This window comes from Tribolium castaneum, chromosome 4, assembly GCF_031307605.1.
Source record: "Tribolium castaneum strain GA2 chromosome 4, icTriCast1.1, whole genome shotgun sequence".
NCBI lineage: Eukaryota > Metazoa > Arthropoda > Insecta > Coleoptera > Tenebrionidae > Tribolium > Tribolium castaneum.
The window spans coordinates 21,255,643-21,374,212 of NC_087397.1; the positions used below are offsets into that span (position 1 = coordinate 21,255,643).

Sequence of the window (118,570 nt, forward strand, 5' to 3'; positions counted from 1 at the left end):
TAAACGAGAACAACAAACTGTAAGTAACTACTCATAAAGTTGTAATTTTCTCTTTCGTTTGTTATTAGATTTTGCTAAAAATAAGTCAAAATGGATTTCCTGTGTTCTTTTTTTCTCGAAAGCTAAGTACAAGTAGAGTAATATTAATTGCCAGATTAATTTTTCTTGGGAAAAAAATCATACACACTCGACGATGCGATGGCGCTCACCCTCTTAAACTTTCCGAAAAATAAAAATATCTATATTTATGGTGCTCTTGAAATACCTTTATTTCAAAATGTTCTAATATGAAAGAAATATCAACAACGTAAAAACATATTTTTATAATAATTATTATAAACTTCTCCATTTAAATTTTTATAAAACGTAACAACTGAAATTTGTCTGGACAGGGCAAGAGTCTCAGAATGCAGGGTTTTGCCCATTCTGTCCCTATGCTGGCTACGGCCCTGCCACGTACTTTTGTGGTATTTCATAATTTCTCGTCGTCTTCGACGGGAATTGTGTTTTATGATTTTTTATAAAGCCTTGGATTTTTTCTTTTTGCGTTGCTTGAAATTTGCTTGGTTTCTTGATAAGGAGCCTTAAATGATTTTGGCATTGTCCATAACTATCACTGATTCTTGAGGAATATTCGGCAATAGTTGGTTTTGAAACCAGTTTTCAAAAAGTAGTACGTTCATATCTTCATGGTAATCAGTTGAAGCTGAAGAGTCTTTAATATTTTTTAAATTTTTTTCACATTTTATGTGAATTGGTGAAGCGCTTAGTTAATTAATAAGGTGTGTTTTGTGCCTTTTAGTTTCTGTACCAACTGTTTTTACGTTATTTGCCGGTTTTTATTCTTTATCTCCCGCGAGATTAAGAATCAGCTAAACTAAATCACCAAATTTTTTTTGTTTTCTTTTGTGTCACCTTCCCTGGCCCATTCCCAGATTTTTTTTTGTCAGTCACCACGACAGGCCGCGTTGGTGTGAAACTAGTGCATCCCTGTTTTCCTTCTCCCTGAAGTGTTTTTTTCTGTGAATTTTCTTTTTAATAACAATCCCGAACAACTGCATAATAATTTGTAAAAATGATATAACTTCAACAACTCCATCAGTCAAATGCGTCGGTCCTTGCAGAAAGCATGCGCACTCCAAATGTATTGCATCACCAAATGACGAACTGGGAAAAATACTTTCAGGCAAGACTGCATGGTTTTGCACAAAGTACCATTCTTCTACTGCGGCCCCCTCGGCTCCTGAATTTAAAAAGATTATTAGTTCACTGCTCGACAAGCATTTTGTATTTTTCAAAAGCCACCTAATGAAACCTCGCCGATCGTTTTAAAAACTTAGAGGATTGTGTTGCTGCTTTGGAAAGTAACATGAAGACTACTAAGAAGGATTGGATGGAGTTTAAAGAGGCTCATAAAGACGCAGGAAATTTCCTTTCCACTATTGATGTTCTGCTAGAAGTTGAAGAGAGGAAACAACGCTGCTGCAATGCACTTGTTTTCAACCTATTTGAATCATCAACGAACTTGGCTGTCGATAAGGTATTGCATAATGTCTATTCTAGAGCCCTTGGGCTCTCTTCCGGTCCCCAAAAAAATTTACGTTTAGGCACTAAGAAACCAAATTTTATTCTTCCGGTGAAGCTTATCTTTGACTTCAAGGCCGAAGTCAAATAAATTTTCAGATCAACAAGGACAATGAGAAATTAATAATTTGGATCGTCATTAGTTTACTCGTATAAATGTATTCTGAAAGTGTCTAGGACATTTTGCAATGTATCCCTTAACAAATACGGGCTTTTGTGGCAGATACTTGGGAATTTGAAAATTGACCGAAAGATAATAAGATCCCAAATTACTGGCTTTTGAAGTTAAGTTTGTACATTACTCGAAAGGTGTTCGGAGAGGTTACATCTCAAGAATGGTTCAAAACTCTAAAGATTCGTATTTGATTAATTTGATTAAATTATGCACTTGAAACAGGTGCCGATTGCCACTGACAGTTCTCTCAGATAATTGTCAAAAAACTAGGTTGTCAACATTATCCAACTAAATTACCTGCTTTTTAGTGTAATTATTACAGCACTCCGTTGGATATTACGACCCGTAAATGGCGTATCGTAATGAGTTTAATACCAAACCGAAGTAGAAAAAAGTTATTTTCGATAGAGCTTTTAAAAACTGGTTGCTTCTCACAAATTCATAATTTTTGACGTACTGTAACTTCAGACCATCTTGGACTTTTTAGGGAGTAATTATAAATTTGATCAAGTAAAAACACAGACCCTGGTTCTAAGTCTTTTGCATCTGACTCAATGTTATTATCAAAATGTCGGTGGTCTTAGAACTTAATTGGAGCATTTTGGGACAACTGCAAATCTTTCGGCTTATGATGTTATAGTAATAACTGAGTCGTGAGTCAGTAGTGATATTTGTAATGCGGAACTTGGTTTGAGTGACTATATAGTTTATCGTGCTGATCGCAATAGCAACACAAGCTCTAAAATTCGTGGTGGAAGTGTTCTACGATTGTCTTCTTAAGCTCAAACGTTAAAAGTGTTTTTGTTCAAATAAACTTAAATAATTTGCGACTTATTATTGTCAGTGGGGTGTACATTCCTCCTAGCTCTCATCTTTTAATTTATGAACTCCTCAGTGCTGATTTAAAAGAATTTGTTTTACGCCATCCTGACACTCAGTATATTATTGCAGGTGACTTTAATTTACCACAGATTAAGGTCAAGTAATTTGTTGCAACTCTTGCCATCAGATAAAGCTGTTACCCTTACATCTGTCCGTAGTTTTCTTAATTTAGATCAAGTTAATAATATTCCAAACAATAGAAAAGTATTTCTCAATTTCGTTTTTCCTAATGTTCCTGCGTTAAAGATACAAGAAGCCAACGATTCTTTGTTTGATGCCACTCTCTACCACAAGCCTTCTTCTTGTCACCCAATCACTTTTCTTGCGACCGAACTTATCTACGATTTTGTAAACGCTGATTACGTTTCATTGAATAATTTTTTATTGTCTATAAACTGGTCCAATGTGCCAAAAAATTTTAGACGAAAATAAAAGTGATTTGAATATGGGTAAGTACTTTCCAACTAAAACACATAGGTGTTCACGAAGGTTTGCGTGTGACACGCTATTTTAAACAATTTTTGCAACGCTGTGGTAAATGTAATGTAGTTTTTCGACAGATTATAGAGTTTGCGCTAGGTAGTTTTCGTTATAGTTATAACTTTATAACGATGAAATTATAATAATAAGGTTCATGTTTTGTTTTTACACATTTATGAGCAATGAACTCCAAGGAAAACAACTATTGTATAATTGCACCATTCAGTATTAGCCTTTAGCAAATTTTCGGTTTAAATTTCGCTTTGAAAAAAAGATATACAGTTGGATACAGCCTTGTGGATGCCTGTGAAATGGTAAACTCCACATCCTCATGTGATAGAAGGTTTGTTAATTAGAACCTCAGGTTAACTTTTGTTGGCCCTATATTATCGTTATTATTCGGAATTGTTTACTGCTTCGACGTTTTGCATATCCGAACAGATCGAAAAATCTTCAAAATGAATTTAGTCTGCAATATTCTTCTATTAGTAAACTTTTAAAGCATATATCCTATATCGTCTACATAAAGTGAAGCAAACTGTTATTAGATTAGGAAATTGCAGCACTAATACACGACAGAGGGGCTCCATTGTATAGGTTTTATCGATGGGAGAGCGCGGTCAATCTGTAGACCTAGTGTATTGCAAAAGGAGATGTATAGTGGACACAAAGAGATTCCATTGTCTCAAATTCCAAGCCATCATCTTGCCAAACGGAATTATTTTACATTTGAGTAGACCATATCCAGGTAGAAGGCATGACGCATTTATCTTAAGAGATACACGAATGATGGAGCAATTAAGATTATATTGTCACCGATTTTGTCTGTATAGTGATAAAGGGTACCCGTTAAAGAGGCAACTAATAACCGTTTTCTAATGTACATTTAACAGAACAGCATCAGGGATTTAATAAACAAATGTCAAAACTCCGCCAATGTGTAGAATGGAGTTTCGGAAAAATTATCCAACAATTTGCTTTCTCTTATAGGTATTAAAAATGTTGTTGCTTATTCCATAGATACGAGTAGAGGTAGTACAGCTTTATTCTATCAAGCATTCAAATAAAAACCTGGGCTCGGGAGACTATGGAATCTTCTTTTGTTTTTTAATTTTCCAGCGTAGAATTTTGACAGTCGTTGAGGCCACTGCCATTACGAAATGTCAGTATTGTCAAACGAAAATCTTTGATTTCACTCAAAAACCTGCTAAGAGTTAAATTAAGCTCCATGCGCAGTGACCCAAGGCAGCCAAAACTTGAAAAAGTAGAAAGAAAATTTGTCTTCAAAATTTTGGTGCTTTCATTTTGCTGTCACTTTTAGACCTTCGATTCAAATACACAGGCATATTGATGAATAAATGAGTGGGTTTGTGACTGGACTTCTTAACTCGAAACAGTTGGTGTAAATTTTTTTAGGCTTTCAAGTAAACCTGGCTAGAGTGAGTCAAAGGACAAACTAAGAGCATGTTTGTTGTGGGGAAAATGTAACAGAAAACATTTCATATAATGTTGATAAATTCTTATTTCGAAGGAAGAAAAACCGTGAAAAACTGTTAGTTATAACCAAAACGGAATACATAAAATTACAATAAATGTTGAAAATGAGCACCATCTTCTTGAAGACATAATCTCACTCTCCTCCGTATTCCATTAACAACATTTTCCAACGTAACTGGATTATTATTAATAAGTTCGATTTTATTTCTTATCCTCTCCTTAAGTTCGTCAATGTCGTTTATGGGTGTAGTGTAAATTGAGTTCCTGATATGTGGCCACAAAAAGAAATCGCAGGGTGTGAGATCGCAAGATCTCGGAGGCCAATTATTTGGTGTGTTGCGACTAACAATTCTGTTGTCAAAAAATTCTTGTAGAAATCGAATTGTTTCACCTGATGTGTGAGCTGTGGCACCATCTTGCTGAAAATATCTATAAACCATTTCATCATCATGTAATTCATTAACAAACGGAGTCAATATTTTTTCACAATATCTTACGGCATTCATATTACCTACGATTCATAGCGTGAACTGCAAGTAATAACACATAACATAACCACTTAAATGAAAATAGGCTTCATCAGAAAAGAAGGTTTTTTTCAATGTTAGGTTCCAGAGTGTCCAAAAAAAATTGACAGTAAGCTGCCTTTTGGGGAAAATCTCCTGCACAGAGGTGAGGCGATAAGCCCTTAAATGTAAATCTTGTTTTAATATCTTGTGGCAAGTTCCAACAGATAGGACAACTTGCTGAGCCAAGTGACGAATTGAAGTCGTTGGTGTTTCTGTTATAATTTGCTGAACATTTTTGATTGCTTCTGATATCTTTTTTTGGGACGTCCATTTCCTTGTTTTCGTGCAACACTACCATTTTCACGATGCAGAGAGTAAGAGTTTTACGAAATTTTTCATACTCAAACACAACTTCAGGGTACTCGGTCCGGAATTCCTCCAAGCATGAATTAACAGAATACTCCCAGATTCCGTCAACCTTTCTTCCGTTGCGGAAGTACGATTCCAACATAAACATTTTATGTTGTTGTGAAAAACCATGTTTAACACTTGAAGAATGAACTAAAGCAAAATAATATGCAAAATTCGCACAGGGCAGTCAAACCACAAAAAATTGTGAACTCACACACAATTATGGAGTTCTGAAAAGAACTGATTTTTTACGTTAAATGCCAAGCAAAACGAGTAACAAGTAAAACAAGATTACAAAATTGTCAAAACTTTTTGACATTTCATAAACGATAATGACTGCCGGCAACTATTTCTACTAGATCCGGTTACACTGTTCCCAAATTCAAATTTAAAGCACAGTCAACTGGGCCCAGGTTTTTAAATGAACGCATGATACTAGAGTTCCTATATTGGAGAGTTGGGACACTGAACGTCAAACGGAGCCAATTTTGTATTATGTGGATAAGGTATATCGTTCTCTCCTTTTTCATTAAAATTTTTCGTAGCAACTGACATCTCGACTTTATTTTAAAAATTATTTTTTGGTTATAAAGTTGACAAATTTGACATAATTTTACATCAAATTTAGTCAGGGACGTAGGAGGTGAATTTTAATCAAATCAAAAAAGGGCGCTTTAATTATATAAATATATTTAGTAAAAGTTCTACAGCAAACATTTTTAAATACTCCTTGTACAATGGGATTTTCTTGTACGCAGTCGAGTTCGGTACAAAAGACATCCGATGTTACGGTTTGGACTCGTGGAAGCGTACCACAAATTTTCACATTAACAGGAACATTAATCGAAACTTGCGTACATCGTTAAATTAAAGCCCCGAAAATCGGGCAAAACTTTCTTTCCAGTCTAATACTAATTACAATAGGCACTCTACAATGGACTTTATATGCAGTACTTTCTGCTACGCAACTCAAATTAAAAAAATTGAAAAATTTTGTATCTCCTGACCATGTTGTAAAACCTAAAACTTATGAAATTATTACACCTAACATAGGTAAACTAAGACCAAGACTAAAACACTATTGATTACCAGAAAGCTTCAGCCTTGTTTTGCAATAAATACGTTACTAAGATCTTCTTCTTGTTTCAAGTGTCAAGTGTACCTTCCTCCTGTGTCCTTTTTAATTATCTTTGACCATACCTGCGTATGGTCGTTATCAGGAATTTTCATACTTAAAAAGAATTTGTAAATGTTAATAACTTGTGATTAAATAAAATATACTTTTTTCACATCTTGTTTTCATTAAATGGGAGACATTTTATTAAAAATTTATATTTTTTCTAATTCCAATGCTCTTGCTAGCGTAACTGCCATTATTTGGACGTATCTTACTTTTTCTTTTTAATTTAGCAAAGTATATTCTGACTCTAAATAAACAAAATCGACTTAAAATTTTTGCGCAAATATTATGGCAAGAAGGAAACAATTTACAAATATTTATAATTTCAGTATCTTCATAGGCGATTTTTTTAAATATTTGTAATATATCACGACAATTTATAAAATGCCTTTTAATATAACAAAAAAATTTTTCAAGTTGAATAAACAATGGGAAAATTCGTTCGGAAGGAAATTGAAGCCAGGTTTAAATTCTTTTAAACAAACTAATTTGGAAAAATGTTTTCTTACTTTTTTTGCACTTACCACCTTTAAGCACACTTGGCATGTGATTTTTTTAAAATGCTTTTTAAAAGATAACCAGCCGTATTGTAAAGACAGTTCTCTTTGATTTTGTCGAGTGGAGCAAAAGTAGTTAACCAATTTAATATTAATGGCTTTCTCCAAAGTTTTAGGTGCACAGGAAACAACTCACAATTACTATTTGTATTGCCACAATAGGGCACAGCACAATTAATGCACATGCTGTCACAGAGCAAGTCAATTTTTATTTGACAAATTTATTTAACTATATGTTAAATTTATACGAAACGCCACTGATTTCTATACCATTTTGTTTTTTATATAAGCCAGCGGGCGTGTATGAAACAAAATTTCGAAAATTGACATTCAGTTTCCCAACTCTCCCAATATAGGAACTCTATATTTTACAAGTGATTACTATGGTACATTACTTCATTAATGCTCGGTTGCACAAAAGATAATTGACAATTAACAAAGCATTAATCATCCATCAAAAATAAAATTTTGTGCAACGCAAAACACCTTTGACGGTTGATTAATCTTTCATCAAATATTTGATGATTGTCAACGATAATTGTCAATTAATTGTTGATTAACTCCGTTTTCCGTTGCACAAACGCAAAACTGATTTGGAACGAGATACTGGGGTTGCAACGCAGATAGCTTCAGGGGGTAGAGCAGAGGGTCCAGGGCATTCAAGTTCGGAAGGGTGGGTGGAAGTTTCAGGGGTAACAAGTTCGGAGACTGGCATTTCAAAATTTTTGAAATCATCTCGATAATCATCTATTAAGACATAAAAAATGAAATTTGGTTCTCTTTCAAATTTAACGTGTGTATTACTAAAATAATCCGCCGCACTGTCGTACGGATTCACCAGCGGCTCCACTTGCTCTCGTAGAGTGGCCAGTAGTACCTCTTGTTCAGAGGTCATTTCCAAGTTGGAAATGCCTCCTCCCGTTTTCATTATTTCTCTATATTAATAACTATTTTTTACTTTTATTATAGTCTTTGTAAATATAATTTCTAACAAAATGACTCTAGTATTATGTAAATTTGTAATTACCTTGTCGTGAGCAGCGGCCATCTTCGCCTGGTCTTTCCTCATTCGGGCTTCATATTCTTCTTGCTAAAGTACATATTTTATCAAATAATTTTGTTCTTGTAAAATTCTTACATGCTCCTGTGCCACTCTTTTGCGCGTGTCTCGCTTAAGATTCTCATAAAAAAATTTAATTGCTCGGCCGTTCTAGCTCCAGATTCAGCCAAACAATTAAATTTTTCAGCGATTTCCTCCCAAGCTTCAGCTTTCTTTTGCACCGCCCATGCCTTGGTGCTTTTGTCTTCGATAACATGATTATATCTAGAATTTAGAGGATAAAGCATTAACAAGGATTAAAGAACTGAAATTTGGAAAACATTGAACATTAAAGGAGTTGAAAGTGGGAAATAGAGAAAAAGGAAGTTACGAAGTGAATAAAATTACTTGTAATACTAAAGTATTGAAATCTTTTATCGTATTCTTATAAATGGTTTTCTTAAAACAAATTTAATAAAAACTTACTTTGCTACCATCGAAAGAAAAATATTTTTTTTATTATGAGTATAGTTCACTGTTTTCGAGGATGTAGAACACGAGGACGCCATCCTTTACACACAACCACAACAACACAGCACAGCAGAATAAAGAGGAAAACAACCAAAGTAGAACAATTCGCCAGTGACAAATGTCAAATTGAAAAACTGTGACACATCGTGACCTTGTTGCCAAATTAGTTATTTGCTAATGGACGATTAACGGAGCATCGTATGATGAACGATTAAAGCATGTGCAAATTGTTTTGTGCAACGCAGTCAAAATTAACAAGTCATCAATTTTTGACGGACCATCATATGATAGCCGATTAATTTGACTTTTGTGCAACCGGGCATAAGTGTATCTTTAATTTGTAAAAGTGTCGTGTTGTACTCTAAATAATTGTTACAATGTACTCTATTTTTCCTAATAATGTTTTCTATGTATTGATTTAAATGATATGTATTTACACTTCTTAGGTATTGGGTTATTTGACTTGGATCTTTTCTAAGTGAAGTTATTTTTTTATTTAGTCTAATTTCCCATTCTGGTAATTTATTTGTGGTGGTCTTCTCAAAACTTGTATAATATTCTTTAGAATTATTAATTCTAATAGCAGCAATTGCTGCACAATAAATTAATGTGTGAACATTTAAAAATGAAAGGCAATTTGTTAAATACTTTGGGAATATATAATTGTTAATAACTTCAACAATTTTATATTTTTGTTTAGGGATATTAGGTCTTTCAGTTGGAGGTATATTAGAATATAGGAGAACGGCTTCCTTAAATTCCTTCTCAATTTCAGTTTTATAATTTTGATGGTAACTAAAATTGTTTGAAGTTGTATAAATGTTATTTTTACAATTATCTAAAGCTGTATTGGTGATAGTTATATTAATACCCATATTATTGAGGTTATTATTATTTTCATAATCAGAAACATTTAAATTACTGATTATTTCAGAGTTGTTGTTTATGTTATGAGATAAATCATTAAAATCTACGTCATTTGAATTTATTATTGTATTAGTTAAAACCTCATTTTTAATTTTTTCTAAAATTTCAACCGGGAGATATTTATTTTTATTCAATTTTGAACAAATAAACAAGGATTATTAACTCCATAACAACAGCACTAAGTTGATCTTTATCCTAGAATTAATTTTTTTTTTCACTAGTGACTTAAAAAATTAATTCACTAGTGAATTAAAACTTTCTGTCAAAACTACAACTTCAAAAAAATTAATGACAAGGTATTTGTAACAATATTTTTATTCAGGAACTATTCGTATTAAAATAAAAATGGCAATTAGTAACATTATTAAATAAAAGTTGTTATGCACCACCTTCAGACTGCAATGGAAAAGATATATTCGGATTGTTGTTTTCATTCTTTTCATTACTGGTTGTCTTCTCAGGCGGTATTAATTCGAAAACGTCTTCAGCTGGCAATAATATGGAATCGTCTTCATCAACTAGTTTCTCCTGTTCGCCTAATATTTTTTTGAAATATGTATTTTATTTTGAAGCGAGTCTTCGATATATCCTTCTGCGACCGAACTTGAACGCCACCCACCATGTCTTCTGAGCACGGACAAATCAGCTCCAGCATTTGCTAGTAAAGTTGCGGAAGAACGTCTAAAACTATGTCCGGTGTACTCGATGTCGTTTGGAAGTTTAAGAAATTCGGCAATCTTTTGGGGAATGTTTGAGAAAGTGTTGTACCCCACTGGTTGCACCGTACACTTCTTGTTTTTGTAGTTTAAGAAAAGACGCTTATGCGAAATTTTTTTTGGTCTTAAACTCCTGTATTGGCGAAAGACATCAATGGCCCGAACAGAATTACCACCGTTTACAATAGTAAAAATTCTTTTGTTGTAGGTAAGTTCGGAACAATGCGTATTCTTTTTCGTACAAAGACTTAGATTTCTCAGGCACAAGGTTGTTAACTGCTTCCATAGCAGCTTTTTCGATATTTTCTGGTATTACAACACCATTAATTTCAATATTTTCCATAATTTTTTGAAAAATTGGCACACAACACAATGACACGTTGGAAATTTTTTGTTTGTTTGTTTATTACATAGAATATAGTAGTTGTAGAAAATCAAGTAACACGTAATTCACTGGTCGTCAAAATTTCGATAATAGCGCCATATCTTGGTAGTATGAGGAACTAAAACTGGCGGCAAATTTAAATATTTTATTATTTATACAATTAATTTAATATTATAATTTTTTTACAATTTAAACACACAACCGATTTTATTGAAAATCGGTTAAATGTGTTTAATTGCAAAATTTTGTTAGTATTATCAATATAAAGAAAAAATAAATACAATGAATGAAAATAATTTATTAATGAATTAATTTCACAAATTATGAAAACATCAATTATAAGAAACAAATGTCGTGTTTGGCTTCCACATATTAATTTGGCGACTTCCTCACCCTCAAAAAACGGTTATTTAACATTATTTTGTAACTTGGATAAAAATTAAAGAACTAAATAAGTAAATACGGACTCTAATAAGGTACTATTGGAGTTTTAGACATGTGCCCAATTCAATTTTCACAGAAAAGTAGTCTTTTTAATAGTTTGTGCAAACATTTCTTGTATGTTTTCGTGTTGGTAGTAGACTCACGTAGATGACTTTACAATAAATTTACTTATATGAACTTATTATGGGTAAGAGGTTTTTCTGATTTTAATGTAAGGACTCCACTTTGGTGGATTCAGCAGTTCTAACTTTCCTTGAAACTTAACGGGAAAAAGGTGGGAGTTAAGATACGTTTTTGTGGCTTTTGTACAAATGAATGAATAAACGCGTGTATTAAATAAAAGACACTATGTGCAAGGTAGAAGTCTTAAACGGTGTCCATCATAGATGTCCACTCAAAAAATGATATTTGGTTTAAATTCTCGAAGTTATTTTTGGTGCCCAAGTCGATTTGTTTCTGGATAGCTCTCACAAGTAAAGAGTTGCACTGTTTCCAGAATCATGTGTTCCAGCCAGCCAGAAGTTGTTTAATAAACGTTGTATAGTGGCGGTCAGCTCGATTTGCGTGTGCGTCATCAATTTCATTTTTTTATTACCAACACAAAGCTATAAAAAAATTATCAAAAACAATGCAAATTTAAACAGCTAAGGGCTATCTAAGGGTGGTATCCTTGAACATTAATTTACATGTGCACTTCGACAACACCGTCAAGTGTCACGAATTTGTCAACCTGACATTGACAGTAAATTATAGACGTCGTCGCATGGTTGTCGAAAGTGTTATCGGTGTTAATCGCAAGTATTTTCCGTTCGTTTATTGTGTTTTGTGATTTGCGTTTCGTTAGGTTTTTGATTCTGCGTTTATTAGTTCTTGTTTTGTGAATCTGTATTTTTTGTAACAACCCATAATTTAAACACTTCGTAACCTCAAAAAATATTTGATAGTTTGTCACCGCTATGCCCCTGCTATGTAAACGTAGTGACAGAAATGTCAGATGACGCACACGCAAACGGAGCTGAGCGCTACCATAGGTTGCCTTTTAAGTGTATAATAGGTCCACACCAGAGCTGGAGATATGTATTACATAGTATTTTTGGTGGCAAAAAAATCCCGACTTACCAAATTTTAGCCTTCAAAAGTTCAAAACTTAAATGTTTTTGAGATTACTTTAGGAGTAGATAACACCAACAAACGAATCCAAATAAGAATAAAAAAGAAAACCACGAACACAACACGTAGCAGAATAATTCAAATTGGAAATTAAAACATTTAAAATTGAAAAAACTTTTTGACACCGTTGAATGTGGTGTGACATTGCGCGCCAAAGGTTGCTTAATATTTTAAATTTTTTGATAAATTCGTGGATTTAATTTGAAATCACACTACCAAAAGATGGCATGAGTAGTTTCTATTAACGACCGTGCCACGTACTCCAAATTTACAGAAATCTGCATGGATAACGCACGTGGCGCCGCATGTTGATAGTATGATTTAATAAACTGTTTCTCCTATGCCGCTTGACTAACCCTGGTTTATTATAAACAAACGAATGGTTGTCACATCTACGAGCCATACAAGCATGTTGATCCGCGAGTTGATTTAAATTTGCCATTCTCTTTCACAATAATTTTGTTCGAGTTGAGTCCAAAATTGAATAAAATATTGTATAAACCACGTGAATTAAGGATGTTAATCGCTCGAAGAAATAAGATCACTCGCCCTAACGGGCTCGTGGTCTAAACATTCTTCTTGCGATTAAAGATCCCTTTAATTAACTTGGTGTATAAATATCTATTAATTATTGCTCGTCTTTGATCTGCAACATTTTGTACAGATACATTAAAATTAGGGCACTCATGGACAAATGCCAGAAGAAAAATTACGATTTTTTAAATGCACAGCTTACGCTGGATTTATTATTATTATTATCGATTTGGCTTTCACAGCACACACACTACTCAGATAAATGTTTTCTGAGTAACATTCACCTCTCCCAAGTATTTTGGGAGTAGGCTCGGACGGATGTTGGGTCCTTGTCAGCACAAGTGGTGTGTAACATTTCTCACCGAAAACTCACCGAGTTCCTAAGGTGAGTAGTGTTTTAAATTACTTTTCTTATTATTCCTGCCGTTTTTATTAAAGTTGTTTTTTGTATCCGATACATTGTGGTGACCAGGGATTTCTTTCAGAAGATTAGTGATGTTTTTGCCAACTAATCCTGTAGCTCCAATAATAATCGGTATCGTTTTGGTCTTTATCTTCCACATTCTACTGACTTCTATCGCTAGATCTTTATACTTATTCATTTTTTCGGCCTCTTTTTGGATGACGTTGTAGTCGGATGGAATTGTTACGTCTATTAGTTAGCATAAGTTGCGCTTTTTGTCTTTAACTACAATGTCAGGCTTATTTGCTAAGATTGTCCGGTCAGTGTGGATTTGCATGTTCCAGAGTATTGTAACATTTCCTGTTTCTTCTACTGGTCGAGGTTTGTGTTTGTTTGTGTGTTATTATTATTATTATTATTGTTATTATTATTATTAATATATATTATTGTGGTGACACGAACAGGGGCAAGGTCTGTTTTGTTCGTCGACAGGAACACATGTAAACAGCTAGTAAAATTACTGTTTAACCCAATTCGGGGGTTCCATGTGCTAACATACTTTACAAGGTGTTGCGAAGATGATTGTTCAGCTTGGTCTTAAAATTAGCAGTACTTGACGATTCGATTACACTATCGTTCAGGCTATTCCAGGTCGAAAAACACGGTTTGGAAGAAAGTTTTGGTGAAATCGAGTTTTAAATTTTTCATGGCACACTTTCAGAGAGTGTCCACGAAGTCGAGACGTATCTCCCAGGGTGAAATTTAGGGTAGATTCACACTATATTTATGGGTTAGGATTTTATAGGTGCAGACAAGATCATTGAACACATGTCGTTGCTCTAAAGTCGTCAGTTCAGGGGCAGAAAGTCTCATGTCGTATGGTTTGTTTTTTAAGGTGTCTGCAGATTTTGTGAAATGATGCTGTACTTTTTCAACCAGAGATTTATCTTTGACTAGGGCGGACACTAGCACAGTCCACAATTGGTCGGAGAAAAGAAACAAAAAGCTTTCTAAGCAATTTCTCGCTAACTTACATGAAGGTTCTTTGTAACAGAAAACTGATAACGTTGGATTTTTTGACGTAATGGGCAACATGTTCACAAAAGTTTAATTTACAATCAATGATGACGTCTAGATCTGCCGCACGGATTCCAGGGTGTGGTTGCCCAAAGTATTATGTTATGTTGGGATTATTTTGACCTAGGTGGAAAACGACACATTAGAGTGCATATAAAGGCATTAGCCAGCCAAGAGACCATCTATGTATTGTAACGAGATCATCGTGAATGATTTAAGGAGAAGATAAGGGATCTTTGCATTACCAAACACTTCCCCGTCATCTGCATAGAAAACATGAGATGATTTTAGAAAGCATAAAAGGTCATATATATAAACGAGGAAGAGTGCTGGACCAAACACACTCCCCTGCGGGACACCAGACAAAACTTTTCGTTTAGAAGATATAAAGGAACCGACTTTTACCTGGAATATGCGACCCAACAGAAATGCCTCTATTTACCGTAACAAAAGATCGGAGATTCCAGCTTTTTCAAATTTAAATAGCAAACGACGGTGGGGCACTCGATCAAACGCCTTCTCAAAATTTAAATATATTACGTCAACTGCATTGTTTCTTTCCAACGATAATGTCTACTCATTAAGTCACTGAAGAATGCAGGTGACAGAAGATCTGTCGGACAAAAACCATGCTGGTTGAGGGAGATCATGCTATGTTTTGTCAGAAACTGTTGAAGACGATTACATATAATTCTCTCCATTATTTAAATACAATAGATAGACGTGAGGCTTATCGGACGATAGTTTTCTACTTTGGTCTTGTTTCCTTTCTTGAATATGGGCGTGATACGGGCTTGACTCCAGTCCGAGGGAAGGGAGGAGGTTTGGTAGGACAAGGTCATGATAAATGCTAAAGGATCGCTTAAGAAGGTCCTGACGGAAAGTTAAGGACTCTATCCCCAGAGAAGTAGATTTCTGACAGGACAGATCGAGCAGTCTTCCCGAAGTAAGATGAAAGATTTCCAGAGACTCCCAAGTGAACACGCTGGCGATAAAGTCAGCTAGAACATTATCAGATTGCTCCTCACCAAGAGCGAGAGCATTGTAAGGATCAAAGATCAAAGGCACAGAGACTTTAAAAATCCGCATGCTCTGTTTTTGAATCACAGCCGTTAAGGGAAAAACTTCTGGAAAGAAGGGGACCTACACCGCCAATGTTAGGTTCTTGGCGATCTACAAACACCTTTTATGGCCTATTCTAAATTTTCCACTTAAGGGTGCAATCAGTGCACAGGTCTGAAGCTGTTTCTACAAATCAGCTGATACCATAGGCGTCTCCAGAATTCTATGCTGTCAGATTATTTTCGTTCTTTTTGCTTTAAACAGATTTTAATTATTTACGTACTCGTGGAAATACTGCACTCGCCTATTGGCTAGTGCGCAACTTCTTCCACTCTTACGTAATATGTTACTTACAACTCTCGTTATGTAATACATTATTAAGTTCTAGGTTGTAAGGATGTGGAATAACATTTCTAAGTATTCCACCACCAAACTGCTTGAAAAGCCCGACGTGGCATGTGCGATTGTCTGCTACAATATTCACTACTTTAAATCCACAATCATCTAGAAGTTGCAGAACCTCCATCATCAGCTTAAAGAAGTCTTTACTGCATAGTTTTCTGTGAAAGTAGTAACTAGCTGGTATAACATATTTCTTAGACAATCACTGAATTACATAACAAAGTAATTGATAGCGACTACAGAGTTTCTTCCAATTTCAATGTTAGACGATCTTATATTTGCTAATCCAAAAACGCGGTCTTCAAATTTTGAGTAGGAGACTGTCTCCCGCACCAGTATAGTATATGGCCAAAATTGGTCTTACAGGTTGCCAGGGTAGATAAAAATTGGTATTTTACAGAAATTTCATAGAAATAAAATAAATACATGCGGCAAATTCAAATTCCAGAACCACCTGAGATCCTACACTTTTTTATAAACAGTCCGTATATAAAAACTTTTAAAAATTTTCGTTTTTTTGAATAAATATAACTTTGTTTTCTAGATCTCTGTGTATAGAGATTGCAAATATTTGTTAGCAGCGCCGGCATTAGTTTCCCTACGATAATTTTGCAAACATTGTGATGTTCCCCACAAGAAAACATTGGATTGTCTTTTAAATATGAAACGATTTAAAATATTATCAACATTTTGTGTGGGTACACTGGGTATTATCTCTAAAATCACTTCTATGACATTACAAATTAATCCAATAAACTATTGAGATGGATACTTGAGCTTCCCTCTATCCTGGTTATACATTAATTCCAAAAGAGGACTTGTTTTTAACTCAGAATAACCGCTTAAAGGCATCAGACAAGTCGCACATTTTACAGACTCCTCAACTTTTTTTAACAAATATCCACACAGAAATACAATTGCCCCAGATTCAATTGAAGCGAAATTTGTAAAATTTCCTGCGCACGTACTTAGCTCCTCAAGTTTCTTAATAATATCGTTACTAAGAAGGGTAATAGCCATTTGGTTTGGGTCTTCATTGAGTTCTTGACTGTTATTTAATGTTACAGATCTAGTATATCCAACATCAGTGATTGTGTTGGTATTACCGACACTTTTTATAAAACCAGTTCTCAAAATTTGCCGAAGTGCCTATTCGGCTGCTCTACAGTCAGTTAAGTCGTTTGAACCCCCGCGAAGGCGAACGTTTGAAAATATCGATTCTACGGCGTCCGAATTAAATTTCCTTGTTAATACATAACAAAAGTTTAAATCGCTAAGCAAGTATTTCACACACTTGGCAGTACTTATTGCGGTAAATACTAAAGCTTCCGCGGTTTCGTTTGATAGCCAGGTCATACCTGCTCCTGCAGAGGTTACTTGAATGTTAGCTATGTAAATAACTATCCAACCATAATAAGCGTTCATCCTGTATAAGGAGCGGTGTTTGAGTTCCTTTGTTCAACGTATTGTTTCTTGTTACTGACATCATGAATCTGGAACTATATGTAAATGTTTTCCATGTACGTAACTGTGGCACCACAATCTCTGGTGCAGTTGAAAAGCCAAATTTTCTTTCATTTTATCAAAATTAGAGAAAGATGCTTTTGTGTTAGATATCTTACTGGCTTTATAATCATGTTATTTTGAATAGCAGCTAATTCTTTTAGGTATTGAATTGAAATAATACCTTCCGACGATGCCACATCATGGTGAGTGAAAAAGTTTCTCGCATTTTTTATTGCGTGACATGGATCAAAGCTTAAAAATAGTTTAAGTCCTGGGTTGTAAGGATGCGGAATCACTTTTTTAAGTATTCCACCACCAAACTGCTTGAAAATCTCGACTTGGCATTTATGATTGTCTGTCTAGAAGTTGTAGAACCTGCATCGTCAACTTAAATAAGTCTTTACTGCATAGTTTTCTATGAAAGTAGTAACAGCTGGTATAACATATTTCATAGACAATCCCTGAATTACATAACAAAGTAATTGATAGCGACTAGAGTTTCTTCCAATTTCAATGTTAGACGAACTTATATTTGCTAATCCAAAAACGCGGTCTTTAAATTTTGAGTAGGAGACTGTCTCCCGCACCACCATATCATCCACAATTAAGGAACAAACTCTTTCGGGAATTGTTAGGTTTTCAATTTCTCCTCTTAAACGATTTTTTGATTAATTGAGTGTTGTCTGTCCCCAAATATTTTTGTAATTTGGATTTACACGGTAATTTGAGAATGGAATTTTTGGGAAATCTGTATCCTTTTGGAGACCTAAATCTCCATGCAATACATTGTCGAATTGTTGTTTCTTTCCAAGTCGTTTTTTTTTTCTTAAAATTTTTAATCTGATCTAAAATAAATATTGCGCAGGGGTTCCTGGCTTCCGCTTTCCATTTCAAAATCTTCCATTCTGAGTCCTCTTCAAATTCACGTCATTTTTCTTTTACATTTTGTAGTTCCTCTTTTATACGATTGTAGCAGCTTTCTAATCGTTTTAATTTTTGGGTAAGGCATTTATTTGTATAAATTAAATTTTTAATTTTATTTCTTGAAAAAGACGTTTGAACATCAGCATCAGTAGTAGCAGAACTAGCAGAAGCACAGCAGTACTCATTGTCATTTTCGTTAGTTTTATCTCCATTACTGTCAAACTAAAATTTTGAATATTGAAGAAAAAAAGTACAATGCTAATTTTAAAGATAATGAATAAACCTTAAAGGCATTGGCAACTTAAAAAACAACTTTGTGTTAAATGAAAACGCTTATTACAGTAGTGAAAACCGTTTCTCTGTATCTACTCTCTAACTCAAGTTATTTCGATTTAAAGTTGAAATTATGACGTCCTAACCGCCTATCGAGCATTTGGTCTAATATTAAGATCAAATGGTTTCTGACTTTTAAGTGACAGTGATAGAATTTATCAAAACTTGACAACATTTCTCGGATGTTTTCGCGAAGTTCAAGACAAAATTTAGAACACAGAGAAGTTTAGAAAGTAGTTAATTTTTAATTTTGTGGAAAATGTGTGAAAAATGTTCCAGTATCTGGCAGGTTTTTGGTGATTGAGAGGGTTGAGTGATAAGCGGATTCTGTGATGAGAGGCGGTTGTGACGTCACGATTTCTTCCTTTAGAAGCGATTATCTCACTTATTTCTCACTGTAGAAAATTTTGAAAAAACCTACTGGTAGAGAATAAACGATATTTTCAATTTCCGTTAAAACATAAAACCGGTAAAATAAGTTGCCAATGCCTTTAAGAATACTCGGGTCAGCTCTTAAAACTAATCGTCTTTGTTTACCACTAGTAATGAAAATGCTTTAGAAAATGCTTGTTACAGACGAGAGAAAAATCCGTTAATGGTTTATTTAATTGTATATGGAAGAGTGAATTAATAGTATATTATGATACGAGTTTTATAAGACGCATTTTGTCGCACGCACGAATTTAGGGCACGACCAGCGCAGCGAGGAGTGTCAAATATAGTGACATAACTATCAAGATGTTGTGCCGGAGGAATGTACAAAACGACAATAATAAAACTACATTCTTGGGACTTTACTTTCACTTCAACAATATCAACAGCAGGAACAGGAGACGAAATGTTTATGGAATAAGTTTCAAAGTGAGGAATGTTTTTTATGGCAACCAGTACACCTTCACGTCCAGTAACTCTATCACATCGAAAAACATTGAAATGATCAGGAAACAGTTCATTGGAAGAAATATGCGGGCTTAACCATGTTTCAGTTAAAAGTATGATGTGCGCTTCAGCCAAGCAACAGTTCCAATAAAAGTTGAACATCTTCGTATTAAGCCCTCTCATATTTTGATATAGAACGTTATAATTACAGAAAGTTTGAGTTTGTTGAAAATCTACAAGTTTTTTACTGTTACTATTTTCGGCAAACCATTATTATACTTTACACGAATATTTTTTTCCCTTTTTCCACACGATTTCTAAACTCCCTACGAACAGCATATGATTTGTTTTGTTGCATTTTGGTGAAGTCTTCATTGATGAAAATTCCGTTTTTTGGCCGATTTCGAAGAACACGTTGTACAACAGAAGAATCATTAAATATTACCTTAATAGGGCGAGATTTAGATGGACTGAATTTACCCAAGCGAGTTACTGTGACAATTTGATTATCTTGAATTTCAGGAATTAATAATTAATTCAATGTGAGGAAATTCGATGGGGTGGCCAAGAGGGCATGAGGCCACAACCGATCAGCTGACTCGTCTTAGCGCTCTCGCGATGTTCATATTTATCGATGAAATGGTCCGTTACAGCGCGTGCATTGGCGTAGTTTACTTGGGGTTTATACAATTAATGTTACCGGTCGCTTACAAAAATCTAATTAAAACATAAATATTATTATGTTATAATTACGGAGTGCTCAAGAAAAATTGTGACAATGAAATAGTCGCTAATTTATTAAGGCTGGGGTATATTTGTTCAGATTATTTTCTGAATCAATTTTAAAAATATTTTAGTTGATTTTAGTTATTAATTAAATAAGTTAATTTAAAATAGTCGCTAATATCAGCTTCTGATTGGCTAGTTCAAACCTTAACAAGGCACCTAATTTGACAGGTGAAAGAAATATTCGTTAAAAAATAACTTCATCATTTCCTCGATCTTACATGGACACCAATGAAGATGTTTAATACAGGGGAGCGTAAGTCACTATTACATTTTGAAAATGTTGCGTTTTAATTCAGTGGAAATTAAAATTAAAAACTAAATTAAAATATTTTAATCATTTTTTCCTAAAAAATACGCTTGAATAACAGTGATTCTTTCTAAATTCTCCGTCGAAAACTGATTCCGTTTTGCGGTTAAAATATCTTTGAATTTCGAAAAAGATCTTTCTACATCACAGCTGGTTACAGGAGTAAATAAAAAGTTTGGTGCTAATGCAAAATATGTCGAAGGTGGTACATTATTCGCTACATGTTTTAAAACTAGAAAATCGGAATTTCTAGTAACAACTGCATCAATTTTTGCATTAAATTTATCTTGTAATGACCGTTCTACAGATTTTTACTCTATCAACGTAGACTCAAATTTCTCAACTGCAGTGGATAATTTTAAATTTTACGTTTCTAGAAATTTGATCGTAGTTGGAATATTTGAAAAATTGTTTTCAATAAAATTAAGTTGAGAAACTAAATTTGTGGTTGAAACTAAAGTTTTACATTGTTTAATGCTTTGTGCATCGTCGTTCAAAGCAATAAACAACTGATTTTAATTGATTAAAATTTTTAGAAATTTGCTTCTAACCAAGTACCCCAGCGTATAACTACAGTTGTTGATTCGTCAGGAACGTTACGATTTGTATATTTTTTTAAAAAGGACTTTAAAGAAGGATTATGTAGTTTTTTTATGGGAATATTAGCAGATATAAAAGCTTTACACAAATCTTCAACAACATTTCAAGGGCTAAAAATGGTAAATAATTAAAAAAATATTAATGTCACACCAAAGAATACTTTGAAATGAATAATTTAGTTCTACTGGGTCACTTTTATGCTTTTTAAATAAGTACATGAGATAAAAATGTTCTTTTGACTTTTTAGATATTATTAAAATTAATAGAGAGTTAGGGCGGTTAAAAGTAAAGGTATAATATTAATAGATAAGTGACATTAATTATTATTTAATTATTTACGATTTTTAGCTCTCGAAATGTTATCAAAGGCGGTGAACACGCTTCAGAGGGAAATACGGTGCGGTTTCACCTCAGGCGCATTTTGCAGTAATTTTAAATTGCAATAACTTGGTGAGTCTTACAGATAACGAAATGATTCTTGCACCAAAAATTTATTTCAAGTATTAGCTTTATTTCGTCTCGATTATGGGGAGTCTATCTTTTAAAATAAAAAACTTTCTCGCATTTCGAAAATTTCATTACACAATTATGCAACGTTACAAGAAAATGTAATTTTTTTGGTTTCCCTCTATCAAAACTCAACCTTGTTAAACTACGTATAAATCTGCATTTATTGAAAATTTGTTTACAAAAAAACAAAGTTTCTAGCTTTATCCAGAAGGAAGATATGAGTATGTACACGCAAAATGTGTCCAATGGAGTGTTATACTCGAAAGTAAAAGTTTTTGGAAATTGTAGATTCTGAAAATAGACACAAAATGATGTCTAGTAATATCGGTCTGAGTTTTTTTAAATCGGTAATTTTTTAGTAATAATAGAAAATTCGCGCTGTGACGTAAGCAATGTCTCGACTAATGATTCGTCAGTCTTTCGCTGCATATAATTAACGCTACGACCTACGTTTGGGCTGGTAAATGTCAAATACAAACGTCAAAGCCGTGCGTTGTCGATTGTGACTGTGTTGTGTGCTAATATTTTGCAGGAGTTTGTGTTTTGGTAAAATGATTGCTCCTGCAGCAGATTAGAAGTCGTATGTAAAACAACAGAGGCAGAAATCAAGAACAAACGTACGTCTTTCAAGCTATCTTTGTTGGCAAGTTTTTCTATCTCAAGTTCTGTGACTGGCTGATTCAAAAAGGAACATTGCTGACGTCAGGCCAGGAATTTTCACCTTTTCAATTATTTTTCTCAAAAACGGTAGAGCTTTGGTTAAAATAAAAAAATATGCGTCGCCTATTTTGTTGTTGGCTATCCATATAAAAATTTTCATTTTTTAGTATAACACTCCATTTTAGGTGTTTGCAAATTTTTAGCTAAAACGTCTTTTCAGTCCCTTTTCGAGAGTTGAAACAAAAAATTCTTTGACTAAACATTTTTAAATACTCTTTACTAACTTATATCAACAATGCAAGCTTTTCCACAACATTTCGATTTAAAGGTTTATCTGACTGCAAGCGCGCGCCCATGCACTAACCTTCGTCCATAGGATTTCCTCACACTGGGAATTATAGATGACACTAGTGTTTTGACAGCAGTGGAGTCATTTTCTTTCGCCTATGCAGCATAACCGGACTCTTGAATCCCCCTGATTATTACATTATTGGACCGACGTAAACGTTCGACAGCTTCATCAATTAATGATTCTTCGGCAGCTCCGTTAGCAATTATTGGATTATTTGTTTGCATTTTCTTAATCTTCAATGCCTCAACTTCTTTCCTAAGCTTTTTGTTCTCCTCTATTAGTCGGTTCACGCCGTCCTTCATTTCCGCAACCGTAATCGATCGCGTATTTATCGTAGCAATAACCATAGCAAGTGCTGTTCTATTTACACCTTGACCCTCGGTTGTAGGAGTTGTTACAGATAGTCCTGATGGTTCACAACATTTCTTCCTATCAGCACAGCTTACGTGTGCCCTCACTCGACAATCAGCACAATAAATGCGTTTACGGCGAGCCACTTTATTGCCAAAAAAACGAACCACACCGTCACCCGTACCACTCTCGTCCGCCATTATTTTAAATAATAAACGCTCAGTAGCTAGCTTGCAGGCTGGGGCTTCGCCTCAGCAAACTAAAAGGGCACATACCCCACGAACGATTAAAGTCGAAAGAAAATGTGAAACTCGAAATGTGGAATTCTACACTCTCTAGTTTTGAGATGCTTACTGTGTTTACTGTGCATTTATTATTTTTACTTTGCATCTATCACTCTTACTGTGCATTTATTATTTTTACTGTGCGTTTATTATTTTTACTGTGCAATTATTATTTTTACTGTACATTTATTATTTATACTGTGCAGTTATTATTTTTACTGTGCATTTATTATTTTGGCTGTGTAATTATTATTTTTACTGTGCATTTGTTATTTTTACTGTGCATTTATTATTTTTACTGTGCATTTATTATTTTTACTGATAAAAAATACTTGTCGTTTAAATAAAATACTGTGCATTTAATTTGTACCCTTTAAGATTTCATTAAACCAATTGCAAAATCGCACTCTTTGGCGATAGTCTGGAGAATTTAAAGAGTGAACAACGGATATTTTATAAGCATGGTAGCTTAAGTATTTTTTTAATACTCTGGAACAACTTCCATAGGACAGACCTGAAATTGGTCACATTTCCGGTGTCTAAATAACGGCCAACCACTCGCGTACAGTGTTGTTTAAATACATTGCGACTAACAGGAATATCCGGAAACTTCACTCGAAAATTGTTGTACGTTGTTTCCAGTGAATATTGCCAACCATTATTCGGATTATAAATCGCTGTTCTAAAGTGTTCCATTCCAATGAATATATCATGCTCCTGCGTAAACTCCATTTGAAAAAATTTATTTGAAAATTTTAAATAATACTGTCAATGACAGTCATGCGCACTTGTCAATGTCAGGACACGGGAAGTTAGAGTAACCAGAGGTACCATTTAAAAATAAAATTCAGTGCTGCTAACAGACTCAGTATTTCTGGATCAGTTTGTATTTTACTATCCACGTTATCTATGAAGTGTAAAAAAAATTTTCAGGTTTATTGTTACTCGTGGGCCAGCCTGTAGATAGTACAGAATGATATTAAAATTTTGAACTGCGACCAAATTAGATGTATGTACTTTACATTATTTTAATGTGTACTGATGATAGTAGGACATTATTACGTGCATTAATGCCACCCCACGGGCCAAGGCCTACTTAGGGCCCGCATTCTCCTCAACCGCTGTTCTGTCAATGCACCATTGACTGACTGAGTAATAATATGGGATCAAATTGTGCTGGAGGTTAGGGCATGGTGTGATGTTGATTTCCACATTTTCCTCAACCTTCGATCCTGCTGGATGTGTGGCGGGTTTTTAAGTTTTTCCCTGAAAAATAAAATCATTGACTTTTCAATTTCGTTTGGTTGAGTGGGTGCCACCAATAGAGCGACTAAATTTATTTAGCGTAAGATCCTCAGCCTTAACTTGTGAGATCACCCAATTGTAGAAGAGACGTTCAGTCCGAAATAATACTCAAATAACTTTAAAATTAATATTTTAAAGGAAAACAAATGGTTAACATATAAATTTGAGAAATTGACATTTGTTGACAAAATAAGGTGGCTTACAATTTTTATCCCGTATTTAATTGATTTATTTAACATTTACGAATTTTCGATGTAACACGTATTAAATTAACAATTTTATATTCCTGAATTTCAGTGCAAAGTTGTGATTTATCTGCAATTTTTTTAAACGGAATTTTACTAATTAAACAATGTAAATTGTGCAGAGTGGTTGTACCCAGAAATTTCACTCTCTTACAATCAACAACCTATGATTTTCGTGAACGGATCAACCTTTGGACAATTTCTACTTAACATTACTTAATTTTTATTTGATTTTCTTAACGTTAACAAAGTAATACGCAACAAACTAAAACTAAATTGTAACTTTGAGGTTCGTAAGTTAGAAATAGAGACTACATCATATCGCCAATTAGTTATCGTTTACTTTTACCCAAAGAGGTTAGATAACGTTAGATAACTATATAACTATATAACGTCCTTGGTTCATACTTTTATACATATCTCAAAAAATAGATCACGGGGCAGTACCAAACAAAAAGCAAAATGATTGGAAATTAATTTCCCACAAAACTACACATTTTTTATTTAGTATTGAATCCATTTTCTGAATAGATAAAAAATAGACCATTCATGCACAACATCAATGTAAATATGCATGCAAAAATTGAACCCAATACTAGCAATAGCAAGGAAAAAACAACCTTTAGAAAAGTTTCTTTGAGAATGAGATATTTTAAACTTACCGTTTTCAAAATTTATTTGCCAGTTGAAGGCACCACAATGGTTTCCGGTTGAAAATTGTTGTTGATTATGAGATATGTATAAAAGTGAAAAAGGGTAAAAACATATTTTTTTGATTTGACAGTTTGATTTTGACAGTTCTCGGGGGCCGCGTTAACACGGTTATGTGACATGATCATGTGGTGCAAATCTGACGTATCTCTTGTCCAAAGTTTTCTGTACGTGTCAGGGTCATCCTTCGAGCCGGCTGAGAATGTTTATAATAAATAAACCCAAAACAAATAAACAAATATAGTGACATGGCTTTGCACTAAATGATGATCTAATTTGGCACTTTTCTGCTCTCATTCGTACGTCATATTAAATTAAATGAAATTTTCCCGAATTTTAACCGTGAGAAAGCTTATAATTTAGTCTCTTTACATGGTATTTTGAAAAATAAATACCTCACAAAAGACAAGGGCTTTTTACCCGTCACAGATGATCGTCCTTGACGCCCTGTGATAACATCATATGTGGTGGTGGTTGTGCGGATGGAATGATGTTATTTTCGACCTCCACCACCCTCTCTGGTAGAAAGTACGTCATTCACCTCAACAGTCGGTGAATTGGTTTGATATTGTTGACAATGTTTTCCGCCTCAACCTAAGGCTCCGATAAAGCGTTAATGATGTCCTGTCATATTCTCACAGGGGATTGTTCAATCACCATGTCATTATCAAGTACATTTAATCCATCAATAACTGAATCATTAAAAATGATGGGACAAGTCTCTTGACTCACAACCGGATTGGCTCGATTAAGGTCAACGACATGTCTGAATAAACTTTCAATATACGGACCACTTTGAGCCAGAACAATTCGCCCACAAAACTTGGCTTAAAGATGTTTGCACAAATTACTCAAATTATGTTTCAATTAAATGGCCTAGTAATAACATCAGAAATGGTAATATTGACTCTTGGTCCATCTCTAATCAAAATGTGATGTTTTTATAGAAATTATTAAGTTTTCCCATCAGTAATTTTAATATTAATGACGGTGACTTCAGACTGAGACACTGGAAACACTCATCACAATGATCACAAGGTTGAAAAGTGGCAAAATAACGCGAACACACTGTAATTACTTAAATTAGGTACTCTGTACTACCACAAACAGAATGAGAGTTTTTCGATGCGGGTAGTGCACTTATATCGGCGTCTTCTGTCAAGGTCAACTGGCCAACCTCTTTTGGTTTATGCAAAAAGGGTAAAAAGAAAGTTTAAACAAGAGAAGGTAACCAATTTCACTCCTTTAAACACAACGTTTAATTTATTTAAAAAAAGTAAAAATGGAAAGAGGTATAATAATAATAAATAATAATATACAGGGTGGTTATTGATATGGGCCTGCTCGTTGCTCCTACACTGTCAATGATATTGAAATAAATCAAATGAAAAATCAAGGAGCACATTCTAAATTATTTTGCTCTATACAGGGTGTTTCATTTTTACAGTGCAGCCTTTAACATAATTTTTTTAAATGGCATCCGCTGTATATTTGGACATATGTAAATTCGCACTTTTTTAGGCTTTATAAATCAGTTTAGTTTTTGCAATTTACTTTAACCGTTCAGAAGTTATTTAATTTTTTCCCTCAGTTTAGTGCGTCTGTAGGCACATTATTAAAAAATCACAGAGCGCTTGGGTTTTGGGATATCAAGTTGGGATTTTGTCCTTGGGTTAACAAATGTCTGAGGTATCTTTCGGTGACAAGAACATACATTTGCATTGTAGCATCTACTTGCTGTGACTCATTTATTTTGGTAAACTTAAAAGGACCATAACTTGTGTTGTTTTAAATAGCACCCCCTGTATTTTATTACTATATATTACTATTACTATACATTACTATATACTATTTATAAGTATTATTTAGCGTGTCATTTTATATCCTTTTTTTTCCAAAAGTTGATAGGGAGATGATTCGGTTTTTTTTGAAAAATGCTCACAATGAAAAAATCTCTTGGTTATAATGTAGCTTGCTATGAAAAACAATACATTTTGACTTTATTGTGAAAATGACAGAAATTTACAATGGAGAAATAAGGAAATAAAAAACCGAGGTATAACAAATCAACATCGATAACATATTACTTGAAGTTACAAAACTGTTTAAAATAACGGCATTCTTAAGCAATAAGAATATCAAGAATACTCTTAAAAATTCACCGCTTCTAATGTGGCATGATCAATTTTACGAAAAGCTTTTATAATCTTTTTTTGCATATTTTCTCTGGTAATGCCGTCGTTTCTTTTTCATTTCTATTTAATCATTTCTTAACAAAATTATAGTTTATATCTTTATGAGATTCGTATGCATCTTACATGAAAAATTCATTTTTACAACAAAATCAAAACGTGACGTACAAAAAACGCAAGAATTTATTGTGTTACATGGCACACTACGTTGGTATCAAAGGGATTTTATGTGCATTTTTCAGAAAAACCGAGTTATCTCCTAAATTATCAACTTTTGTAAAAAAATTTAAGAGGTGAAAAAGATGTAAAATGAGATGCTGAATAATACTCAGTAATAAAGTACATAGGGTGCTATTTGAAAAAATCAAATTATGGTCCTTCAAAGTTTACCAAAATGAATGTATCACAGCATGGTAATGCTACAATGCAGTCTTGTCGCCGAAAGATACCCCTGACAAAATTCCAACTCAATATCTCAAAAACCAAGCGCTCTGCAATTTTTTAATAATGTGCCTGCAGACTCACTAAATTGTAGAAAAAAATAATAACTTTTGAACGGTTAAAGTAATCGCAAAAATTAAACTGGTTTATGAAGCCTATAAAAGTGCAAAGTTACATATGTACAAATATACTGGGAGTGCTATTTAAAAAATATGTTAAAGGCTGCTCTGAAAAGATGAAACACCCTGTATAGGGCCAAATAATTTTCGAACGTTCGCTTTGACTTCCCATTTGCAGTGCCATGGGATTCATTTCGATATCTTTGACATTGTAGGTGCAATCGAGCACGCCCATATCAATAACTCATTCTGTGTATATATAGCTGTCTTGGGGTGGGCTAAAACAAATTAGTACCGATCCGAAAACAAAATAAAACGGAAAAATGGGCGCCAGGATCCTCCGGCTTAATACTTTTAGAATATCTGGATTCAAGATATTCTAATGCCGAATTCTAAATTAAAATCACAAAAACAGTAAATAAGTTGTTCTTACACAACGAAATTTGATTTAATGTAATTTAATTTAATTTACAAAGTGACAATGAACCATACAATTTCATATAAAGAATTAGATCACAGAATCCATCCGATAAATTTTTAACGGCTTAAGATTTGATAAGTGTTGTTAAAAATGACCAACATGAAACAAAACGAAAGAAACCCTTGACAAACAAAGTTTTAGGTTGTTACGAGACTTTTTCAAAAAAATCAATTTGTAACACGTACCGATTATATGAATACACTTGTTACAAAAGAAAAGTCTTTATTTACACAAAACACTTCCTGAACGCACGCTGGGCAGCCATGCCGGTTTGCATGGTGCCAGAAGGAAAGAAGAGGGCGCTCCGGGGATTCCCCCGAAGTGATCCATTTGATGGAATCTGAAAAGAGCTGCGACAGATAAATGTGGCAATGACATTTGATGCTTACCAGATTCGGAAGATTTGAGTGAGAAGGCATTTATCGATTACAAGAGAGCCATCCTTGGCCTCTTGCATCTGGACGGACCGTTTTCGTCGTAGTCAACGGCCTCTCGGACCAGGGGGTTCGGGTGGGCTTCCGCCTTCGAAAAGGCTCGCTCGGCGGTCTCACGGAAAAATTCCTCCATCGTCGGCATTTTCGCCTCTCGGTGCAATTGGTTGTTGCGAACAAACCACGGGGCGTTGAATGCTTGACGGAGAAATTTGTTTTGGAAAGTTTGTAACTTATGCATCCGAGTCTTACAGGGCGCGAACGCCCAAGCCACAGAAGCATAAGTCATGGTAGGTCGGATCACTGATTTGTACAAGAGCTTGTTGTCAATTGCCAACGCGCTCCGCCGACAACTCCTAAAGGGTTCAGCGAGTGGTCTTATAATGGGCGAGTAAGGAATGTTGCGGGTGCATGGTACGCATCCCTCGAGTCGTACTGGCAGCGCTCCAAAAGGGTAATAGCAGAGCGCCACGGAACTATTTGCTACAGTCTTAATTTTTCTATGTTTCTAATCGTAATACGCTAAAAACTTGGAACAGAATTAAGTTTAAACTTTTCTGTTTAAAGGAAAAAAAGCCGTTCGGCCATCATTGCTTAAAGCAACAATTTTTACAGAAATTTCTGGTAGCATCCTGCGCAAATGCGTCGATAAGCAGTTTTGAATAACAAAATACAATTTAAATCAAAAACTACGTGATAATTGAAATTTCGTACCTTACCCAAAGTACAAAAAAACGGTTTAACGCTGGTGTAGCCCCAAAATCTACAATGTAATCATGAAAATTTCTTCTAAACCCCGTTAAGACACTAGCTAATGATTGACTGAGTAAAATTCACACTAAAAATAAATTAAGTATTTCAAATAAAAAAAAATAAAGTGTCCGGATTTTTTTGAGCAGCAGTGTATATCGCAATATTTTAGAAACATGCAACAGGAACGTAGCTATAATAAAAAAAAAGAAAAAGTCAATATCTCTAATAATGAACAAATTATGGAGCTTTTTCGGATCGTTGGGACAGCCTGTATCTATTAAAGCATCAAAATGAAAGCCAATTACAAAATTGTATGTCAAAAAACAAGATTTATAAGAATTGATTGGCGCACGAAGTTAGCAAAAGAGTCGTGAGAGAGTTTTCAATGGAATAAGTGGGCCAAAACCCTTACAAAACAAGCATTTTATGCTATTTTTTATACTTTGCACCCGGCCCCTTTTTTTCTTGTTTTAATTAAAAAAAATGTCTCGCGTAACGAATACTCCACACTTGGGAAATCAAAGCCACTTTCCAACACAACTCAATTAGTTATTTATGCAACAAGTGAGTAAAGTAACACTTTTTTTAACGAGTAGGAACAGTTGACCGCACGAGCCGTAGGCGAGTGCGGCAATTCCTTCGAGTTAAAAAAAGATACTTTACTCACTAATTGCATACAACATTTTTTCTACGTCCGTCATAATATGAAAATATAAAAAAGTAATAGTATTAATTCAAATGTCTTTATTAATTGAAATATGGAAAGTGCAACTTTGAGCGTTATTGATTTGTAGAGAAGAGCAAACCATTGATTTGCTCAAAGAATTTACTTCGTCTACATTTGTAGTCTTATTTCCTACTTGTTTTTGCGTAGTAGTATTAACTGTAGGATTGTAGACACTTGTGGACAAGTCGCTTACAGTCGGTGTGGAATTAGTTCCTGCCAAAATTTTTGTTGCCGAATCCATTTTAGTTTGCATTGATTCGTCCAAGTAACCTTCGGCAACTGTGCTGGATTTCCATCCACCGTGTTTTTTCAACTGCATTAAATCGCCACCTGAATCTACCAAAAGAGACGCCGAAGAGCGACGAAATGCATGTCCAGTGTAGCTTGATGGATCCGGTAAATTTAAATAAGTTGCGATTAGTAAAGGAATATTTGAAAAGGTGTTTATTCCTACGACTTGTGTTTTGCACTTTCCCTGTCTATATTGCAAAAAGAAATGATCGGTTTTGACATTTATCGGTCGTTGATTTTTGTATTTTTTATAAATGTCTATCAAGTTTAAATTATGTTTGGGTGTTTCTCCAATAACTGTGAATCTTCGTTCAATATGTGTCGGGTACCGTGATAATTAGAACGTTACCAGTGTCGTTCACATCTTCACACTTCATTTTATATAATTCTTCCCTCCGCAGAGCGCCGGCAATTCCAAATATTAAAGCAACCTGAATGAGTAAGCGATTAATTTTTTTTAAAAATAATATTAATAATAACCTTATGCATAAGATAATTATGGTCCGGAGCTTGCTTGTTTTAAACTTTTTGGGCCGATATCCTATTGACTTATTTTTTAAATACCCAATAAGTTTTGGGTATTTGCTGATGTCAACGTCAAGATTTATAATCAAAGTGGCCTTCAATTTGGAATAGGCAGACCACAAAGTTGAAGCTCTCCACGTTTTTGATTTTGAATCAAAATAAGCGAGCAAAACTCTCTCTGTGAAACTTTGGATTCCTTTTTTATATTGTTTCAAATACTGATTTTTTGATTTTTCCGGAAGAATATTCATTGTAGCGGCATTTGCCGAATCAATGACGTCCTCGGGGGTGCAACTGAAGCTTTCTTCGCTTTCATACTCCATCACAACTAGCAACACCTTTTTTTTTGTTCAACAACACAATTCTTACAAAAACCAAGCAAATAACTTTGAAAATGTTTTCTATGTGACAGCTCTAAGACAGCGTCTACTGACAGCGCCGCGTCCAAAGCACCCTACTATATTAATATTTACGCGTTAAAAAATGACACGTTACGGCACTTTTTTTCACGCATTTAGAGTGAAAAAATAAACCGCTACGGCACTTTTTTTCACGCTTTTGATTCATTCAAGAATGATATACTTTATGAACAGATATGAATGAAAAAAATTCTAAGTTTTATAACGGACGTAGAAAAAATTTATTAATACCAAAAATAACACTAATTAATACTTTATCGCACTGTCGAGACCGCTGTCGTGCCTCGCCTGTCACTACCCACAATGCCCGTAAGTCCCGCGCGTCATTCCCGCGGTCGTTCAGGCTGCTAACCGTTCGGTCCGTTTCAGTCGGCCACGCTGCTCACAGCCTGCGCCCTCGCAGGAGGCCTGGGATTACCTAAGAGCCAAACAAAAATTCAGTCTCTTGTCATACAACAGTATTTGCACCAATTCCTAAAACCCCAAAAGTCATGCAACACAAACACAACATGTATTTCCAAACAAACAATTCACATAAGAAGTACACACGGGGAGTGCTCAGGTCCTGCCTGCAAAACAAAAGCCTGAAAGAAAAAAGGACATAAGGTAGGAAACGCTTCCCCAGCATCTCAACTACCGTTCACCACCCCATGTTAGTAACTCGTTTACAACTTCAGTCACATCACAGTGACCTTATGTCTTTCTCGTCAACTCAGTTAACGTATTCAAAATCCTCTCAAATCAAGTCACATCTCTGATCTAGATCCAGGTTCAGTATTCAACAACTCTCAATAACTTTACTGTCATTGAACTCTACTGATTCACTCAATCATGACTCCCCAATTTTCAACTCCAACCACCTTGGTTACCCACTTCACATCTTAAACGACCCTCAGTCGTAGTAGCGCTACCTTCAGTTTCTGTATCACTATCTGATTTTTCCACTGGGAAAGGCCTCATCCTATCCACTACACAAATACCTTTATACGGTTTTTGTGATCTACTTGCCCCAGGCAAGTCTTCGACGTAATACCTATCGTGAGGTAAAACTTTTTTGACTACAAATGGACCTTGGTACTTTGGAGGAATCTTCTTGCTCCTTCCATCATTAGTCGACACGTTGCTTCTAATCAATACTTGCTGCCCCTCTGTAAACACGGTAGGCTTACGTCGCCCAGCGTCGAAATGCCTTTTTTAATCGATCTAACTCAACTTCTACAACGTGCTGTACAAAGGCATCTCTAACAGTTTTTGGCCGATAGCCAAACAACAGCTCATAAGGACTCTTGCCGGTAGTGCAGTTGATAACGTTGTTTAACGAAAATCGAACTTTATCAACTATCCGGTCCCATTACTCTTCGCTCTCCATCGTGGTACTTATAGAGGCAAGGAGAGTTCGATTGTACCTCTCCACTTGTCAATTCGCTCGTGGCGTAGCTGTTGCCGTGTAGACTGTTTTAAAGCCACATTTCCGAGAGTATTCAATAAACTGTTTACTTGTAAACACGGTCCCTCTATCACAGACCGCTCTTCTAGGCACTCCAAAAGTCCCAAAAATTTCATCCAAAAACTTTAAAACTGGACACACTTTTGTACTCTGGACAGCCCGCATGAATACAAACTTAGTAAAAGCCTCTATAACCACCAACAAATTTTTCTTCTTGGTTTGTACAATTTGACCAAGATGATCAACATGAATTGTGTCCATTGGTGTACCTACTTTCTTGATTGGGTTTAAGTACCCAGGCTTTGCTCCGGATATCTGTTTATTGTACTGACACTCTAAACACGCGGACACAGGTTTCTTGATGTACCGTCTCATATCTAGGAACCAGTCACATCTCTTCACAAGTTCTAGGGTTTTCTCGACCCCAAAATGACCCTTGTCTTCACGATTTGTCTGCGGACTAGTTTAGGCACCAACCATCTTGGACCATCTTCTGTCTTTCGATATACTCTGTTATTTATAAGCTCATATTCGTCATGTATTCGAATTTCTTCTAAGTCACTGGGTTCCTTTCCCAGTACTTCTCTCAGATACGAACACCTTTAATCTTTCAACTGTACGGCAAGTACCCAGTCGTCATCACTTAAGTTCACCCCGAATACTTCTACCATTTCTTCATTGGGAGGATTACTACTGAAAGCATCAGCATGGCTCATTTTTGTTCCAGCCCTGTACTCGACTATAAAGTTAAATTCTTGAATTTGTAACCACCAACGTCCTATTCGTGGTAATAAGTGACGTTTTGTTAACGTAGTTCTGACAGCATTACAGTCGGTGACGACTTTAAATTTCATTCCCAGCAAGTACACACGAAATTGCTTCAACGATTCGACAACAGGTCTCCAGATCATATGAATGAAATCTCTGCTCTTCTTTAGTTGTCTGTCTACTACAATACTGTACAGGGTGCAGTTCTGCCCTTGCATCAGTATACCACTTATCCCCCATTTCGAATCATCAGTATGCACTTCTGTATTCATTGACGGATCGTACAAAGCCAATACAGGTTTTTCCACTAATCGACGTTTAAGTTCTTTGAAGACCTCTTCTTGTTCATTCGACCACTCAAAAGTTACGTTCTTTCGAGTTAGCCTTGTCAGTGGACCTGCAATCGAGGCAAAGTTTTTAATATACCTCCTGAAATAACTGGCGAGACCAACAAATTGTCGAATCTGATGTACGTTTTTTGGTGTTGGGAACTCTTTCACCGACTTCACTTTCTTACTTCCCGGCCTAATGCCTTCTTGACTTACTTCATGGCCTAAGTAATCAATTTTTTTTTAGAAGAAGAAACACTTCAAAAGCTTAAGTGTCAGATTCGCTTTCTTGAATGCGACGAGGACATTTTTGAGAGCTTATATGCCGGTTTCGAAATCTATAGATGGTATCAAGATATCGTCCATATAAGCTAGAGCTTGTGTGAACCTCAGCGTACCCAGTACTTTGTTCACGGTCCTCTGGAACACTGCAGGAGCGTTTACCAACCGAAAAGGCATCCTCATGTATTCAAAATGCCCATCAGGAGTAATAAAAGCTGTTTTCGGATTTGAATTTTCAGCAACAGGGATCTGATGGTACCCTGCAGCCAGATCTAGTGTAGTAAAAAATCGACGACCAGCTAAACGATCCAAATGTTCATCAGTTCTAGGTAGTGGAAAACAGTCCTTCACTGTCTTCGAGTTTAATGCTCTATAATCCACACATAACTGCAAATCGCCGGTCTTATTTTTCACGATCAGAATTGGACTCGAATAAGGTGAAGTACTTTCTCTTATAATGCCATGTACCAACATTTCTCTGATGATTTCTTAGACTTGGACCCTCTCAGAGAAAGACAACCTATAAGGTCTCTTGGTTACTGGTTTCTCATCTTTTAGGTTTATTTCCATTTCGACTTCTGAATACTTTCCTAATTCGCCCATCGACATTGCAAAACATACACCAAATTCGTTGAGCAAATCTAGCAGAGTTTGCCTTCGTTGACTACTCAAACCGTTACTGACTTGACTTGTCAATATCTTCAAATGTTAGAGGTTGTTGGATAACAGCATTTAGTGCCTCAACTCTATCAGTTTCTTTTTCCTTACAGCAAGTCACTCCTCTCGCCACTACTTCTGATGTCTTATACCAGATTTCATTATTCGATACATTCATTATCGACAAGACACCCCTAGGCACTGTCATCACACATTGTGTTACAAAATGTTTCCTTCCAGGTGAAGCCCTCATTTGACCCTCAATAAATACCTCTCCTTCTACCCCCTCATTAGAATAAACCTCTACATACCCAACGTGATGTGCAGGAATGACGATATTCTCCATGGCACTTTCTTTGGAGGTAAAAGTTCGAAATCATGGCCAATCACCTTGTTGTCGTTAGGAATTAGTCTCATCTCTCCGTCCTTGACGATGAGAACTCTATCCCTGCCATTAATAAATGCCTGTCCAACCAAAATAGGCACCTCCTGGACATCATCATCTACGACATACGCCTCTACGTCGTCTTCAACCATGTCAACTTTCAGGCGAAGCTTTACTTTTCCCAAAGCGGATACTACACCGTTAACGTACCCAGCAATGACACATGTCGTCGGTTGCATCTTAAGGTCCAATTTATCCATGACATTTTTTTTAATAATCACTCCAGCACAGCCAGAGTCGATATACCCACGAATTAATAAACCATTCACCTCACAGTCATCAGTTTATTCATACAAATGTATTCTGAAAGAGCCCAAGACATTTCGCAATGTACCCCTTAACAAATACAGGCTTTTGTGGCAAATACGTGGAATTTGAAAATTGGCCTTAGGATAATGAGATCTCAAATTACTTACTTGCACTGGCTTTTGAAGTTATTTTTGTACATTACTCGAAAGGTGTTCGAAGAGGCTACATGTCAGGATTAGTACAAAAGTCTCTAAAGGTTCGTATTTGATTAATTTCATTAAATTATGGACTTGCAACAAGTGTCAATTGACACTGATAGTTCTCTCGGATAATTGTCAAAAAACGAGGTTGTCAACATTAACCAACTAAATTACCCTGATTTTTAGTGTAATTATTATGGCACTCCGTTGGATAATACAATACGCAAATATTGTATCGTAATGACCTTAGTACGAAACCGAAGTAGAAAAAAGTATTATAAACGCAAAGTATAAAAAAGGTGTTTGTGCAATGACTACAGTTTCTCGCTGATGCTCCCTCCACAAATTTAGAAGTTCATTTCGGGTGTCACAAGAGGGGTGGTACTATTTGAAATTTTGATAAGTAATTTGTTTCACAAAGGGGTTAAGTGCTACGAATTTCCAAAGTACACTCCAGTTCACTAAAAAAGCGTACAAGCAGAGAAAGCAAATTTTGCAATTTTTAATCAATGTAAAACTAGATTTTCATTATTGCTAGTACATTGCCACGCAAACGACATTAGATTATTAGATGTCTTATTTTTTAAATTTATTTACACCTCAACATGCCGGCAATCTTAAGATTAAACATCTGCATTCAAGTTTGGCCACAATTTGTGTTTTTGAATATTAGTTAATTAAATAGCCATTCTTAACATCAAAAATGACTGTTGAATTTAAAAAAAAAAACATATTTTGTGACAGTGACAATATTGACAATTTTTTGTCAAATCAAAAATTAATAATTAAATTACACAACCAAAATGAAGGTGTACGCTTTTTCAGTGAACAGAAGTGTATGAAAAAAATGTCCCTCTCTCAATAGAATTTGTCCATTTTCGTGGTTTGTAAATTTTTCCTGTAAAAACATACTCTACTCGTAAATTATTTTCCTAATTTGTTCGAAAATATTCTGATTCATACTCTTGTCAAAATTATCACCATAATGTGTTAACCTTGTAACTATAATGCCAATAACAACAACACAAATACAAATAAACAAGAATGTACCAACTCGTAAAAATTCGTAACATTACTTTATTGCATCTTAAATTTCACATAGCAAATTCAAATTACGACATTTAAATTAGTGGTGAATAAAAAGTTGGCACTAAACCAAGTTTTTTTTTAATAGAAGATCTTATAAGAATTGGTTTGAAGGAGTTATACTTATCAGCCATTTCATTTTAACGGACGGGACATTTTACACAAATTTTTAGATTTTTGTTTCAGTTTTTACGTTTTAACAGTATCAGTATAAATATTTTTTTTATAGGAACTTAGTGCTAGTCAAATTGTTTGCAACCTATAATTAGTGCCACATTTTTTAAATTTGAAATAAGAGCAAGAAAAACAAATACAAATTGATGACGGACGGTATATAAAAAAGACCTCACATTTTTATCGTTGAACAATCGTTGTAAAATTCTGTTAATTTCAAAAGCACTAATTCCAACAACTATTTTTGAAGTAAAAGGTGGAACTTGTTAAAACTTTTTAAACCACAAAACCGAAGAATAAGGCAATGTGCAACGACTTCTGATTAATTTACTTTTTGTTTACACATGACGGACGGGACAAAAAAAGTTGTGTGTAAAATAAGCTCTAAAAAATCTATTCAGACAGGTTTTAATTATTAAAGACTTTAACAATATTAAAATTAGACAGTAGAAATGTAAAATTCTTAGTTTTATGTAACAACGTAAGAAATAAGATCAACATTTTATGTTTGAAACAACGGACTTGACATAGTGTAATTAAAACAAATAATCTCTTCCCCCACTAACTCTTTAAGTTTTGACTCATTCTAGCTAGTTAGGTACTGAGAGTCAGTCCTGCTTTCGTTGCGGGAAATAATGTTACGTGCCAATAATTTACGAATTTTTGTTATTGTTTTTACAATTTTAAACATCGCCTACAATCAACAACTTATAGGTAAAGTTTAAAATTGATTTGAACAGTATTGAAAAAAGTGTTGCAGAAAAGCAAAAAGAACACCAAAAAACGAAAAGACAGCCAGGTGAAATCAGTAAACAAAGTAAGCAGAAATGTAGTATTTTAAAACTCGTAATCGACCGTTTACTAAACTATGATGCCAAAAAAAAACTCGACAATGTTTCAATTTCTAACTGCCAACAAACGGCTAATAAACAAGTTTTATAAATTTACGTACATTTTTTAAACATTTTACTAAAACACTCATTTCTCATTTAGAATGCAAAGAATATTTTACATATAAACTACGGCTAGTTTTAATTACGGATCCTCCACCACGAATACTTACCCGTACTGTTAATAGGGAATTTGTAGACAGGAAACATTTGGGACACATGGTGAGTTTTTTAATTAATTCTCAATGGTGTCACAATGAGTTGAAAAACTACATTGACCTTGAAATTAATTGGAAAATATGTATTTTTTTACAAAAGCCCCCTGACATAACCTAAAATTATTTTCAAACGTACAGTGTTTCAGAAATGACTGAAATGAACTGCAATACAAACTTATGTTTTTTTTAAAGGTTCACCCTAAATATTATTGCATTTTTGGATGTAGCTTTCAAAAACTTGTATTGGTCGATTCTGCTTAGTTTTGAAATAATTTGACATTTTGACAAAAACACGCTTTTTAAAAATTATTATACAAGACCTAGGAATTCCAGAAAAGTAGGACTTGCAAAACTCTAAAACGTAAAGTTCAAACTTAAATGCAATTAGGAACGTAAAAAATTAAGAAGTATGTTAAAAGAATTAAATGAAACACCCTCTTTTTTGTTTTTGTTTCTTAGAGATTATCAAATTGCCTTTCTAAATACATCAAGTCTCAAATGTTAACATTGCTAAATGACACGAACGAAATGAGTTATGAAAATGTGTCACATATTGCGAGCCACACAAGCCCTTAGACACTTACTTCCCCAATTTAAATAAAACCACCAACTTAATAATTTTTGGTACTTACTATTAGATGAAAATTTCACTTAAATATTAACTATAATATGTAGTTAATATTTGTTTTAATATTTAAAGTTACATATATTTTGAGTAATCAAAAGAGACTATTAATGTTTTAGGGCCGTTTTTACAATCGTCCGATAAACTCCGGATCCATGGTATAAACTTATACTAGGAATAATGGGCAGATAACGGGCCGATATCTATCAGATAACTTTTGTCTGTTTTACAATACAAATAATTTATCCATGGAATAAATGTGACTTTTGAGTATTATTGTGACATTTACTTTTCAACTAAAAAAACTAAAAGTTTCTCAAAAAGCAAACCACCAACACAAGCATAGTATAAATTTATCCCATAGTTTTGTAGGCTGTGTAGGAATAAGGAACACTTCACTAATGAAGGACACTTTATTCATCACACTACGATTAAGGAACAATAGGTTCTATAACTGAACTGTCTGCGAGTTCTAAAAGCGAACTATCTGACAGGTTTACAATACGACTATTTATTTACAAATAGAAATGCTATAGTCGTAAGTAGAAATCTGCAGTGCCATCTCTCGGAGAACTTCGTTGTTCAGGCTTATTGATTCTCCACTGGCCCTGCATTTAGCGGAATGACGTTTATTTAACAAATACAATTTGTGAGGTTAAACACGAGTGAATTTGAACGATTCTAGTGTACATATGTTAAATATGTTAAGAAGTAACGATAACTTTAAAGTTTTGTCTTAAATGAACGTTTAAATAATGTAATTCATACAGGAGATCATTACGAGATGCATGTTCCTTGGTTGTTCATTGTTTTGATTATTGAAGGAATACTACAACTATTATTAAACTGCGAATTTAAATTCGAAGTTATCGCGTTGAATTCTAGTAGATTCTTTTCATCAAAAGACCATTTCTATTATTCCTGGTACAGATAAACATCGCATTAATAAAAATCGTCTTCCAAGTTGAAAAGGTATATGATAGCTTACAGTATTTCGTAAGAGCGTTATAATTTGTTGTAATGAGTTTATTGACTATTAGTTTTTTCTTCCGAAATCAAGATATAAGTTAGAAGTTACTGCAGTGTGATTTTTGACTAAGTGCATCACGTTGTGTGTAATGGGTACCCTACTACATACTCGTGTTTGCGAATTTGATGATAGAACGATGGAAAAACGTTGAGATTGGTGAAATACAAGGTAAATAAATCCCATTTTAAACAAAAACAAAACAACATTTTTACGGGCAAAGAGGACACAAATTTAAACTTTCTATAGGAAAGAGTTTTGAGTTGTACTGGATTCTAGTAAGAAATTTAATGGGAAGAAAATCCACCAATTATAAAAAGTAATGATGAAAATTGACAGTTTTTGCCAATGCATTGATATTATCTTTTTAAAATTGAACACAGGATTAGATGTTTTACGTGGGTTATGTGATGTACAACGAAATGAACTCTTCACCATATATAATACATATTTAATATGTATTTATTAAAGGACTTAGACTAACTAAGTTCTGAAAAAGTTAACGATATATTGACTTCTGAACCACAAAATTTACTTGACAAAGTGACTTATGTTGGCTTCTGAATCCTTTATATGTTACTTAAATTTATACAAAAAAACTAAAACAATCTTTCTGTATGTATATTTCTACAATTACGTTAATTTATTTTCAGTAATTTTCTAATTATATGCTGAACTGGTGGTTTCCTGATTCTCTGGCATTGAAGATTACAAAAATTTGATAAAATAGGCGTCGTTAACTTTTCTAAAATAATATCACAAACATTTCTACTATGAAAATTACATATATAAAGAGGATTTTCTACAAAATACAACCCTAAAATACTACATAAGTTGGACTGTACTTTTTCCTTTGGTAAATATCTAAGTATTTTTAACATAACTTAAATAGTAAAATCCATCAGTCCCACAAAACTTTCACAAGGATAATGTAGTTTTCCTGTCTTGGAATTTAATTAAATCTAGAAGAGCATGACTCGTCTTCGGAGGATCTTGCTGCAAAGATCTTAAACATTCTGAGCATGGTATCAGTGATTCAATTTTCATTATTATATAACCGCATAAAAATGTCGTGGCTGCAGGAACTGTCTCATAAGATGTTCTTTCGTGGTAAAATCTTAAACATTCAAGTTGACAAATCGTTTCTTCATCCAACGTTAATATCTGCAAGGCACACATTTTGGTTGCTTGTTGCTACTTCATTTTGCGGTCCAAATGTGTCACTGATATAATTGATAGTATTAAGTGTGTTGCCTGAAGAAGAACTCTATAAATTCACATCTCACAATTTGTTTAATGGCATTTTCTGCTGCTCTACAGTCCGTTAAATCCTTAGCTCCATTTCGCAGTCTTATTTTTGAAAACGTAGCTTCCACAGCGTCCGAACTAAAGCCTCTTGTTAACACATAAAAAAATGATCTTTAATGAGGTACAGAACACACTCATGAGTACTGATTGCAGTAAAAACAAATGCTTCTGCAGTTTCTTTTGCTAAGCCTTTCAGTCCTCGAACTCTAGACCGAATTTTGTAGTTAAAATTTTTATGGTACAGACTGATCCAGAAATACTGAGTCTGTTGGCAACAGATTTGAAAGTATTTTCTTTTTTGGTGGTTTCCAACACTGCAAACCGGATATGGTTTAATTCTATTCTCTGGTTTAATTGACAGATCATTAACGTAAATTGTTACGGGTTATGTTATAACGTGCACACAATACCTAGTTCGGAGTTTAAATAAAAGTTAACGTTTGAAACCTATGTTTTATTAAAGAAAATGCTCAAAATGTCCCCCGTCTTGTTCTAAGCATAAATTAACACGTCTTTTTAGGCTTTTGAACACGTTAACGAGCATGTTAGGTGTAATGTTTTCCACCTCTCGAATAATTGCTGCTTCCAGCTCTTCCCGAGTATGCAGAGCATTTTTGAATACATTAATTTTTAAATATCCGAATAAACAAAAGTCCAATGGAGTCAGATCTGGTGATCTGCTGGGCCAAATACCCTCACTAATCACCCTGTTTCCAAATTGCTCTCTTAAAAAACCGAGTGTGGCACGAGCTGTATGAGCTCGTGCAGAGTCCTGTTGGAAATATCCAATTGTACGTTCTTGTTCAGTTAACTGATTGACAAAAGGACGTAACATGTGCTGTACATATCTTTCTGCATTTACGGCCCATACACGCGCTGTCTTCAAACCGCCAGCCAAATGTCTACTTTAGTTGGATGTAAAGTCGCAGGTCTTACAGCATGGGGGTTTTCACTTCCCCAAATTCTATAATTTTGTTTATTTATATATCCGTCAAGATGAATTCACGCTTCATCGGAAAAAAATGTCTTATCTAAGATGTCGTTGCAAAATTGCACTCTTTGGGGATGGTCCGGAGGATTTAAAGACTGAACAACGGATATTTTATAAGGATGGTAACCTAAGCATTTTTTTAGTACTTTAGAACAACTTCCATAGGACAGACCTGAAATTGTGTAAATTGGGATGAGGAAAATATGGAGTGTAATGAATTGGTGTGAAAATTCACTGGGTAGAATAGGAACCTGTTTGAAGGGAAAGCTTTCTTATGGATTTGTTAGGACTTCTTTCCACCCGGGTTCTAATATCTTCCACAACTTCGTCGGTAAGCGCGGAACGTCTACCGGGTGGCTTTTGTTTGGTAACATTTCCGGTATCTAAATAACGGCCAACCACTCGCAGACAGTGTTGTTTAAATACATTGCGACTGACGAGAATATCCAGAAACATCACCCGAAAGTTGTTGTATGTTGTTTCCAGTGAATATTGCCAACCATTATTCGGATTATAAATCGCTGTTTTAAAGTATTCCATTCCAATGAATATATCATGCTCTAGCGTAAACTCCATTTGAAAAAATTTATTTGAAAATTTAAAATAATACTGTCAATGACTGTCATGCCCACTTGTCAATGTCAGGACACCGGAAGTTAGAGTAATCAGAGGTACCATTTAAAAATGAGATTCAGTGTTGCCAACAGACTCAGTATTTCTGGATCAGTCTGTATATTCCAAATCTTTTGTGTGATATTCTTGCAAGGCAGTTTGTGTACTTTGATCAATAGTTTGATGATTAAAAAATATGTTTCTTTCGAGCATGTCATCATCGTCTGTCTCTTGAATGTTTTCTTCTAAGGGGATCTTAATAGAGTACTCACACCTTTTAAAAATTGTAGGTACTGAATCTTTTTTTAAAAAAGTTTTCTGTTTCGTATTATGAAAACAGTTTTTTTTAAAGTTGAAGCTGCATACAGTAAAGTAATCAGTTAAGTCGTCTCGGTCTAAAATAATAAATTTGTTTTTTGGTTTAATACACATTTTTTAAGAGAAAGACATACCATGTATATTGTTGCCACAAATAGCTTGTCTCCATTTTAAGTTTGATTCTAAATTTCCAGGAAATGTATGGAAAGTCACATTTTCCCCATCATTTTTTAATTTTGATGCAACGCATTCGCTCACAATACATTTTTTCTTTGAAGTCATTGTTTAAAGTTAATATAGAAACAAACTTAATCAATAATGTTAATCAATTTGAAATTATGATTTTGATTAACAAATTCACATTAAATTGACATTTCTCGTGAAGTTTAAACATTCTTGGTTGGTATTTTTAAAATTTTTGCTTCTCAAATACAATTAAAATAGGTGTTATGAAATTTTTCTAATCTGGATGCACAGACAGCGTGGTTGAATTTGGCCCAACATTAAACGATTTAAACACATTTAATATTAAAGGCGTTTATTAAAATCCATTAAGTTTACAGATAACAAAATCAAGCCACAACCAATGGTTACTACCGAATTAATGATAAAGGCACACTTGTAATCAACCGGAACAGGGTATTATCCCAACTTTTGGACTCTCCTTTCTGCGACTCCTTTGCGGGTTAGTCTCAAAAAACAATTTTTTTTGGAAAAACACACCTACTTCCGGAAACTTGCCGGAGCTTTTTGCGCAGCAAATTAAGAGGCACATCATTAAGTAATATTTTTAGCGTTCAAGTTGTTCCTAACCGATAGTTAACCCAAACACTATCATAAGTTGTGTTTATTATTAACTTAATTATGGTAAAATGTACAAAGAAAGTCATGTTTTTCGAACGAAATGACTTATTCCTGAATTTCGCGATGTATATAATTAATACTAATGTTTAAATACAAATAAAGCCAGTTTATAAATGTGTCATTAAATTAATCCGCAATTAAGTGCGTGATAAACTGATCACGTGACCAAATTGAGCCAATTTCTTTGGCCCATTCACGGTGTTAACTTTTAACAAATTGCAACTATTGAGAGTTTATTGTTTTTATTTTGTGTTATAAAATGTAGCTGGGTTTTTGTTGACATTTTTTATTTGAAAATTTTATTCTTTACTTGTACCAAAACATTTGTTAATATATTTCTACTGGGTGGTTTTTAAAAAACGGCAGGCGATATACTATTTTTTATTTACGGTGTATATTTGGCTTTATTCAACTTTCTTATTTTAACAGAACCTTTTTTTTTTCGTAATTTGGAAAATATTTGTTTTTCTTGTACATACATGTGCAAAGTGTTCTACTTTATTAAATTTGGAAAAAATAATTAAAGTTAATACAATATAGTTGTATGGTATCCAATAAGACAATGCTATTATTATTTTAAAAAGCCGTAAATAATCAATATTTGTTTAAATACACTTGCAACTTATCTGTTACGTAATTAAAATAATTTGTTTTATTATGTATATATCAAGTTTACTAACCGGACTGATGATCACTATGGAGAAGGTTGTTGATTAAAAAAATAGTGAGACATTGTAATTGTAAAATTTTGAATTGTGAAATTAAAGAAATAAACTTTATAGTAGTGAAATTCATCAATTGCTAATTATTGTTAGATTTCTTGGCGTGGAAATTAAATAAAAGAACCTTTGTTTTTAAATTGCAATAAAAATTTTCGTAAAAAACTAACAAGTGCAAGAAAACACTTTTATTATCGAAGCTTATTCCAAATTGAAGACTTAATAAGTATTTTAATTATAATCCAATTATTATAATTGTAATTATAGTTTGGGGAAGAATGGTAATATAATATAATAGGGTGTATCAGACATACTTGTGAAAATTTTACTACGTAAGAAAACTCATCAAGTACAACTATTTTTCTTTATAACATTTTGCAAAATTCTTATTTATTATTTTCACTGTTTTCCTCCTTTCTTTTGTGAAACCGGCCGGTCAGTGTTTAACAATTAGTTTGTATTCTTAAAAACAATTTTCTTTGTTTTTTTTTTTAATTGTTCAAATTGTCCGTTTCTAATACAACAAAAATAGTTCGATACTTTTGTTTTTGTACCCATAGGCGGGTACACATTTCTGTATGGTATGTTATTTGTTCCACGTATTTTTGATACACCCGGTATTCGATGTCCAAATGCCTGTCATTTCTGTTTTTACATGGTGGCTAGATGAAAATCATTCATTTTTTGGCACACCTTATACTTTTTTAGATAACAATTTTTACTAAAATTGGAACATATTACACAAACCGATGTCTTCCAAATTATGAAAATAATTTATAATAAGAAAGTTGAATATAGTCCTAAATAACTACTATGACCTTTAGAAAAATCTTAAATGCATCAGCTTATACTACATTAAACGTCACATAATTATTTTTTTAATTATATGGCCTGCTGTTTTAAAAACATTACCCTGTATATAAAGGCATTTTAAGTAGAAGAAATTGATTGGGAACTTTTTTTTTCACTAAAAGTGTTTTCAATATAAAAATGTTTGCATAGTTGTTACATTCTTATGCAAAACGAGTTACCTGTAAAAGATCAAAGATAGATTTTTATTTAAAACGGTCAAAACTGCATTGTTTGAATAATTAATTAAAATACAGACTGGTCCAGCGCAGGTCCCGTCTTCTGTAGCTCAGTTATTAGTAAAGTTAGCCTTTTGACATTTTGTAAACATTACTTATATTTTTGATTATACAGAGTATTCAATACGTACCTAGTAATAATGTTATCAAAAGAACACTGTTTGTATTCGTGGATAACTGGTCTTTAAAATACTTGTTCTATTTAATAATAATAATTTATTTCTATCAATTTATACAGATGTAGTAACAAAATTGATACGAAAAACGTCAGTATTATACACAGAAATAACAATAACATAAAAATAATTTTAAGACATAAGTCAAAAAACCTGTCTATTATAGAATTCATTTAAAGTATATGGTTCGAGATCCAAAATGTAGTCAAATATTTTTTTTAAATAAATTTAAATTGCAAGGTGTGCGTAGATGCACAGGTGTTTGTATAGTTTTATTCCTGCATAATGAGAATTTTTTTCCGTCAGCGTGAGTTTGTGTCTTGTATTCTCTAAGTCTACTTTGCGAGTGTTGTACTTATGGGGTCGTTAGTGACATTAAATAGTAGATTCTGTTTAAAGAAAAATAAAAGTAATCTATATATGTATAAACCAGTTACTGTCAAAAAGTTATTGCTTTAAAGATGTTCCTACAAGTTTCATTATATTTTAAGTTTAACATAATTCTCATGACTTGTTTTTGAGCAACAAATACTTTTGACATCTTTCCACTTTGCCCCCAAAGTATTATACCGTAGCTTAATAATGATTGAAAATTTGCGAAGTATATTATTCTTAGTTGTTCAATGTTAATGTATTTTTTTAAAACACGTATTGTAAAATGTACTGAGTTTAATTTTTTTAATAAATTATCTATATAATAAGTCCAGCTTAACTTATGGTCAATGCATATTCCCAGAAAATTTGTTTTCTCTATTAATTCAATTTCCTTAGATGATATTACAATTTTATTCGGTTTCTCTGTATACTTGTGATTACATATTGCAAAATGAATGCCGTAGGTTTTTTCAAAACCGGCTACGCCGTCGTGCTCGAAAAATCGCGCGTGTTTTAAAGACTTTAATATCCACTTATAACTATTTTATTATACTATTCTTGTTTTCCATTTGTGAATGTCTTGATTTTGTAATTTTTGTTTTAGGTTCAGTGACTGTAATACTGTTAGTGGATATTTTGTTGAAGAAGTACCTAACCATACTTCTATTTTGTTGAAGTGGATTTTTATTTTATTGATGAGGGTTGCCCCAATATCAAGTCCAGCTAGAATCGTAGATTTGATCAAGTGTAAATTTATTCACTGACAGAGTTCCTGCAAGTGCAACTAAGTAGGTTTCAGTTATATGTTAAGTATTTAAATGTCAGATTCTATAATGGAGTCTTCATATCTCACTCACAAAAGACAACACCATGGATTCTTCAATCGTGTTACATGGGATACAACAACATTGACGAGTAAAGTAAATTTTTAAAACATACTGTGATGGAGGTTGTTTTCATTTTAGTACTGGAAGAGAATATTATTTTAAAAGACCCATGAAAACAGGGTTTATTATTTTCTAGAACAGCGCCGATAATTTATTACGAGCAAATCAATTTGATTATTTATTATTATGCACCAATTAACAGTTTTTAATACAAGAAATATTTTCCTCACATGTATGGATACATAATATGTATATTAGAATAAGATAATTTTATTTGTAAAACTAGAATAATTTGACAGTGTAAAATATCAGATCAAGTTAGCTAATTCAATGTAAACTTTTTACAGTTCTGATATTTTTATACTGTGCCATCTGTGCTTTAAAAGTGCAATATTAAAGTGGCAGAATAAGAAGGTGCTTTTTCTTCTAGTTCTTATAATTCGTAGCTGGATTTAATGTAATTAATTTGTTTGTTATTTTGTATATATTAAGTTTAAGTTGAAATTACGAACTTATAGCGGCTCATCTTCCTACTTTCAACAATATGATTATAACAATAAATTCAGTACAAGTCGCTTCTTATTTCTTGGACCTTTGTCCTGAAGTAGTTTTTCTTTTAGTCGTATTTAACTGACATGAACAGGTGCTGCAATTTTTTTATATAAATATTTTTAAACAAAAGATGACATTTTAATGAAATCTAAAAAAATCAATAATCATCTTTTCTTGGTATTGTCATTTCAACTGTTATAAGATCTATCGAAATGGTTAAAAAATAGGGCTCATTAACTCAATACTCAAAATACAAAAAGTGTAATCAAGTCGAGAATTGTGTATTTTTTTTATTTACTTGTTCGGGCATTTGTGCCAAAGCAAACTATTTTTAGCTATCTTAATAAAATTAATACTTATTTTTTCGACTGTATATTGTTAAGAAACATGATATACAATAGCAGAATAATTAATTAAATCGACTTCTTTGGGGTTAATTAAAATTGTTGGTTTTTGGACCTAAAATGAGAAGCTTACATTGCCATTTATTCTCTAGTTAATCATGGAAGTGTCAGAAAAAACATAATTCTATGATAGCCTCTTTAATTTTATTTATCGAAAAAAATTAAAAAATATTTGTTATTTCCATTATAGTTCACTAAACCATCAAGACATTCAAGACAATGCTATCTAACGGTGGTGTTACTTGTTTTTCAGTTTTCTCGACATCAATTTAAAAAAAATAATCTGCGACAATTACAGTTATTTACTTGAAATAATTGTTTTTGTACGTAAATCTTTGTAAGCAATTTGTTTACAGCACGAGTGCACGGAGTGCTGCTTGAATTGAGAATGTGAGAAATAAGTAAATTACTAGTTAGATGCAAAATTTTTCGGATTTTGTAAGGAGTAACAATTTTTTCATGGTTTAGTTTTTTTATTTAACCAGTCGTTCATTAGAATATATAAACCCTTTATGTTAAATAGTTTTTCCATGGCCAATTACTCTTAAACCTTGTTTTTTCTTTTTAAATACGTATAATAAAAACATCGAATTGTTTTTTATTTATAATTTATTATTTATATCTACATTATTATTTATATTATTTATTTATATTTTATATTATTATATTATTATTTATATTTTTAAATTTAGAAAAAAATAAGCACATCATAAATGTCAGCCAACTAAAATTTCTATTATGTAATTACAGGTACACAAATTATTAAAAAAATTACATTTTTAAATTTTTTATGAAAAAGTACCTCTGCAGTGTCTTTGTTTCAGATGTGTTTTTTATACAGGCTGCACAAAAAATGAAATCAGATTTTCTTTCAAGAACTTAATTTTTGTATATTTTTTGAATTTGTTTTCCTCTGCAAAGGTATCGATTGTTTTTTTGTTTCCTACGGTGTCGAATTTAATTTATCAAATTGGCAAGTTTTTGAATTGTTTTGTACATCATAAGACATTTGTAAATATGATCTGAAGCACCAAAAACGTAACCTTGAAGAGTTATATCTCGTGATAGAAGGCTCATAGGAACTTTTAATTCAGTTTGCTTCCTTTATCAGCTTCCGGGAGATTGTTCATCACTTTTGAATCACTCTGTTTAATAAGGAAGATATTTTTTAGATTAAATTTCGCTAAAATGTCAACTTTTGATTAACTTTGTTGTTGTCGAAAGCAAATGATGATATAGCCGGATGTGGGTTTTGACCATAATTATTTTCTCGAATAACGAGCTTAAGAATGTGTTATTCGTTTTTTAAAGCCTTTTAGTTTTAACGATTTTTTATTTGAAAACCTAAAATGCACCTGTTCATCTTAGTAATAATAATTGTTATTTTTTATAATTATCGTTATTCTCCAAACATTAAACAATGTATTTTTATCAAAACAATCAATCTTCGGACCTTGTATACAACAAATGGCTCCTAGTGGTTTTTTATTTTTTAAATCATATTAACTGTTAATAAGTGCTAACATCGCATTTTGTCTAAAAATTATTTGTTATGTTATTCATGCGCTTCAAAAAATTATTAGCTGATGTAATTTATTATTTCAACTATTTTACATTTTTGTAAACGTTATTTAGAAAAATAATTCGGTAAAGGGCGGCGTTGGCATTTTGAAACAGCTAATTAGTCCATAATGAAATTTTAGGGAAACTGTTAACATAAACTTGAAAATAGGTCTAATTCCAAATCTGGGGTCTATTTCATAATTTTTTTACCAGTGATTTACTTGTCACTTGTAAAAATCAACTTGTAGTTTTTATGAAACGGGCCCCTGGTGGCGAACTGACATTGCCAAAAATGACAGAATTTTAGCATTGATCATATGTTCATTATTGAAAAAAATGCCCATAGGCGTCATATTAAAAATATAAAGAATAATGAACAATAAAATAATAGTAATATTTCTATGTATCTCCGTCCTCAAAATTTATATTGAGGTAAATAAGTAAATTGTAGAGAAAAAATTGCACCCATTCATTCTCTTAATGAAGTGGGCGCATTTCAAGAGTTCTTTTTATATCACTGTCAGTTCGCCCCCAGATATGGAACAACCTCTACCCAGAACAATGCAATTGTGGATTAAATTTGATTTTTTTTGAAGATTTTGTGGTCAACTGGAACCAGTATTATCCTAGTATTGTTAGGTGCATAAAAAAAATTTCACAAATAACCCACTATTGACCCACACTGTATATTTCCACTTGATTTTAAGTTTTGCAAATGAATTTTTTTGTTAATTTATAGATAGGCAACACACTATACATACTGCCTATGAAGGGATCACCTAATTTTTTAATTTCTTTATTTAAAGCCGTTCGTCATTTTATTATTGTATCGTTTTCTAGCGATTAGAACACGGTAAACTTGCTAAGTTTTTTTTTGGAATTTGTATTTTTTTACACTAAACCAGAGCTGCCAATCCAGACCAGTGACCACACTGGTGGCAGGACTATATGTCAAATTGTCAAATAGTTAATTTTTGTTGTGGTTAAAATAAAAAGTGTTGTTTTCATTTTATGCAATATTAAACTATAATTATCAAAATGGAGTGCATTGTGGCCAACGTGGACCACATAAAATTCGACATTGAAGTGGCTCTAGATGAGCAATTCGGCGCTTTGCCCTTACCATTTCCCGGAATGGACAGTAAGTGAGGTTATGTCGAAAATATAATTTTCTCGTTTTTTGCTTTCAGAATCAATTGCGGCCGTTTGTCAGTTTTACACTTCAATACAAGGCTGTCAAAAGGGCCCCCAATGCCCGTTTCGTCACGTGCGAGGCGACCGAACCATTGTGTGCAAACACTGGCTGAGAGGTCTTTGCAAGAAAGGCGACCAGTGCGAGTTTTACACGAGTATGACATGACGAAAATGCCCGAGTGTTACTTCTATTCGAGATTTAACGCTTGTCACAATAAAGAGTGTCCGTTTTTACACATAGATCCTGAGAGTAAAATCAAGGATTGTCCTTGGTATGACCGTGGGTTTTGTCGACATGGGCCCCACTGTCGTCACAGACACGTGCGCAGGGTTTTGTGTACGAATTACTTGGCCGGCTTTTGCCCCGAAGGGCCAAACTGCAAGTATGTGCACCCAAGGTTTGAGTTGCCTGCGCCCCCTGATCAGGTGCAGAAGGACAAGAAAGCCACTCCTGTTATTATTTGTCACTTCTGTAACGAACATGGACACAAGGCGATACATTGTAATAAGATGAATAGTGATAACAGAGACGCCTTAAATGACGAGAATCGAAAACAGAATGATCATTATGAGCCTCAGAACTCTTATTTGCAGAAGATGTTGCCTAAGAAGCTGGAAGACGTTACTTGTTACAAATGTGGTACAAAGGGGCATTACGCAAATCGGTGCCCTAAAGGGCACTTGGCGTTTTTGTCACAGGCCAAGAGCAATCAGGATGGACAAGGTGATCAATAAGAGTGGTGATCGTTTTTAAATAATATTTAAAGTTATTCAAACTATTGTATTTATTCTATAGAAAAATAAACAACAATTTTTACGAGTAGATTTATTTCGCCTTTTTCCAAAAATTAATCTAATTATTTTTCTTAGGTTACAGGCGTAGTTTTTTAGGTACATTATACCATTGTTTGTGAGGTGAGATAAAGCTGTTAGAGTTGTTCTCACAAGTGAGTAAATCTAGAGAAAATTGGAGAAAACAATGAGTCTGTTCATTTCATCACTACAACAACACAGGTCACTACGAAAACTGATGCTAATGTTACAGGCGGATATTTACTTGAATTTTTTGGATTTTTTTCTAATGCACGTGTAAGATAAAACGTCGTATATCACACGTGATCGAAATACCGTTTTAAAGCTCGTGGGACACTCCCACTCGAGCACAAGCGCACTCGTGGGTCAAATTCTCACTTACATATAATGATCCATTTCTATCTCTTATAATATAATATACTATTATCTTACAGGAGCAGTTTTTTAGGTACATTATACCATTAAACTTGGTGAGAGAAATGAAATTTCTCTCATTGAACATTTTCTCGTCCTCAGAGTAGATTAACTTTCCTAAAAGTTTTATTTAAAGCGTTATAAAACAAAAAAGGAGGCAGCGGCACGCGATGTTCCCAAGCGGTCACCCATCCAAGTACTAACCGCGCCCGACGCTGCTTAACTTCAGTGATCAGACGAGAACTGGTGTATTCAGCGTGGTATGGACGTTGTCTGAACGTTTTCTCGTCCTCAGAGTAGATTAACTGTCCCAAGTTTTATTTAAGACGTTATAAAACAAAAAAGGAGGCAACGGCACGCGGTGTTCCCAAGCGGTCACCCATCCAAGTACTAACCGCGCCTGACGCTGCTTGACTTCAGTGATCAGACGAGAACTGGTGTATTCAGCGTGGTATGGACGTTGCCTGAACGTTTTCTCGTTCTCAAAGGACATTAACTGTCCTAAAATTTTATTTAAAGCGTTATAAAACAAAAAAGGAGGCAACGGCACGCGGTGTTCCCAAGCGGTCACCCATCCAAGTACTAACCGCGCCCGACGCTGCTTGACTTCAGTGATCAGACGAGAACTGGTGTATTCAGCGTGGTATGGACGTTGCTTGAACGTTTTCTCGTCCTCAGAGTAGATTAACTGTCCTAAAATTTTATTTAAAGCGTTATAAAACAAAAAAGGAGGCAACGGCACGCGGTGTTCCCAAGCGGTCACCCATCCAAGTACTAACCGCGCCCGACGCTGCTTGACTTCAGTGATCAGACGAGAACTGGTGTATTCAGCGTGGTATGGACGTTGCCTGAACGTTTTCTCGTTCTCAAAGGACATTAACTGTCCTAAAATTTTATTTAAAGCGTTATAAAACAGAAAAGGAGGCAACGGCACGCGGTGTTCCCAAGCGGTCACCCATCCAAGTACTAACCGCGCCCGACGCTGCTTGACTTCAGTGATCAGACGAGAACTGGTGTATTCAGCGTGGTATGGACGTTGCCTGAACGTTTTCTCGTCCTCAGAGTAGATTAACTGTCCTAAAATTTTATTTAAAGCGTTATAAAACAAGAAAGGAGGCAACGGGCACGCGGTGTTCCCAAGCGGTCACCCATCCAAGTACTAACCGCGCCCGACGCTGCTTGACTTCAGTGATCAGACGAGAACTGGTGTATTCAGCGTGGTATGGACGTTGCCTGAACGTTTTCTCGTTCTCAAAGGACATTAACTGTCCTAAAATTTTATTTAAAGCGTTATAAAACAAAAAAGGAGGCAACGGCACGCGGTGTTACCAAGCGGTCACCCATCCAAGTACTAACCGCGCCCGACGCTGCTTGACTTCAGTGATCAGACGAGAACTGGTGTATTCAGCGTGGTATGGACGTTGCTTGAACGTTTTCTCGTCCTCAGAGTAGATTAACTGTCCTAAAATTTTATTTAAAGCGTTATAAAACAAAAAAGGAGGCAACGGCACGCGGTGTTCCCAAGCGGTCACCCATCCAAGTACTAACCGCGCCCGACGCTGCTTGACTTCAGTGATCAGACGAGAACTGGTGTATTCAGCGTGGTATGGACGTTGCCTGAACGTTTTCTCGTTCTCAAAGGACATTAACTGTCCTAAAATTTTATTTAAAGCGTTATAAAACAAAAAAGGAGGCAACGGCACGCGGTGTTCCCAAGCGGTCACCCATCCAAGTACTAACCGCGCCCGACGCTGCTGACTTCAGTGATCAGACGAGAACTGGTGTATTCAGCGTGGTATGGACGTTGCTTGAACGTTTTCTCGTCCTCAGAGTAGATTAACTGTCCTAAAATTTTATTTAAAGCGTTATAAAACAAAAAAGGAGGCAACGGCACGCGGTGTTCCCAAGCGGTCACCCATCCAAGTACTAACCGCGCCCGACGCTGCTTAACTTCAGTGATCAGACGAGAACTGGTGTATTCAGCGTGGTATGGACGTTGCCTGAACGTTTTCTCGTCCTCAGAGTAAATTAACTGTCCTAAAATTTTATTTAAAGCGTTATAAAACAAAAAAGGAGGCAACGGCACGCGGTGTTCCCAAGCGGTCACCCATCCAAGTACTAACCGCGCCCGACGCTGCTTAACTTCAGTGATCAGACGAGAACTGGTGTATTCAGCGTGGTATGGACGTTGCCTGAACGTTTTCTCGTTCTCAAAGGACATTAACTGTCCTAAAATTTTATTTAAAGCGTTATAAAACAAAAAAGGAGGCAACGGCACGCGGTGTTCCCAAGCGGTCACCCATCCAAGTACTAACCGCGCCCGACGCTGCTTGACTTCAGTGATCAGACGAGAACTGGTGTATTCAGCGTGGTATGGACGTTGCTTGAACGTTTTCTCGTCCTCAGAGTAGATTAACTGTCCTAAAATTTTATTTAAAGCGTTATAAAACAAAAAAGGAGGCAACGGCACGCGGTGTTCCCAAGCGGTCACCCATCCAAGTACTAACCGCGCCCGACGCTGCTTGACTTCAGTGATCAGACGAGAACTGGTGTATTCAGCGTGGTATGGACGTTGCCTGAACGTTTTCTCGTTCTCAAAGGACATTAACTGTCCTAAAATTTTATTTAAAGCGTTATAAAACAAAAAAGGAGGCAACGGCACGCGGTGTTACCAAGCGGTCACCCATCCAAGTACTAACCGCGCCCGACGCTGCTTGACTTCAGTGATCAGACGAGAACTGGTGTATTCAGCGTGGTATGGACGTTGCTTGAACGTTTTCTCGTCCTCAGAGTAGATTAACTGTCCTAAAATTTTATTTAAAGCGTTATAAAACAAAAAAGGAGGCAACGGCACGCGGTGTTCCCAAGCGGTCACCCATCCAAGTACTAACCGCGCCCGACGCTGCTTGACTTCAGTGATCAGACGAGAACTGGTGTATTCAGCGTGGTATGGACGTTGCCTGAACGTTTTCTCGTTCTCAAAGGACATTAACTGTCCTAAAATTTTATTTAAAGCGTTATAAAACAAAAAAGGAGGCAACGGCACGCGGTGTTCCCAAGCGGTCACCCATCCAAGTACTAACCGCGCCCGACGCTGCTTAACTTCAGTGATCAGACGAGAACTGGTGTATTCAGCGTGGTATGGACGTTGCCTGAACGTTTTCTCGTTCTCAAAGGACATTAACTGTCCTAAAATTTTATTTAAAGCGTTATAAAACAAAAAAGGAGGCAACGGCACGCGGTGTTCCCAAGCGGTCACCCATCCAAGTACTAACCGCGCCCGACGCTGCTTAACTTCAGTGATCAGACGAGAACTGGTGTATTCAGCGTGGTATGGACGTTGCCTGAACGTTTTCTCGTTCTCAAAGGACATTAACTGTCCTAAAATTTTATTTAAAGCGTTATAAAACAAAAAAGGAGGCAACGGCACGCGGTGTTCCCAAGCGGTCACCCATCCAAGTACTAACCGCGCCCGACGCTGCTGACTTCAGTGATCAGACGAGAACTGGTGTATTCAGCGTGGTATGGACGTTGCTTGAACGTTTTCTCGTCCTCAGAGTAGATTAACTGTCCTAAAATTTTATTTAAAGCGTTATAAAACAAAAAAGGAGGCAACGGCACGCGGTGTTCCCAAGCGGTCACCCATCCAAGTACTAACCGCGCCCGACGCTGCTTAACTTCAGTGATCAGACGAGAACTGGTGTATTCTGCGTGGTATGGACGTTGCCTGAACGTTTTCTCGTCCTCAGAGTAAATTAACTGTCCTAAAATTTTATTTAAAGCGTTATAAAACAAAAAAGGAGGCAACGGCACGCGGTGTTCCCAAGCGGTCACCCATCCAAGTACTAACCGCGCCCGACGCTGCTTAACTTCAGTGATCAGACGAGAACTGGTGTATTCAGCGTGGTATGGACGTTGCCTGAACGTTTTCTCGTTCTCAAAGGACATTAACTGTCCTAAAATTTTATTTAAAGCGTTATAAAACAAAAAAGGAGGCAACGGCACGCGGTGTTCCCAAGCGGTCACCCATCCAAGTACTAACCGCGCCCGACGCTGCTTAACTTCAGTGATCAGACGAGAACTGGTGTATTCAGCGTGGTATGGACGTTGCTTGAACGTTTTCTCGTTTTCAGAGTAGATTAACTGTCCTAAAATTTTATTTAAAGCGTTATAAAACAAAAAAGGAGGCAACGGCACGCGGTGTTCCCAAGCGGTCACCCATCCAAGTACTAACCGCGCCCGACGCTGCTTAACTTCAGTGATCAGACGAGAACTGGTGTATTCAGCGTGGTATGGACGTTGCCTGAACGTTTTCTCGTCCTCAGAGTAAATTAACTGTCCTAAAATTTTATTTAAAGCGTTATAAAACAAAAAAGGAGGCAACGGCACGCGGTGTTCCCAAGCGGTCACCCATCCAAGTACTAACCGCGCCCGACGCTGCTTAACTTCAGTGATCAGACGAGAACTGGTGTATTCAGCGTGGTATGGACGTTGCCTGAACGTTTTCTCGTCCTCAGAGTAAATTAACTGTCCTAAAATTTTATTTAAGACGTTATAAAACAAAAAGGAGGCAACGGCACGCGGTGTTCCCAAGCGGTCACCCATCCAAGTACTAACCGCGCCCGACGCTGCTTAACTTCAGTGATCAGACGAGAACTGGTGTATTCAGCGTGGTATGGACGTTGCTTGAACGTTTTCTCGTCCTCAGAGTAGATTAACTGTCCTAAAATTTTATTTAAAGCGTTATAAAACAAAAAAGGAGGCAACGGCACGCGGTGTTCCCAAGCGGTCACCCATCCAAGTACTAACCGCGCCCGACGCTGCTTAACTTCAGTGATCAGACGAGAACTGGTGTATTCAGCGTGGTATGGACGTTGCCTGAACGTTTTCTCGTTCTCAAAGGACATTAACTGTCCTAAAATTTTATTTAAAGCGTTATAAAACAAAAAAGGAGGCAACGGCACGCGGTGTTCCCAAGCGGTCACCCATCCAAGTACTAACCGCGCCCGACGCTGCTTGACTTCAGTGATCAGACGAGAACTGGTGTATTCAGCGTGGTATGGACGTTGCTTGAACGTTTTCTCGTCCTCAGAGTAGATTAACTGTCCTAAAATTTTATTTAAAGCGTTATAAAACAAAAAAGGAGGCAACGGCACGCGGTGTTCCCAAGCGGTCACCCATCCAAGTACTAACCGCGCCCGACGCTGCTTAACTTCAGTGATCAGACGAGAACTGGTGTATTCAGCGTGGTATGGACGTTGCCTGAACGTTTTCTCGTCCTCAGAGTAAATTAACTGTCCTAAAATTTTATTTAAAGCGTTATAAAACAAAAAAGGAGGCAACGGCACGCGGTGTTCCCAAGCGGTCACCCATCCAAGTACTAACCGCGCCCGACGCTGCTTAACTTCAGTGATCAGACGAGAACTGGTGTATTCAGCGTGGTATGGACGTTGCCTGAACGTTTTCTCGTTCTCAAAGGACATTAACTGTCCTAAAATGTTATTTAAAGCGTTATAAAACAAAAAAGGAGGCAACGGCACGCGGTGTTCCCAAGCGGTCACCCATCCAAGTACTAACCGCGCCCGACGCTGCTTAACTTCAGTGATCAGACGAGAACTGGTGTATTCAGCGTGGTATGGACGTTGCCTGAACGTTTTCTCGTCCTCAGAGTAAATTAACTGTCCTAAAATTTTATTTAAAGCGTTATAAAACAAAAAAGGAGGCAACGGCACGCGGTGTTCCCAAGCGGTCACCCATCCAAGTACTAACCGCGCCCGACGCTGCTTAACTTCAGTGATCAGACGAGAACTGGTGTATTCAGCGTGGTATGGACGTTGCCTGAACGTTTTCTCGTTCTCAAAGGACATTAACTGTCCTAAAATTTTATTTAAAGCGTTATAAAACAAAAAAGGAGGCAACGGCACGCGGTGTTCCCAAGCGGTCACCCATCCAAGTACTAACCGCGCCCGACGCTGCTTAACTTCAGTGATCAGACGAGAACTGGTGTATTCAGCGTGGTATGGACGTTGCCTGAACGTTTTCTCGTTCTCAAAGGACATTAACTGTCCTAAAATTTTATTTAAAGCGTTATAAAACAAAAAAGGAGGCAACGGCACGCGGTGTTCCCAAGCGGTCACCCATCCAAGTACTAACCGCGCCCGACGCTGCTTGACTTCAGTGATCAGACGAGAACTGGTGTATTCAGCGTGGTATGGACGTTGCTTGAACGTTTTCTCGTCCTCAGAGTAGATTAACTGTCCTAAAATTTTATTTAAAGCGTTATAAAACAAAAAAGGAGGCAACGGCACGCGGTGTTCCCAAGCGGTCACCCATCCAAGTACTAACCGCGCCCGACGCTGCTTAACTTCAGTGATCAGACGAGAACTGGTGTATTCAGCGTGGTATGGACGTTGCCTGAACGTTTTCTCGTTCTCAAAGGACATTAACTGTCCTAAAATTTTATTTAAAGCGTTATAAAACAAAAAAGGAGGCAACGGCACGCGGTGTTCCCAAGCGGTCACCCATCCAAGTACTAACCGCGCCCGACGCTGCTTAACTTCAGTGATCAGACGAGAACTGGTGTATTCAGCGTGGTATGGACGTTGCCTGAACGTTTTCTCGTTCTCAAAGGACATTAACTGTCCTAAAATTTTATTTAAAGCGTTATAAAACAAAAAAGGAGGCAACGGCACGCGGTGTTCCCAAGCGGTCACCCATCCAAGTACTAACCGCGCCCGACGCTGCTTGACTTCAGTGATCAGACGAGAACTGGTGTATTCAGCGTGGTATGGACGTTGCTTGAACGTTTTCTCGTCCTCAGAGTAGATTAACTGTCCTAAAATTTTATTTAAAGCGTTATAAAACAAAAAAGGAGGCAACGGCACGCGGTGTTCCCAAGCGGTCACCCATCCAAGTACTAACCGCGCCCGACGCTGCTTGACTTCAGTGATCAGACGAGAACTGGTGTATTCAGCGTGGTATGGACGTTGCCTGAACGTTTTCTCGTTCTCAAAGGACATTAACTGTCCTAAAATTTTATTTAAAGCGTTATAAAACAAAAAAGGAGGCAACGGCACGCGGTGTTCCCAAGCGGTCACCCATCCAAGTACTAACCGCGCCCGACGCTGCTTAACTTCAGTGATCAGACGAGAACTGGTGTATTCAGCGTGGTATGGACGTTGCCTGAACGTTTTCTCGTTCTCAAAGGACATTAACTGTCCTAAAATTTTATTTAAAGCGTTATAAAACAAAAAAGGAGGCAACGGCACGCGGTGTTCCCAAGCGGTCACCCATCCAAGTACTAACCGCGCCCGACGCTGCTTGACTTCAGTGATCAGACGAGAACTGGTGTATTCAGCGTGGTATGGACGTTGCTTGAACGTTTTCTCGTCCTCAGAGTAGATTAACTGTCCTAAAATTTTATTTAAAGCGTTATAAAACAAAAAAGGAGGCAACGGCACGCGGTGTTCCCAAGCGGTCACCCATCCAAGTACTAACCGCGCCCGACGCTGCTTGACTTCAGTGATCAGACGAGAACTGGTGTATTCAGCGTGGTATGGACGTTGCCTGAACGTTTTCTCGTTCTCAAAGGACATTAACTGTCCTAAAATTTTATTTAAAGCGTTATAAAACAAAAAAGGAGGCAACGGCACGCGGTGTTCCCAAGCGGTCACCCATCCAAGTACTAACCGCGCCCGACGCTGCTTAACTTCAGTGATCAGACGAGAACTGGTGTATTCAGCGTGGTATGGACGTTGCCTGAACGTTTTCTCGTCCTCAGAGTAAATTAACTGTCCTAAAATTTTATTTAAAGCGTTATAAAACAAAAAAGGAGGCAACGGCACGCGGTGTTCCCAAGCGGTCACCCATCCAAGTACTAACCGCGCCCGACGCTGCTTAACTTCAGTGATCAGACGAGAACTGGTGTATTCAGCGTGGTATGGACGTTGCCTGAACGTTTTCTCGTTCTCAAAGGACATTAACTGTCCTAAAATTTTATTTAAAGCGTTATAAAACAAAAAAGGAGGCAACGGCACGCGGTGTTCCCAAGCGGTCACCCATCCAAGTACTAACCGCGCCCGACGCTGCTTGACTTCAGTGATCAGACGAGAACTGGTGTATTCAGCGTGGTATGGACGTTGCTTGAACGTTTTCTCGTCCTCAGAGTAGATTAACTGTCCTAAAATTTTATTTAAAGCGTTATAAAACAAAAAAGGAGGCAACGGCACGCGGTGTTCCCAAGCGGTCACCCATCCAAGTACTAACCGCGCCCGACGCTGCTTAACTTCAGTGATCAGACGAGAACTGGTGTATTCAGCGTGGTATGGACGTTGCCTGAACGTTTTCTCGTCCTCAGAGTAAATTAACTGTCCTAAAATTTTATTTAAAGCGTTATAAAACAAAAAAGGAGGCAACGGCACGCGGTGTTCCCAAGCGGTCACCCATCCAAGTACTAACCGCGCCCGACGCTGCTTAACTTCAGTGATCAGACGAGAACTGGTGTATTCAGCGTGGTATTGACGTTGCTTGAACGTTTTCTCGTTTTCAGAGTAGATTAACTGTCCTAAAATTTTATTTAAAGCGTTATAAAACAAAAAAGGAGGCAACGGCACGCGGTGTTCCCAAGCGGTCACCCATCCAAGTACTAACCGCGCCCGACGCTGCTTGACTTCAGTGATCAGACGAGAACTGGTGTATTCAGCGTGGTATGGACGTTGCTTGAACGTTTTCTCGTCCTCAGAGTAGATTAACTGTCCTAAAATTTTATTTAAAGCGTTATAAAACAAAAAAGGAGGCAACGGCACGCGGTGTTCCCAAGCGGTCACCCATCCAAGTACTAACCGCGCCCGACGCTGCTTGACTTCAGTGATCAGACGAGAACTGGTGTATTCAGCGTGGTATGGACGTTGCCTGAACGTTTTCTCGTTCTCAAAGGACATTAACTGTCCTAAAATTTTATTTAAAGCGTTATAAAACAAAAAAGGAGGCAACGGCACGCGGTGTTCCCAAGCGGTCACCCATCCAAGTACTAACCGCGCCCGACGCTGCTTAACTTCAGTGATCAGACGAGAACTGGTGTATTCAGCGTGGTATGGACGTTGCCTGAACGTTTTCTCGTCCTCAGAGTAAATTAACTGTCCTAAAATTTTATTTAAAGCGTTATAAAACAAAAAAGGAGGCAACGGCACGCGGTGTTCCCAAGCGGTCACCCATCCAAGTACTAACCGCGCCCGACGCTGCTTAACTTCAGTGATCAGACGAGAACTGGTGTATTCAGCGTGGTATGGACGTTGCCTGAACGTTTTCTCGTTCTCAAAGGACATTAACTGTCCTAAAATTTTATTTAAAGCGTTATAAAACAAAAAAGGAGGCAACGGCACGCGGTGTTCCCAAGCGGTCACCCATCCAAGTACTAACCGCGCCCGACGCTGCTTGACTTCAGTGATCAGACGAGAACTGGTGTATTCAGCGTGGTATGGACGTTGCTTGAACGTTTTCTCGTCCTCAGAGTAGATTAACTGTCCTAAAATTTTATTTAAAGCGTTATAAAACAAAAAAGGAGGCAACGGCACGCGGTGTTCCCAAGCGGTCACCCATCCAAGTACTAACCGCGCCCGACGCTGCTTGACTTCAGTGATCAGACGAGAACTGGTGTATTCAGCGTGGTATGGGCGTTGCCTGAACGTTTTCTCGTTCTCAAAGGACATTAACTGTCCTAAAATTTTATTTAAAGCGTTATAAAACAAAAAAGGAGGCAACGGCACGCGGTGTTCCCAAGCGGTCACCCATCCAAGTACTAACCGCGCCCGACGCTGCTTAACTTCAGTGATCAGACGAGAACTGGTGTATTCAGCGTGGTATGGACGTTGCCTGAACGTTTTCTCGTCCTCAGAGTAAATTAACTGTCCTAAAATTTTATTTAAAGCGTTATAAAACAAAAAAGGAGGCAACGGCACGCGGTGTTCCCAAGCGGTCACCCATCCAAGTACTAACCGCGCCCGACGCTGCTTAACTTCAGTGATCAGACGAGAACTGGTGTATTCAGCGTGGTATGGACGTTGCCTGAACGTTTTCTCGTTCTCAAAGGACATTAACTGTCCTAAAATTTTATTTAAAGCGTTATAAAACAAAAAAGGAGGCAACGGCACGCGGTGTTCCCAAGCGGTCACCCATCCAAGTACTAACCGCGCCCGACGCTGCTTGACTTCAGTGATCAGACGAGAACTGGTGTATTCAGCGTGGTATGGACGTTGCTTGAACGTTTTCTCGTCCTCAGAGTAGATTAACTGTCCTAAAATTTTATTTAAAGCGTTATAAAACAAAAAAGGAGGCAACGGCACGCGGTGTTCCCAAGCGGTCACCCATCCAAGTACTAACCGCGCCCGACGCTGCTTAACTTCAGTGATCAGACGAGAACTGGTGTATTCAGCGTGGTATGGACGTTGCCTGAACGTTTTCTCGTCCTCAGAGTAAATTAACTGTCCTAAAATTTTATTTAAAGCGTTATAAAACAAAAAAGGAGGCAACGGCACGCGGTGTTCCCAAGCGGTCACCCATCCAAGTACTAACCGCGCCCGACGCTGCTTAACTTCAGTGATCAGACGAGAACTGGTGTATTCAGCGTGGTATTGACGTTGCTTGAACGTTTTCTCGTTTTCAGAGTAGATTAACTGTCCTAAAATTTTATTTAAAGCGTTATAAAACAAAAAAGGAGGCAACGGCACGCGGTGTTCCCAAGCGGTCACCCATCCAAGTACTAACCGCGCCCGACGCTGCTTGACTTCAGTGATCAGACGAGAACTGGTGTATTCAGCGTGGTATGGACGTTGCTTGAACGTTTTCTCGTCCTCAGAGTAGATTAACTGTCCTAAAATTTTATTTAAAGCGTTATAAAACAAAAAAGGAGGCAACGGCACGCGGTGTTCCCAAGCGGTCACCCATCCAAGTACTAACCGCGCCCGACGCTGCTTGACTTCAGTGATCAGACGAGAACTGGTGTATTCAGCGTGGTATGGACGTTGCCTGAACGTTTTCTCGTTCTCAAAGGACATTAACTGTCCTAAAATTTTATTTAAAGCGTTATAAAACAAAAAAGGAGGCAACGGCACGCGGTGTTCCCAAGCGGTCACCCATCCAAGTACTAACCGCGCCCGACGCTGCTTAACTTCAGTGATCAGACGAGAACTGGTGTATTCAGCGTGGTATGGACGTTGCCTGAACGTTTTCTCGTCCTCAGAGTAAATTAACTGTCCTAAAATTTTATTTAAAGCGTTATAAAACAAAAAAGGAGGCAACGGCACGCGGTGTTCCCAAGCGGTCACCCATCCAAGTACTAACCGCGCCCGACGCTGCTTAACTTCAGTGATCAGACGAGAACTGGTGTATTCAGCGTGGTATGGACGTTGCCTGAACGTTTTCTCGTTCTCAAAGGACATTAACTGTCCTAAAATTTTATTTAAAGCGTTATAAAACAAAAAAGGAGGCAACGGCACGCGGTGTTCCCAAGCGGTCACCCATCCAAGTACTAACCGCGCCCGACGCTGCTTGACTTCAGTGATCAGACGAGAACTGGTGTATTCAGCGTGGTATGGACGTTGCCTGAACGTTTTCTCGTTCTCAAAGGACATTAACTGTCCTAAAATTTTATTTAAAGCGTTATAAAACAAAAAAGGAGGCAACGGCACGCGGTGTTCCCAAGCGGTCACCCATCCAAGTACTAACCGCGCCCGACGCTGCTTAACTTCAGTGATCAGACGAGAACTGGTGTATTCAGCGTGGTATGGACGTTGCCTGAACGTTTTCTCGTCCTCAGAGTAGATTAACTGTCCTAAAATTTTATTTAAAGCGTTATAAAACAAAAAAGGAGGCAACGGCACGCGGTGTTCCCAAGCGGTCACCCATCCAAGTACTAACCGCGCCCGACGCTGCTTAACTTCAGTGATCAGACGAGAACTGGTGTATTCAGCGTGGTATGGACGTTGCCTGAACGTTTTCTCGTCCTCAGAGTAGATTAACTGTCCTAAAATTTTATTTAAAGCGTTATAAAACAAGAAAGGAGGCAACGGGCACGCGGTGTTCCCAAGCGGTCACCCATCCAAGTACTAACCGCGCCCGACGCTGCTTAACTTCAGTGATCAGACGAGAACTGGTGTATTCAGCGTGGTATGGACGTTGCTTGAACGTTTTCTCGTCCTCAGAGTAGATTAACTGTCCTAAAATTTTATTTAAAGCGTTATAAAACAAAAAAGGAGGCAACGGCACGCGGTGTTCCCAAGCGGTCACCCATCCAAGTACTAACCGCGCCCGACGCTGCTTAACTTCAGTGATCAGACGAGAACTGGTGTATTCAGCGTGGTATGGACGTTGCCTGAACGTTTTCTCGTCCTCAGAGTAGATTAACTGTCCTAAAATTTTATTTAAAGCGTTATAAAACAAAAAAGGAGGCAACGGCACGCGGTGTTCCCAAGCGGTCACCCATCCAAGTACTAACCGCGCCCGACGCTGCTTGACTTCAGTGATCAGACGAGAACTGGTGTATTCAGCGTGGTATGGACGTTGCCTGAACGTTTTCTCGTTCTCAAAGGACATTAACTGTCCTAAAATTTTATTTAAAGCGTTATAAAACAAAAAAGGAGGCAACGGCACGCGGTGTTCCCAAGCGGTCACCCATCCAAGTACTAACCGCGCCCGACGCTGCTTAACTTCAGTGATCAGACGAGAACTGGTGTATTCAGCGTGGTATGGACGTTGCCTGAACGTTTTCTCGTCCTCAGAGTAGATTAACTGTCCTAAAATTTTATTTAAAGCGTTATAAAACAAAAAAGGAGGCAACGGCACGCGGTGTTCCCAAGCGGTCACCCATCCAAGTACTAACCGCGCCCGACGCTGCTTAACTTCAGTGATCAGACGAGAACTGGTGTATTCAGCGTGGTATGGACGTTGCCTGAACGTTTTCTCGTCCTCAGAGTAGATTAACTGTCCTAAAATTTTATTTAAAGCGTTATAAAACAAGAAAGGAGGCAACGGGCACGCGGTGTTCCCAAGCGGTCACCCATCCAAGTACTAACCGCGCCCGACGCTGCTTAACTTCAGTGATCAGACGAGAACTGGTGTATTCAGCGTGGTATGGACGTTGCTTGAACGTTTTCTCGTCCTCAGAGTAGATTAACTGTCCTAAAATTTTATTTAAAGCGTTATAAAACAAAAAAGGAGGCAACGGCACGCGGTGTTCCCAAGCGGTCACCCATCCAAGTACTAACCGCGCCCGACGCTGCTTAACTTCAGTGATCAGACGAGAACTGGTGTATTCAGCGTGGTATGGACGTTGCCTGAACGTTTTCTCGTCCTCAGAGTAGATTAACTGTCCTAAAATTTTATTTAAAGCGTTATAAAACAAAAAAGGAGGCAACGGCACGCGGTGTTCCCAAGCGGTCACCCATCCAAGTACTAACCGCGCCCGACGCTGCTTAACTTCAGTGATCAGACGAGAACTGGTGTATTCAGCGTGGTATGGACGTTGCCTGAACGTTTTCTCGTCCTCAGAGTAAATTAACTATCCTAAAATTTTATTTAAAGCGTTATAAAACAAAAAAGGAGGCAACGGCACGCGGTCACCCATCCAAGTACTAACCGCGCCCGACGCTGCTTAACTTCAGTGATCAGACGAGAACTGGTGTATTCAGCGTGGTATGGACGTTGCTTGAACGTTTTCTCGTCCTCAGAGTAGATTAACTGTCCTAAAATTTTATTTAAAGCGTTATAAAACAAAAAAGGAGGCAACGGCACGCGGTGTTCCCAAGCGGTCACCCATCCAAGTACTAACCGCGCCCGACGCTGCTTAACTTCAGTGATCAGACGAGAACTGGTGTATTCAGCGTGGTATGGACGTTGCCTGAACGTTTTCTCGTCCTCAGAGTAGATTAACTGTCCTAAAATTTTATTTAAAGCGTTATAAAACAAGAAAGGAGGCAACGGGCACGCGGTGTTCCCAAGCGGTCACCCATCCAAGTACTAACCGCGCCCGACGCTGCTTAACTTCAGTGATCAGACGAGAACTGGTGTATTCAGCGTGGTATGGACGTTGCTTGAACGTTTTCTCGTCCTCAGAGTAGATTAACTGTCCTAAAATTTTATTTAAAGCGTTATAAAACAAAAAAGGAGGCAACGGCACGCGGTGTTCCCAAGCGGTCACCCATCCAAGTACTAACCGCGCCCGACGCTGCTTAACTTCAGTGATCAGACGAGAACTGGTGTATTCAGCGTGGTATGGACGTTGCTTGAACGTTTTCTCGTCCTCAGAGTAGATTAACTGTCCTAAAATTTTATTTAAAGCGTTATAAAACAAAAAAGGAGGCAACGGCACGCGGTGTTCCCAAGCGGTCACCCCTCCAAGTACTAACCGCGCCCGACGCTGCTTAACTTCAGTGATCAGACGAGAACTGGTGTATTCAGCGTGGTATGGACGTTGCCTGAACGTTTTCTCGTCCTCAGAGTAGATTAACTGTCCTAAAATTTTATTTAAAGCGTTATAAAACAAAAAAGGAGGCAACGGCACGCGGTGTTCCCAAGCGGTCACCCATCCAAGTACTAACCGCGCCCGACGCTGCTTAACTTCAGTGATCAGACGAGAACTGGTGTATTCAGCGTGGTATGGACGTTGCCTGAACGTTTTCTCGTCCTCAGAGTAAATTAACTATCCTAAAATTTTATTTAAAGCGTTATAAAACAAAAAAGGAGGCAACGGCACGCGGTCACCCATCCAAGTACTAACCGCGCCCGACGCTGCTTAACTTCAGTGATCAGACGAGAACTGGTGTATTCAGCGTGGTATGGACGTTGCTTGAACGTTTTCTCGTCCTCAGAGTAGATTAACTGTCCTAAAATTTTATTTAAAGCGTTATAAAACAAAAAAGGAGGCAACGGCACGCGGTGTTCCCAAGCGGTCACCCATCCAAGTACTAACCGCGCCCGACGCTGCTTAACTTCAGTGATCAGACGAGAACTGGTGTATTCAGCGTGGTATGGACGTTGCCTGAACGTTTTCTCGTCCTCAGAGTAAATTAACTGTCCTAAAATTTTATTTAAAGCGTTATAAAACAAAAAAGGAGGCAACGGCACGCGGTGTTCCCAAGCGGTCACCCATCCAAGTACTAACCGCGCCCGACGCTGCTTAACTTCAGTGATCAGACGAGAACTGGTGTATTCAGCGTGGTATGGACGTTGCCTGAACGTTTTCTCGTTCTCAAAGGACATTAACTGTCCTAAAATTTTATTTAAAGCGTTATAAAACAAAAAAGGAGGCAACGGCACGCGGTGTTCCCAAGCGGTCACCCATCCAAGTACTAACCGCGCCCGACGCTGCTTAACTTCAGTGATCAGACGAGAACTGGTGTATTCAGCGTGGTATGGACGTTGCCTGAACGTTTTCTCGTCCTCAGAGTAAATTAACTGTCCTAAAATTTTATTTAAAGCGTTATAAAACAAAAAAGGAGGCAACGGCACGCGGTGTTCCCAAGCGGTCACCCATCCAAGTACTAACCGCGCCCGACGCTGCTTAACTTCAGTGATCAGACGAGAACTGGTGTATTCAGCGTGGTATGGACGTTGCTTGAACGTTTTCTCGTCCTCAGAGTAGATTAACTGTCCTAAAATTTTATTTAAAGCGTTATAAAACAAAAAAGGAGGCAACGGCACGCGGTGTTCCCAAGCGGTCACCCATCCAAGTACTAACCGCGCCCGACGCTGCTTAACTTCAGTGATCAGACGAGAACTGGTGTATTCAGCGTGGTATGGACGTTGCCTGAACGTTTTCTCGTCCTCAGAGTAAATTAACTGTCCTAAAATTTTATTTAAAGCGTTATAAAACAAAAAAGGAGGCAACGGCACGCGGTGTTCCCAAGCGGTCACCCATCCAAGTACTAACCGCGCCCGACGCTGCTTAACTTCAGTGATCAGACGAGAACTGGTGTATTCAGCGTGGTATGGACGTTGCTTGAACGTTTTCTCGTCCTCAGAGTAGATTAACTGTCCTAAAATTTTATTTAAAGCGTTATAAAACAAAAAAGGAGGCAACGGCACGCGGTGTTCCCAAGCGGTCACCCATCCAAGTACTAACCGCGCCCGACGCTGCTTAACTTCAGTGATCAGACGAGAACTGGTGTATTCAGCGTGGTATGGACGTTGCCTGAACGTTTTCTCGTCCTCAGAGTAAATTAACTATCCTAAAATTTTATTTAAAGCGTTATAAAACAAAAAAGGAGGCAACGGCACGCGGTCACCCATCCAAGTACTAACCGCGCCCGACGCTGCTTAACTTCAGTGATCAGACGAGAACTGGTGTTTTCAGCGTGGTATGGACGTTGCTTGAACGTTTTCTCGTCCTCAGAGTAGATTAACTGTCCTAAAATTTTATTTAAAGCGTTATAAAACAAGAAAGGAGGCAACGGGCACGCGGTGTTCCCAAGCGGTCACCCATCCAAGTACTAACCGCGCCCGACGCTGCTTAACTTCAGTGATCAGACGAGAACTGGTGTATTCAGCGTGGTATGGACGTTGCCTGAACGTTTTCTCGTCCTCAGAGTAAATTAACTGTCCTAAAATTTTATTTAAAGCGTTATAAAACAAAAAAGGAGGCAACGGCACGCGGTGTTCCCAAGCGGTCACCCATCCAAGTACTAACCGCGCCCGACGCTGCTTAACTTCAGTGATCAGACGAGAACTGGTGTATTCAGCGTGGTATGGACGTTGCTTGAACGTTTTCTCGTCCTCAGAGTAGATTAACTGTCCTAAAATTTTATTTAAAGCGTTATAAAACAAAAAAGGAGGCAACGGCACGCGGTGTTCCCAAGCGGTCACCCATCCAAGTACTAACCGCGCCCGACGCTGCTTAACTTCAGTGATCAGACGAGAACTGGTGTATTCAGCGTGGTATGGACGTTGCCTGAACGTTTTCTCGTCCTCAGAGTAAATTAACTATCCTAAAATTTTATTTAAAGCGTTATAAAACAAAAAAGGAGGCAACGGCACGCGGTCACCCATCCAAGTACTAACCGCGCCCGACGCTGCTTAACTTCAGTGATCAGACGAGAACTGGTGTTTTCAGCGTGGTATGGACGTTGCTTGAACGTTTTCTCGTCCTCAGAGTAGATTAACTGTCCTAAAATTTTATTTAAAGCGTTATAAAACAAGAAAGGAGGCAACGGGCACGCGGTGTTCCCAAGCGGTCACCCATCCAAGTACTAACCGCGCCCGACGCTGCTTAACTTCAGTGATCAGACGAGAACTGGTGTATTCAGCGTGGTATGGACGTTGCCTGAACGTTTTCTCGTCCTCAGAGTAAATTAACTGTCCTAAAATTTTATTTAAAGCGTTATAAAACAAAAAAGGAGGCAACGGCACGCGGTGTTCCCAAGCGGTCACCCATCCAAGTACTAACCGCGCCCGACGCTGCTTAACTTCAGTGATCAGACGAGAACTGGTGTATTCAGCGTGGTATGGACGTTGCCTGAACGTTTTCTCGTCCTCAGAGTAAATTAACTGTCCTAAAATTTTATTTAAGACGTTATAAAACAAAAAAGGAGGCAACGGCACGCGGTGTTCCCAAGCGGTCACCCATCCAAGTACTAACCGCGCCCGACGCTGCTTAACTTCAGTGATCAGACGAGAACTGGTGTATTCAGCGTGGTATGGACGTTGCTTGAACGTTTTCTCGTCCTCAGAGTAGATTAACTGTCCTAAAATTTTATTTAAAGCGTTATAAAACAAAAAAGGAGGCAACGGCACGCGGTGTTCCCAAGCGGTCACCCATCCAAGTACTAACCGCGCCCGACGCTGCTTAACTTCAGTGATCAGACGAGAACTGGTGTATTCAGCGTGGTATGGACGTTGCCTGAACGTTTTCTCGTTCTCAAAGGACATTAACTGTCCTAAAATTTTATTTAAAGCGTTATAAAACAAAAAAGGAGGCAACGGCACGCGGTGTTCCCAAGCGGTCACCCATCCAAGTACTAACCGCGCCCGACGCTGCTTAACTTCAGTGATCAGACGAGAACTGGTGTATTCAGCGTGGTATGGACGTTGCCTGAACGTTTTCTCGTCCTCAGAGTAAATTAACTATCCTAAAATTTTATTTAAAGCGTTATAAAACAAAAAAGGAGGCAACGGCACGCGGTCACCCATCCAAGTACTAACCGCGCCCGACGCTGCTTAACTTCAGTGATCAGACGAGAACTGGTGTATTCAGCGTGGTATGGACGTTGCCTGAACGTTTTCTCGTCCTCAGAGTAGATTAACTGTCCTAAAATTTTATTTAAAGCGTTATAAAACAAGAAAGGAGGCAACGGGCACGCGGTGTTCCCAAGCGGTCACCCATCCAAGTACTAACCGCGCCCGACGCTGCTTAACTTCAGTGATCAGACGAGAACTGGTGTATTCAGCGTGGTATGGACGTTGCCTGAACGTTTTCTCGTTCTCAAAGGACATTAACTGTCCTAAAATTTTATTTAAAGCGTTATAAAACAAAAAAGGAGGCAACGGCACGCGGTGTTCCCAAGCGGTCACCCATCCAAGTACTAACCGCGCCCGACGCTGCTTAACTTCAGTGATCAGACGAGAACTGGTGTATTCAGCGTGGTATGGACGTTGCCTGAACGTTTTCTCGTCCTCAGAGTAAATTAACTATCCTAAAATTTTATTTAAAGCGTTATAAAACAAAAAAGGAGGCAACGGCACGCGGTCACCCATCCAAGTACTAACCGCGCCCGACGCTGCTTAACTTCAGTGATCAGACGAGAACTGGTGTATTCAGCGTGGTATGGACGTTGCTTGAACGTTTTCTCGTCCTCAGAGTAGATTAACTGTCCTAAAATTTTATTTAAAGCGTTATAAAACAAAAAAGGAGGCAACGGCACGCGGTGTTCCCAAGCGGTCACCCATCCAAGTACTAACCGCGCCCGACGCTGCTTAACTTCAGTGATCAGACGAGAACTGGTGTATTCAGCGTGGTATGGACGTTGCCTGAACGTTTTCTCGTTCTCAAAGGACATTAACTGTCCTAAAATTTTATTTAAAGCGTTATAAAACAAAAAAGGAGGCAACGGCACGCGGTGTTCCCAAGCGGTCACCCATCCAAGTACTAACCGCGCCCGACGCTGCTTAACTTCAGTGATCAGACGAGAACTGGTGTATTCAGCGTGGTATGGACGTTGCCTGAACGTTTTCTCGTCCTCAGAGTAAATTAACTATCCTAAAATTTTATTTAAAGCGTTATAAAACAAAAAAGGAGGCAACGGCACGCGGTCACCCATCCAAGTACTAACCGCGCCCGACGCTGCTTAACTTCAGTGATCAGACGAGAACTGGTGTATTCAGCGTGGTATGGACGTTGCTTGAACGTTTTCTCGTCCTCAGAGTAGATTAACTGTCCTAAAATTTTATTTAAAGCGTTATAAAACAAGAAAGGAGGCAACGGGCACGCGGTGTTCCCAAGCGGTCACCCATCCAAGTACTAACCGCGCCCGACGCTGCTTAACTTCAGTGATCAGACGAGAACTGGTGTATTCAGCGTGGTATGGACGTTGCCTGAACGTTTTCTCGTCCTCAGAGTAAATTAACTGTCCTAAAATTTTATTTAAAGCGTTATAAAACAAAAAAGGAGGCAACGGCACGCGGTGTTCCCAAGCGGTCACCCATCCAAGTACTAACCGCGCCCGACGCTGCTTAACTTCAGTGATCAGACGAGAACTGGTGTATTCAGCGTGGTATGGACGTTGCCTGAACGTTTTCTCGTCCTCAGAGTAAATTAACTGTCCTAAAATTTTATTTAAAGCGTTATAAAACAAAAAAGGAGGCAACGGCACGCGGTGTTCCCAAGCGGTCACCCATCCAAGTACTAACCGCGCCCGACGCTGCTTAACTTCAGTGATCAGACGAGAACTGGTGTATTCAGCGTGGTATGGACGTTGCCTGAACGTTTTCTCGTCCTCAGAGTAAATTAACTGTCCTAAAATTTTATTTAAAGCGTTATAAAACAAAAAAGGAGGCAACGGCACGCGGTGTTCCCAAGCGGTCACCCATCCAAGTACTAACCGCGCCCGACGCTGCTTAACTTCAGTGATCAGACGAGAACTGGTGTATTCAGCGTGGTATGGACGTTGCTTGAACGTTTTCTCGTCCTCAGAGTAGATTAACTGTCCTAAAATTTTATTTAAAGCGTTATAAAACAAAAAAGGAGGCAACGGCACGCGGTGTTCCCAAGCGGTCACCCATCCAAGTACTAACCGCGCCCGACGCTGCTTAACTTCAGTGATCAGACGAGAACTGGTGTATTCAGCGTGGTATGGACGTTGCCTGAACGTTTTCTCGTCCTCAGAGTAAATTAACTATCCTAAAATTTTATTTAAAGCGTTATAAAACAAAAAAGGAGGCAACGGCACGCGGTCACCCATCCAAGTACTAACCGCGCCCGACGCTGCTTAACTTCAGTGATCAGACGAGAACTGGTGTATTCAGCGTGGTATGGACGTTGCTTGAACGTTTTCTCGTCCTCAGAGTAGATTAACTGTCCTAAAATTTTATTTAAAGCGTTATAAAACAAAAAAGGAGGCAACGGCACGCGGTGTTCCCAAGCGGTCACCCATCCAAGTACTAACCGCGCCCGACGCTGCTTAACTTCAGTGATCAGACGAGAACTGGTGTATTCAGCGTGGTATGGACGTTGCCTGAACGTTTTCTCGTCCTCAGAGTAAATTAACTGTCCTAAAATTTTATTTAAGACGTTATAAAACAAAAAAGGAGGCAACGGCACGCGGTGTTCCCAAGCGGTCACCCATCCAAGTACTAACCGCGCCCGACGCTGCTTAACTTCAGTGATCAGACGAGAACTGGTGTATTCAGCGTGGTATGGACGTTGCTTGAACGTTTTCTCGTCCTCAGAGTAGATTAACTGTCCTAAAATTTTATTTAAAGCGTTATAAAACAAAAAAGGAGGCAACGGCACGCGGTGTTCCCAAGCGGTCACCCATCCAAGTACTAACCGCGCCCGACGCTGCTTAACTTCAGTGATCAGACGAGAACTGGTGTATTCAGCGTGGTATGGACGTTGCCTGAACGTTTTCTCGTTCTCAAAGGACATTAACTGTCCTAAAATTTTATTTAAAGCGTTATAAAACAAAAAAGGAGGCAACGGCACGCGGTGTTCCCAAGCGGTCACCCATCCAAGTACTAACCGCGCCCGACGCTGCTTAACTTCAGTGATCAGACGAGAACTGGTGTATTCAGCGTGGTATGGACGTTGCCTGAACGTTTTCTCGTCCTCAGAGTAAATTAACTATCCTAAAATTTTATTTAAAGCGTTATAAAACAAAAAAGGAGGCAACGGCACGCGGTCACCCATCCAAGTACTAACCGCGCCCGACGCTGCTTAACTTCAGTGATCAGACGAGAACTGGTGTATTCAGCGTGGTATGGACGTTGCTTGAACGTTTTCTCGTCCTCAGAGTAGATTAACTGTCCTAAAATTTTATTTAAAGCGTTATAAAACAAAAAAGGAGGCAACGGCACGCGGTGTTCCCAAGCGGTCACCCATCCAAGTACTAACCGCGCCCGACGCTGCTTAACTTCAGTGATCAGACGAGAACTGGTGTATTCAGCGTGGTATGGACGTTGCCTGAACGTTTTCTCGTCCTCAGAGTAAATTAACTGTCCTAAAATTTTATTTAAAGCGTTATAAAACAAAAAAGGAGGCAACGGCACGCGGTGTTCCCAAGCGGTCACCCATCCAAGTACTAACCGCGCCCGACGCTGCTTAACTTCAGTGATCAGACGAGAACTGGTGTATTCAGCGTGGTATGGACGTTGCCTGAACGTTTTCTCGTTCTCAAAGGACATTAACTGTCCTAAAATTTTATTTAAAGCGTTATAAAACAAAAAAGGAGGCAACGGCACGCGGTGTTCCCAAGCGGTCACCCATCCAAGTACTAACCGCGCCCGACGCTGCTTAACTTCAGTGATCAGACGAGAACTGGTGTATTCAGCGTGGTATGGACGTTGCCTGAACGTTTTCTCGTCCTCAGAGTAAATTAACTGTCCTAAAATTTTATTTAAAGCGTTATAAAACAAAAAAGGAGGCAACGGCACGCGGTGTTCCCAAGCGGTCACCCATCCAAGTACTAACCGCGCCCGACGCTGCTTAACTTCAGTGATCAGACGAGAACTGGTGTATTCAGCGTGGTATGGACGTTGCTTGAACGTTTTCTCGTCCTCAGAGTAGATTAACTGTCCTAAAATTTTATTTAAAGCGTTATAAAACAAAAAAGGAGGCAACGGCACGCGGTGTTCCCAAGCGGTCACCCATCCAAGTACTAACCGCGCCCGACGCTGCTTAACTTCAGTGATCAGACGAGAACTGGTGTATTCAGCGTGGTATGGACGTTGCCTGAACGTTTTCTCGTTCTCAAAGGACATTAACTGTCCTAAAATTTTATTTAAAGCGTTATAAAACAAAAAAGGAGGCAACGGCACGCGGTGTTCCCAAGCGGTCACCCATCCAAGTACTAACCGCGCCCGACGCTGCTTAACTTCAGTGATCAGACGAGAACTGGTGTATTCAGCGTGGTATGGACGTTGCCTGAACGTTTTCTCGTCCTCAGAGTAAATTAACTGTCCTAAAATTTTATTTAAAGCGTTATAAAACAAAAAAGGAGGCAACGGCACGCGGTGTTCCCAAGCGGTCACCCATCCAAGTACTAACCGCGCCCGACGCTGCTTAACTTCAGTGATCAGACGAGAACTGGTGTATTCAGCGTGGTATGGACGTTGCCTGAACGTTTTCTCGTTCTCAAAGGACATTAACTGTCCTAAAATTTTATTTAAAGCGTTATAAAACAAAAAAGGAGGCAACGGCACGCGGTGTTCCCAAGCGGTCACCCATCCAAGTACTAACCGCGCCCGACGCTGCTTGACTTCAGTGATCAGACGAGAACTGGTGTATTCAGCGTGGTATGGACGTTGCTTGAACGTTTTCTCGTCCTCAGAGTAGATTAACTGTCCTAAAATTTTATTTAAAGCGTTATAAAACAAAAAAGGAGGCAACGGCACGCGGTGTTCCCAAGCGGTCACCCATCCAAGTACTAACCGCGCCCGACGCTGCTTAACTTCAGTGATCAGACGAGAACTGGTGTATTCAGCGTGGTATGGACGTTGCCTGAACGTTTTCTCGTCCTCAGAGTAAATTAACTGTCCTAAAATTTTATTTAAAGCGTTATAAAACAAAAAAGGAGGCAACGGCACGCGGTGTTCCCAAGCGGTCACCCATCCAAGTACTAACCGCGCCCGACGCTGCTTAACTTCAGTGATCAGACGAGAACTGGTGTATTCAGCGTGGTATGGACGTTGCCTGAACGTTTTCTCGTTCTCAAAGGACATTAACTGTCCTAAAATTTTATTTAAAGCGTTATAAAACAAAAAAGGAGGCAACGGCACGCGGTGTTCCCAAGCGGTCACCCATCCAAGTACTAACCGCGCCCGACGCTGCTTAACTTCAGTGATCAGACGAGAACTGGTGTATTCAGCGTGGTATGGACGTTGCTTGAACGTTTTCTCGTCCTCAGAGTAGATTAACTGTCCTAAAATTTTATTTAAAGCGTTATAAAACAAAAAAGGAGGCAACGGCACGCGGTGTTCCCAAGCGGTCACCCATCCAAGTACTAACCGCGCCCGACGCTGCTTAACTTCAGTGATCAGACGAGAACTGGTGTATTCAGCGTGGTATGGACGTTGCCTGAACGTTTTCTCGTCCTCAGAGTAAATTAACTGTCCTAAAATTTTATTTAAAGCGTTATAAAACAAAAAAGGAGGCAACGGCACGCGGTGTTCCCAAGCGGTCACCCATCCAAGTACTAACCGCGCCCGACGCTGCTTAACTTCAGTGATCAGACGAGAACTGGTGTATTCAGCGTGGTATGGACGTTGCCTGAACGTTTTCTCGTTCTCAAAGGACATTAACTGTCCTAAAATTTTATTTAAAGCGTTATAAAACAAAAAAGGAGGCAACGGCACGCGGTGTTCCCAAGCGGTCACCCATCCAAGTACTAACCGCGCCCGACGCTGCTTAACTTCAGTGATCAGACGAGAACTGGTGTATTCAGCGTGGTATGGACGTTGCCTGAACGTTTTCTCGTCCTCAGAGTAAATTAACTGTCCTAAAATTTTATTTAAAGCGTTATAAAACAAAAAAGGAGGCAACGGCACGCGGTGTTCCCAAGCGGTCACCCATCCAAGTACTAACCGCGCCCGACGCTGCTTAACTTCAGTGATCAGACGAGAACTGGTGTATTCAGCGTGGTATGGACGTTGCTTGAACGTTTTCTCGTCCTCAGAGTAGATTAACTGTCCTAAAATTTTATTTAAAGCGTTATAAAACAAAAAAGGAGGCAACGGCACGCGGTGTTCCCAAGCGGTCACCCATCCAAGTACTAACCGCGCCCGACGCTGCTTAACTTCAGTGATCAGACGAGAACTGGTGTATTCAGCGTGGTATGGACGTTGCCTGAACGTTTTCTCGTCCTCAGAGTAAATTAACTGTCCTAAAATTTTATTTAAAGCGTTATAAAACAAAAAAGGAGGCAACGGCACGCGGTGTTCCCAAGCGGTCACCCATCCAAGTACTAACCGCGCCCGACGCTGCTTAACTTCAGTGATCAGACGAGAACTGGTGTATTCAGCGTGGTATTGACGTTGCTTGAACGTTTTCTCGTTTTCAGAGTAGATTAACTGTCCTAAAATTTTATTTAAAGCGTTATAAAACAAAAAAGGAGGCAACGGCACGCGGTGTTCCCAAGCGGTCACCCATCCAAGTACTAACCGCGCCCGACGCTGCTTAACTTCAGTGATCAGACGAGAACTGGTGTATTCAGCGTGGTATGGACGTTGCCTGAACGTTTTCTCGTCCTCAGAGTAAATTAACTGTCCTAAAATTTTATTTAAAGCGTTATAAAACAAAAAAGGAGGCAACGGCACGCGGTGTTCCCAAGCGGTCACCCATCCAAGTACTAACCGCGCCCGACGCTGCTTAACTTCAGTGATCAGACGAGAACTGGTGTATTCAGCGTGGTCTGAACGTTTTCTCGTCCTCAGAGTAAATTAACTGTCCTAAAATTTTATTTAAGACGTTATAAAACAAAAAAGGAGGCAACGGCACGCGGTGTTCCCAAGCGGTCACCCATCCAAGTACTAACCGCGCCCGACGCTGCTTAACTTCAGTGATCAGACGAGAACTGGTGTATTCAGCGTGGTATGGACGTTGCTTGAACGTTTTCTCGTCCTCAGAGTAGATTAACTGTCCTAAAATTTTATTTAAAGCGTTATAAAACAAAAAAGGAGGCAACGGCACGCGGTGTTCCCAAGCGGTCACCCATCCAAGTACTAACCGCGCCCGACGCTGCTTAACTTCAGTGATCAGACGAGAACTGGTGTATTCAGCGTGGTATGGACGTTGCCTGAACGTTTTCTCGTTCTCAAAGGACATTAACTGTCCTAAAATTTTATTTAAAGCGTTATAAAACAAAAAAGGAGGCAACGGCACGCGGTGTTCCCAAGCGGTCACCCATCCAAGTACTAACCGCGCCCGACGCTGCTTAACTTCAGTGATCAGACGAGAACTGGTGTATTCAGCGTGGTATGGACGTTGCCTGAACGTTTTCTCGTCCTCAGAGTAGATTAACTGTCCTAAAATTTTATTTAAAGCGTTATAAAACAAAAAAGGAGGCAACGGCACGCGGTGTTCCCAAGCGGTCACCCATCCAAGTACTAACCGCGCCCGACGCTGCTTAACTTCAGTGATCAGACGAGAACTGGTGTATTCAGCGTGGTATGGACGTTGCCTGAACGTTTTCTCGTCCTCAGAGTAGATTAACTGTCCTAAAATTTTATTTAAAGCGTTATAAAACAAGAAAGGAGGCAACGGGCACGCGGTGTTCCCAAGCGGTCACCCATCCAAGTACTAACCGCGCCCGACGCTGCTTAACTTCAGTGATCAGACGAGAACTGGTGTATTCAGCGTGGTATGGACGTTGCTTGAACGTTTTCTCGTCCTCAGAGTAGATTAACTGTCCTAAAATTTTATTTAAAGCGTTATAAAACAAAAAAGGAGGCAACGGCACGCGGTGTTCCCAAGCGGTCACCCATCCAAGTACTAACCGCGCCCGACGCTGCTTAACTTCAGTGATCAGACGAGAACTGGTGTATTCAGCGTGGTATGGACGTTGCCTGAACGTTTTCTCGTCCTCAGAGTAGATTAACTGTCCTAAAATTTTATTTAAAGCGTTATAAAACAAGAAAGGAGGCAACGGGCACGCGGTGTTCCCAAGCGGTCACCCATCCAAGTACTAACCGCGCCCGACGCTGCTTAACTTCAGTGATCAGACGAGAACTGGTGTATTCAGCGTGGTATGGACGTTGCCTGAACGTTTTCTCGTCCTCAGAGTAGATTAACTGTCCTAAAATTTTATTTAAAGCGTTATAAAACAAAAAAGGAGGCAACGGCACGCGGTGTTCCCAAGCGGTCACCCATCCAAGTACTAACCGCGCCCGACGCTGCTTAACTTCAGTGATCAGACGAGAACTGGTGTATTCAGCGTGGTATGGACGTTGCCTGAACGTTTTCTCGTCCTCAGAGTAAATTAACTATCCTAAAATTTTATTTAAAGCGTTATAAAACAAAAAAGGAGGCAACGGCACGCGGTCACCCATCCAAGTACTAACCGCGCCCGACGCTGCTTAACTTCAGTGATCAGACGAGAACTGGTGTATTCAGCGTGGTATGGACGTTGCTTGAACGTTTTCTCGTCCTCAGAGTAGATTAACTGTCCTAAAATTTTATTTAAAGCGTTATAAAACAAAAAAGGAGGCAACGGCACGCGGTGTTCCCAAGCGGTCACCCATCCAAGTACTAACCGCGCCCGACGCTGCTTAACTTCAGTGATCAGACGAGAACTGGTGTATTCAGCGTGGTATGGACGTTGCCTGAACGTTTTCTCGTTCTCAAAGGACATTAACTGTCCTAAAATTTTATTTAAAGCGTTATAAAACAAAAAAGGAGGCAACGGCACGCGGTGTTCCCAAGCGGTCACCCATCCAAGTACTAACCGCGCCCGACGCTGCTTAACTTCAGTGATCAGACGAGAACTGGTGTATTCAGCGTGGTATGGACGTTGCCTGAACGTTTTCTCGTCCTCAGAGTAGATTAACTGTCCTAAAATTTTATTTAAAGCGTTATAAAACAAAAAAGGAGGCAACGGCACGCGGTGTTCCCAAGCGGTCACCCATCCAAGTACTAACCGCGCCCGACGCTGCTTAACTTCAGTGATCAGACGAGAACTGGTGTATTCAGCGTGGTATGGACGTTGCCTGAACGTTTTCTCGTCCTCAGAGTAGATTAACTGTCCTAAAATTTTATTTAAAGCGTTATAAAACAAGAAAGGAGGCAACGGGCACGCGGTGTTCCCAAGCGGTCACCCATCCAAGTACTAACCGCGCCCGACGCTGCTTAACTTCAGTGATCAGACGAGAACTGGTGTATTCAGCGTGGTATGGACGTTGCTTGAACGTTTTCTCGTCCTCAGAGTAGATTAACTGTCCTAAAATTTTATTTAAAGCGTTATAAAACAAAAAAGGAGGCAACGGCACGCGGTGTTCCCAAGCGGTCACCCATCCAAGTACTAACCGCGCCCGACGCTGCTTAACTTCAGTGATCAGACGAGAACTGGTGTATTCAGCGTGGTATGGACGTTGCCTGAACGTTTTCTCGTCCTCAGAGTAGATTAACTGTCCTAAAATTTTATTTAAAGCGTTATAAAACAAAAAAGGAGGCAACGGCACGCGGTGTTCCCAAGCGGTCACCCATCCAAGTACTAACCGCGCCCGACGCTGCTTAACTTCAGTGATCAGACGAGAACTGGTGTATTCAGCGTGGTATGGACGTTGCCTGAACGTTTTCTCGTCCTCAGAGTAAATTAACTATCCTAAAATTTTATTTAAAGCGTTATAAAACAAAAAAGGAGGCAACGGCACGCGGTCACCCATCCAAGTACTAACCGCGCCCGACGCTGCTTAACTTCAGTGATCAGACGAGAACTGGTGTATTCAGCGTGGTATGGACGTTGCTTGAACGTTTTCTCGTCCTCAGAGTAGATTAACTGTCCTAAAATTTTATTTAAAGCGTTATAAAACAAAAAAGGAGGCAACGGCACGCGGTGTTCCCAAGCGGTCACCCATCCAAGTACTAACCGCGCCCGACGCTGCTTAACTTCAGTGATCAGACGAGAACTGGTGTATTCAGCGTGGTATGGACGTTGCCTGAACGTTTTCTCGTCCTCAGAGTAGATTAACTGTCCTAAAATTTTATTTAAAGCGTTATAAAACAAGAAAGGAGGCAACGGGCACGCGGTGTTCCCAAGCGGTCACCCATCCAAGTACTAACCGCGCCCGACGCTGCTTAACTTCAGTGATCAGACGAGAACTGGTGTATTCAGCGTGGTATGGACGTTGCTTGAACGTTTTCTCGTCCTCAGAGTAGATTAACTGTCCTAAAATTTTATTTAAAGCGTTATAAAACAAAAAAGGAGGCAACGGCACGCGGTGTTCCCAAGCGGTCACCCATCCAAGTACTAACCGCGCCCGACGCTGCTTAACTTCAGTGATCAGACGAGAACTGGTGTATTCAGCGTGGTATGGACGTTGCCTGAACGTTTTCTCGTCCTCAGAGTAGATTAACTGTCCTAAAATTTTATTTAAAGCGTTATAAAACAAAAAAGGAGGCAACGGCACGCGGTGTTCCCAAGCGGTCACCCATCCAAGTACTAACCGCGCCCGACGCTGCTTAACTTCAGTGATCAGACGAGAACTGGTGTATTCAGCGTGGTATGGACGTTGCCTGAACGTTTTCTCGTCCTCAGAGTAAATTAACTATCCTAAAATTTTATTTAAAGCGTTATAAAACAAAAAAGGAGGCAACGGCACGCGGTCACCCATCCAAGTACTAACCGCGCCCGACGCTGCTTAACTTCAGTGATCAGACGAGAACTGGTGTATTCAGCGTGGTATGGACGTTGCTTGAACGTTTTCTCGTCCTCAGAGTAGATTAACTGTCCTAAAATTTTATTTAAAGCGTTATAAAACAAAAAAGGAGGCAACGGCACGCGGTGTTCCCAAGCGGTCACCCATCCAAGTACTAACCGCGCCCGACGCTGCTTAACTTCAGTGATCAGACGAGAACTGGTGTATTCAGCGTGGTATGGACGTTGCCTGAACGTTTTCTCGTCCTCAGAGTAGATTAACTGTCCTAAAATTTTATTTAAAGCGTTATAAAACAAGAAAGGAGGCAACGGGCACGCGGTGTTCCCAAGCGGTCACCCATCCAAGTACTAACCGCGCCCGACGCTGCTTAACTTCAGTGATCAGACGAGAACTGGTGTATTCAGCGTGGTATGGACGTTGCCTGAACGTTTTCTCGTCCTCAGAGTAGATTAACTGTCCTAAAATTTTATTTAAAGCGTTATAAAACAAGAAAGGAGGCAACGGGCACGCGGTGTTCCCAAGCGGTCACCCATCCAAGTACTAACCGCGCCCGACGCTGCTTAACTTCAGTGATCAGACGAGAACTGGTGTATTCAGCGTGGTATGGACGTTGCTTGAACGTTTTCTCCTCCTCAGAGTAGATTAACTGTCCTAAAATTTTATTTAAAGCGTTATAAAACAAAAAAGGAGGCAACGGCACGCGGTGTTCCCAAGCGGTCACCCATCCAAGTACTAACCGCGCCCGACGCTGCTTAACTTCAGTGATCAGACGAGAACTGGTGTATTCAGCGTGGTATGGACGTTGCCTGAACGTTTTCTCGTCCTCAGAGTAGATTAACTGTCCTAAAATTTTATTTAAAGCGTTATATAACAAGAAAGGAGGCAACGGGCACGCGGTGTTCCCAAGCGGTCACCCATCCAAGTACTAACCGCGCCCGACGCTGCTTAACTTCAGTGATCAGACGAGAACTGGTGTATTCAGCGTGGTATGGACGTTGCCTGAACGTTTTCTCGTCCTCAGAGTAAATTAACTGTCCTAAAATTTTATTTAAGACGTTATAAAACAAAAAAGGAGGCAACGGCACGCGGTGTTCCCAAGCGGTCACCCATCCAAGTACTAACCGCGCCCGACGCTGCTTAACTTCAGTGATCAGACGAGAACTGGTGTATTCAGCGTGGTATGGACGTTGCTTGAACGTTTTCTCGTCCTCAGAGTAGATTAACTGTCCTAAAATTTTATTTAAAGCGTTATAAAACAAAAAAGGAGGCAACGGCACGCGGTGTTCCCAAGCGGTCACCCATCCAAGTACTAACCGCGCCCGACGCTGCTTAACTTCAGTGATCAGACGAGAACTGGTGTATTCAGCGTGGTATGGACGTTGCCTGAACGTTTTCTCGTTCTCAAAGGACATTAACTGTCCTAAAATTTTATTTAAAGCGTTATAAAACAAAAAAGGAGGCAACGGCACGCGGTGTTCCCAAGCGGTCACCCATCCAAGTACTAACCGCGCCCGACGCTGCTTAACTTCAGTGATCAGACGAGAACTGGTGTATTCAGCGTGGTATGGACGTTGCCTGAACGTTTTCTCGTCCTCAGAGTAGATTAACTGTCCTAAAATTTTATTTAAAGCGTTATAAAACAAAAAAGGAGGCAACGGCACGCGGTGTTCCCAAGCGGTCACCCATCCAAGTACTAACCGCGCCCGACGCTGCTTAACTTCATTCAGCGTGGTATGGACGTTGCCTGAACGTTTTCTCGTCCTCAGAGTAGATTAACTGTCCTAAAATTTTATTTAAAGCGTTATAAAACAAGAAAGGAGGCAACGGGCACGCGGTGTTCCCAAGCGGTCACCCATCCAAGTACTAACCGCGCCCGACGCTGCTTAACTTCAGTGATCAGACGAGAACTGGTGTATTCAGCGTGGTATGGACGTTGCTTGAACGTTTTCTCGTCCTCAGAGTAGATTAACTGTCCTAAAATTTTATTTAAAGCGTTATAAAACAAAAAAGGAGGCAACGGCACGCGGTGTTCCCAAGCGGTCACCCATCCAAGTACTAACCGCGCCCGACGCTGCTTAACTTCAGTGATCAGACGAGAACTGGTGTATTCAGCGTGGTATGGACGTTGCCTGAACGTTTTCTCGTCCTCAGAGTAGATTAACTGTCCTAAAATTTTATTTAAAGCGTTATAAAACAAAAAAGGAGGCAACGGCACGCGGTGTTCCCAAGCGGTCACCCATCCAAGTACTAACCGCGCCCGACGCTGCTTAACTTCAGTGATCAGACGAGAACTGGTGTATTCAGCGTGGTATGGACGTTGCCTGAACGTTTTCTCGTCCTCAGAGTAAATTAACTATCCTAAAATTTTATTTAAAGCGTTATAAAACAAAAAAGGAGGCAACGGCACGCGGTCACCCATCCAAGTACTAACCGCGCCCGACGCTGCTTAACTTCAGTGATCAGACGAGAACTGGTGTATTCAGCGTGGTATGGACGTTGCTTGAACGTTTTCTCGTCCTCAGAGTAGATTAACTGTCCTAAAATTTTATTTAAAGCGTTATAAAACAAAAAAGGAGGCAACGGCACGCGGTGTTCCCAAGCGGTCACCCATCCAAGTACTAACCGCGCCCGACGCTGCTTAACTTCAGTGATCAGACGAGAACTGGTGTATTCAGCGTGGTATGGACGTTGCCTGAACGTTTTCTCGTCCTCAGAGTAGATTAACTGTCCTAAAATTTTATTTAAAGCGTTATAAAACAAGAAAGGAGGCAACGGGCACGCGGTGTTCCCAAGCGGTCACCCATCCAAGTACTAACCGCGCCCGACGCTGCTTAACTTCAGTGATCAGACGAGAACTGGTGTATTCAGCGTGGTATGGACGTTGCTTGAACGTTTTCTCGTCCTCAGAGTAGATTAACTGTCCTAAAATTTTATTTAAAGCGTTATAAAACAAAAAAGGAGGCAACGGCACGCGGTGTTCCCAAGCGGTCACCCATCCAAGTACTAACCGCGCCCGACGCTGCTTAACTTCAGTGATCAGACGAGAACTGGTGTATTCAGCGTGGTATGGACGTTGCCTGAACGTTTTCTCGTCCTCAGAGTAGATTAACTGTCCTAAAATTTTATTTAAAGCGTTATAAAACAAAAAAGGAGGCAACGGCACGCGGTGTTCCCAAGCGGTCACCCATCCAAGTACTAACCGCGCCCGACGCTGCTTAACTTCAGTGATCAGACGAGAACTGGTGTATTCAGCGTGGTATGGACGTTGCCTGAACGTTTTCTCGTCCTCAGAGTAAATTAACTATCCTAAAATTTTATTTAAAGCGTTATAAAACAAAAAAGGAGGCAACGGCACGCGGTCACCCATCCAAGTACTAACCGCGCCCGACGCTGCTTAACTTCAGTGATCAGACGAGAACTGGTGTATTCAGCGTGGTATGGACGTTGCTTGAACGTTTTCTCGTCCTCAGAGTAGATTAACTGTCCTAAAATTTTATTTAAAGCGTTATAAAACAAAAAAGGAGGCAACGGCACGCGGTGTTCCCAAGCGGTCACCCATCCAAGTACTAACCGCGCCCGACGCTGCTTAACTTCAGTGATCAGACGAGAACTGGTGTATTCAGCGTGGTATGGACGTTGCCTGAACGTTTTCTCGTCCTCAGAGTAAATTAACTGTCCTAAAATTTTATTTAAAGCGTTATAAAACAAAAAAGGAGGCAACGGCACGCGGTGTTCCCAAGCGGTCACCCATCCAAGTACTAACCGCGCCCGACGCTGCTTAACTTCAGTGATCAGACGAGAACTGGTGTATTCAGCGTGGTATGGACGTTGCCTGAACGTTTTCTCGTTCTCAAAGGACATTAACTGTCCTAAAATTTTATTTAAAGCGTTATAAAACAAAAAAGGAGGCAACGGCACGCGGTGTTCCCAAGCGGTCACCCATCCAAGTACTAACCGCGCCCGACGCTGCTTAACTTCAGTGATCAGACGAGAACTGGTGTATTCAGCGTGGTATGGACGTTGCCTGAACGTTTTCTCGTCCTCAGAGTAAATTAACTATCCTAAAATTTTATTTAAAGCGTTATAAAACAAAAAAGGAGGCAACGGCACGCGGTCACCCATCCAAGTACTAACCGCGCCCGACGCTGCTTAACTTCAGTGATCAGACGAGAACTGGTGTATTCAGCGTGGTATGGACGTTGCTTGAACGTTTTCTCGTCCTCAGAGTAGATTAACTGTCCTAAAATTTTATTTAAAGCGTTATAAAACAAAAAAGGAGGCAACGGCACGCGGTGTTCCCAAGCGGTCACCCATCCAAGTACTAACCGCGCCCGACGCTGCTTAACTTCAGTGATCAGACGAGAACTGGTGTATTCAGCGTGGTATGGACGTTGCCTGAACGTTTTCTCGTCCTCAGAGTAAATTAACTGTCCTAAAATTTTATTTAAAGCGTTATAAAACAAAAAAGGAGGCAACGGCACGCGGTGTTCCCAAGCGGTCACCCATCCAAGTACTAACCGCGCCCGACGCTGCTTAACTTCAGTGATCAGACGAGAACTGGTGTATTCAGCGTGGTATGGACGTTGCCTGAACGTTTTCTCGTCCTCAGAGTAAATTAACTGTCCTAAAATTTTATTTAAAGCGTTATAAAACAAAAAAGGAGGCAACGGCACGCGGTGTTCCCAAGCGGTCACCCATCCAAGTACTAACCGCGCCCGACGCTGCTTAACTTCAGTGATCAGACGAGAACTGGTGTATTCAGCGTGGTATGGACGTTGCCTGAACGTTTTCTCGTCCTCAGAGTAAATTAACTGTCCTAAAATTTTATTTAAAGCGTTATAAAACAAAAAAGGAGGCAACGGCACGCGGTGTTCCCAAGCGGTCACCCATCCAAGTACTAACCGCGCCCGACGCTGCTTAACTTCAGTGATCAGACGAGAACTGGTGTATTCAGCGTGGTATGGACGTTGCCTGAACGTTTTCTCGTCCTCAGAGTAAATTAACTGTCCTAAAATTTTATTTAAAGCGTTATAAAACAAAAAAGGAGGCAACGGCACGCGGTGTTCCCAAGCGGTCACCCATCCAAGTACTAACCGCGCCCGACGCTGCTTAACTTCAGTGATCAGACGAGAACTGGTGTATTCAGCGTGGTATGGACGTTGCCTGAACGTTTTCTCGTCCTCAGAGTAAATTAACTATCCTAAAATTTTATTTAAAGCGTTATAAAACAAAAAAGGAGGCAACGGCACGCGGTCACCCATCCAAGTACTAACCGCGCCCGACGCTGCTTAACTTCAGTGATCAGACGAGAACTGGTGTATTCAGCGTGGTATGGACGTTGCCTGAACGTTTTCTCGTCCTCAGAGTAAATTAACTGTCCTAAAATTTTATTTAAAGCGTTATAAAACAAAAAAGGAGGCAACGGCACGCGGTGTTCCCAAGCGGTCACCCATCCAAGTACTAACCGCGCCCGACGCTGCTTAACTTCAGTGATCAGACGAGAACTGGTGTATTCAGCGTGGTATGGACGTTGCCTGAACGTTTTCTCGTCCTCAGAGTAAATTAACTGTCCTAAAATTTTATTTAAAGCGTTATAAAACAAAAAAGGAGGCAACGGCACGCGGTGTTCCCAAGCGGTCACCCATCCAAGTACTAACCGCGCCCGACGCTGCTTAACTTCAGTGATCAGACGAGAACTGGTGTATTCAGCGTGGTATGGACGTTGCCTGAACGTTTTCTCGTCCTCAGAGTAAATTAACTGTCCTAAAATTTTATTTAAGACGTTATAAAACAAAAAAGGAGGCAACGGCACGCGGTGTTCCCAAGCGGTCACCCATCCAAGTACTAACCGCGCCCGACGCTGCTTAACTTCAGTGATCAGACGAGAACTGGTGTATTCAGCGTGGTATGGACGTTGCTTGAACGTTTTCTCGTCCTCAGAGTAGATTAACTGTCCTAAAATTTTATTTAAAGCGTTATAAAACAAAAAAGGAGGCAACGGCACGCGGTGTTCCCAAGCGGTCACCCATCCAAGTACTAACCGCGCCCGACGCTGCTTAACTTCAGTGATCAGACGAGAACTGGTGTATTCAGCGTGGTATGGACGTTGCCTGAACGTTTTCTCGTTCTCAAAGGACATTAACTGTCCTAAAATTTTATTTAAAGCGTTATAAAACAAAAAAGGAGGCAACGGCACGCGGTGTTCCCAAGCGGTCACCCATCCAAGTACTAACCGCGCCCGACGCTGCTTAACTTCAGTGATCAGACGAGAACTGGTGTATTCAGCGTGGTATGGACGTTGCCTGAACGTTTTCTCGTCCTCAGAGTAAATTAACTATCCTAAAATTTTATTTAAAGCGTTATAAAACAAAAAAGGAGGCAACGGCACGCGGTGTTCCCAAGCGGTCACCCATCCAAGTACTAACCGCGCCCGACGCTGCTTAACTTCAGTGATCAGACGAGAACTGGTGTATTCAGCGTGGTATGGACGTTGCCTGAACGTTTTCTCGTCCTCAGAGTAGATTAACTGTCCTAAAATTTTATTTAAAGCGTTATAAAACAAAAAAGGAGGCAACGGCACGCGGTGTTCCCAAGCGGTCACCCATCCAAGTACTAACCGCGCCCGACGCTGCTTAACTTCAGTGATCAGACGAGAACTGGTGTATTCAGCGTGGTATGGACGTTGCCTGAACGTTTTCTCGTCCTCAGAGTAAATTAACTATCCTAAAATTTTATTTAAAGCGTTATAAAACAAAAAAGGAGGCAACGGCACGCGGTCACCCATCCAAGTACTAACCGCGCCCGACGCTGCTTAACTTCAGTGATCAGACGAGAACTGGTGTATTCAGCGTGGTATGGACGTTGCTTGAACGTTTTCTCGTCCTCAGAGTAGATTAACTGTCCTAAAATTTTATTTAAAGCGTTATAAAACAAAAAAGGAGGCAACGGCACGCGGTGTTCCCAAGCGGTCACCCATCCAAGTACTAACCGCGCCCGACGCTGCTTAACTTCAGTGATCAGACGAGAACTGGTGTATTCAGCGTGGTATGGACGTTGCCTGAACGTTTTCTCGTCCTCAGAGTAAATTAACTGTCCTAAAATTTTATTTAAAGCGTTATAAAACAAAAAAGGAGGCAACGGCACGCGGTGTTCCCAAGCGGTCACCCATCCAAGTACTAACCGCGCCCGACGCTGCTTAACTTCAGTGATCAGACGAGAACTGGTGTATTCAGCGTGGTATGGACGTTGCCTGAACGTTTTCTCGTTCTCAAAGGACATTAACTGTCCTAAAATTTTATTTAAAGCGTTATAAAACAAAAAAGGAGGCAACGGCACGCGGTGTTCCCAAGCGGTCACCCATCCAAGTACTAACCGCGCCCGACGCTGCTTAACTTCAGTGATCAGACGAGAACTGGTGTATTCAGCGTGGTATGGACGTTGCCTGAACGTTTTCTCGTCCTCAGAGTAAATTAACTGTCCTAAAATTTTATTTAAAGCGTTATAAAACAAAAAAGGAGGCAACGGCACGCGGTGTTCCCAAGCGGTCACCCATCCAAGTACTAACCGCGCCCGACGCTGCTTAACTTCAGTGATCAGACGAGAACTGGTGTATTCAGCGTGGTATGGACGTTGCTTGAACGTTTTCTCGTCCTCAGAGTAGATTAACTGTCCTAAAATTTTATTTAAAGCGTTATAAAACAAAAAAGGAGGCAACGGCACGCGGTGTTCCCAAGCGGTCACCCATCCAAGTACTAACCGCGCCCGACGCTGCTTAACTTCAGTGATCAGACGAGAACTGGTGTATTCAGCGTGGTATGGACGTTGCCTGAACGTTTTCTCGTCCTCAGAGTAAATTAACTATCCTAAAATTTTATTTAAAGCGTTATAAAACAAAAAAGGAGGCAACGGCACGCGGTCACCCATCCAAGTACTAACCGCGCCCGACGCTGCTTAACTTCAGTGATCAGACGAGAACTGGTGTATTCAGCGTGGTATGGACGTTGCTTGAACGTTTTCTCGTCCTCAGAGTAGATTAACTGTCCTAAAATTTTATTTAAAGCGTTATAAAACAAAAAAGGAGGCAACGGCACGCGGTGTTCCCAAGCGGTCACCCATCCAAGTACTAACCGCGCCCGACGCTGCTTAACTTCAGTGATCAGACGAGAACTGGTGTATTCAGCGTGGTATGGACGTTGCCTGAACGTTTTCTCGTCCTCAGAGTAAATTAACTGTCCTAAAATTTTATTTAAAGCGTTATAAAACAAAAAAGGAGGCAACGGCACGCGGTGTTCCCAAGCGGTCACCCATCCAAGTACTAACCGCGCCCGACGCTGCTTAACTTCAGTGATCAGACGAGAACTGGTGTATTCAGCGTGGTATGGACGTTGCTTGAACGTTTTCTCGTCCTCAGAGTAGATTAACTGTCCTAAAATTTTATTTAAAGCGTTATAAAACAAAAAAGGAGGCAACGGCACGCGGTGTTCTCAAGCGGTCACCCATCCAAGTACTAACCGCGCCCGACGCTGCTTAACTTCAGTGATCAGACGAGAACTGGTGTATTCAGCGTGGTATGGACGTTGCCTGAACGTTTTCTCGTCCTCAGAGTAAATTAACTGTCCTAAAATTTTATTTAAAGCGTTATAAAACAAAAAAGGAGGCAACGGCACGCGGTGTTCCCAAGCGGTCACCCATCCAAGTACTAACCGCGCCCGACGCTGCTTAACTTCAGTGATCAGACGAGAACTGGTGTATTCAGCGTGGTATGGACGTTGCCTGAACGTTTTCTCGTTCTCAAAGGACATTAACTGTCCTAAAATTTTATTTAAAGCGTTATAAAACAAAAAAGGAGGCAACGGCACGCGGTGTTCCCAAGCGGTCACCCATCCAAGTACTAACCGCGCCCGACGCTGCTTAACTTCAGTGATCAGACGAGAACTGGTGTATTCAGCGTGGTATGGACGTTGCCTGAACGTTTTCTCGTTCTCAAAGGACATTAACTGTCCTAAAATTTTATTTAAAGCGTTATAAAACAAAAAAGGAGGCTACGGCACGCGGTGTTCCCAAGCGGTCACCCATCCAAGTACTAACCGCGCCCGACGCTGCTTAACTTCAGTGATCAGACGAGAACTGGTGTATTCAGCGTGGTATGGACGTTGCCTGAACGTTTTCTCGTCCTCAGAGTAAATTAACTGTCCTAAAATTTTATTTAAAGCGTTATAAAACAAAAAAGGAGGCAACGGCACGCGGTGTTCCCAAGCGGTCACCCATCCAAGTACTAACCGCGCCCGACGCTGCTTAACTTCAGTGATCAGACGAGAACTGGTGTATTCAGCGTGGTATGGACGTTGCCTGAACGTTTTCTCGTCCTCAAAGGACATTAACTGTCCTAAAATTTTATTTAAAGCGTTATAAAACAAAAAAGGAGGCAACGGCACGCGGTGTTCCCAAGCGGTCACCCATCCAAGTACTAACCGCGCCCGACGCTGCTTAACTTCAGTGATCAGACGAGAACTCAATTCAATTCAATTCAACATAGTTTATTCAAATTACAACAATTACAAAGGATCAGAAGTCCTACAAACACAGAAATCTTAACCTAATTTACAAATTATAATTTACAGGTTCATGCACAGTCGTGCTTAACCTGTAGTGCAAACAATTATTGGTGCGCTGAAGGCGCCTTACACTAATTAATACAGTATGGAATTTTCTTATAACTAACATGCATAACAAAATTATCATTAATCTAAGGGAAAGAAGTACAAAAACCCTTTTTCTGTTGACCCCGCCGAGCCATAAATTACGCGTCCTACCTAAGTTAACTTAAGCTATGCACCGAAGCGCGCGACTGTGGACCAGAGGTCTCCCCAGTCCTGTAGTTTTGTACTTTTTGAAAATATTTATTTTGTGACATTTTAACTAATTTAACTTAACCTACTTATTTACAAAAATATTTACAAATATACAAAAAAGTGCGTTTGGAAATTCGTGGACCACATAGCGAACTAGAGGTCGATCCTTGATTTCCGACGTTAAATCAACAGGATTGGTGGCTGATTCATTTCAGTTAGACTTTGACAGATCACACGAGAATAAAATTCCATGGATCTGTCTAAGGGGTCTGAGGCCCTGCTGGAAGTTTATTTATCGTAGATGCTCAAATGTTGATACGATAATTTATGTTTTAGCCTGAAGGGCGTGTTGTAACTTCTAAATTTAGTGATTCTACGAGTTAATTTATTGAAATTTAATTGATGACTATAAAAATTGTTACTAAGTTTATTAACAAATATGCGTAGGCTAGTGGTCGCCGATCTTTCCTGCAGATCGACAATTCTAGCATAGCGACTTTCATCCAAAGCTAATCTTAAACATTTATTTTGAAAAACTTCCAGCGGTTTGAAGGCAGTGTCCGAGAGGTGACACCATACGGGGGCGGCGTATGTCAAAATTGGTCGAAATATGGTTTTGTACATTAACACTTTATTTTGTGGCGTGAGTTTACTGTTTCTATTCATAAGCGAGTACATGTTTTTAAGGGCGGCGGAGGCTCTACTAATTAAGTATTTAGTGTTTTTGAAAAAATTTAAACGTGTGTCAATGTACGTCCCGAGATATTTAACGTGCGGTTCGTCTGTAATTTTGTTATCGTATACCCGTAATTTATCCCAAATTTTATGGTCGGTAAATTTTCGTGTAAATATTATTTGTTGAGTTTTTTCCGCGTTGATTTTGATTTTCCACTTGTCATAAAATTTCTCCAATAAATTAATATGAATTTGAATTTGCTTGCTCGCTATCTGGGCCGAAAAGTAGCTCGCGTATATTGCCGTGTCGTCTGCGTAAAGCGCCGTATTTGTTTTCGCGAATATTGGTATGTCATTTATAAAAATATTAAAAAGAGTTGGACCTAGTACTGAACCTTGCGGGACCCCCGCTCCAATTAATTTCCTCGTCGATTGGGTATTTTTTAATTGTACTAGGAGTTCCCGATTTGTTAAATATGAATGGATTAATAAGATTAAGCTTTTCGGAATTTTGTAATGGATCATTTTGTATATTAGACCGTCGATCCAAACGCGGTCAAATGCTTTTTCAATATCAAGTAAAGCCATTGTGGTAACTTTATCTTTATTGTAATTAATCTGAATATCATTAACGATTCTGGCAAGTTGTTGTGTGGTATTGTGTTTCGGTCTAAATCCAAACTGGCAATTATTAATTGTTTTATTTTTCTGAAGAATTTTGCTGAGTCTAAAATGAATTACCTTTTCGAAAATTTTGGAGATACAAGAAAGTAAACTAATCGGTCTGTAACTACTCGGTAATTGCGCGTTTTTACCTGGTTTGAAAATGGGTACTACTTTTGCGATTTTAAATGATTGGGGATGATGATTTAATTTGAACATTGCATTAACTAAATTTGTCAATTGTACTAAAGCTTTACGTGAGAAATTTTTAATTACTTTATTTTCTATTTCGTCTAGCCCCGGGGCTTTGTTATTGGGGAATTTTTTAATTATTTCTGCAATTTCGGTTGGGTTTGTTACAATTCGTGATAGATATTGTTGTGAATTTATCTGCTCGCGATTTTGATTTATGAATTCTTCAACTTGCCTTTTAATATCATTTTGTTCGTTATTGAAATTTTGATCTGCTCTATGTACTGATTCGTATTGTGCCGCCAGTGTCTCCGCCTTTTGTTCCGTCGTTTCATCATAAGATTTACGTTTCAATAATTTTGTCATTTTCCAAAGTGAATTATCGTTAGGGTTAAGTGAAGCTAATTTTGTTTGCCAAACGTTATTTTTATGTTCGCGTATTAGATTCTTTATTTGACTATTTAATGCCGAAATTTGGGGTTTGAGTGTAATGTCACCGGTGACTTGCAATCGTTTCTTGACGCGATTACGAGTTTTAATTATATTAACAATGTTATCCGGTATTTTGTCTTTTCTTAAGGAAGTGACTATTCGCGTGGTTGAATGTTTTTTCCTAATTTTTTGAATTGATTTTGTAAACTTATTTATTTCGTGTTCTAATTGTTCGGTGGTTAAAATATTATGATTAATTTGGATTTCATTATCTAAATCTTTACGAAAGTTATGCCAGTTGGTATTTTTAAAGGAAGTTATTTGTCAGTTATCATTATCTTTAGGGAGATTAGAAATTTCGAAAATTACCGGATTATGGTCGGAATTTAGTTGTGAAAGAGACTGAGGGTCGTTTTCCAACAAGAAATTCTTCGTAAGGATTAAGTCTATTACTGTCGGGGTGGAATTATTGGAGGGAAAGTGAGTAGGTGACCGCGGGTGGTTTATGATGATATTGCTACTAATGCTAAGATTATATATGGTATTTCCGCTTGCATTATTTCGATGGCATCCCCAGGTATTGTGAGTCGCATTGAAATCCCCAGCTATAATTACTTTATTACCGATATTATTTAGGTTTTCTAAATCGCGTTGTGAAATGTTATAACACGGGCGGTTTGCAATAAAATGAATTTGATTAGTTAATTTAATTCCGACGGCTTCTATTGTGGTTCGCGGTAACGTTAATTTTGAAAACGAAATACCTTTTTTGACTAAAATCGCGACGCCACCCGCCGCATTAGTACCGTCTACTCGGTCTTGCCTTATTATGTTGTAATTTTGAATATAAAATCTATCGTTAGGTGTTAATTTTGTTTCGCTGATGGCCAAAATGTCTACGTTGTTAGAATGTAAAAAAGCAATTAATTCGTCAATTTTTTTTTTGACACTATTAGCATTCCAAATTACACAAATGGCTTTAAAATCCATAAGTGTGGAGGTTTTGGGTGAATTCGAAAACTGTCATAAATTTGGAGGTAGGATCTGTGCACCCTTCCAGCAGGGTGGTGAGATCAACTACCGCCTTGAGCATTTTAGATAAGTCAACTAACTGATCTAACCTTTTGCACGCCTGTGAGAGCTGCGCGAGGGTCTCGGCCGTTGTCATCGTTCCCTGGGGTTTGGGGGGCACCTGGGGCTGTGGTGCTCTCGGGGGCTCCCGAGAGTGATGGGGGTAGCGCTGGCTCAGCGCTGGCCAGTGTGATGCAGCCGTGGGGGGCACAGGCTGCGGTTGCATCGTGGGGGCCCTCGTCCAGGCGTTGGTTTTGGGGGCCGGGGCTGGAATGTAGCGGGTGGGTTTGCGGCCCGCTTTGTCGTCTTCATGTGCGACTCTCTCGTTGATGTATTGCACCCGCTTTTGATAGACGGGGCAATTGAGATTGTTTGCGGTGTGGGGGCCTCCGCAGTTCGCACATTTTGGTGTGGCGTCTTCGCCGATTTCGCAATCTCTTGTCCAATGTCCCTCGGCACATTTCAGGCATTTTGGTTTCACGCGACAGTTGCTTGTCGCATGGCCCCATTCTTGGCATCTGTGGCACTGCGTGATGCGCGTTTTCTTGACATACCGGTGGAAGCTCACACGGATGTGGCTTAGTGCCGGGCATTTCTTGGAGATGCTGTTCAGCGTCTCGTATTTCCCCGTGATGACGAGGAACAGGGGCCTTTGGGTGTTTTTCATCTCATACATGTTGATGAGATCAACACCCTTCTCCTTCATCTCAGCCACGAGTTCAGGAATTTCAGGCCCTTTGTCCCGGCCGTGGAGCACGAGCGCGTGGGTTTTCTCCTCCCTGGTGGTGTACGTGTGGTACTCCAGTTCGTCTTGTTCCATCTTCTCCTTGATGGAATTGTATTCTTTCTTCGTTTTTGTGGAGATGATTGTCCTCTCCCGGGTGTACTTGATGGTGAAATTTTCACCAGCTTGTTTCTTGCAGAACTGAAGAAGTGCTGCATGGTCTTTCGCTTTGCCGTGAATGACAATCGGCGGTGGGGGTCTTTCTGGGGGGCTTTTTCTCTCCGTGGTGTTCTGGGAGTAACCGGTGGACTGTTCTTCTGCTCCGGGTGTTCCGGTTTCCATTTCTTCCACCTGCAATGGATCAAATCTATTTTTGATCCTTATCTTCGACTTACCTGGGCTTGGAGGTGGTGTCCTAGCCATCTTCTTCGCCGGAGGCGATTGGAACTGGTCTTTGGAATCCACCATTTCCGGTTCCGATGTGGTTGGCTTGGGCGTCGCTGGTATCGGTGGGGTCAATTCCGCCGGAGGCGGAATTCTGATGAGCGGAACTCTTTTCGGTTTTCGGATTTTCGTCCGATCCCCTATGGCATCAAAAGTGCGCTTTGTAGGCACAATTTTGTGTGGGAGTTTTGGCCTGGACCTCACTTTGAAAATGGTTTGGTTCGTTTTGAGAAAAACGATTTTTCACGCAAGGTGGAGCGCACAACTAGCACAAGTGCAAGTCGCAAAGGGTTGTCGCTAATCTGAACAGGTAAAGGCTTAATAATAATAATAATAATAATAATAATAATTCATGACATCATAATGTTTTTGTTTGATTTTAGAGCAGCTACATTTTTTTGAACGAACTTCATGTTCATATGCTTTGGTTTTGTTCAATATTCGTAAATGAACGTGAAATAATATAAACAATATTTGGTTAATGTTTTTCTCTAAAAATTAAACTTTTGCACGTTTGAAATCTGATGTTTTTCTTCAAAACCTTGCACTGCAGATACTGCCTATACATTGCTATTAAACTATTGACTGGAGACCGCTAACTGAAGTTTCCAGACCTTAATGACAACGATAAGTGTTTCTTTTAAAAATATTTAATTCTAAAGACTATTCAATATTTCTGCATAATCATATTCTGCAATAGTTTTTAAGAAACAAAGAAACAGCATGATAACAACAGAAACAGGTGATAAAGATGGTTATACACGTAGGTGTGCTCAAAAATTAATAAAAAAATAACAAAAAGTTTGGCAACTCCAATTTTTTTATATGCTGTAGAGGAAGGTCTTATAATGTTCTCCTCCAAAAATAAAGGTCATTGCCACATGGAATCTAAACGATGCATGGTCATTCTAAGACTGTGTTTTCTGCGATTTTTAAAAAAATTCTTAAATGTTCAAAAATTAATAAAAAATTTACAAAAAGTTTGGCAACTCCAATTTTTTTATATGCTGTAGAGGAAGGTCTTATAATGTTCTCCTACAAAAATAAAGGTCATTGCCACATGGAATCTAAACGACGCATGGTCATTCTAAGACTGTGTTTTCTGCGATTTTTTAAAAAATTCTTAAATGTTCAAAAATTAATAAAAAATTTACAAAAAGTTTGGCAACTCCAATTTTTTTATATGCTGTAAAGGAAGGCCTTGTTATGAGGCTTTTTTAACGAAACGAAGCTAAAAAATTCTGAGTCCTCGCAATGTTGAATTTGTCACTGGCAATGAAATTAACATTATCATTACGTTTTTAATGATTTTAAAGTAGTTATATTTTTTTGACTTGGACTGGAGCTTCCTGGTATTATTGGAATCTTGGCAACATTAAAGTGCTTTTAATGTTTCTAACAAATTGTACCAAAAATATTTTTTGGCTGGGATTTGTATAGGTTATGGAATGTTTGTTGCGGTATGAACGATTTAGTTTGTGCTAATTTACTATAAGTTTTATTTTAGGTCATGCGTGCATTAGTCTCATATGCTCTAGTTTTGTACAATCTTCGGAAATAATGATTTGATTGAAACGAACGTGAAATATTGACCAATTAGCTTTAAATTTTTTCTTAAATACTTAATTTTCCCTGTAATTACCGTATTACCTATTTTAATTTGGAAACGATGAATGAAAGTGTTTGTTTTTTACAATTTTTTAGTCTAGTTATTGTAAGAATTATTAAGTTTTTTAGGTTACACAAAGTAATTCCTAGATTTGATAACAACTGGGACCTAACTTTAGTTTTATATTTTATCTATTTATACTGCAGTCGTGTTTCTTTCTTTTACAGGGTGTCATAGAGAGTTCGTAAAATCAACTATTAACCATGGATACAAAATTCCTGCATTATTATTTTCTGGTATATAGGGTGCTCGTACAATGTAAACATATGTTAATAATAATAATAATAATAATAATAATAATAATAATAATAATAATAATTAGAGTAGTATAATAATTAGGTAGAGTACCACCTTAACAAATTAGAAAAGGAATTTTAAAAATGTTATTTCATACGATGAAATTTTATTTGAACTTAAATGATTTTGTTAAACCGTTTTTTATTATCCATTTAACAGCGGTTAGTTAACATGGATTTTAACCCTGCGTTGAAATAGCATGTTTGGTTTTTATTATCGTTTTGTGGGTAGGTATTAGATCATAAGAAATTCCACTCTACCTGAACATACTTTCTTTTTTTATATGAAATTAATGTTTTGTTGCACGCAAATAAACCAATGTTCATTAAAAAAACAACAATTTTGTTATTAATTTTGCACAACTCTTATTACCTTTCCTCAAGGGACAATAATAATACTAGTTTGCAACATTTTTTTTACCAGTAGATAAAACCAATGTGTATCGGTAGAATAATTATTAACCCAATGTCTGATTCTGAAATAAAAAAAAATTGGACCTCAAGTTTTTTAAATACTCATAATACAGAAATAACATCAAAAATTCTTCTTCATTTGTACAACCAGTGTCAGTGTATCATTATGTAGACTAATAGGAAACGAATAACATATTTTTATCCCAATAACGTTAATAACTCTCTTCATAAAACTTTAAATCTTGATTGAAACATTCACCATGTTCATCACTTAAGCTTCTTAATTTTTCTTAAGACAATTTTACCACAAATAAAACAAAAGTTGTTTAGGCTAATCCACACTCACTTGACGATATTTTACAGCAAATAAAAAGTTTAACAATATTTTTTTCGCAGAAACAACGAATGTCAAACTAGACACCAAAAACAAATTTTCAATACTTTTAGTGAATATAATGGAAAAACTAGACCTTATAGACAAATGTGACATAGCAGTGAGTAAGCAGAAAGCAAAGTTAGTATAAATTATTTCTTAGTAAAAGAAACAATTTTTTTGTAAACTAGTGTAATTAGACTCCCGACTAGTGTCTGCTGTTGTTTCAAAATTTCTTCTTTAAAGCTTATTGTTAATGACAAGACCTGCTTTTGCACATTTAGATAGACCACATTAAAGTCTACATTTATTCCATTCCTATGATTTAAATAATCGTCTTTGTGTAAAAACTGTATTAGTTTAACGACTTTCATTTCTACTTACGTGGAAGTATTATAGAAAGTAAACAACTTTGAAACAACGACTTATCGACTGAAACATTATAGTTATAGAAAATGTATTTTGTTTTTCATTATTTCAGTGGTTTTAGAAGAGCAGCAAGGGTTAGTTACAGCGATATCTGTAAAAATTTCTGCAGTTATAAACAGCGTGCTCAAAAACTGGCGCACCAACTCAATGGTGTGTGGTAGAGAAGTGGTTACATATAATGGTAAAAATAGTAAAAAAATTCTTTGTATTAAAGTTATTGATAAATAACTAATTTTAGGCAAATGATATGTGGCAACGTTGTCTAATAGTCGTGATCGCAACAGAATTTGATCAACAATAAAAATAAATTATTTTTGAAACGGTTTCCTAGGAAATAATTCCCAGTGTTGGCACATCTACACATTGTGATTTTTTTGATGAATTTTAATTTTTTTAAATTAAAAAAACTGCTAAAATGTGATAGTAAATTTAAAAATAATTATTCATCGTTTTGTTACGGAACGATTACCTGGTATGAAACATAAAAACATAAAAAAATTATGAAAACTAAAGAAGTTAACACAATAAGTTTGTAGCTCCATATTTTTTAAAATATGACTTTAGGAATTTTTTCAACATTTTTCCCGTAATCTGCACTTGCTTCTCAATAACGTACCACTGAGTTGGTGCGCCAGTTTTTGAGCACCTTGTATAACAATTTTGGAAATCCAAGTGCAGTAAAGTATTATTGATACTTTGATTGATCATCTTCGGGAGAGAATACTAGTCTTTCCTCTCATGGTATATAAGTATAGCTATTACCGACATAAACATGAAACATGGTAAAAATAGTTCAAAACGAAATATTGTTGCATTCGTAATTTTAGACCACTGTACCAGTATTTGTCGTCGTATATAATGCAACAATTTTTTCTAAAACAGGACTCCAAATTGATTAGTCATTAAAATTAATATATTGGAATTTATTAATTTAATTGAGTAAGCTACATTTATTTATTCTTTATTTATTTGTCCAAGGAATTACCTTACATATTAAGTCTTTACATCCTGTTAAAAATAAATAGCAGTAATAAACAAATAAAAAATACATGAATAGTTTTCAACGATTTTGTTGCAACAATAAAAGTACTGCGACTGTTGTTTGATACTTGAAGTATAGCCATTTAGAATTTGTGTAATTAGCTAACTATATTTTATTCTGTATAGGTAAACAATTAATGGCCTTAGATGAGCATTTACGGTTTTCAGACATTAACGACTCCTTATTAATACTTTATTTCAAGAACAACGGTATTCGTAATGATTTTTCAGTATTAGTGAAATTGTGGACAAGCATTTGACAATTCACAGCATGGCTGGCTTTAAGGGTGAGTCCTATACTGCCGTGCTAAGCAAGAACGTCGTAACTGACTTTTTTGTCAAATTTGAGACAACACAAAATTTGAGATCAATAGTGCAATAACTTTGATTCTAAATGTAAATAAAATTGACGTATGTGGGGTTTGTGCAATATTACTTAGCAAGAAAGTCGTAACTATAAAATGTATATGAAACCCACTCATTAATGAATCAAAAATTGTATATTTTCTAAAATTAATCAAAAACATTAGGTACCACCAAGTTTGGTTGATTACCAAGTCGAATTACAATTAAAAAAACAAAAAAAAGTGTATGACTTTGACGATTTTGTCAATTCGGTTGGAAGGACGGGTACAAGAACTAAAATTAAACAAATGAAAATTGAAAACTTTTTCAAATGGCAAGACTACAGTTCACAGTACAAATTGACCAAAATTATTAATCGACCTTACCTAAGCGACATGGTTAACGTGGAAAAACGAGGAAAAAAACATGAAATATAGATGCAGTTTTGATAGTGACTTTATAGAGTTAAATTTCCTAACATCAATAACATCATATTCAAAAAACCCACTCAAAAACACACAACAAATGGCATAGATACAGAAAGAAAACAGGAACTCTTAAAAAAAATTTAAAATATTCTACCAGAAAACCGATTGATTTTTTGGCAAAATTTGCTTTTATTTCAAAAGTATCGTACGCTAGGTGTAATTTCTTGGGTACATTTTTCTATAAATTTCCTGTTGTTACGTATTATTTCATTTGTTTAAAGCCGTTAATAAATATTTTTGTAGTTACGACTTTTTTACTTAGTTACTTTTACTTAATTAAAAAAATAAATAAAAAAATTAAACGTCGTATGTGGAATAACAGTGATTTGGCAAAATAATGGATACAATTGCATACATTTTTCCTTTTTACAAATAAATTGTTAGGTTGACTTCAATATTCCATGTTACTAGCATTTAAAATAACAGTGCACTCTGAAAATGTAGAAAACAAGACATAACTCAAGTTTCATATAAAATCAGTTACGACGTTCTTGCTTAGCACGGCAGTATAACTGAGTTGAAACCAAATTAATAATTCATCACGTTTCAGATCCTTTTATCGTTATAAGAACAATATTTCTAGACATCAACAATTATAAAATAGTAAAATTTTGCTACGTTTCCCTCACTGTGTTTTATTCACTAGTTCATTGTCTACAATTTTATTACATAATCAAGAATTTTAACTTAAATCTTATAATCAGATACGGATTTATAACGTCACTTTTATCATATGTGAGCCAAATCATTTTGGTTTAGTCGGTGTGACGAGTTTTTTAAGGTACTGGCCGCAGGAATCCTTTCTTTGGTTGTGGAGAAAAGGATTCGAAAAACGCAAATATTTTTCGACGAAATCGGTTGGTCTTTAAATATTGTAGGCAAAGATGCTGAAATGAAGCTCGAGAAAAAATGCAAACTGATAAATATCAGTATATACGCCATTATGCTCTTTTTAGTAATCACTCTGCTTGTTAACTTGCCCTTTGTTGGGAGCCAGCGAGACCTGTTTCTTAGTATTCAAGTTTTTGAGGAGTATTTTGGCAAGTGGTCGGAGATTTTGGATCGGTTGTATTTCACATTGGCGCCGTTTTTGAGTTATCACGGCGCCAGATTGTCTTTTACTTGCATTTACGCGATTCTGCAAGTGCAAGTTCAATTCTCCCTCATTGGAGAATATTTGTTTGAGACATATCAGGTGGATGATTCGAAAAGTTGGAAGTATTTGCAAGACACTCGGTATCAGCACGATATTGGAGAATCCTTGCGTCTGTGTGTTGAACACCACGTTGCTTTGAAAAAGTTTCAAGTTGATTAAACTAACGAAACAATAATTCTACACAATCATTTGTAGATCGATCAAAATGATGGTTGATGTTGCACTTACATGCCTGCCATTCCTAGTACTGCTAGGTCTAAGCACTTTGATTAGTTGTCTCGCGTTCATCATGAATGTAAGTTTATTACAAACACTTGCAACATCTGGTGAAAATGTTGTAGTTTTGGGACACCATGGACAATATTTTAAAACTACGAATATTTATGTGGGCTGCATGGATTGTTCTCATCACTATAATGTTTTGCAGGAGTGGCCAACAACTCATCGATGCGGTTTGTAAAAGGAGCAGTAGTTTAATTTTTTTTTAATAGTTTTGTTTTATTTTAGACGAGCGATATTTTTTTTACTTTGGGTGGAGCTCCTTGGTACTACTGGAATTTAGATAACATTAAAATTCTTCTCACATTTATGGCAAATAGCACTAAAAATGATAGTATTTCTCTGGCTGGGATTTGTCTAGATTACCCATTGTTTGTTTCGGTGTTACATTCTACTGACAAGTGATTTTTTTTATCATTGTTTTTATTTCAGGTCGCAAACACCACCGTCTCATATGCTCTCGTTCTGTACAATCTTCGCGAAAGTAGTCTTGATTCAAGCAACAAAAAGTAACACTTTCAGCTACAGTTTTACGCACTGACGGAATATTATTAGTATTATTAATTTATTACACATAACAGGCACTTAAAAGGTAGTCATTTTACAAATGAGTTATGATTGGCCAGGGCAGTACATTCACAGTAAAAAATTTTGGGTTGGTAACTTTGGATACTATTCGGAAATAAAATTAACTAGACGCCCTCTGGTGATGACTTTTGAACTATGTCGAAAACAGTAAGGAAATTTTGGTAATTCCACATTCAATTGACATTTAATGAATTGTTTAACAATTTTGCGTGTATAGTGTTAATTGCTTACATTAGAGAGAATCACTTTAAAAATACGTGGTGGTAAATACTAGCGTTCACTTTAGTTCTGCGGTTTTTCGTGGTATAAAGTGTTTATTGTTGGAATTTGAAAGTGGATTAAAAGTGAAAAAGATTTGAATTTTCATTACAAAGTGTTATCAAACAGTTGTCTAATTAAAGACTATAAGTAATGGATCACAGCGAACATAAAGTTGGGCTCAAGAAACCAATAAATTAGTGAAGTTTGTGAATTTTAGGTTAGAATTTTTCCACTGATAAGATCATGAAATACTTCGATAAATCAACAAAACTACAATTAAGATTAACAACTGCTAATACACTTAAACGTAAATTATGCCAAAAGGTAGGCTTTTCAATGTCTTTGTAATAATTTTCCAATAAAGAAAGTGAACCAAACAGTCATTCGTTATTCGTGTTTTCCTCGTCATCTCTAATTTGTCAACATTCGTTTCTTCCACCAAAGATACAATAGTCATTCTGCATAGGCAATGTAATAATTGTGAAGCCTCAAAATTCGTACAACGCTCAAAATATCCGAATAAACATTTTCCCGCCCTTTTTGGTTACTGTTTTCGACCTAGCTCAGTGGCGCCCCCAACGGTATCTTTACTTCCGAATACACTGTACCATATACAGCGTGCTCAAAAACTAGCGCACCAACTCAATTGTGTGAGGTAGAGAAATGGTTACATATAAAGGTAAAAATAGTAAAAAAATTCTTTATATTAAAGTTATTGATAAATAACGGATTTTAGATAAATGATATGTGGCAACGTTGTCTAACAGTCATGATCGCAATAGAATTTGAGCAACAATAAAAATAAATTATTTTTGAAACGGTTTCCTAGGAAATAATTCCCAGTGTTGGCACATCTACACATTGTGATTTTTTTGATGAATTTTAATTTTTTTAAATTAAAAAAACTGCTAAAATCTGATAGAAAATTTAAAAATAATTATTCATCGTTTTGTTACGGAACGATTACCTTGTATGAAACATAAAAACATAAAAAAATAATGAAAACTAAAGAAGTTAACACAATAAGTTTGTAGTACTAGATTTTTTAAAATATTACTTTACGAATTTTTTCAACATTTTTCCCGTAATCTGCACTTGCTTCTCAATAACGTACCACTGAGTTGGTGCGCGAGTTTTTGAGCAGCCTGTATTCTTTTGGCCTAACTTTAAATATTTGAATGCAAAACTGTTTCGCACTCTTAATATACAAAGTGTCCTTAGAAATATCAAATAAAAATAAAGAAAGTCAATAGGTATTAATCCCTTGCATCAACTTAAAATTGTTTTCAAGTACAGTCAAACAATGTGAAAATGACGCGACAGTAAACCAGCCTCTGCTGAGGAGACCGACTCTTCTAACCGTAACTAGGCAGGGTCATAAATTATCGAATCGCAAGCTAAACGTAGTCTCAAGATAAATTTCTTTAGGAGTCGGTTTACAGAAAGCAAAATTATAATTTAATTTAGAAAAAAGAATTCGAATTAAGTTGCCATTTATTTTGCAAACATGAAGTTAAATAGCAATGTTAATTTTTTTATAGAAAAATTTAATAAACCATTTATTTTTAAATGTTTTTTCAAAATAACATTAATTAATACAATTTTTTTACGAAATTCGCTTTCGCTATTTTAAACTTAATTTTTATGTAAAACAACAAATGAATGTAACTATTGTTAATTTGCGAAAATTCAACAATATTATTTAACTTGACGTTTGTCAATACAAAATAAATGGCAACTTAATTCGAATTAGTTTAATTAAATTAAATAACTATAAATTATATAGTTATATAATTATTATAACTTATATAATTATTATATAATATATAATAATTATATATAATATATATATTTATATAATTATAAAAAATTATATAAATAACTACAAATATTATTTATCTATTTTTTGTAAACTTTAAAATCGAAGCTAAATTAATGCTTGGTAATTCTGTAATTTTTATTTACGAGAGCTTGAAATAAAACACCTAAAGTATTCTTGTAGTTTATTTTTTTTTTTTAACTTCGATATACTTTGAAAGCGAAGGTAAACTGGTCGTAAAAAAAGTGTGTCGAAATCAAGGAATAAGACATTTATTCTTCCGGAGAATGACTGCATCTACAATAAATTCAAAGAAGAAACATTTTAATCTACATATCTTATTGTTCATTAGTGTACAAAATGCTTCCAAAATGTCACGTAAAATTCTTTTAGACTTAATAATTCTATAATTTTTGTATAAAATTTAAACTTAATTTTTATGTAAAACAACAAATGAATGTAACTATTGTTAATTTGCGAAAATTCAACAATATTATTTAACTTGACGTTTGTCAATACAAAATAAATGGCAACTTAATTCGAATTAGTTTAATTAAATTAAATTTTAATTTTGCTTTCTGTAAACCAACTCTTAAGAGAATTTATCTTGAAACTGCGTTTACGCCTTTACGACCCTACCTGGTTGTGGTTAGAAGGGTCGGCCTCCTCAGCAGGAGCTTGTTTATTGCCGCGTCATTTTCACTTTGTTCGACTGTACCTACCTATAGGTGCAGGGTGTTTCAGAAACATCCTATATTTTATTGAATTTTTGGACATAGTTTGTAATAATGAATTTACTTTTATTGGTCGATTCTGTTTAGTTTTTGAAATAATTTAATTTCAAACTTAAATCTGTACTAATTGTCTAGCGCATTGCATTGTTTGTGAAACGTTGGTAACTTATAAAAAATAATGAAACACCATATATGTATTTTGTTTTTGCTTAACAAAGATTATTAAAAATCATGAATTATTATAAAACATGAATAGTGCCCTAAAGCGTTGAAGAGACACTAAAGATTTTTTAAAAAACAATTTGTCTTTTTGATGCAAACATAAAAAATAAAGAGTGTTCTGTTTAAAAAATTTAAATTATTCAACTTTTAAAAAACTTTATTATTTGTTCAACTTCTCGACTGCAACTTAAAAAAAATGTTTTCACTCATTCCTTCGTTTAAATTGTTTGAATTTAATTTTTTTCGTGGTCTTGGTTCTTGGTGTAATGAATTTTACAAAGAGGTTTGTTTTTGTCAACAAAATCAAATATCGACAAATAAACAAATAAATAGCTTAAAACACCAGGAATTTAATACATTCAAAAATGCACTAAAATTTTAAATATAGAGCGTTGCATTAAAAAAAAGATAAGTTCGTATTGGAGTTTATTTCCGAATTGCCCGAACTGTAAAAAATACTAAAGTAAATATGTATTATTTATTGTGAGTTGTAACCAAATAAAATTTTTGTCACAACTATTAGCTTTCTTTTCTGTTAAATTAAAAATTAAACTATTGTATAGATGTTATAGATATTATGATATTGAGTGCTGTAATCAGAAATACTTTATTCATAAAACGTTCTTTAATGACTATTCGATATTTGTGTAGGTATACAAAAAATTAAAATTACAACACAGTGGAAAGTCTTTCATTTAAAATATAAATTTAATGGTAATGATTGGAGTTAATTCATGAATCATTTCATCGTGTTGAGAAAAATGTATCTTATTAATGTGAGCAATTACATACAAATTGCATAGGAAATAACCACACTTTGTACTAATTTGCTTATTGTAATTGACTCGCTTGTTTTCTCTTTGTAAAGTGTATGTATTTACTCTTCGAAAACCGTTTTTTAAGCTTTTGTTGAAAAAGAGTTGTAAAAAATAATATAATAATTCTTTATTCCACCAAATTCACTTGGTTTCAAACCTAACTGGACGAGTACTCGAGTGAATTTTTCCCAGAAAATATTTTTTTATTTTTTACATCTTTTTTTTATTAATTTTTACTTTGTTGTAGCAATTTTTTGTTGTTGTGTCAAATTTTATCGACCAACTAGAAGTGGAATATATGAAACATGGTAAAAGTTGTTTGAGATAAAATGTTGCATGCCCATTTCAAGAAAACAGTAAAAGGGAATAAATTTATACAGGGTGCTCAAAAACTGGCGCACCAACTCAGTGGTACGTTATTGAGAAGCAAGTGCAGATTACGGGAAAAATGTTGAAAAAATTCCTAAAGTCATATTTTAAAAAATCTGGAGCTACAAACGCATTGTGTTAACTTCTTAGGTTTTCATTATTTTTTTATGTTTTTATGTTTCATACAAGGTAATCGTTTCGTAACAAAACGATGAATAATTATTTTTAAATTTACTATCAGATTTTAGCAGTTTTTTTAATTTAAAAAAAATAAAATTCATCCAAAAAATCACAATGTGTAGATGTGCCAACACTGTGAATTATTTCCTAGGAAACCGTTTCAAAAATAATTTATTTTTATTGTTGGTCAAATTCTATTGCGATCATGACTGTTAGACAACGTTGCCACATATCATTTATCTAAAATCCGTTATTTATCAATATCTTTAATACAAAGAATTTTTTTACTATTTTTATCATTATATGTAAGCAATTCTTTACCACACTCCATTGAGTTGGTGCGCCGATTTTTGAGCACCCGGTATTGAGGGCTTTGCTTAATTGAAGATAAAGTATAGCACTGCCATTTTCTATTTATTCGTTGCATCCGATTAACTAGGTATATTATCAAAGCCAACTGGAGTCCAAGTACCATATCCGTTCTTTAATGAAGATAAATCTCAACAATTTAAGTGTTCTAAATTTTGAGATTACAGCGATTTGGAGAAGTAAATTTTTACTGACTGTAAAAACTAATAATCACGCAGAATTCAGCGTTGGCTCTCAAATACCTACTTATATTTTCTACTAAGGATGTGCTAAGAATTTTTTCATAATTACTTGTAGTTATTAACATTAATAAGTTTGTTTTAGAAAAGCAATTACTTAAAATATTTTAGTGTTTTTAATATTGACATCACTTTTAGTTAATTAATATTTCTACGTCTAACAAGGAATTGTAGAGAAAGCTTGAAAAAATTTACATGCATTCAAAAAAAATGGTATTTAATGGATTTATTTAATTTTAAATATTTATTTTCTCTCCTGAATATTTTAGCCGCATTTTTTGTTTGTTAAGAACGCAAGGCTTAAGGTTTCTACATTTTTTCCCAAATAATTAGTGAATTGCTTGAATTTACATTAATTTAAAACGCTCAAAGCGGCCTCTTTTTCTACTCTACCCTGCTATTTTTTGGGTTCAGAAAATACTGCGATTTTGTATCTCGTTTCGCCTCCTAAGTTATAGTCCTCAGTAGTCCAGTTGTTGTAACAGTTATTAAGTTTTTTTGGTTACACAAAGTGATTCTTAAATTTGATGCCAATTGAGAAATAATACATTTTATGTTTTATTTATTCAAACTGTAGTCGTGTTACATTGTTATACAGAGTGAGGATAAGGAAATTCCTTTCTACCAGAACACACTTTCGTTTTAGATTTGGTGTGTAATGTTTTTTTTATGAGAGATTAGCAGATCCAGTCTACTTTCTGTGGTCACTTTGTCAAATAAACCAATGTTCATTTAAAAAAAACAACAATTTTTCGTATTTATTTTCCCCAACCCTCATTACCTTTCCACAAGGGACTATTAAAGCCTTCCGATAGGTGTCCATTGTTGTTGTTTCAAGATTTCTTTTTTGAAGCCTATTGTTATTTCTTGCACATTTAGATACACTACATAAAAATCTTCATTGATTCCATTCCTGTGCTTTAAATAATCCTCTTTGTGTAAAAACGATTAGTTTAACGATTTTTGTTTCTACTTACGTGGAAGTATTGCTCAAAGCAAACAATTTTGAAACAACGACTTATCGATTAAAACATTATGGTTATAGAAACTGTATTTTGTTTTTCATTATTTTATTGGTTTTTAAACCGTTCGTAGTTCAAAGTGCAACAAGGGTTTGTTACAGTGATCTCTGTAAGAATTTTCATTTTGATAATAATCCAAGGGCAGCAATATTTTTTTAACACACAGCATAGCCAGATTTAAAGGTAACACTAATTTATGTCTATATGTTTAATTGTCAATATTTTTTTCATTATACGGGTATTAAATTATTTTTTTTATTCTTTTCTCAGCAGTCATTTAAAAAAAATAAAAATGACATCACAACTCAAAAACGAATGACATTATAAATGTCACTATAATGTGAAAATGTAGCATTAAAAAAAATAAATGGACCTGTTTCAAAATTGTTTTGACTTTTGATTCACCTGTATATCAAAAGAGCAAAGTGTACAATTTCCTCCCGCTTTTCAGAAAATGATATTTTGCTCCCTAATTATTACGGGAGGTAAAATATAGAAAAATTCTCTAGGGGGGTAATTCTTATAAAGACGGGTTATCATTATTATAATAATAATAATAATAATAATAATAATAATAATAATAATTATTATTATTATTATTATTAAAAAAATATGAGATGGTGGTGGCATTCTTCGAACAAGATAAATTCAAACATTTCCAGTGTTCTAAATCGATTTATCAAGCAAGGATAAAAAACAGATCAGGTTGAATTACAAAGTGAGTCTGCTAAAAGTAAATTTTTATACGCTATGTCTAAAAAACTAAAACAAAAGTGTTGGTAATTAAATACTTAATATTTTTGGCGACAAATGTGTTTCTGCCATAATTACTTATAATTAATTAATTATCTAATATTAAGTAGCTGCGTAAAGTTATGAAGGTTTGTGCAAAAATACGGAAAAAAATTCGTTAGCCCCACAAAACTATTATGTAAATAATAAATAAAATTTAAAAAATTTTCAAATTAACGTAATTTTGGGGTTACCACTTTTTTGCTCAAAAGATCATGTTGTTACAAATGAAAAAAGTCTTATTAATGCCTACTTATAGAATTATATTATGTTTAGTTAACTAATGCTTATTAGAATAATTCTGAAATAACGATCACTGATTTCTGTGTGATATTAATTTTTGAGATGTATCTACTAGAAAATACTATTAGCAAGCTCAGCTTATAGTTTAGTTAACTTTTAATTTAACAACCAATACTGTTTAGCGTTACCAATTAATTTACTTTACTGAGGGCCGGTTTATTATAAAGCTTCATTAAATTTTAATTCGATAACAAAAGTTAACAATGCGAATCGAAAAAATAAGTTGGTTCAATTTCGTCACGTGGTCTGTTAATCAAGCATTTAATTGCGGATTAAATTAATGACGCTTCTATAAAATAGTTTCTATAAATGTTTTTTTGCTCAAAAGATCATTTTGTTGCAAATTTAGAGTACGATGTCGACGTATCGCCTGCTCTTGTAAGAGGCAATGGAAAGAAGGAAGGAAGAGAAACCTAATTCAAAAAATGCAAAAAACTTAAAAAAAAAGTTTTTTATTATTATTTTTTTAATTTTTGAAATATACATTTTTTTCGTCGGTATAAGCTCGGTTTAAAAACTTGAAACTTGGTAAATTAAGGATTAAAGTATTCTGTAATTGTTGCAGACATTGTGATTATTGAGTGCCGTTTAATCGGAAATATTTTATTTATAAAACGTTCTTTAATGACTAGTCGATATTTGTGTATACAAAAAATTAAAGCGCAATGGAAAATTTTACTTATAATTATAATTAGAGGTGAATTATATAATTAACTACAAATAGTTAAATTATATAACTATAAATTATATAGTTACATAATTATTATAACTTATATAATTATTATATAATATATAATAATTATATTTTATATATAATTATAAAAAATTATATAAATAACTACAAATATTATTTATCTATTTTTTGTAAACTTTAAAATCGAAGCTAAATTAATGCTTGGTAATTCTGTAATTTCTATTTACGAGAGCTTGAAATAAAACACCTAAAGTATTCTTGTAGTTTATTTATTTTTTCTAACTTCGATATACTTTGAAAGCGAAGGTAAACTGGTCGTAAAAAAAGTGTGTCGAAATCAAGGAATAAGACATTTATTCTTCCGGAGAATGACTGCATCTACAATAAATTCAAAGAAGAAACATTTTAATCTACATATCTTATTGTTCATTAGTGTACAAAATGCTTCCAAAATGTCACGTAAAATTCTTTTAGACTTAATAATTCTATAATTTTTGTATAAAATTTTGATTTTGAACTATTTACTACAACAGCTTAAACAGCAATCGAATAGTCCGTTATTTGATCGGATTCATTCGGTTTTGACCAAAAAGACGATTTCAAACCTAACTTTAATTTTTTGATTGTGTCGATGTCACATTCGGCTTCGCTCAGTTCTGGTCGGTCGGTTGTACTGTGCTCCAGTGATTTTTTCTCCGAAAATGTCGTCTCGGCTAACGACAGTCGTGATAGAATCTGTCTTTGGGACAAACTCCGGCTCTGGGGCGACAACCTAACAAGGAAAAAATTACAAAAGTGACAACAAAAAAATTATCTGCACCTCGAACGGTTTCTGCGCGGAAGCGACTTTTTTTCAGACATCGGGGATATGTCGGATGAAGTACTTGATTGAGTTCCATGGTGCATGATACCTACGTTTGTAGAAAAAATATTGTATGCAACTCGGCATGCTACAGTCGTTGTACTTACTTTGTTTTCGTTTAACTTCTAACTGTGTGGAAGACTCGGTTCTGTGCTCAGTGTCCGATTCACTTTCGTCGCTGTCTACCTCATTTTTTCGGTTAGAACGTCTTCTACCGTGGCCCTTGGTACCTTGAAATTTTTGCTGCATACACTGATAATGTTAGAAAACATCAAATGGCAAAACGACTGCGTAAAAATATTTTTAAATTTTTAATTTTCTAGTTTGTATACGTTTAAACATTTCCAGTATTAAAAATTGCGCGATTTTTTTAATAAGTTAATTTTTTTAAGAAACTCTCGATTTGTAAACACCTCTATTTATACAAAATTATTGTGCAGCAAATAGATCTTTTTGCAAAATAAATAAATGTTGTATTCTTGTAAAAAACAAGTAATTTGGAGTAAGTTCCATAAACTAAATACATATAATTGTGTAGATATATTTTTTGAAAAAATGCAAGCTCATCTATACAAAGTAAAAATTATAAGAAAATTGAGGCAGTGTTCATATTCGTGTAACAAAAAGCGAGTAATTTGACGTAAATTTAGTGAATAAACAACAAATGTAGACATATTTCGTGAAATAATTTAAGATAATCTAAACAAAGTAAAAATTATAAGCTAGAAAAATAAATGCTTAACAATTCCTCAAAGGATAGTTTAGAAATTTCTTGGTTTTATATTGTCACATTTTCTGTATTATCAAAGTTACCTTTCAATGTTATTTGGCAAAATACTCTTAGCACAGTATCTACAAGTACTTTTTCAAAAAATAAAACAGTTAAGTAAATAATCCGATAATTTTAATTTTTTCTAAATGGCAATGTTAAATAATAGAAATATTATTAATTAGTAAATTTAATTAAATTTGTAATTAGTTTTTGGTCAACAATTAAAATTAAAAATGTTTAAAATTTATCAAATATAAAGGACATTAGCCCGGCGCATCCACCATTTTTCACACATTTTTAAGAAAAATAAATAAACCTTGATATCCATTTATATTTATAATTAATAATTTACTATTATTACAAAGAACGAATTGTCACTGAAAACAGAGAATTTCACGAATGAATTTTTTCAAAATTTCTATTTTTGAGTTCACTACGTTTTTCTATTTTTTTTTTTTTTAATAATAATCAATTAATCATTGTATAATACTAATAGCATTTTCAAAAATATTGTTTTTAATAGTAAAATAAAACAACATAAAAATTAATAATAAAATTACGATTTAATTAAAAACAAATATTATAGACATTTTCTGTATTATCAAAGTTACCTTTCATTGTTATTTGGCAAAATACTCCTAGCACAGTATCTATAAGTATTTTTTCAAAAAATAAAACAGTTAAGTAAATAATCCAAAAAGATAATAATACTTTGAAGATATGTTCAATAAAATATTTAACTTTTCCTCTTTTGAAATCCAATTTTACTAATAAATTTTATTAAATTCTGTGTTTTCGAATTCTATAATTTTAATTTTTTCTAAATGGCAATGTTAAATAATAGAAATATTATTAATTAATACATTTAATTACATTTGTAATTGGCTTTGGTTCAACAATTAAAATTAAAAATGTTTAAAATTTATTAAACATAAAGGACATTAGCCCGGCGCATCCACCATTTTTGACACATTTTTTAAAAAATAAATAAATCTTGATATCCACTTTTATTTAAATTTTCTAGACTATAACTCAATTTTTAATCTAATGTTGTATTAAATATTTAAAATGTAATAGTTACAAAAGGATAAGAGGAAAAAATTTGAAAAGTGTTTAAAACCTTAGAGAATTAACGTAATAATATCCAGGGTAAAACTTTACAAAGTTTTCAAGCCGTAATATTTTTAGAAATCACCTATAACAATTAATTTAAATTGATTTTTTTACTCGTAATTTACAAGAGAAAAACTAGGAAAAAAAATAATTAATATCTTTGGTTGAAAAACACAAAGTAACAAAATTCTGCTGTAAAGTAGAGCAGTTATAATTTACTATTATTACAAAGAACAAATTGGCACTGAAAACAGAGAATTTCACGAATGATTTTATTCAAAATTTCTATTTCGAGTTTACTACGTTTTTCTATATTTTTTTTCGAAATAATAATCAATTAATCATTGTATAAAACTAATAGCATATTTAAAATTATAGTTTTTAATATTCAAATAAAACAACATAAAAATTAATAATAAAATCGCGATTTAATTTAAAAAAAATACAATTATGGATATTTTCTAAGAAGCAATCTTTGATGTAGGGACTGAAGAAACGTCACAATTAGTAATAGAGTTTAGTTGAACAATTAAAATAAAAAATGTCTAAAAAAAAATTTTAGAAAGCTTGCAAAATTTTGAACTTAGTATATTAGCCCGGCGCATCCACCATTTTTTCGACAAATTTTGAGAGAACTAAATAAACCTTGAAATTTTTTAATTGAATTTTCTAGGACTCTAAATCAATTTCTGGGCCAATTTTTTATAGAATTTTCAAGTTTTAATAGTTATTAAAGAATTCATAGGAGATAATAGTAAAAAGTGCTTATTAAAACATGAGAAAATTAATATTAATGACCGACAATATCCAGTCTAATGTTTTACAAAGTTTTCAAAACGTAGTATTTTTAGAAAAAATAATATAATCTACCAGTAACAATTTACCGTTAATGAATTATTTTACTCGTAAATTACGAGTACTAAAAAAAACAAGGAAAAAATTAGTAGCTTTACTATTATTACAAAGAACAAATTATCACTGAAAAGAGAAAATTTCACTATTATTTTTTTCAAAATCTCTCTTTTCGAATTCAATAGATTTTTCTGACTTTTTATAATTGGCAGTTGATCAATTATTTATTTTATTATATCAATAAAATTAAAATCAAAATTAAATAACTAAATCCTACTTGATGAAATGGACAAAGCATGGTATTGTAACTGTACGAATAATATTAAAATTATAATAAAAAATAAAAATACATAAATAAAAAAATAAATTTAAGAAAGTCACGAGTATTAGTTTAATTCATAGATCCCCACAATTTTCAAATTATTTGGATTTAATAAATAAAATTTTGATTTTTCATTAAATCTGTTTGTGTTTTCGTGTTACATATTTCAAACTTTTCTAATTGACTGTCTTCGATTTTTTTAATTTTTCTGCTAATGAAAATAGTGAATTTGTGATTTTTTACTTACAATATTATAATAGGGCGAGCTTCGCAAAACCGACGAACTTGGAGGTGGCGAAGCACAGCCCTCTGTCATGGGATGTTCATGATACATGAAACTATGCAACATTGTATTTTGTGGTAAGGTACTTGGCTCCGACAACTGAAATGTTGCATAGGGTGATATGTCCTCAGAAGTCTCTGTAATCACCTATTTGTAGAAAAAATTTGGTATGTAACCAACTAACCTGGAATTTTTTCACCAGCCGCTAGAGCTGCTTTATGTATTGTCGCGTAATATCTTTCTCTCTGAGCTTCAGCGTTGTGTTGATTATCTAGGAGTTCTTTAGCGATTTCGCTTTGTCCTTAAAATTAAATGAGACCAAAAAAAAATTAACAAAAAAATTCACTTACGATGTTTCAAACAGAGAATAGCTCCAAGAATCGAAATAATAACAGCAATTATCAAAACTAACAACGGAATTATAAACCTAATATCTGAATAAATGGACGTTTCATTGTGCCCTTGTTTCAGTAAATTAAGTGGTGGCGCACCTGAAATTTTCAACTATAACCTGATTTTTGCATAGTTTAGGTTATTACCACCGTCCTTCGTTAATGTCATAAAAACAAACTCTTCAGTTGCAAATCCTGCAATATTGTGGGCTTCCAGCTTCACCACGTATTTAGTGGCAGGAGTAAGTCCAGTGATGGAAGTCCGTTTTTGCGGTTTCAAAGCGTTTGAAACTGTGTCAATACCAAATTATTAATATTATATTAATATTATAAATTATTATAATATTATAAATATTATTAATATACAGCGTGCTCAAAAACTGGCGCACCAACTCAATGGTGTGTGGTAGAGAAGTGGTTACATATAATGGTAATAATAGTAAAAAAAATCTTTGTATTAAAGTTATTGATAAATAACTAATTTTAGGTAAATGATATGTGGCAACGTTGTCTAACAGTCATGATCGCAATTGAATTTGAGCAACAATAAAAATAAATTATTTTTGAAACGGTTTCCTAGGAAATAATTCCCAGTGTTGGCACATCTACAGATTGTGATTTTTTGGATGAATTTTAATTTTTTTAAATTAAAAAAACTGCTAAAATCTGATAGTAAATTTAAAAATAATTATTTATCGTTTTGTTACAGAACGATTACCTGGTATGAAACATAAAAATATAAAAAACAAATGAAAACTAAAAAAGTTAACACAATAAGTTTGTAGCTCCAGATTTTTTAAAATATAACTTTAGGAATTTTTTCAACATTTTTCCCGTAGTCTGCACTTGCTTCTCAATAACGTACCACTGAGTTTGTGCGCCAGTTTTTGAGCACCCTGTATAAAATTACCTAAAATCCACTGTGAACTGGAAGCCTTCCTATACTGTGGAATAAAATACAAAATGGGGCATTCATTATCAGGCCAAACGTGCAATCTTAATAAACTAATAAAAACTGAAGTCGAGTTCGGAGTAATAAAGCTGGAAGCTGGGGGAACTCCTGGTGGATGTCCTTGAGTTCTGGCTTGCAAGGAATGACTAGCTGGACTACTTCCGACGATGTTATGAGCAGTTAAATACAGATGATATGTAGTCCCGCATGAAAGACCTCGCAGTTCGTAGCTGATTGCGTGTCTAGATAAATGGACTTCGTCCAAATCTCCGTGTTCTTTCCTGTAATTACGATTTTTTGATTTATTTTTTCTTGGAATTCGAAAATTCTCAAGAAACTTCGAGAAACTGATAATTAAATTACGCCTATATTAGAAGTAATCATTAAAATATATTATTTGTTCGGCTTGTTTCATTTAAATTTGAGTTACTTACATCTTACTTTTTTAACGTAACCAACTAAATTAATGCAAAATGAGTTTCACATTGTGTGATTTTTTTAAATTCTATTTTGAATTGAATATTAATTGAATTTGAATATTAACTATTAACTTTTTGGCTTATTTTTCACATTTTTTGCGAAACAATTAGGTTTCTGTATAAAAAATACATTTAGTTTCGATTTTTAGCCAACTTTAGTGATTTTACGGTTTCTGCCTAAAAAGTGTGCTACGCCACTTGAAAAAATAAGAATTATGTAGTGTGAGAATTAATTTGGTGTTTTTTAGACTTTCCTGACAAAATCTCTCATAATAAAACTGAGTTTATTAATTAACTTTGAACCAAAACTTCTAAGATAAAAAATCATTAGACAAAAATGAGCAATTTTTTGTGTTATATATTTTTTTAGCAAAATTTAAAACTATTTTATATAAAAAAAAATTAATTTTAAAATTTAGGTACCCGGTGTTCTTATGCTTTGAGTTAATTATTATTTGTTCTTTTTCTGTTGGTCTATTGAGGGTCACAACCCTTTAACAAAAAATGACCAAGCCAATTTTTTACAAAAAATGCCGTAAAAAAATTGAGGACTAAACTCTACCTATAATTGAGCGTAAAGCCACTGACTGGAGCCCCTCCATCATTTCCAATTTTCCATTTCAGAAGAATACTGCTGCTGGTAGCATTCGAAACGTACAAAAGTGGGGCACTGGGTGGAACTTGAACAACAAAGTGGTATGTGATTTTATCAGAGCCTTGGTTGTTGTCCACTTGGCACGTGTAGTTGCCAGAATCAATCAGTTGTAAATTGGCAAGGATTAATTCTCCAGTGTCCAGGAGTTGCTGGTTAGCGTTGGCACCCCCTTTCAGAATTTTCTCACCACGGAGCCACTCACGTTTAGGGTTGCCAACTGATTCACATTGGAAAGACACCGAAGTTTTGTAGGGGCGTATTACTGTGCCCCCGAACGAAATGATTCGGGCAGGGACTGTAAAAAAATTAAGTAAAATAATAATGATAATGATAATGATAATGATAAAATGATAGTGATAATGACAATGATAATGATAATGATAATGATAATGATAATGATAATGATAATGATAATGATAATGATAATGATAATGATAATGATAATGATAATGATAATGATAATGATAATGATAATGATAATGATAATGATAATGATAATGATAATAATTACCTCTTGATGTTGCCACTTGCGACACGACTTTCGAACTTTGCCCTTCGCCAATTCTAATTAATATGTAACGTCCTTCAAGATTTTCCACCTCCTAAAAACTATGAAAATTTTGGCCAATTTTTAATACATCTAACATCATGTAACAGGTCAAACAATACCTAATCGACCTCACCTATAAGTTAAAGTCAAGATTTATTCACGTCGTAAATTCAGTATAAAAAATTTGGTAAAATGAAACAACACTAGTTACAATACCTACTTTAGCAAAGACACGATTTCACAGCACAATTTTCATCAAAAACGAATTATTTTCATAATTGATGTTATTTGTCGCGCCGGATGTGCAGAAAGTCGGGATTGAAGACAAATTCGGGTCATTGGTGACGTTACTTTCATGTTCATGATCATGACACTACCGAACTGGAGTGGATACCGGTGCTGAGAGTTTAGGCACAGCCATAATTTTATAGGCAGAATTTGAACCTCCTGCTCCTCCAAGAAAGCTTATTGCTAATGGACAATTAACAAGCAGAAATAAATTCCCACACATGGTAATTTTTTTCAACAATTCTCAATATAC

The 118,570-nt window shown here is 37.1% G+C and overlaps 3 protein-coding genes, 3 long non-coding RNA genes, 182 other non-coding genes and 21 pseudogenes across 188 annotated transcripts; 6 read left to right on the top strand and 203 right to left on the bottom strand.

Annotated features, from left to right (window-relative positions):
• Positions 1–3,946: 3,946 nt before the first annotated feature.
• LOC135265967 (uncharacterized) lies at positions 3,947–4,606 on the top strand. The gene is made up of 2 exons (XR_010333872.1): positions 3,947–4,487; positions 4,538–4,606. It is a non-coding gene; the product is annotated as an uncharacterized LOC135265967 (long non-coding RNA).
• A 3,400-nt stretch (positions 4,607–8,006) lies between these two features.
• LOC107398273 (uncharacterized) lies at positions 8,007–9,137 on the bottom strand. Its single transcript, XR_001575167.2, has 2 exons — positions 8,414–9,137; positions 8,007–8,365 (listed from the first exon to the last, which is right to left on the bottom strand). It is a non-coding gene; the product is annotated as an uncharacterized LOC107398273 (transcript).
• Positions 9,138–26,201: 17,064 nt separating this feature from the next.
• Positions 26,202–26,265, top strand: Mir3834 (microRNA mir-3834). The gene has a single exon (NR_038657.1). It is a non-coding gene; the product is annotated as a microRNA mir-3834 (primary transcript).
• An 11,716-nt stretch (positions 26,266–37,981) lies between these two features.
• LOC135265985 (uncharacterized) lies at positions 37,982–39,746 on the top strand. Its single transcript, XR_010333900.1, has 3 exons — positions 37,982–38,451; positions 38,498–38,554; positions 38,731–39,746. It is a non-coding gene; the product is annotated as an uncharacterized LOC135265985 (long non-coding RNA).
• Positions 39,747–51,264: 11,518 nt separating this feature from the next.
• Positions 51,265–52,373, top strand: LOC655471 (cleavage and polyadenylation specificity factor subunit 4-like). Its single transcript, XM_008201378.3, is given in 3 exon segments — positions 51,265–51,495; positions 51,545–51,694; positions 51,697–52,373. Coding segments are annotated over 3 exon segments (840 nt in total). The 5' UTR covers positions 51,265–51,392; the 3' UTR covers positions 52,284–52,373.
• A 557-nt stretch (positions 52,374–52,930) lies between these two features.
• On the bottom strand, positions 52,931–53,049 carry LOC135266141 (5S ribosomal RNA). The gene has a single exon (XR_010334078.1). It is a non-coding gene; the product is annotated as a 5S ribosomal RNA (ribosomal RNA).
• A 72-nt stretch (positions 53,050–53,121) lies between these two features.
• On the bottom strand, positions 53,122–53,240 carry LOC135266139 (5S ribosomal RNA). The gene has a single exon (XR_010334076.1). It is a non-coding gene; the product is annotated as a 5S ribosomal RNA (ribosomal RNA).
• A 73-nt stretch (positions 53,241–53,313) lies between these two features.
• Positions 53,314–53,432, bottom strand: LOC135266117 (5S ribosomal RNA). Its single transcript, XR_010334054.1, has one exon. It is a non-coding gene; the product is annotated as a 5S ribosomal RNA (ribosomal RNA).
• A 73-nt stretch (positions 53,433–53,505) lies between these two features.
• Positions 53,506–53,624, bottom strand: LOC135266079 (5S ribosomal RNA). The gene has a single exon (XR_010334016.1). It is a non-coding gene; the product is annotated as a 5S ribosomal RNA (ribosomal RNA).
• A 73-nt stretch (positions 53,625–53,697) lies between these two features.
• LOC135266080 (5S ribosomal RNA) lies at positions 53,698–53,816 on the bottom strand. Its single transcript, XR_010334017.1, has one exon. It is a non-coding gene; the product is annotated as a 5S ribosomal RNA (ribosomal RNA).
• A 73-nt stretch (positions 53,817–53,889) lies between these two features.
• On the bottom strand, positions 53,890–54,009 carry LOC135266140 (5S ribosomal RNA). Its single transcript, XR_010334077.1, has one exon. It is a non-coding gene; the product is annotated as a 5S ribosomal RNA (ribosomal RNA).
• A 73-nt stretch (positions 54,010–54,082) lies between these two features.
• Positions 54,083–54,201, bottom strand: LOC135266153 (5S ribosomal RNA). The gene has a single exon (XR_010334090.1). It is a non-coding gene; the product is annotated as a 5S ribosomal RNA (ribosomal RNA).
• Positions 54,202–54,274: 73 nt separating this feature from the next.
• LOC135266081 (5S ribosomal RNA) lies at positions 54,275–54,393 on the bottom strand. Its single transcript, XR_010334018.1, has one exon. It is a non-coding gene; the product is annotated as a 5S ribosomal RNA (ribosomal RNA).
• A 73-nt stretch (positions 54,394–54,466) lies between these two features.
• LOC135266155 (5S ribosomal RNA) lies at positions 54,467–54,584 on the bottom strand (annotated as a pseudogene).
• Positions 54,585–54,657: 73 nt separating this feature from the next.
• LOC135266008 (5S ribosomal RNA) lies at positions 54,658–54,776 on the bottom strand. The gene has a single exon (XR_010333946.1). It is a non-coding gene; the product is annotated as a 5S ribosomal RNA (ribosomal RNA).
• Positions 54,777–54,849: 73 nt separating this feature from the next.
• LOC135266121 (5S ribosomal RNA) lies at positions 54,850–54,968 on the bottom strand. The gene has a single exon (XR_010334058.1). It is a non-coding gene; the product is annotated as a 5S ribosomal RNA (ribosomal RNA).
• Positions 54,969–55,041: 73 nt separating this feature from the next.
• LOC135266118 (5S ribosomal RNA) lies at positions 55,042–55,160 on the bottom strand. The gene has a single exon (XR_010334055.1). It is a non-coding gene; the product is annotated as a 5S ribosomal RNA (ribosomal RNA).
• A 73-nt stretch (positions 55,161–55,233) lies between these two features.
• On the bottom strand, positions 55,234–55,352 carry LOC135266083 (5S ribosomal RNA). Its single transcript, XR_010334020.1, has one exon. It is a non-coding gene; the product is annotated as a 5S ribosomal RNA (ribosomal RNA).
• Positions 55,353–55,425: 73 nt separating this feature from the next.
• Positions 55,426–55,544, bottom strand: LOC135266154 (5S ribosomal RNA). The gene has a single exon (XR_010334091.1). It is a non-coding gene; the product is annotated as a 5S ribosomal RNA (ribosomal RNA).
• Positions 55,545–55,617: 73 nt separating this feature from the next.
• Positions 55,618–55,736, bottom strand: LOC135266084 (5S ribosomal RNA). The gene has a single exon (XR_010334021.1). It is a non-coding gene; the product is annotated as a 5S ribosomal RNA (ribosomal RNA).
• A 73-nt stretch (positions 55,737–55,809) lies between these two features.
• Positions 55,810–55,928, bottom strand: LOC135266189 (5S ribosomal RNA). Its single transcript, XR_010334105.1, has one exon. It is a non-coding gene; the product is annotated as a 5S ribosomal RNA (ribosomal RNA).
• Positions 55,929–56,001: 73 nt separating this feature from the next.
• LOC135266200 (5S ribosomal RNA) lies at positions 56,002–56,120 on the bottom strand. The gene has a single exon (XR_010334116.1). It is a non-coding gene; the product is annotated as a 5S ribosomal RNA (ribosomal RNA).
• Positions 56,121–56,193: 73 nt separating this feature from the next.
• Positions 56,194–56,311, bottom strand: LOC135266156 (5S ribosomal RNA; annotated as a pseudogene).
• A 73-nt stretch (positions 56,312–56,384) lies between these two features.
• On the bottom strand, positions 56,385–56,503 carry LOC135266111 (5S ribosomal RNA). Its single transcript, XR_010334048.1, has one exon. It is a non-coding gene; the product is annotated as a 5S ribosomal RNA (ribosomal RNA).
• A 73-nt stretch (positions 56,504–56,576) lies between these two features.
• Positions 56,577–56,695, bottom strand: LOC135266211 (5S ribosomal RNA). The gene has a single exon (XR_010334127.1). It is a non-coding gene; the product is annotated as a 5S ribosomal RNA (ribosomal RNA).
• Positions 56,696–56,768: 73 nt separating this feature from the next.
• LOC135266091 (5S ribosomal RNA) lies at positions 56,769–56,887 on the bottom strand. Its single transcript, XR_010334028.1, has one exon. It is a non-coding gene; the product is annotated as a 5S ribosomal RNA (ribosomal RNA).
• A 73-nt stretch (positions 56,888–56,960) lies between these two features.
• Positions 56,961–57,079, bottom strand: LOC135266015 (5S ribosomal RNA). Its single transcript, XR_010333952.1, has one exon. It is a non-coding gene; the product is annotated as a 5S ribosomal RNA (ribosomal RNA).
• Positions 57,080–57,152: 73 nt separating this feature from the next.
• On the bottom strand, positions 57,153–57,271 carry LOC135266026 (5S ribosomal RNA). The gene has a single exon (XR_010333963.1). It is a non-coding gene; the product is annotated as a 5S ribosomal RNA (ribosomal RNA).
• Positions 57,272–57,343: 72 nt separating this feature from the next.
• Positions 57,344–57,462, bottom strand: LOC135266092 (5S ribosomal RNA). Its single transcript, XR_010334029.1, has one exon. It is a non-coding gene; the product is annotated as a 5S ribosomal RNA (ribosomal RNA).
• Positions 57,463–57,535: 73 nt separating this feature from the next.
• LOC135266038 (5S ribosomal RNA) lies at positions 57,536–57,654 on the bottom strand. Its single transcript, XR_010333975.1, has one exon. It is a non-coding gene; the product is annotated as a 5S ribosomal RNA (ribosomal RNA).
• A 73-nt stretch (positions 57,655–57,727) lies between these two features.
• LOC135266119 (5S ribosomal RNA) lies at positions 57,728–57,846 on the bottom strand. Its single transcript, XR_010334056.1, has one exon. It is a non-coding gene; the product is annotated as a 5S ribosomal RNA (ribosomal RNA).
• Positions 57,847–57,919: 73 nt separating this feature from the next.
• LOC135266049 (5S ribosomal RNA) lies at positions 57,920–58,038 on the bottom strand. Its single transcript, XR_010333986.1, has one exon. It is a non-coding gene; the product is annotated as a 5S ribosomal RNA (ribosomal RNA).
• Positions 58,039–58,111: 73 nt separating this feature from the next.
• LOC135266060 (5S ribosomal RNA) lies at positions 58,112–58,230 on the bottom strand. Its single transcript, XR_010333997.1, has one exon. It is a non-coding gene; the product is annotated as a 5S ribosomal RNA (ribosomal RNA).
• A 73-nt stretch (positions 58,231–58,303) lies between these two features.
• Positions 58,304–58,422, bottom strand: LOC135266071 (5S ribosomal RNA). The gene has a single exon (XR_010334008.1). It is a non-coding gene; the product is annotated as a 5S ribosomal RNA (ribosomal RNA).
• Positions 58,423–58,495: 73 nt separating this feature from the next.
• On the bottom strand, positions 58,496–58,614 carry LOC135266082 (5S ribosomal RNA). The gene has a single exon (XR_010334019.1). It is a non-coding gene; the product is annotated as a 5S ribosomal RNA (ribosomal RNA).
• A 73-nt stretch (positions 58,615–58,687) lies between these two features.
• Positions 58,688–58,806, bottom strand: LOC135266093 (5S ribosomal RNA). The gene has a single exon (XR_010334030.1). It is a non-coding gene; the product is annotated as a 5S ribosomal RNA (ribosomal RNA).
• A 73-nt stretch (positions 58,807–58,879) lies between these two features.
• On the bottom strand, positions 58,880–58,998 carry LOC135266120 (5S ribosomal RNA). The gene has a single exon (XR_010334057.1). It is a non-coding gene; the product is annotated as a 5S ribosomal RNA (ribosomal RNA).
• Positions 58,999–59,071: 73 nt separating this feature from the next.
• Positions 59,072–59,190, bottom strand: LOC135266104 (5S ribosomal RNA). Its single transcript, XR_010334041.1, has one exon. It is a non-coding gene; the product is annotated as a 5S ribosomal RNA (ribosomal RNA).
• A 73-nt stretch (positions 59,191–59,263) lies between these two features.
• On the bottom strand, positions 59,264–59,382 carry LOC135266115 (5S ribosomal RNA). Its single transcript, XR_010334052.1, has one exon. It is a non-coding gene; the product is annotated as a 5S ribosomal RNA (ribosomal RNA).
• Positions 59,383–59,455: 73 nt separating this feature from the next.
• On the bottom strand, positions 59,456–59,574 carry LOC135266122 (5S ribosomal RNA). The gene has a single exon (XR_010334059.1). It is a non-coding gene; the product is annotated as a 5S ribosomal RNA (ribosomal RNA).
• Positions 59,575–59,647: 73 nt separating this feature from the next.
• LOC135266085 (5S ribosomal RNA) lies at positions 59,648–59,766 on the bottom strand. Its single transcript, XR_010334022.1, has one exon. It is a non-coding gene; the product is annotated as a 5S ribosomal RNA (ribosomal RNA).
• Positions 59,767–59,839: 73 nt separating this feature from the next.
• Positions 59,840–59,958, bottom strand: LOC135266127 (5S ribosomal RNA). Its single transcript, XR_010334064.1, has one exon. It is a non-coding gene; the product is annotated as a 5S ribosomal RNA (ribosomal RNA).
• Positions 59,959–60,031: 73 nt separating this feature from the next.
• Positions 60,032–60,150, bottom strand: LOC135266123 (5S ribosomal RNA). The gene has a single exon (XR_010334060.1). It is a non-coding gene; the product is annotated as a 5S ribosomal RNA (ribosomal RNA).
• A 73-nt stretch (positions 60,151–60,223) lies between these two features.
• LOC135266086 (5S ribosomal RNA) lies at positions 60,224–60,342 on the bottom strand. The gene has a single exon (XR_010334023.1). It is a non-coding gene; the product is annotated as a 5S ribosomal RNA (ribosomal RNA).
• Positions 60,343–60,415: 73 nt separating this feature from the next.
• Positions 60,416–60,534, bottom strand: LOC135266138 (5S ribosomal RNA). The gene has a single exon (XR_010334075.1). It is a non-coding gene; the product is annotated as a 5S ribosomal RNA (ribosomal RNA).
• Positions 60,535–60,607: 73 nt separating this feature from the next.
• LOC135266149 (5S ribosomal RNA) lies at positions 60,608–60,726 on the bottom strand. The gene has a single exon (XR_010334086.1). It is a non-coding gene; the product is annotated as a 5S ribosomal RNA (ribosomal RNA).
• A 73-nt stretch (positions 60,727–60,799) lies between these two features.
• LOC135266124 (5S ribosomal RNA) lies at positions 60,800–60,918 on the bottom strand. Its single transcript, XR_010334061.1, has one exon. It is a non-coding gene; the product is annotated as a 5S ribosomal RNA (ribosomal RNA).
• Positions 60,919–60,991: 73 nt separating this feature from the next.
• On the bottom strand, positions 60,992–61,110 carry LOC135266160 (5S ribosomal RNA). Its single transcript, XR_010334092.1, has one exon. It is a non-coding gene; the product is annotated as a 5S ribosomal RNA (ribosomal RNA).
• Positions 61,111–61,183: 73 nt separating this feature from the next.
• On the bottom strand, positions 61,184–61,302 carry LOC135266113 (5S ribosomal RNA). Its single transcript, XR_010334050.1, has one exon. It is a non-coding gene; the product is annotated as a 5S ribosomal RNA (ribosomal RNA).
• A 73-nt stretch (positions 61,303–61,375) lies between these two features.
• Positions 61,376–61,494, bottom strand: LOC135266125 (5S ribosomal RNA). Its single transcript, XR_010334062.1, has one exon. It is a non-coding gene; the product is annotated as a 5S ribosomal RNA (ribosomal RNA).
• A 73-nt stretch (positions 61,495–61,567) lies between these two features.
• On the bottom strand, positions 61,568–61,686 carry LOC135266087 (5S ribosomal RNA). Its single transcript, XR_010334024.1, has one exon. It is a non-coding gene; the product is annotated as a 5S ribosomal RNA (ribosomal RNA).
• A 73-nt stretch (positions 61,687–61,759) lies between these two features.
• Positions 61,760–61,878, bottom strand: LOC135266171 (5S ribosomal RNA). The gene has a single exon (XR_010334093.1). It is a non-coding gene; the product is annotated as a 5S ribosomal RNA (ribosomal RNA).
• A 73-nt stretch (positions 61,879–61,951) lies between these two features.
• On the bottom strand, positions 61,952–62,070 carry LOC135266181 (5S ribosomal RNA). The gene has a single exon (XR_010334097.1). It is a non-coding gene; the product is annotated as a 5S ribosomal RNA (ribosomal RNA).
• Positions 62,071–62,143: 73 nt separating this feature from the next.
• Positions 62,144–62,262, bottom strand: LOC135266126 (5S ribosomal RNA). The gene has a single exon (XR_010334063.1). It is a non-coding gene; the product is annotated as a 5S ribosomal RNA (ribosomal RNA).
• Positions 62,263–62,335: 73 nt separating this feature from the next.
• On the bottom strand, positions 62,336–62,454 carry LOC135266110 (5S ribosomal RNA). Its single transcript, XR_010334047.1, has one exon. It is a non-coding gene; the product is annotated as a 5S ribosomal RNA (ribosomal RNA).
• A 73-nt stretch (positions 62,455–62,527) lies between these two features.
• LOC135266185 (5S ribosomal RNA) lies at positions 62,528–62,646 on the bottom strand. The gene has a single exon (XR_010334101.1). It is a non-coding gene; the product is annotated as a 5S ribosomal RNA (ribosomal RNA).
• A 73-nt stretch (positions 62,647–62,719) lies between these two features.
• Positions 62,720–62,838, bottom strand: LOC135266186 (5S ribosomal RNA). Its single transcript, XR_010334102.1, has one exon. It is a non-coding gene; the product is annotated as a 5S ribosomal RNA (ribosomal RNA).
• Positions 62,839–62,911: 73 nt separating this feature from the next.
• Positions 62,912–63,030, bottom strand: LOC135266128 (5S ribosomal RNA). The gene has a single exon (XR_010334065.1). It is a non-coding gene; the product is annotated as a 5S ribosomal RNA (ribosomal RNA).
• Positions 63,031–63,103: 73 nt separating this feature from the next.
• On the bottom strand, positions 63,104–63,222 carry LOC135266187 (5S ribosomal RNA). The gene has a single exon (XR_010334103.1). It is a non-coding gene; the product is annotated as a 5S ribosomal RNA (ribosomal RNA).
• A 73-nt stretch (positions 63,223–63,295) lies between these two features.
• LOC135266114 (5S ribosomal RNA) lies at positions 63,296–63,414 on the bottom strand. The gene has a single exon (XR_010334051.1). It is a non-coding gene; the product is annotated as a 5S ribosomal RNA (ribosomal RNA).
• Positions 63,415–63,487: 73 nt separating this feature from the next.
• Positions 63,488–63,606, bottom strand: LOC135266129 (5S ribosomal RNA). The gene has a single exon (XR_010334066.1). It is a non-coding gene; the product is annotated as a 5S ribosomal RNA (ribosomal RNA).
• Positions 63,607–63,679: 73 nt separating this feature from the next.
• Positions 63,680–63,798, bottom strand: LOC135266088 (5S ribosomal RNA). The gene has a single exon (XR_010334025.1). It is a non-coding gene; the product is annotated as a 5S ribosomal RNA (ribosomal RNA).
• A 73-nt stretch (positions 63,799–63,871) lies between these two features.
• On the bottom strand, positions 63,872–63,990 carry LOC135266188 (5S ribosomal RNA). Its single transcript, XR_010334104.1, has one exon. It is a non-coding gene; the product is annotated as a 5S ribosomal RNA (ribosomal RNA).
• A 73-nt stretch (positions 63,991–64,063) lies between these two features.
• LOC135266190 (5S ribosomal RNA) lies at positions 64,064–64,182 on the bottom strand. The gene has a single exon (XR_010334106.1). It is a non-coding gene; the product is annotated as a 5S ribosomal RNA (ribosomal RNA).
• Positions 64,183–64,255: 73 nt separating this feature from the next.
• Positions 64,256–64,374, bottom strand: LOC135266089 (5S ribosomal RNA). Its single transcript, XR_010334026.1, has one exon. It is a non-coding gene; the product is annotated as a 5S ribosomal RNA (ribosomal RNA).
• A 73-nt stretch (positions 64,375–64,447) lies between these two features.
• On the bottom strand, positions 64,448–64,566 carry LOC135266191 (5S ribosomal RNA). Its single transcript, XR_010334107.1, has one exon. It is a non-coding gene; the product is annotated as a 5S ribosomal RNA (ribosomal RNA).
• Positions 64,567–64,639: 73 nt separating this feature from the next.
• LOC135266192 (5S ribosomal RNA) lies at positions 64,640–64,758 on the bottom strand. Its single transcript, XR_010334108.1, has one exon. It is a non-coding gene; the product is annotated as a 5S ribosomal RNA (ribosomal RNA).
• A 73-nt stretch (positions 64,759–64,831) lies between these two features.
• On the bottom strand, positions 64,832–64,951 carry LOC135266142 (5S ribosomal RNA). The gene has a single exon (XR_010334079.1). It is a non-coding gene; the product is annotated as a 5S ribosomal RNA (ribosomal RNA).
• Positions 64,952–65,024: 73 nt separating this feature from the next.
• Positions 65,025–65,143, bottom strand: LOC135266193 (5S ribosomal RNA). The gene has a single exon (XR_010334109.1). It is a non-coding gene; the product is annotated as a 5S ribosomal RNA (ribosomal RNA).
• Positions 65,144–65,216: 73 nt separating this feature from the next.
• Positions 65,217–65,335, bottom strand: LOC135266090 (5S ribosomal RNA). Its single transcript, XR_010334027.1, has one exon. It is a non-coding gene; the product is annotated as a 5S ribosomal RNA (ribosomal RNA).
• A 73-nt stretch (positions 65,336–65,408) lies between these two features.
• On the bottom strand, positions 65,409–65,527 carry LOC135266194 (5S ribosomal RNA). Its single transcript, XR_010334110.1, has one exon. It is a non-coding gene; the product is annotated as a 5S ribosomal RNA (ribosomal RNA).
• Positions 65,528–65,600: 73 nt separating this feature from the next.
• LOC135266195 (5S ribosomal RNA) lies at positions 65,601–65,719 on the bottom strand. Its single transcript, XR_010334111.1, has one exon. It is a non-coding gene; the product is annotated as a 5S ribosomal RNA (ribosomal RNA).
• A 73-nt stretch (positions 65,720–65,792) lies between these two features.
• LOC135266143 (5S ribosomal RNA) lies at positions 65,793–65,912 on the bottom strand. Its single transcript, XR_010334080.1, has one exon. It is a non-coding gene; the product is annotated as a 5S ribosomal RNA (ribosomal RNA).
• A 73-nt stretch (positions 65,913–65,985) lies between these two features.
• Positions 65,986–66,104, bottom strand: LOC135266196 (5S ribosomal RNA). Its single transcript, XR_010334112.1, has one exon. It is a non-coding gene; the product is annotated as a 5S ribosomal RNA (ribosomal RNA).
• Positions 66,105–66,177: 73 nt separating this feature from the next.
• Positions 66,178–66,296, bottom strand: LOC135266197 (5S ribosomal RNA). Its single transcript, XR_010334113.1, has one exon. It is a non-coding gene; the product is annotated as a 5S ribosomal RNA (ribosomal RNA).
• A 73-nt stretch (positions 66,297–66,369) lies between these two features.
• On the bottom strand, positions 66,370–66,475 carry LOC135266162 (5S ribosomal RNA; annotated as a pseudogene).
• Positions 66,476–66,548: 73 nt separating this feature from the next.
• On the bottom strand, positions 66,549–66,667 carry LOC135266198 (5S ribosomal RNA). Its single transcript, XR_010334114.1, has one exon. It is a non-coding gene; the product is annotated as a 5S ribosomal RNA (ribosomal RNA).
• Positions 66,668–66,740: 73 nt separating this feature from the next.
• Positions 66,741–66,860, bottom strand: LOC135266144 (5S ribosomal RNA). The gene has a single exon (XR_010334081.1). It is a non-coding gene; the product is annotated as a 5S ribosomal RNA (ribosomal RNA).
• A 73-nt stretch (positions 66,861–66,933) lies between these two features.
• LOC135266094 (5S ribosomal RNA) lies at positions 66,934–67,052 on the bottom strand. Its single transcript, XR_010334031.1, has one exon. It is a non-coding gene; the product is annotated as a 5S ribosomal RNA (ribosomal RNA).
• A 73-nt stretch (positions 67,053–67,125) lies between these two features.
• LOC135266112 (5S ribosomal RNA) lies at positions 67,126–67,244 on the bottom strand. Its single transcript, XR_010334049.1, has one exon. It is a non-coding gene; the product is annotated as a 5S ribosomal RNA (ribosomal RNA).
• Positions 67,245–67,317: 73 nt separating this feature from the next.
• LOC135266199 (5S ribosomal RNA) lies at positions 67,318–67,436 on the bottom strand. Its single transcript, XR_010334115.1, has one exon. It is a non-coding gene; the product is annotated as a 5S ribosomal RNA (ribosomal RNA).
• A 73-nt stretch (positions 67,437–67,509) lies between these two features.
• Positions 67,510–67,615, bottom strand: LOC135266163 (5S ribosomal RNA; annotated as a pseudogene).
• A 73-nt stretch (positions 67,616–67,688) lies between these two features.
• On the bottom strand, positions 67,689–67,807 carry LOC135266201 (5S ribosomal RNA). Its single transcript, XR_010334117.1, has one exon. It is a non-coding gene; the product is annotated as a 5S ribosomal RNA (ribosomal RNA).
• Positions 67,808–67,880: 73 nt separating this feature from the next.
• Positions 67,881–67,999, bottom strand: LOC135266202 (5S ribosomal RNA). The gene has a single exon (XR_010334118.1). It is a non-coding gene; the product is annotated as a 5S ribosomal RNA (ribosomal RNA).
• Positions 68,000–68,072: 73 nt separating this feature from the next.
• LOC135266203 (5S ribosomal RNA) lies at positions 68,073–68,191 on the bottom strand. The gene has a single exon (XR_010334119.1). It is a non-coding gene; the product is annotated as a 5S ribosomal RNA (ribosomal RNA).
• A 73-nt stretch (positions 68,192–68,264) lies between these two features.
• On the bottom strand, positions 68,265–68,383 carry LOC135266095 (5S ribosomal RNA). The gene has a single exon (XR_010334032.1). It is a non-coding gene; the product is annotated as a 5S ribosomal RNA (ribosomal RNA).
• Positions 68,384–68,456: 73 nt separating this feature from the next.
• On the bottom strand, positions 68,457–68,575 carry LOC135266204 (5S ribosomal RNA). The gene has a single exon (XR_010334120.1). It is a non-coding gene; the product is annotated as a 5S ribosomal RNA (ribosomal RNA).
• A 73-nt stretch (positions 68,576–68,648) lies between these two features.
• LOC135266096 (5S ribosomal RNA) lies at positions 68,649–68,767 on the bottom strand. Its single transcript, XR_010334033.1, has one exon. It is a non-coding gene; the product is annotated as a 5S ribosomal RNA (ribosomal RNA).
• A 73-nt stretch (positions 68,768–68,840) lies between these two features.
• LOC135266205 (5S ribosomal RNA) lies at positions 68,841–68,959 on the bottom strand. Its single transcript, XR_010334121.1, has one exon. It is a non-coding gene; the product is annotated as a 5S ribosomal RNA (ribosomal RNA).
• A 73-nt stretch (positions 68,960–69,032) lies between these two features.
• Positions 69,033–69,138, bottom strand: LOC135266159 (5S ribosomal RNA; annotated as a pseudogene).
• Positions 69,139–69,211: 73 nt separating this feature from the next.
• On the bottom strand, positions 69,212–69,331 carry LOC135266131 (5S ribosomal RNA). Its single transcript, XR_010334068.1, has one exon. It is a non-coding gene; the product is annotated as a 5S ribosomal RNA (ribosomal RNA).
• A 73-nt stretch (positions 69,332–69,404) lies between these two features.
• LOC135266097 (5S ribosomal RNA) lies at positions 69,405–69,523 on the bottom strand. Its single transcript, XR_010334034.1, has one exon. It is a non-coding gene; the product is annotated as a 5S ribosomal RNA (ribosomal RNA).
• Positions 69,524–69,596: 73 nt separating this feature from the next.
• On the bottom strand, positions 69,597–69,715 carry LOC135266206 (5S ribosomal RNA). The gene has a single exon (XR_010334122.1). It is a non-coding gene; the product is annotated as a 5S ribosomal RNA (ribosomal RNA).
• Positions 69,716–69,788: 73 nt separating this feature from the next.
• On the bottom strand, positions 69,789–69,894 carry LOC135266161 (5S ribosomal RNA; annotated as a pseudogene).
• Positions 69,895–69,967: 73 nt separating this feature from the next.
• Positions 69,968–70,087, bottom strand: LOC135266132 (5S ribosomal RNA). The gene has a single exon (XR_010334069.1). It is a non-coding gene; the product is annotated as a 5S ribosomal RNA (ribosomal RNA).
• A 73-nt stretch (positions 70,088–70,160) lies between these two features.
• On the bottom strand, positions 70,161–70,279 carry LOC135266207 (5S ribosomal RNA). Its single transcript, XR_010334123.1, has one exon. It is a non-coding gene; the product is annotated as a 5S ribosomal RNA (ribosomal RNA).
• Positions 70,280–70,352: 73 nt separating this feature from the next.
• On the bottom strand, positions 70,353–70,471 carry LOC135266098 (5S ribosomal RNA). The gene has a single exon (XR_010334035.1). It is a non-coding gene; the product is annotated as a 5S ribosomal RNA (ribosomal RNA).
• A 73-nt stretch (positions 70,472–70,544) lies between these two features.
• LOC135266208 (5S ribosomal RNA) lies at positions 70,545–70,663 on the bottom strand. The gene has a single exon (XR_010334124.1). It is a non-coding gene; the product is annotated as a 5S ribosomal RNA (ribosomal RNA).
• Positions 70,664–70,736: 73 nt separating this feature from the next.
• On the bottom strand, positions 70,737–70,855 carry LOC135266209 (5S ribosomal RNA). The gene has a single exon (XR_010334125.1). It is a non-coding gene; the product is annotated as a 5S ribosomal RNA (ribosomal RNA).
• Positions 70,856–70,928: 73 nt separating this feature from the next.
• LOC135266158 (5S ribosomal RNA) lies at positions 70,929–71,034 on the bottom strand (annotated as a pseudogene).
• A 73-nt stretch (positions 71,035–71,107) lies between these two features.
• LOC135266133 (5S ribosomal RNA) lies at positions 71,108–71,227 on the bottom strand. Its single transcript, XR_010334070.1, has one exon. It is a non-coding gene; the product is annotated as a 5S ribosomal RNA (ribosomal RNA).
• Positions 71,228–71,300: 73 nt separating this feature from the next.
• LOC135266210 (5S ribosomal RNA) lies at positions 71,301–71,419 on the bottom strand. The gene has a single exon (XR_010334126.1). It is a non-coding gene; the product is annotated as a 5S ribosomal RNA (ribosomal RNA).
• A 73-nt stretch (positions 71,420–71,492) lies between these two features.
• Positions 71,493–71,598, bottom strand: LOC135266164 (5S ribosomal RNA; annotated as a pseudogene).
• Positions 71,599–71,671: 73 nt separating this feature from the next.
• LOC135266212 (5S ribosomal RNA) lies at positions 71,672–71,790 on the bottom strand. The gene has a single exon (XR_010334128.1). It is a non-coding gene; the product is annotated as a 5S ribosomal RNA (ribosomal RNA).
• A 73-nt stretch (positions 71,791–71,863) lies between these two features.
• On the bottom strand, positions 71,864–71,982 carry LOC135266213 (5S ribosomal RNA). Its single transcript, XR_010334129.1, has one exon. It is a non-coding gene; the product is annotated as a 5S ribosomal RNA (ribosomal RNA).
• Positions 71,983–72,055: 73 nt separating this feature from the next.
• Positions 72,056–72,161, bottom strand: LOC135266165 (5S ribosomal RNA; annotated as a pseudogene).
• A 73-nt stretch (positions 72,162–72,234) lies between these two features.
• Positions 72,235–72,354, bottom strand: LOC135266134 (5S ribosomal RNA). The gene has a single exon (XR_010334071.1). It is a non-coding gene; the product is annotated as a 5S ribosomal RNA (ribosomal RNA).
• Positions 72,355–72,427: 73 nt separating this feature from the next.
• Positions 72,428–72,546, bottom strand: LOC135266214 (5S ribosomal RNA). The gene has a single exon (XR_010334130.1). It is a non-coding gene; the product is annotated as a 5S ribosomal RNA (ribosomal RNA).
• Positions 72,547–72,619: 73 nt separating this feature from the next.
• On the bottom strand, positions 72,620–72,738 carry LOC135266215 (5S ribosomal RNA). The gene has a single exon (XR_010334131.1). It is a non-coding gene; the product is annotated as a 5S ribosomal RNA (ribosomal RNA).
• A 73-nt stretch (positions 72,739–72,811) lies between these two features.
• LOC135266099 (5S ribosomal RNA) lies at positions 72,812–72,930 on the bottom strand. The gene has a single exon (XR_010334036.1). It is a non-coding gene; the product is annotated as a 5S ribosomal RNA (ribosomal RNA).
• Positions 72,931–73,003: 73 nt separating this feature from the next.
• On the bottom strand, positions 73,004–73,122 carry LOC135266216 (5S ribosomal RNA). Its single transcript, XR_010334132.1, has one exon. It is a non-coding gene; the product is annotated as a 5S ribosomal RNA (ribosomal RNA).
• Positions 73,123–73,195: 73 nt separating this feature from the next.
• LOC135266166 (5S ribosomal RNA) lies at positions 73,196–73,301 on the bottom strand (annotated as a pseudogene).
• A 73-nt stretch (positions 73,302–73,374) lies between these two features.
• LOC135266009 (5S ribosomal RNA) lies at positions 73,375–73,493 on the bottom strand. Its single transcript, XR_010333947.1, has one exon. It is a non-coding gene; the product is annotated as a 5S ribosomal RNA (ribosomal RNA).
• Positions 73,494–73,566: 73 nt separating this feature from the next.
• Positions 73,567–73,685, bottom strand: LOC135266100 (5S ribosomal RNA). Its single transcript, XR_010334037.1, has one exon. It is a non-coding gene; the product is annotated as a 5S ribosomal RNA (ribosomal RNA).
• Positions 73,686–73,758: 73 nt separating this feature from the next.
• LOC135266010 (5S ribosomal RNA) lies at positions 73,759–73,877 on the bottom strand. The gene has a single exon (XR_010333948.1). It is a non-coding gene; the product is annotated as a 5S ribosomal RNA (ribosomal RNA).
• Positions 73,878–73,950: 73 nt separating this feature from the next.
• On the bottom strand, positions 73,951–74,069 carry LOC135266011 (5S ribosomal RNA). Its single transcript, XR_010333949.1, has one exon. It is a non-coding gene; the product is annotated as a 5S ribosomal RNA (ribosomal RNA).
• A 73-nt stretch (positions 74,070–74,142) lies between these two features.
• On the bottom strand, positions 74,143–74,248 carry LOC135266167 (5S ribosomal RNA; annotated as a pseudogene).
• Positions 74,249–74,321: 73 nt separating this feature from the next.
• LOC135266013 (5S ribosomal RNA) lies at positions 74,322–74,440 on the bottom strand. The gene has a single exon (XR_010333950.1). It is a non-coding gene; the product is annotated as a 5S ribosomal RNA (ribosomal RNA).
• A 73-nt stretch (positions 74,441–74,513) lies between these two features.
• Positions 74,514–74,632, bottom strand: LOC135266014 (5S ribosomal RNA). Its single transcript, XR_010333951.1, has one exon. It is a non-coding gene; the product is annotated as a 5S ribosomal RNA (ribosomal RNA).
• A 73-nt stretch (positions 74,633–74,705) lies between these two features.
• LOC135266016 (5S ribosomal RNA) lies at positions 74,706–74,824 on the bottom strand. Its single transcript, XR_010333953.1, has one exon. It is a non-coding gene; the product is annotated as a 5S ribosomal RNA (ribosomal RNA).
• Positions 74,825–74,897: 73 nt separating this feature from the next.
• LOC135266101 (5S ribosomal RNA) lies at positions 74,898–75,016 on the bottom strand. The gene has a single exon (XR_010334038.1). It is a non-coding gene; the product is annotated as a 5S ribosomal RNA (ribosomal RNA).
• Positions 75,017–75,089: 73 nt separating this feature from the next.
• LOC135266017 (5S ribosomal RNA) lies at positions 75,090–75,208 on the bottom strand. Its single transcript, XR_010333954.1, has one exon. It is a non-coding gene; the product is annotated as a 5S ribosomal RNA (ribosomal RNA).
• A 73-nt stretch (positions 75,209–75,281) lies between these two features.
• On the bottom strand, positions 75,282–75,400 carry LOC135266018 (5S ribosomal RNA). The gene has a single exon (XR_010333955.1). It is a non-coding gene; the product is annotated as a 5S ribosomal RNA (ribosomal RNA).
• A 73-nt stretch (positions 75,401–75,473) lies between these two features.
• LOC135266019 (5S ribosomal RNA) lies at positions 75,474–75,592 on the bottom strand. The gene has a single exon (XR_010333956.1). It is a non-coding gene; the product is annotated as a 5S ribosomal RNA (ribosomal RNA).
• A 73-nt stretch (positions 75,593–75,665) lies between these two features.
• On the bottom strand, positions 75,666–75,784 carry LOC135266130 (5S ribosomal RNA). Its single transcript, XR_010334067.1, has one exon. It is a non-coding gene; the product is annotated as a 5S ribosomal RNA (ribosomal RNA).
• A 73-nt stretch (positions 75,785–75,857) lies between these two features.
• Positions 75,858–75,976, bottom strand: LOC135266020 (5S ribosomal RNA). The gene has a single exon (XR_010333957.1). It is a non-coding gene; the product is annotated as a 5S ribosomal RNA (ribosomal RNA).
• Positions 75,977–76,049: 73 nt separating this feature from the next.
• Positions 76,050–76,168, bottom strand: LOC135266021 (5S ribosomal RNA). Its single transcript, XR_010333958.1, has one exon. It is a non-coding gene; the product is annotated as a 5S ribosomal RNA (ribosomal RNA).
• Positions 76,169–76,241: 73 nt separating this feature from the next.
• Positions 76,242–76,360, bottom strand: LOC135266102 (5S ribosomal RNA). The gene has a single exon (XR_010334039.1). It is a non-coding gene; the product is annotated as a 5S ribosomal RNA (ribosomal RNA).
• A 73-nt stretch (positions 76,361–76,433) lies between these two features.
• On the bottom strand, positions 76,434–76,552 carry LOC135266022 (5S ribosomal RNA). The gene has a single exon (XR_010333959.1). It is a non-coding gene; the product is annotated as a 5S ribosomal RNA (ribosomal RNA).
• A 73-nt stretch (positions 76,553–76,625) lies between these two features.
• Positions 76,626–76,744, bottom strand: LOC135266023 (5S ribosomal RNA). The gene has a single exon (XR_010333960.1). It is a non-coding gene; the product is annotated as a 5S ribosomal RNA (ribosomal RNA).
• Positions 76,745–76,817: 73 nt separating this feature from the next.
• LOC135266024 (5S ribosomal RNA) lies at positions 76,818–76,936 on the bottom strand. The gene has a single exon (XR_010333961.1). It is a non-coding gene; the product is annotated as a 5S ribosomal RNA (ribosomal RNA).
• Positions 76,937–77,009: 73 nt separating this feature from the next.
• On the bottom strand, positions 77,010–77,128 carry LOC135266103 (5S ribosomal RNA). Its single transcript, XR_010334040.1, has one exon. It is a non-coding gene; the product is annotated as a 5S ribosomal RNA (ribosomal RNA).
• A 73-nt stretch (positions 77,129–77,201) lies between these two features.
• Positions 77,202–77,320, bottom strand: LOC135266025 (5S ribosomal RNA). Its single transcript, XR_010333962.1, has one exon. It is a non-coding gene; the product is annotated as a 5S ribosomal RNA (ribosomal RNA).
• A 73-nt stretch (positions 77,321–77,393) lies between these two features.
• LOC135266116 (5S ribosomal RNA) lies at positions 77,394–77,512 on the bottom strand. The gene has a single exon (XR_010334053.1). It is a non-coding gene; the product is annotated as a 5S ribosomal RNA (ribosomal RNA).
• A 73-nt stretch (positions 77,513–77,585) lies between these two features.
• Positions 77,586–77,704, bottom strand: LOC135266027 (5S ribosomal RNA). Its single transcript, XR_010333964.1, has one exon. It is a non-coding gene; the product is annotated as a 5S ribosomal RNA (ribosomal RNA).
• Positions 77,705–77,777: 73 nt separating this feature from the next.
• Positions 77,778–77,896, bottom strand: LOC135266152 (5S ribosomal RNA). Its single transcript, XR_010334089.1, has one exon. It is a non-coding gene; the product is annotated as a 5S ribosomal RNA (ribosomal RNA).
• A 62-nt stretch (positions 77,897–77,958) lies between these two features.
• LOC135266105 (5S ribosomal RNA) lies at positions 77,959–78,077 on the bottom strand. The gene has a single exon (XR_010334042.1). It is a non-coding gene; the product is annotated as a 5S ribosomal RNA (ribosomal RNA).
• Positions 78,078–78,150: 73 nt separating this feature from the next.
• On the bottom strand, positions 78,151–78,269 carry LOC135266029 (5S ribosomal RNA). Its single transcript, XR_010333965.1, has one exon. It is a non-coding gene; the product is annotated as a 5S ribosomal RNA (ribosomal RNA).
• Positions 78,270–78,342: 73 nt separating this feature from the next.
• On the bottom strand, positions 78,343–78,461 carry LOC135266030 (5S ribosomal RNA). The gene has a single exon (XR_010333966.1). It is a non-coding gene; the product is annotated as a 5S ribosomal RNA (ribosomal RNA).
• Positions 78,462–78,534: 73 nt separating this feature from the next.
• On the bottom strand, positions 78,535–78,653 carry LOC135266031 (5S ribosomal RNA). The gene has a single exon (XR_010333967.1). It is a non-coding gene; the product is annotated as a 5S ribosomal RNA (ribosomal RNA).
• A 73-nt stretch (positions 78,654–78,726) lies between these two features.
• LOC135266145 (5S ribosomal RNA) lies at positions 78,727–78,846 on the bottom strand. The gene has a single exon (XR_010334082.1). It is a non-coding gene; the product is annotated as a 5S ribosomal RNA (ribosomal RNA).
• A 73-nt stretch (positions 78,847–78,919) lies between these two features.
• On the bottom strand, positions 78,920–79,038 carry LOC135266032 (5S ribosomal RNA). The gene has a single exon (XR_010333968.1). It is a non-coding gene; the product is annotated as a 5S ribosomal RNA (ribosomal RNA).
• Positions 79,039–79,111: 73 nt separating this feature from the next.
• Positions 79,112–79,231, bottom strand: LOC135266135 (5S ribosomal RNA). The gene has a single exon (XR_010334072.1). It is a non-coding gene; the product is annotated as a 5S ribosomal RNA (ribosomal RNA).
• A 73-nt stretch (positions 79,232–79,304) lies between these two features.
• Positions 79,305–79,423, bottom strand: LOC135266033 (5S ribosomal RNA). Its single transcript, XR_010333969.1, has one exon. It is a non-coding gene; the product is annotated as a 5S ribosomal RNA (ribosomal RNA).
• Positions 79,424–79,496: 73 nt separating this feature from the next.
• On the bottom strand, positions 79,497–79,602 carry LOC135266168 (5S ribosomal RNA; annotated as a pseudogene).
• A 73-nt stretch (positions 79,603–79,675) lies between these two features.
• LOC135266034 (5S ribosomal RNA) lies at positions 79,676–79,794 on the bottom strand. Its single transcript, XR_010333971.1, has one exon. It is a non-coding gene; the product is annotated as a 5S ribosomal RNA (ribosomal RNA).
• Positions 79,795–79,867: 73 nt separating this feature from the next.
• LOC135266035 (5S ribosomal RNA) lies at positions 79,868–79,986 on the bottom strand. The gene has a single exon (XR_010333972.1). It is a non-coding gene; the product is annotated as a 5S ribosomal RNA (ribosomal RNA).
• Positions 79,987–80,059: 73 nt separating this feature from the next.
• Positions 80,060–80,178, bottom strand: LOC135266036 (5S ribosomal RNA). Its single transcript, XR_010333973.1, has one exon. It is a non-coding gene; the product is annotated as a 5S ribosomal RNA (ribosomal RNA).
• Positions 80,179–80,251: 73 nt separating this feature from the next.
• On the bottom strand, positions 80,252–80,371 carry LOC135266146 (5S ribosomal RNA). Its single transcript, XR_010334083.1, has one exon. It is a non-coding gene; the product is annotated as a 5S ribosomal RNA (ribosomal RNA).
• A 73-nt stretch (positions 80,372–80,444) lies between these two features.
• Positions 80,445–80,563, bottom strand: LOC135266037 (5S ribosomal RNA). The gene has a single exon (XR_010333974.1). It is a non-coding gene; the product is annotated as a 5S ribosomal RNA (ribosomal RNA).
• Positions 80,564–80,636: 73 nt separating this feature from the next.
• On the bottom strand, positions 80,637–80,755 carry LOC135266039 (5S ribosomal RNA). Its single transcript, XR_010333976.1, has one exon. It is a non-coding gene; the product is annotated as a 5S ribosomal RNA (ribosomal RNA).
• A 73-nt stretch (positions 80,756–80,828) lies between these two features.
• LOC135266169 (5S ribosomal RNA) lies at positions 80,829–80,934 on the bottom strand (annotated as a pseudogene).
• Positions 80,935–81,007: 73 nt separating this feature from the next.
• On the bottom strand, positions 81,008–81,126 carry LOC135266040 (5S ribosomal RNA). The gene has a single exon (XR_010333977.1). It is a non-coding gene; the product is annotated as a 5S ribosomal RNA (ribosomal RNA).
• Positions 81,127–81,199: 73 nt separating this feature from the next.
• On the bottom strand, positions 81,200–81,319 carry LOC135266147 (5S ribosomal RNA). Its single transcript, XR_010334084.1, has one exon. It is a non-coding gene; the product is annotated as a 5S ribosomal RNA (ribosomal RNA).
• Positions 81,320–81,392: 73 nt separating this feature from the next.
• On the bottom strand, positions 81,393–81,511 carry LOC135266041 (5S ribosomal RNA). The gene has a single exon (XR_010333978.1). It is a non-coding gene; the product is annotated as a 5S ribosomal RNA (ribosomal RNA).
• A 73-nt stretch (positions 81,512–81,584) lies between these two features.
• Positions 81,585–81,703, bottom strand: LOC135266042 (5S ribosomal RNA). The gene has a single exon (XR_010333979.1). It is a non-coding gene; the product is annotated as a 5S ribosomal RNA (ribosomal RNA).
• Positions 81,704–81,776: 73 nt separating this feature from the next.
• Positions 81,777–81,882, bottom strand: LOC135266170 (5S ribosomal RNA; annotated as a pseudogene).
• Positions 81,883–81,955: 73 nt separating this feature from the next.
• On the bottom strand, positions 81,956–82,074 carry LOC135266043 (5S ribosomal RNA). Its single transcript, XR_010333980.1, has one exon. It is a non-coding gene; the product is annotated as a 5S ribosomal RNA (ribosomal RNA).
• Positions 82,075–82,147: 73 nt separating this feature from the next.
• LOC135266136 (5S ribosomal RNA) lies at positions 82,148–82,267 on the bottom strand. The gene has a single exon (XR_010334073.1). It is a non-coding gene; the product is annotated as a 5S ribosomal RNA (ribosomal RNA).
• A 73-nt stretch (positions 82,268–82,340) lies between these two features.
• LOC135266148 (5S ribosomal RNA) lies at positions 82,341–82,460 on the bottom strand. The gene has a single exon (XR_010334085.1). It is a non-coding gene; the product is annotated as a 5S ribosomal RNA (ribosomal RNA).
• A 73-nt stretch (positions 82,461–82,533) lies between these two features.
• On the bottom strand, positions 82,534–82,652 carry LOC135266044 (5S ribosomal RNA). The gene has a single exon (XR_010333981.1). It is a non-coding gene; the product is annotated as a 5S ribosomal RNA (ribosomal RNA).
• A 73-nt stretch (positions 82,653–82,725) lies between these two features.
• LOC135266137 (5S ribosomal RNA) lies at positions 82,726–82,845 on the bottom strand. Its single transcript, XR_010334074.1, has one exon. It is a non-coding gene; the product is annotated as a 5S ribosomal RNA (ribosomal RNA).
• A 73-nt stretch (positions 82,846–82,918) lies between these two features.
• LOC135266106 (5S ribosomal RNA) lies at positions 82,919–83,037 on the bottom strand. Its single transcript, XR_010334043.1, has one exon. It is a non-coding gene; the product is annotated as a 5S ribosomal RNA (ribosomal RNA).
• Positions 83,038–83,110: 73 nt separating this feature from the next.
• LOC135266045 (5S ribosomal RNA) lies at positions 83,111–83,229 on the bottom strand. The gene has a single exon (XR_010333982.1). It is a non-coding gene; the product is annotated as a 5S ribosomal RNA (ribosomal RNA).
• Positions 83,230–83,302: 73 nt separating this feature from the next.
• Positions 83,303–83,421, bottom strand: LOC135266046 (5S ribosomal RNA). The gene has a single exon (XR_010333983.1). It is a non-coding gene; the product is annotated as a 5S ribosomal RNA (ribosomal RNA).
• A 73-nt stretch (positions 83,422–83,494) lies between these two features.
• LOC135266177 (5S ribosomal RNA) lies at positions 83,495–83,590 on the bottom strand (annotated as a pseudogene).
• Positions 83,591–83,663: 73 nt separating this feature from the next.
• Positions 83,664–83,783, bottom strand: LOC135266150 (5S ribosomal RNA). Its single transcript, XR_010334087.1, has one exon. It is a non-coding gene; the product is annotated as a 5S ribosomal RNA (ribosomal RNA).
• Positions 83,784–83,856: 73 nt separating this feature from the next.
• On the bottom strand, positions 83,857–83,975 carry LOC135266047 (5S ribosomal RNA). The gene has a single exon (XR_010333984.1). It is a non-coding gene; the product is annotated as a 5S ribosomal RNA (ribosomal RNA).
• A 73-nt stretch (positions 83,976–84,048) lies between these two features.
• LOC135266048 (5S ribosomal RNA) lies at positions 84,049–84,167 on the bottom strand. Its single transcript, XR_010333985.1, has one exon. It is a non-coding gene; the product is annotated as a 5S ribosomal RNA (ribosomal RNA).
• Positions 84,168–84,240: 73 nt separating this feature from the next.
• LOC135266172 (5S ribosomal RNA) lies at positions 84,241–84,346 on the bottom strand (annotated as a pseudogene).
• A 73-nt stretch (positions 84,347–84,419) lies between these two features.
• Positions 84,420–84,538, bottom strand: LOC135266050 (5S ribosomal RNA). The gene has a single exon (XR_010333987.1). It is a non-coding gene; the product is annotated as a 5S ribosomal RNA (ribosomal RNA).
• A 73-nt stretch (positions 84,539–84,611) lies between these two features.
• On the bottom strand, positions 84,612–84,731 carry LOC135266151 (5S ribosomal RNA). The gene has a single exon (XR_010334088.1). It is a non-coding gene; the product is annotated as a 5S ribosomal RNA (ribosomal RNA).
• Positions 84,732–84,804: 73 nt separating this feature from the next.
• LOC135266051 (5S ribosomal RNA) lies at positions 84,805–84,923 on the bottom strand. The gene has a single exon (XR_010333988.1). It is a non-coding gene; the product is annotated as a 5S ribosomal RNA (ribosomal RNA).
• A 73-nt stretch (positions 84,924–84,996) lies between these two features.
• LOC135266052 (5S ribosomal RNA) lies at positions 84,997–85,115 on the bottom strand. Its single transcript, XR_010333989.1, has one exon. It is a non-coding gene; the product is annotated as a 5S ribosomal RNA (ribosomal RNA).
• Positions 85,116–85,188: 73 nt separating this feature from the next.
• Positions 85,189–85,294, bottom strand: LOC135266173 (5S ribosomal RNA; annotated as a pseudogene).
• A 73-nt stretch (positions 85,295–85,367) lies between these two features.
• On the bottom strand, positions 85,368–85,486 carry LOC135266053 (5S ribosomal RNA). The gene has a single exon (XR_010333990.1). It is a non-coding gene; the product is annotated as a 5S ribosomal RNA (ribosomal RNA).
• Positions 85,487–85,559: 73 nt separating this feature from the next.
• Positions 85,560–85,678, bottom strand: LOC135266054 (5S ribosomal RNA). The gene has a single exon (XR_010333991.1). It is a non-coding gene; the product is annotated as a 5S ribosomal RNA (ribosomal RNA).
• A 73-nt stretch (positions 85,679–85,751) lies between these two features.
• On the bottom strand, positions 85,752–85,870 carry LOC135266055 (5S ribosomal RNA). The gene has a single exon (XR_010333992.1). It is a non-coding gene; the product is annotated as a 5S ribosomal RNA (ribosomal RNA).
• A 73-nt stretch (positions 85,871–85,943) lies between these two features.
• Positions 85,944–86,049, bottom strand: LOC135266174 (5S ribosomal RNA; annotated as a pseudogene).
• Positions 86,050–86,122: 73 nt separating this feature from the next.
• On the bottom strand, positions 86,123–86,241 carry LOC135266056 (5S ribosomal RNA). Its single transcript, XR_010333993.1, has one exon. It is a non-coding gene; the product is annotated as a 5S ribosomal RNA (ribosomal RNA).
• A 73-nt stretch (positions 86,242–86,314) lies between these two features.
• Positions 86,315–86,433, bottom strand: LOC135266057 (5S ribosomal RNA). Its single transcript, XR_010333994.1, has one exon. It is a non-coding gene; the product is annotated as a 5S ribosomal RNA (ribosomal RNA).
• Positions 86,434–86,506: 73 nt separating this feature from the next.
• On the bottom strand, positions 86,507–86,625 carry LOC135266058 (5S ribosomal RNA). The gene has a single exon (XR_010333995.1). It is a non-coding gene; the product is annotated as a 5S ribosomal RNA (ribosomal RNA).
• A 73-nt stretch (positions 86,626–86,698) lies between these two features.
• LOC135266059 (5S ribosomal RNA) lies at positions 86,699–86,817 on the bottom strand. The gene has a single exon (XR_010333996.1). It is a non-coding gene; the product is annotated as a 5S ribosomal RNA (ribosomal RNA).
• Positions 86,818–86,890: 73 nt separating this feature from the next.
• On the bottom strand, positions 86,891–87,009 carry LOC135266061 (5S ribosomal RNA). The gene has a single exon (XR_010333998.1). It is a non-coding gene; the product is annotated as a 5S ribosomal RNA (ribosomal RNA).
• A 73-nt stretch (positions 87,010–87,082) lies between these two features.
• On the bottom strand, positions 87,083–87,188 carry LOC135266157 (5S ribosomal RNA; annotated as a pseudogene).
• A 73-nt stretch (positions 87,189–87,261) lies between these two features.
• LOC135266062 (5S ribosomal RNA) lies at positions 87,262–87,380 on the bottom strand. Its single transcript, XR_010333999.1, has one exon. It is a non-coding gene; the product is annotated as a 5S ribosomal RNA (ribosomal RNA).
• A 73-nt stretch (positions 87,381–87,453) lies between these two features.
• On the bottom strand, positions 87,454–87,572 carry LOC135266063 (5S ribosomal RNA). The gene has a single exon (XR_010334000.1). It is a non-coding gene; the product is annotated as a 5S ribosomal RNA (ribosomal RNA).
• Positions 87,573–87,645: 73 nt separating this feature from the next.
• On the bottom strand, positions 87,646–87,764 carry LOC135266107 (5S ribosomal RNA). Its single transcript, XR_010334044.1, has one exon. It is a non-coding gene; the product is annotated as a 5S ribosomal RNA (ribosomal RNA).
• A 73-nt stretch (positions 87,765–87,837) lies between these two features.
• LOC135266064 (5S ribosomal RNA) lies at positions 87,838–87,956 on the bottom strand. Its single transcript, XR_010334001.1, has one exon. It is a non-coding gene; the product is annotated as a 5S ribosomal RNA (ribosomal RNA).
• A 73-nt stretch (positions 87,957–88,029) lies between these two features.
• Positions 88,030–88,148, bottom strand: LOC135266065 (5S ribosomal RNA). The gene has a single exon (XR_010334002.1). It is a non-coding gene; the product is annotated as a 5S ribosomal RNA (ribosomal RNA).
• A 73-nt stretch (positions 88,149–88,221) lies between these two features.
• LOC135266066 (5S ribosomal RNA) lies at positions 88,222–88,340 on the bottom strand. The gene has a single exon (XR_010334003.1). It is a non-coding gene; the product is annotated as a 5S ribosomal RNA (ribosomal RNA).
• Positions 88,341–88,413: 73 nt separating this feature from the next.
• Positions 88,414–88,532, bottom strand: LOC135266067 (5S ribosomal RNA). Its single transcript, XR_010334004.1, has one exon. It is a non-coding gene; the product is annotated as a 5S ribosomal RNA (ribosomal RNA).
• Positions 88,533–88,605: 73 nt separating this feature from the next.
• Positions 88,606–88,711, bottom strand: LOC135266175 (5S ribosomal RNA; annotated as a pseudogene).
• Positions 88,712–88,784: 73 nt separating this feature from the next.
• Positions 88,785–88,903, bottom strand: LOC135266068 (5S ribosomal RNA). Its single transcript, XR_010334005.1, has one exon. It is a non-coding gene; the product is annotated as a 5S ribosomal RNA (ribosomal RNA).
• A 73-nt stretch (positions 88,904–88,976) lies between these two features.
• On the bottom strand, positions 88,977–89,095 carry LOC135266069 (5S ribosomal RNA). The gene has a single exon (XR_010334006.1). It is a non-coding gene; the product is annotated as a 5S ribosomal RNA (ribosomal RNA).
• Positions 89,096–89,168: 73 nt separating this feature from the next.
• LOC135266070 (5S ribosomal RNA) lies at positions 89,169–89,287 on the bottom strand. The gene has a single exon (XR_010334007.1). It is a non-coding gene; the product is annotated as a 5S ribosomal RNA (ribosomal RNA).
• Positions 89,288–89,360: 73 nt separating this feature from the next.
• On the bottom strand, positions 89,361–89,479 carry LOC135266108 (5S ribosomal RNA). The gene has a single exon (XR_010334045.1). It is a non-coding gene; the product is annotated as a 5S ribosomal RNA (ribosomal RNA).
• A 73-nt stretch (positions 89,480–89,552) lies between these two features.
• Positions 89,553–89,671, bottom strand: LOC135266072 (5S ribosomal RNA). The gene has a single exon (XR_010334009.1). It is a non-coding gene; the product is annotated as a 5S ribosomal RNA (ribosomal RNA).
• Positions 89,672–89,744: 73 nt separating this feature from the next.
• On the bottom strand, positions 89,745–89,850 carry LOC135266176 (5S ribosomal RNA; annotated as a pseudogene).
• A 73-nt stretch (positions 89,851–89,923) lies between these two features.
• On the bottom strand, positions 89,924–90,042 carry LOC135266073 (5S ribosomal RNA). The gene has a single exon (XR_010334010.1). It is a non-coding gene; the product is annotated as a 5S ribosomal RNA (ribosomal RNA).
• A 73-nt stretch (positions 90,043–90,115) lies between these two features.
• LOC135266109 (5S ribosomal RNA) lies at positions 90,116–90,234 on the bottom strand. The gene has a single exon (XR_010334046.1). It is a non-coding gene; the product is annotated as a 5S ribosomal RNA (ribosomal RNA).
• A 73-nt stretch (positions 90,235–90,307) lies between these two features.
• Positions 90,308–90,426, bottom strand: LOC135266077 (5S ribosomal RNA). Its single transcript, XR_010334014.1, has one exon. It is a non-coding gene; the product is annotated as a 5S ribosomal RNA (ribosomal RNA).
• A 73-nt stretch (positions 90,427–90,499) lies between these two features.
• On the bottom strand, positions 90,500–90,618 carry LOC135266074 (5S ribosomal RNA). The gene has a single exon (XR_010334011.1). It is a non-coding gene; the product is annotated as a 5S ribosomal RNA (ribosomal RNA).
• Positions 90,619–90,691: 73 nt separating this feature from the next.
• On the bottom strand, positions 90,692–90,810 carry LOC135266075 (5S ribosomal RNA). Its single transcript, XR_010334012.1, has one exon. It is a non-coding gene; the product is annotated as a 5S ribosomal RNA (ribosomal RNA).
• A 73-nt stretch (positions 90,811–90,883) lies between these two features.
• Positions 90,884–91,002, bottom strand: LOC135266078 (5S ribosomal RNA). The gene has a single exon (XR_010334015.1). It is a non-coding gene; the product is annotated as a 5S ribosomal RNA (ribosomal RNA).
• A 73-nt stretch (positions 91,003–91,075) lies between these two features.
• On the bottom strand, positions 91,076–91,194 carry LOC135266076 (5S ribosomal RNA). The gene has a single exon (XR_010334013.1). It is a non-coding gene; the product is annotated as a 5S ribosomal RNA (ribosomal RNA).
• A 10,313-nt stretch (positions 91,195–101,507) lies between these two features.
• Positions 101,508–103,615, top strand: LOC107398244 (uncharacterized). The gene is made up of 5 exons (XM_064356299.1): positions 101,508–102,251; positions 102,304–102,403; positions 102,450–102,560; positions 102,616–102,768; positions 102,820–103,615. Exons 1-5 carry the CDS (start codon positions 101,845–101,847, stop codon positions 102,898–102,900), a joined length of 852 nt encoding a protein of 283 aa, XP_064212369.1. The 5' UTR covers positions 101,508–101,844; the 3' UTR covers positions 102,901–103,615.
• A 4,461-nt stretch (positions 103,616–108,076) lies between these two features.
• Positions 108,077–108,728, top strand: LOC135265923 (uncharacterized). Its single transcript, XR_010333798.1, has 2 exons — positions 108,077–108,199; positions 108,256–108,728. It is a non-coding gene; the product is annotated as an uncharacterized LOC135265923 (long non-coding RNA).
• Positions 108,729–111,134: 2,406 nt separating this feature from the next.
• LOC103314710 (cell adhesion molecule Dscam2) lies at positions 111,135–118,450 on the bottom strand. The gene is made up of 11 exons (XM_008201394.2): positions 118,424–118,450; positions 117,991–118,081; positions 117,387–117,774; positions 116,304–116,626; positions 115,541–115,684; positions 115,352–115,492; positions 115,186–115,302; positions 114,966–115,138; positions 111,767–111,902; positions 111,618–111,708; positions 111,135–111,569 (listed from the first exon to the last, which is right to left on the bottom strand). The coding sequence occupies exons 1-11, from the start codon at positions 118,448–118,450 to the stop codon at positions 111,332–111,334; spliced, it is 1,869 nt and encodes a 622-aa protein (XP_008199616.2). The 3' UTR covers positions 111,135–111,331.
• Positions 118,451–118,570: the final 120 nt, after the last annotated feature.

Bases quoted from the DNA above. Each gene is read 5' to 3' on its own strand.
- LOC107398244 (XM_064356299.1), top strand. From the start codon at position 101,845: ATGAAGCTCGAGAAAAAATGCAAACTGATAAATATCAGTATATACGCC. The intron at 102,252-102,303 runs GTTTCAAGTTGA...AATCATTTGTAG, and splicing joins CACCACGTTGCTTTGAAAAA to ATCGATCAAAATGATGGTTG. The intron at 102,404-102,449 runs GTAAGTTTATTA...AAAATGTTGTAG, and splicing joins GTCTCGCGTTCATCATGAAT to TTTTGGGACACCATGGACAA.
- LOC103314710 (XM_008201394.2), bottom strand. From the start codon at position 118,450: ATGGCTGTGCCTAAACTCTCAGCACCG. The intron at 115,303-115,351 runs GTAAGTGAATTT...TTTAATTTTAAG, and splicing joins TATTCTCTGTTTGAAACATC to GACAAAGCGAAATCGCTAAA. The intron at 111,903-114,965 runs GTAAGTAAAAAA...CAGTGTATGCAG, and splicing joins GCTCGCCCTATTATAATATT to CAAAAATTTCAAGGTACCAA.